Source organism: Sphaerodactylus townsendi, linkage group LG05 (assembly GCF_021028975.2).
Source record: "Sphaerodactylus townsendi isolate TG3544 linkage group LG05, MPM_Stown_v2.3, whole genome shotgun sequence".
Lineage (NCBI taxonomy): Eukaryota > Metazoa > Chordata > Lepidosauria > Squamata > Sphaerodactylidae > Sphaerodactylus > Sphaerodactylus townsendi.
Window position 1 is genome coordinate 111332851 of NC_059429.1, and position 116839 is coordinate 111449689.

A 116839-nucleotide genomic window follows, 5' to 3' on the forward strand; every position below is an offset into this window, starting at 1 on the left:
CACTAACATTTCCTTCTCACTGGACACAGTGTGTAACAGACGTCTCTCAGTGATACACCTCTGAAGATGCCAGCCACAGATGCAGGCGAAACGTTAGGAACAAAATCCACCAGACCACGGCCACACAGCCCGGAAAACCCGCCAGAACCGGTTCTTCGATGGCTTGCTTTCTTGAGAGAAGTATTTCAGATCAGAACAGACTGCCCCTGCTTTCAGAGAATTACAGGTGCTTTCCAAGGGAAGGAAATGCCCCACCTCAGAAAAGCGGCCTTTCAGGACCGATCGACCCCCCCACACCCTTGCACATTATTCTCTCTCTCTCTCTCTCTCTCCCCCCCCCCCCCCCCCTCCGCTTCTGTGGCCGTGAGCACAACTTTTCTCTTTCTTTCCAAACGGCACCAGGCGAAGATCGCGCCGGACGCTTCTGGGCGTGCTATTTTTAAAAGCTGCTCTTGCTTTCTGCGCCTGCCCTCCTCCTTGGTTTCTTGGTCCCAGTCCAAAAGTGTCTGTGTGTGTGCATGGGCCGCGGGGGGGGGGGGGGGGGCGAGCCCCCCATAAAAGGGGCCTGGAAAAGGGGCCGGGCTCTGGGAGTTTATTTTAGGAGCAGCCTTGGGGATCCGATGGCCTTGTTAGGGCAGAGTTGACCTTTCTGCCGGAGGCGGTGGAGGGAAGAGGGCAGGGGGGGCTGCAGGCGAGAGCCGCAGAAGCGTGGAGCTGATGGGACGCTAAAGAAGGGCGGCACAGCCGGGGGGCCTCCGGGAGCAGCCTGGGAGGGCGCGCGGGAGAAGGCAGGAGGGGTGGGGGCTTCAAGACCCACAGCTCTTCCTTGCACCCCCTCCTAGGCTCTGAAAGGGGCCGGCTGCCATCCCGTCCAGTGGGGCCCTGCAAGGAGGCTGCAGGGATGTGCAACCGGGTCCCCAGCAGTTGAGCATCCCCCCCCCCCTTTGCCCGGGGCATGGTTTGGCGGAAGGGATGTGGGCTCGAGTGGCTTGCAGCTGAGAGGGACCTTCTTCGCCCGCGTCTCCAGCCTGCCCCCAAAAGCCAGTTCGGAGTCTTGCCCATGCCTCCTCATCCAACAGGTTAGCCTCACTCTGCAGGTCGCCCTCGCTCTGCATCCCTGCAGGCAGCACCCTTGCCTTTTCTTACCTCCTCTTGTGAGGACGCAGCACTTTGTTCTGGAGCCAGCTTGGAGAGCCCCCTCGACGATGCCAGTAGCCACACATTCTGCTTTTGCCTAATGGCAAGGCCACCTGGCTAGAATAGAAAGGAACGGGCCCCAAAAAGAGAGAAGAGTGGACATTTGTGACTGGCTGGTACCATGAGTGGCGGCAGGTTTGACTTCGATGATGGAGGGGCGTACTGTGGGGGCTGGGAAGGGGGCAAGGCCCACGGGCACGGCATCTGCACCGGTCCCAAGGGTCAGGGCGAATACTCCGGCTCTTGGAACTACGGCTTTGAAGTGGTGGGCGTCTACACGTGGCCCAGTGGCAACACCTACGAAGGATACTGGTCTCAGGGCAAGAGGCACGGCTTGGGGATCGAGACCAAAGGACGCTGGCTTTACAAAGGCGAGTGGACCCACGGCTTTAAGGGAAGGTATGGGATACGGCAGAACGTCAGCAGCGGAGCCAAGTATGAAGGCACCTGGAATAACGGGCTTCAGGATGGTTATGGCACCGAGACCTATGCTGATGGAGGTAAGGAGGCACAGAGTGCCCGGTTCTTTCTGGGTGGGGGACAGGACATCAAGGAATGTGTGATGTGAGCTAGAAGCTGTGGCTCAGCCAATGGAAAAGGATTCAGTTCTGGTCCCTGAACCTGTTGCTGGACAGGTGAAATGAAGATTCTGCAGTAGAAAGTTCTAGTCTTTCCAGAAAAACACACTTTATATAAAGTTGCGGTCCGATGCACACATGGATACACGTTGTCTGTATCCATGCACAAGTCCCTAGGTGATGCTTCAGCTTCATGTGCATATATGGTTGCACTGAGATATCACAGAATTAACCATCTAGGACACAGATGTACATATTTAAGACCATCATGCACTCTAATTCTAGTGCTACTCCTGACATGTAAATGCTGACAGCACCATTGCAGAGATCATACACCCCTGCTATGCAGATTGCAACGGTGCAGTCATGCCATGGTGGGTGTGGAAAGTCCCATCAAGTTGAGTTGACTTATGGCAACCCTGTAGGGTTTTCAAGGAAAGAGACATTCAGAAGTGACTTGGTATTGGCTGCCTCTGCATATCTTCCTTGGTGGTCTCCCATCCAAATGTTAACCTCGGCTGACCTAGCTTCGCTTCTGAGATCTAACAAGATCCATCTAACTCCGGGCAACCTGCCATAATATGCTTCAAATCTGGCTGGTTGAGTGAATATCCAACTCACAATGGGTAATCTAGCCAGAGGTGAGCATACTGTTTCTGCGTAAGGCAGGGCTGATAGATGGTGCTGTTCAGTTGGAACTGATGTACTGCCTTCTGCACATATGCACACAAAACTCAAGTACAAAAAAAAATTGAAACAGAGCTTCTCGGGCTTCTAAGTTGCTTTTTGGGGTTTTGTCTGCAACCGTCTGGATTTTCCACTGGTTTAGATGCATCCCTGCTCAGAAATCACAGCCGTTAGTAACTTGCAGTTTTATTTTTTGAAAGCCCCAAGAAAACTTCTCATGTGCTCAGTTGCCCTTTCTAACCTGGTGCAAGGTTATTGATACAGAATTGGTAATGGTCAGGGTTGGTTAGCAGTGGATGTATTTTTAGTCACTCAAAAGTAGGCCGTGACTTAGGCACACAAGTATTAGCACGTCAGAATGCTTCACGCAATAAATAATCCTCTCTAGAGCTCTGTGGGCTACCATATTCACTCAAGATCTCTGTCCAGCCCATTCTAATTGATAGGGACAGCTTAGCAAAATGTTGAATGAACGTGCTTTAGAAAAGGGTGGTGAAATTAGAGAGCGGGGAAGGAGCCCAGTTGGGACGAATGGTCAACCACCAGTGAAGACTGGGGAAAATGTTCTCCAGCAGGTGACAAGGTGTTCTCATAAATAGTGATTTTTCTTTGCAGTTTCATCTGAGATTGAAGGACCTGTTTGATATCATGTGTGTGAGGCCCCCTGAGTTATCCAGTGCATTGTACTCAATAAACCTTTTGGTACAATAGTCCTGCATAGATCGCCTGTCTCCAACAAGTAGCTCATTCACTGGCTGCAGCATAGTAGCCAGGTAGAGAGTTTGAAAGTGATCCATCCAGATCCAAGACAAACCCTTGGCTGGCTCTGACCAGTGGCTGTGCAGAACCAGCCACTGGTCATACATCACTTGGGGTGACAAAAGTACTCTCAATTAGTCCTGGGCAAATTACATATAGCAGTGGTGGCGAACCTATGGCACAGGTGCCAGAGGTGGCACTCAGAGCCCTCTCTGTGGGCACACGTGCACAGAGTTCGTCATGTGCTAATAGTGTAATTATTTCAGGGAGATTATTAGCATTAAACCTAAGACCTAGTTTTGAGGAAGCAGTGTAGGTAATCCTGTTAAGCGCTGTTAAACCCTACTGATTTTCATGGGAAGAACGAAAGCGTGATCCTTTACCTGGAAGTAAGCTTGGTTGCTGGGGTTTGCTTCTGAGATATATAAACCCTCCTAGGGTCGTGATTCACCTGTTTGAAGCATTGCACAGTTGCTTCAAAGCAAAGCCACCAACTATTACCAAGCTTACTCCCGAGTAATGCGCACCTTGGAGCCAACCGTTTTTTCTATACTAAAACTTCAGTATTCAGGTTAAATTGCCATGTTGGCACTTTGCGATAAATAAGCGGGTTTGCGGTTGCAGTTTGGGCACTCGGTCTCGAAAAGGTTCACCATCACTGACATATAGGGATTTCAGTCACAGAATCGCATAGTTACAGCATCATATCCTATAGATTAAGGAATTCTGTACTGTCATGTACTCCAACTGGCCTGCTAAGAGAACTCTCCTGATCTTTCTCCTATGGAACAGGTTGTGGTCAAGGTTACTTAGAAACCACGCCTAAGCGAAAAGGATCACAACTTTTTCTCCTGTTTCCAGATGTGTGAGGTGGCTCACTTTAAACCATTCAAGGCAGAGATGTATTGTATATACTTATGAATGCATTAATAAACAGCAGACTTGCTCTGCAGCTGGGATGGGGGATGGGGGGACGGGGTTGAGAGAGAAGGCAGTTCCATCCGCAAAAGTGGTTTTGACACATGAAGTACATTAGTTTGTCACTGAAATGGTTTGTGAAGCACCAGCTACTGCACACATCTGATAATACTTCACTGGTTGAATCCAGTTATTAAGATGTTCATAGTTACATGCTACTGCTTTACTTACATCTTGAGGCATAGTGGGAAATAGTAAATAGACTCTGGCCTACAGCTTTTATTACCAATTGTTTGATGAACGTGCCAACAACAAGCGAAGGCCACTTGTCATTCAGGTTGCACAAATGTTCTAGCACAGTGGTTCTCAACCTTCCTAGTGCTGCAACAATTTAATACAGTTCCTCATGTTGTGGTGCCCCCCAACCCTAACATTTATCCTTTTTACAAATGGAGAACACTGATACAGAGAATCTTAGGCGACCCCTGTGAAAGGGTCATTTGACCCCCAAAGGGGTCGTGACCCACAGGTTGAGAACCGCTATTCTAGCAGATGTACTGTTCCCTGTGGCAATATTATATTCTAACTTGGATCTTCCAGTACTGATGGGATTTGAATTTGTTTATTTTTGCAAGCTGTTTTGGCTCTGGTGTGCTGCAATAAAGTAATAGGAACCCTGGCAAATTTGATTCTTAGAGGGTTAGAGTTTTCTTTGTAGTGGCAAATGGCCATTTGGATTGCATTTCATCTTGTCTCATTTTTGCATGGTACATTTATTAAAGTTTTCCAATGTATCAATACAACTGCCTAATTAAATTCTTAATCAAGCAATGGCTGGGTGATTTGTTGAGAAAAATATTGATCAGATGATTGCGCTAAACAGGTCTCCTCTATTATAGAACATAGGAGCAGTTGTGCTGGATCAGGTCAGTTTCTTGTTTCATACAGTGATCACCCAAATATTCCCTGGAACGCCTGCAAATAAGGCACAGAATTAAAAGCCCTCCTTAGATGTTGCCTCCTCCCCCCCCCATCAGTTTACTGCCCCAGATATGGAGGTTCCATCTAGTCATTGTAGTCAATAGCTAGTGATGGATCTGCCCTTTATGAATTTGTCTAAATGCCCCACCGTGCTTTGGTGTGGGTATTATAAAACAAATCTTCATTCCTTGTGGCTTGCAGTAGTTCAGTCTGTTAAATGAAAGCATCCTAACTCTACTCCTGCTTCCCGGTTACATAGCGCCATGGACAAGCTGTTGTGTTGCCCAACAGCCATTTTGAATTTGCTTTTCATGGGCAGAGTAGGTCTTTTTCATCTCCCTTTGTTATCGGAACTGTAAATGTATACACCAGACAATATTGTGTAACACTCAGAATAACATGGTTTGAATAGAGGGAAATCTGGAGCAAACTTGAGTTGTCCTAAGTTGCATTGTCTTTAAAACCAGCATTGAGCTCCATAGTGGGGTTTACTGTCTTTGCTTGTGAAGAGGAACAAGTGAACCAGATTGGCAATTTGGCCTTTTGTTAATCAGTGAAGTGGCACAGAAATCTTTCTGTAATGGCAAACTTCCCTACAACTTTTTCAATTTGCTTAATCTTGTTGATTCAGATGTTTCGTATCATATATCACACTATAGCCAAGCACTCAGTTCCTCTGACTGAACAGCATCTATGTTTTTGGAAGAGGAGGCTATGATTTATGCTAATCCTGCTCCTCCACTGCAGTTCCTCTCTTTGCTCCAATATTGTTCTTATGGGAGGGGGGTCTGGTGACTCTCAGAAAGAAAACTTTGGAGGCTGTATAGGCTGCTGCAAGAGGGCAAAGTTGGAAACTCCTCCTCTGTGAAATCTGTGGTTGGGAGCCACTGAACACTTACAGTACAGTATATTAGGGTTTATTTTATTATATACTGTGTAGGTTATTTTCTTATGAGATGTGTCTGCAAAAAGGGATACCCTTCCCCTTTTTTACATCTGTCTTCCATTTAGAGGATCTTATTTTTCTTTCTCCCCTCCCTCCTTCAAGTGTTGTGTTCTGTATTGGTCTCTGAGAGATTTCTCTAGAATAATTAATACTCTTGGGAATTTCCTAATGATGAAGTGATTCATTAAGTTGACAGTTAAGTGTTTCAGCCTCGGAGATCTCTGTTGATATTTTTGATTTCCTTCTCATGGGAATGTGGTTTTTTCATTTAGAGGAAAGCAATTCTAGTACATAGGAATAATTATCTGCCTGATGATATGCACATTTGAGAAGTACATTTCAGCAATATATATTTTAATGACTAGCAAAAAATAGATACTGCTCAGGGCTGTCCTAACGCATGGGAATATTAGGGAGTTGCCTGGGGGCCCCATGAGCATAGGGGCCCCATGCTAATCTATATATGTGATGACTTGCTGTCAATAAATAAATATGATACTATACTAAAATATAAATATTTGTCATTGGAAGATGCATATTTAGCATGCGTTTTACTAAAGATAATGAACAGTACTAAGGTTAATCTTTAACATAACAAGTGGACATTGGCAGTCACCTCTAATTTAGTATCATGGTCATCTCTGCAACCACGCGTGCATGTACGTGTACGTATCTCATGCACTGCTTTGCCCAGGGGCCTATAATGCTGTTAAGATGGCCCTAATACTGTTACATATTATGGTTGAAATAGCTTTCCCATCTAGTGGGAATTTCACTATATTATATCTCAGACTTGCAGTACAATCACAAACAGAGTTATACCCTTCTAAATCCACTGAGGTCTGTGAGCTTAGAAGAGTGTAACTTTTTAATATTGCACTGACAGTGTATGAATGTATTTTAGTAGATTTGTCAGCTGTGGCTTGGGAATTTCCTGGAGATTTGGTGGCAGCATTTGGGGAGGGTGGAATTTGTGACAATCAGCAGGGCTGGGATGACACAGAATCTACCCTCTGAAGCTATCATTTTGTTCCAGGGGAACTGATGACTGAACACTGGAAACCAGTTGTAATTTCAGTACTCCAGTACTGGAGTCTGGCAACCCTAGTTCAGTGATGGCGAACCTTTTCAAGACCAAGTGCCCAAACTGCAACCCAAAACCCACTTATTTATCGCAAAGTGGTCCACCCACTCTTAAAAAGACCATCGTTAGATCCGGGTGATCTGGCCAATTACCGCCCCGTTTCGAATCTTTCGTTTCTGGGGAAGGTAATTGAGAGAGTGGTGTTGGAGCAGCTTCAAGGTTTTCTGGATGACGCGCTCGGCTTTTCGACCCCTTCCAGTCGATCCGGCTTCCGTGCTGGGCATGGGGCTGAGAACTGTTCTCGTCGCTGTCACAGATACGCTTACGTTAATACAGCATGACCCGAGGTAGTTGGTTACAGCTGCACAAGGTATTGCTTGATCTTACAGCAGCGTTCGATGTGGTGCGATCACGACCTTTTGACCCACCGAACCTGGCTGTCTCTGGAGTCGCGGGGGCACTGTCCTTCAATGATAAGTATGCGATACCGTTTCTCGGGGGGTCCGGACTCAGCCAAAGTGAGATTATTATTAGGGATCAGGCCTCCCGGAAGTGCACCCGCTGTTCATTCTGCGGTGTACCCCAGGGGCATTGCTATCCCAGCTATTATTTAATATCTATATGCCCTTGACCCCTTGCTCCAGCTGCAAATTACGGAGTTTTGGGCTAGCACTTGTCATCGAGTATGAGGATGACGCGCAGCTCATTCTGTTGATGGATGGAGAGGAGCAGTCACACTTCCCTCTTGGCTCTACAGGCATTGTGCTGGAAGGCGGTTGCTGGTTGGTTGCGACAGAGCAAGTTAAAACTGAATCCTATCGAAGGCGGAGATCCTTTGGCTTGGCCAGCGAGTAAAGGATTTTTCCAGCCGCCCGGTGTGGGAGGAGATCACATTAGGCGCCGACCCCCCTCCGTTCGCAACCTGGGGAGTCCACCTGGATTACGTCTCTTTCAGTGGAGAACCCGGTGGCCCATATAACCCGGGTTGCTTTTTTCCACCTTCGTCAGGCCAGGCGGTTGGCTCCCATTCCTCCCAAAGCGGACCCCTAGCCACAGTGGTCCATGCAGCGGTCACCTCCAGAGCTGGACTAGTATTGCTAACTTCACAAGCTCTCGCGAGGCAGCTTCCCTTGCGTCTACAGTTCGGAGAGACTAAGAAACTGAGGGTCCAACATGCGGTACGGCACGGTTTGCTTACAAGGCAGCGCCATTTACAGGGAACACATCCAATACGCTTTGTGCTGCGCCAGCTGCATTGGCTCCCCAGTAGAGTTCGAATCATTTTCAAAGGTGTTGGATGCTTTTGACCTTTAAGGCCTTACGTGAGCTTGGGACCCTCATTACCTGCATGAGGACTGCGCATCACCCCATATGTCCCTACGGCCCTCTCCGGCTCGGCTGAGGCCAATCTTTTGGTGGTCCCTGGCCCCTCAATGATGCGACTGGCATCCACACGGGCCAGGGCGCTTCTGACTCTGGCCCCGGCCTCTGGTGGAACACTCTTCCACCAGCCATCCGAGACCCCTCTTAAGGGACAGCAGGGGAGTTCCGCCCAGGGCCTGTAAAATGGAACTGTTCATGAGGGCCTTTGGAGAGGACCAAAGGCCGCTGAAGGTGCCTTTTAGCTCTTAACACCTGGAGTCCTTCCTGTCTAATGGGACTCCACCATTCCCACTCCCCTCTTAGGGGAGGATTTAAAATTAGGGTATTTGGACGCCTCTTATTTTTCTACTGCTGTTTTTAAAGGTTTTAACCATATTTATTTGTACTGAGATTCATGTTGTACACCGCCCAGAGCCCCTTGGGATGGGGCGGTATAAAAGTTTAATTAATAAATAAATAAATAAATAAATAAATAAATAAATAAATAAATAAATAAAAGTGCCAACATGGCAATTTAACCTGAATACTGAGGTTTTAGTATAGAAAAAACGGTTGGCTCCAAGGCGCGCATTTCTCAAGAGTAAGCTTGGTGGTAGTCAGTGGCTTTGCTTTGAAGCAACTGTGCAACGCTTCGAACGGGTGAATCACGACCCTAGGAGGGTTTACTCAGAAGCAAACCCCATTACCAGTAACCGAGCTTACTCTCAGGTAAAGGATCATGCTTTTGTTCTTCCCATGAAAATCAGTAGGGTTTAACAGCGCTTAACAGGGTTACCTACACTGCTTCCCCAAAACTAGGTCTTAGGTTTAATGCTAATTATCTCCCTGAAATAATTACACTATTATCACATGACAAACTCTGTGCACACGTGCCCACAGAGAGGGCTCTGAGTGCCACCTCTGGCACCCGTGCCATAGGTTCGCCACTGCTGCCCTAGTTTTTAAACATTTTAAAACTGTTTACCTAAACCAGACCAGAATTTGATAGTAACAAAGCTAGCAATTGTGCCGTGTTAATAACAGCCACACAGGCACACTCAGAAGTCCCATAGATTTTATTTGCTTACAGTGTTGGAATTTGCTATACTGCCTTATTTAACTGATACATCAGTATTTTAAATGGAATTATACTTCATATCTAGTCTAAAGAGCTAAATTAAAAATCCCAAAGAACATTCACGTGATTAAAATTCCCCCATTCGTCTATCCAGTTTTTACAATATAACTGGTCACTAAAAGACAGTCCAAATAAGATTCAGATAGAGCAATCCTGACCTGGTCTAATCATAATCCTGCTTTGGAATATTAAGGCTTGCTCCCATGAAAGTGGTTTTAAGATTACACTTGGACTTATTCTTTGGAGGAGAAGAGTTCTGTGTAGTCTGAAAGATTTTATACTTTTCCTATCAATTAAAACTGATTTAATGAAAGCATACCATCTTGTCCTTACTCTCACTTAGAAACTATTCGCTCACTTTTAAATGGTTTCTCAAAGGCCCCTTCCGCACATGCAGAATAATCCGCTTTTAATCCGCTTTCAATGCTCTTTGTAGCTGTGCGGAATAGCAAAATCTCCTTGCAAACCATTGTGAAACTGGATTGAAAACACATTATTCTGTGCGTGCAGAAGGGTATTGGCCTGGATGTAAGTTTCCCCCCCTCTAGTTTTTATAACTCTTTTTCCAAAGGCCATTATTATGTATGTGAAGTGCTTTGAACAATCAAAAGTAATGTTTAAATGCTAAGTTTAAGATGTCGACAACTATTAACAGTTTTGCACAAAGAGACAGTTCAGCGGGAAAGGACATTACATTGCACTCCTGGAGAAAGTTTCAGTTGGAGAATTCCTGCTTCTCTTCTGCTCTTAAAGGTTAGCAATTCTTGCTGGATGTCCTGTAGAAATAATCTCTGCTATGCAGGGCAACATTGTGTGTAATGCTCAGAAGTGAGAAATGCTTTCTTTCATGGGGCTTACTCCCAGGTAAATATGAAAAGGACTGCAGCCATCGTCGAGGTTTATAATGCTCTGCCATGCTGGGGTTAAGGCCGGAGAAGAAATGAGTTGTCTTTTGCTGCTCTTTCATTTTCATTTAGCTTCTTTGAATGTCTGTCCTTCCCTAGCCCTGTGCAATGGTTGAGTCATCAAATGATGGGGGAAGGGGGAGCGCAGAGTGGCTGATTTATTCCTGTGCCTTTAAGCAGAAACCAGCCAGTAAAGTTTTCCACAGAATGGAGATGGAGCATTATTATCACCTCCCAAACTCTGCAGAGAATGACACAAAACTAGAAGCTAAGAAAAAAAATGAATGGCTCGTCTTCTGCCTGCATTGGGTGCTGCTGAATGGGATAACTCTGGGGCAGGTAGGGTTGCCAACTTCCAGGTATAGCCTGGATATCTCCTGGAATTGCAACTGAACATAAGAACATAAGAACTAGCCTGCTGGATCAGACCAGAGTCCATCTAGTCCAGCATTCTGCTACTCGCAGTGGCCCACCAGGTGCCTTTGCAGGATGCAGGATGTGAAAGCAATGGCCTGCTGCTGCTGCTGCTCCTGAGCACCTGGTCTGCTAAGGCATTTGCAATCTGAGATCAAGGAGGATCAAGATTGGTAGCCATAGATTGACTTCTCCATAAATCTGTCCAAGCCCTTTTTAAAGCTATCCAGGTTAGTGGCCATCACCACCTCCTGTGGCAGCATATTCCAAACACCAATCACACGTTGCGTGAAGAAGTGTTTCCTTTTATTAGTCCTAATTCTTCCCCCCAGCATTTTCAATGAATGCCCCCTGGTTCTAGTATTGTGAGAAAGAGAGAAAAAATTCTCTCTGTCAACATTTTCTACCCCATGCATAATTTTATAACTTCAATCATATCCCCCCTCAGACGTCTCCTCTCCAAACTAAAGAGTCCCAAACGCTGCACCTCTCCTCATAAGGAAGGTGCTCCAGTCCTTCAATCATCCTTGTTGCCCTTCTCTGCACTTTTTTTTTACTTCCAGCCTTCAAACAGCCTTCAAACAACTGACTTCCAGCCTTCCAACAGCATTTCCCCTACAACAAAGGTTTTGGTTTGGAGGGTAGACTAGATGGCATTATACTATAGTAAGTTCCTTCTGTTCTTCAAACCTTACCCTAGCTGGGACCTCTCCCCCTCCAATTTTAGGAATTTCCCAACCAGAGGTTGGCTACTCTACATTCAAGGTCCTTTTCAGGCATTCAGTTTTGGTGCACCATATGTAATGAAGGCAACTTCTATTCACAGTTGTCCCGATACGTCTGCGGACACCATTTTGTGTGAGTAGGGCAATGTGTACAGCTTTAGTATGGGCAAAGGTCTACCCTCCAAGACCCAGTGTTCTGTTTTCATGCACCAAAGTTGTATTATGGAAAAATATGCTACTCTATTCACATAAAACATTGCCATATTTGCACAAAAAGGTGACTCTGCAAATTGTAATTCTGAACTAGGCCCTAGAGCGTAGATCAAAATATCCATACAATGGGTCTGGGAACAAATTTGTCTCTGTAAACAATAGGGAAGTCCCAGTCCTGGAGAAGGATGTGTAAACTAAAAGGACACATTTGGGGAGGTATACTGTAATGGTTTAAATGGGCAGTTTGTAGGAACAAGTCACTTTGGCATGACCCAGGACCAAAGGGATGATTTTGATCCTGGACCAAGAAAATTGCCTGTGTGACTCGTGACCCCTTAAGTCTAGGGTTATTAGCTCTGCATTTGGAAATAACTGGAGATTTTGGTGGCAGAACATGGTGAGGGCAGGGTTTGGCGAGGGCAGGGACTTTGGCATGGAGTAACGGCGTAGAGTATACCCTCGACAGTAGCCATTTGCTCCAGGTGAATTGGACTTGGTCTTCCACAGATCAATTGCAATAGCTGGAGATTTCCAAGTGCCACTTGGATGATGGCATCCTTACCCCCTTAACTTACTATTTTATTTAGAAAATGTGTATGCCACCTGTCCAAAAACCTGCTTGGGGCAGCTTGTGAAATCAAAATCATGAAAACATTTTTTTTTTAAAAAACTGTATAAAATTATCAGTGATAAACAAGTCACAAGATTCACTATCTTTGAAGGTATCCTCTGTAGCTGTTAATGAGGAAGGTCTTTTTTCTTCCATGCTTGCTCATTCTAGGCTTGTTTTATAAGTTAAAGCACTATTGAGAGCTAGTGGGAATTAAAATATAAAGAGCTGGTTTATTCCAGTGTTCCATTTAGCTCATCCCAGCCCACCAACTGCTCTCCAGGATCACAGGCAAAGGTCTTTCTCAGAAGGGCAGCCCGGGAGCCTCCATCTGCCTGGGATTAAGCCCAGGGCCTACTATGTACAAAATCTGTCTTCTCCCACAGAGTGGTGGCCTTTCCCAGTACACGCGAACTCCTCCCTGAGCTTATTTCACTCAAAATGATCATTCTCTGGATGGGGTTTGTGTGTCCTCTGGGGAAGCTACTGAGGAAGAAGGCTATAAAAATACCCCATGTGCAACTGGCGGTTTGCCTATGAGAAAGCAAATCCTGAGGGGAGTGAATGCTTTCATGCTGGTAATAAATATTTGTGTTTCTCTAGCATAGTTTATCCCAGGATACCCTTGCTGTGTGGAGATGGGGTGGGGAGAGTGGTGGCTTGCTAATTTGAGGACAGGACTTCATGGTATTGAGTGATGGAGTAGGTTTTGCTGCGTTGGTGGTTTGCCAGTTACTGAGGTAACCGTATCAACAGAAGGAGGACAACGAAACAGGGCAGAAAAACTGGCTTGAGCGAAATTAATGTTCTGAAGTAATTGATGGAAAGGAACCAGGCTCCTTCTGGGGAGGATTGGCCACAACAAGAAGGCTTTTGTTACACTTCACATCTTGCTGCTTTGAGAAAACACAATAGTCTTTCTTTCCAGCCACCCTCCTCATAGAAAACGCATCATTCTTCTTCTTGTGATCCAAGTAGGAATCATCTCAGTGAAGTCCAGTCTCAGCATGTCTGCTGGAAGAGATCCAGGGATATGGTTCCATTTTTACAGGTGTGGAAACAGATGAGAGGGAAGAAATTAAATGATTTGCAGACCCTGCAAATTCTTCCTTAGGCTGTATCCATTCCCAGTAAGAGCTGAAGCATTAAAGTACATGATGGGTGGGAGGACAGAAGGCCAAGTGTGCTGTTTTGCAGAAGGAGCTTATAAGCATTTCAGAGCAGGGAAGAGATAGTTCAGTACCTGCATTATACAGGCTTGGTTCATTTCCCTTCTGCTGTCTCAAATGAAATGAAGTCAAATTACAAGGCTTTTTGTATTTATCTTTACAATGAATTTCTCCATAAACTTGAAGAAGTCTCTGAACTGGGCTGGCTCTTAAGAGGAATTAGGCAAGGAGACTTTCCAGAGTGTGTATAGGAGGACTGTTTTTTAAAAACCCTGTCAAGTTCACTGTTATTGCAGATAATGATCTGTTGAGATGAAAACTAAGAAAACCTCTATGCAAAGTCTAGAGAAGCGCCTTACACTGCACAACTATCAAATAATTTTAATTGCAAGAGAGAAAATAAGAAAAGAGTCACAATATGGCAAACAGAGAAGGGAAAGAGGTACAGGTGCCAATTCTGGGTTGAGAAGATTCCTGGAGATTTTGGCGGGGTGGAGCCTAGGAAAGGTGGTATTTGGAGAGGGAAGGGACCTTAGCTGGGTATAATGCCATCGAGTCCACCCTCCAAAGCAACCATTTTCTCCAGAGGAAGTGATCTCTGTAGCCTGGAGATGTTATAATTCCAGAAGATCTTCAGGCTCCACTTCGAGGTGGCCAATTCTAAAAAGAATGGGCTGCTATCTGTAGTCACCTTATGCAGTATCCATCTAGGAATTATGATACTGCATGGAAGCACATTCCTCTCAACTTGCAAAATATCCAAATCCACTGTCTAGGGTGGGAGGAGAAGTAGATTTTTCCACGTGCAACATTTGAGTGCTAAGAAAATGAGAGATGCTTGTAAAAGAAGCTCAATGAAGATGTATGGCTTGTGGTCTGTGAAACAATTGCATGTTTGTTATTCATTCACACAGAGAAGGTTTATGTAGAAAGTCTCTTCATTTACAAAAAGCTTCTATGTTATTTTAAAAGTTACTATGATATAGTGGTTGAACTAGGGGCTGGGAGACCTAGGTTCAAATCCCCAGTCTGCCAGGGGATCACTATACACTCTTACCCTAACCTACCTCACAGAGTACTTGCAAGGATTAAGTAAAGATGGGGAGAATAATGTCTCTCTGTATGGTGTGTGCTTCACCAAGTTCCTGATTCTACTGCTCACTGATACCTTTGTTCTTTATGCTGTCTCTTTTTGTGGGCACTGAAATAATTGGCTATAAATCTAAAAATAAAGTGAGTTGTATTTTAAACTCCCTCTCCCTCTTTATAGATAACCTGAGAGAGTTTTGTCCTCTGATAATGAAACTAATTTACACAAACAGTGCTTTTATTACAAACCGTGATAAGGCTTGACGAAGGCTTTTTCACAGTTGTAAAGTAACCAACTAACAAGAGCTTTGTAAAACAAATTTTAGGGCTAATATGAAAGTTCACAGCTGAATTTTTCTGTTATGAAATAGGCTGTTTGGAAAGGGGATGGAGAAAGGTTTCATGAAATCCTTCTCCGCATGTTTCATTGCTTGACCTTTTCATCATGCTTTCCAACTGCTGAGCACTATTTGTTTCTGCTTTTTCTTCAACAAAAAAAGATTTCATACAGGAAGTATTCCCCTTGCTCTTAGTTTCAGTCTGATGCCATTCTGAATCTAAAAAAGCTGTATGTAGCATCATGGTGAGGCTAAAATAGAGTGGGACCAGTGCTTTGTCTCCTCCATTTGTCTTTTTTTTTGTTAAAGAAAGCGGGAAGAAAATAGTCCCATTTTCAGTAAGTGGGGTTAATTATCAGTAAGTGAGGTGGTACTTTTTGCAGTTCTTGCCCCCATCAGGAAAAAGGGAAGTCGTAAACAGAAAAATTCTAGTTCAACCCTGATAGGTTCTTCTTTAAACTTAATAGTTCAGGTCCACCATATTTAACATCCAGGGGCTAGAGGAGGGACCCCCAACCTCTTTGACCCCGGGGTACCTTTGGAATTCTGACACAGGGTGGTGGGTGCAATTGCGAATTGGCTGCTAGGAGAGGTGGAGCAAACCACAAAATGGTTGCTGCAGGAGGCGAAGCTAACTACACAATGTCCGGGAATTAGGTTATACATAATTCTAATAGTAAACCTGCAAGATTTCAGGCAAGTGCTGTTTAACATATTGCCTTTTAAAACAAACATAGTTTAGAAATATGTTTTGCATACTCAGCTTTCCTTCATTTACACAGTGAAGATCCTTGTGTTATGGTGGCAGTTGTTGCCAAAGCAGTTTAAAAAATCTACACAGCTAGATGTCCACCGCCTAATCAGAAGTCTTGCTAAGCAAAAGACCCACTATCCCCTCTCACTTTCTAAAAACACTTGGTAGGGACCAGGAAAAGTATCGAAGAATACCACAATGCCCACGGCACCATGTTGGGGACCCGTGGTGGGCCAATGGATCCTTGGAGTCATTTTTCCAAATACCATATTGGTCATAGTCAGCTGAAACTGGAAAGTAGGTGATTATTATTAATGGAAAAATTGTGAATATATTTGCTGCCTGAAAAACTATTCTTTCATATACATTGTCTGATAAATATTATGGATTAACTTAGTCCTCATTTTCGTTTCTAGGCACCTACCAAGGACAGTTCACCAATGGTATGCGCCACGGCTACGGTGTCCGACAGAGTGTGCCTTATGGCATGGCAGCTGTAGTCCGCAACCCTCTAAGGACCTCCCTTACTTCCCTACGTAGTGAGCACAGTAACGGCACCTTGCTGCAACATGATTCCCCCTCAGCTAACCTGGAGAACCTTCCCATGACACCTACGATCACGCGGGGCGGTTTTGCTCTCAGCTTGTATGGAGATGCAGATGCTGGAAAGCTGAAGAAGGGAGGGCTCTTCAGAAGGAGCTCCCTTTTTGGGAAGTTGAAGAAATCAGAGTCAAAGACTTCCTTGTCCAGCCAAAGAAGCCGGCTCAGTTTTCTGAAGAGTGAGAGCGGGGTAAGTTCTGGTAGCGATGTTGCCTCCACAGCTAGCTTGGGAGAAGGTGCAGAGGGAGAGGATTTCCCACCTTTTGATGCCGATATTGATGCCACCACGACGGAGTCCTATATGGGCGAGTGGAAGAATGACAAACGCTCTGGGTTTGGTGTGAGTGAGAGGTCGAGTGGCCTGAAGTATGAGGGAGAATGGCTGGATAATGTACGGCATGGATATGGTTGCACCACGTTGCCTGATGGCAAGAAGGAAGAAGGGAAGTACCGAATGAACGTCCTGATCAAAGGCATGAAGAAGCGGGTGATACCTCTGAAAAGTGCCAAGATAAGACAGAAAGTGGACCGGAGCATAGAAGGAGCTCAGAGGGCCTCAACCATTGCCAGGCAGAAATCTGAGATTGCAGCTTCTAGGTAAGAGCTCAAAGCAGTGGCCTCAACTAAGCCAGTACGGAAAGTATTCAGAGTTTCATTTTAAATTATAAATTGGTATTTGCAACTGATGATCAGATTCTAGAAGTGTATATGCATATATCTGTGTTAGATGGACTGTGTCAGACAAACAAACAAAACTGTGTCATACAAATACATTCCTGTATATTAAATAATGCAGTATTTGGTGCTAAGGATTATTATTCACCCATGTAGGCATATATCCTTGTGTTTGAACATACCTTCAGGACTCAGTGATGGATGGAGAACTTCTGGAAGATAATGAAGAATTCTTATGACCGAGTTCTTATGCTATCCCTCTTTATTAATGTGATGGGGCACAGTTTCAAGAAGTGGTGATTAAGTTGCCGTGGCTTTGGGAAGATTAATATTGGACAATGTATGGCACTGTCTTGTACCAAACCATTCTCCAAGTTTTGTTGCCTGTGACTAGTAAAAGCTTTGTGAGGTCTTGAATTGAAGTATCACCTGAGAACCTGTAAACCTCATGGTTTATAAAGGCAAAGTGTGCTCTCTACCTTTAAAGCATGGCTTCTTCCATTATTTTGTGACAGAGGCATTGTTAAAATCGTACTATCTGTAATGATCTATAAAATTAATGAGTAGATTGGAAAATAAACTGGAATAAACTAGGGCAATGTAAAAGACTTTATTAGGAGTGTTCAGATAGAATGAAATGTGCTTGTGTTAGATTGCCTATTGAAATGTAGCAGATATCCAACCTGAAGGGAAGGTACAGTGAACGCAAAGGACATCACGTGTGTAAATGGCCTCAGTCTTGCTCAGTCCACCTCATTAGCAAATCATGATCCCTCATGGCTTCTGTTCATGCAGACCTCATGATGCCAAGCATTTGCTCAAAAGCAATCCTTCCTATCTTTTTAACCAACGAAAAAGAAGATTGGGTGCAACTCATTATTTTTAAAAATAAAAATTTCCTAATTCTCTTCAGAACAGGTTGACCACAGCCATTTTGTGAATTTAGGGTTACCATGTACTTGCTGGGAAGAGGAGATCTCTCCTCCTCAGTAGACCTTGCATGCCAATACTCCAATACTGCCAATACTCCAGTGTTTGGTAAGAAGTGTGTGTGTGTGTGTGTGTATATATATATATATATATTACCCGAAACTGATGTCACACTGTCATATATATATATAACATCAGTTTCGGGTAATGCAATCAGTGGCGTTGGGGTAAAATGGTGCCTGGGGCAAAATGGAGCCCCCCATGGGCCTCTGCTCCCCACCCCCTGCGGTGTCCCACCCCCCGCGCCCCTTTGCCCACTTACCTTAGTTTAGCGGGCTGCAAAGAACAGCCTGGCTGGGCGAGGCCAGCTGGTTGGCTTCTGCCAGGCTGGGTAGGGCGAGGGGGGAAGGGGAAGGAGTGTGGGGGGTGATTTTCCAACCCCCATGTGACCTCAATGGCGTGCGCCCGGGGCACGGCCCCCCCGACCCATGGTAGGTACGCAACTGCATTCAATCCACTTGTACAATTGTTTGAAAGTGGATTTTGCTGTTCCACACAGTAAAGTCCAGCTTCAAAGTGCATTGAAAGTGGATTGAAAGTGCATTATTCTGCATGAGCAGAAGAGGCCTAAGTGTTGTGTCCGTGAGCTTTGAAAATGCGTTGAAAATGCTGGGGGGAAGAATTAGGACTAATAAAAGGAAACACTTCTTCACACAACGTGTGATTGGTGTTTGGAATATGCTGCCACAGGAGGTGGTGATGGCCACTAACCTGGATAGCTTTAAAAGGGGCTTGGACAGATTTATGGAGAAGTCGATTGATGGCTACCAATCTTGATCCTCTTTGATCTGAGACTGCAAATGCCTTAACAGACCAGGTGATGGGGAGCAGCAGCAGCAGCAGAAGGCCATTGCTTTCACATCCTGCATGTGAGCTCCCAATGGCACCTGGTGGGCCACTGCGAGTAGCAGAGAGCTGGACTAGATGGACTGTGGTCTGATCCAGCTGGCTTGTTCTTATGTTCTTATTTATATTCTTTTGAATTACTGGCTTTTGCATGAACTTACCCTTACCCTTTCAATTGATACTTGCTTGTCTTGAATACTTTACTGCAATAAAATCAGACACATTTTGGCTGAGAGACAGAATTTGGCTGTGCTTTTAGACTGACAGCCTCAATTACATACACAAACTGATTTTCTTCATGAAGACATATTTACAGTGCTTAAGGCTGTCTGGTCCACTCTTCATCTTCACATCATTCCTGAAACTGGCAGTGGCATAGATGTGTCTGGATTAATTTTGTTTGCGTGGAACATTCCAGCTACTTCTATATTCTCCAATTTATTTAAAAATTATTTCATTAAAAACATATTTGAACATATTTATTGGCTTTTTAAAATATAGCTGTTTTAATTATTTCCCCCCAGCTTGGTCACAGTTTCAGGAAATTTTTATTTCCTAATGATAATTAGGAATTCCTGACTTTTACTAGTTTTTAAATACGAGAACCCTGTTTGATGCAAACTTTAAGCAGAGGCGTAGCTGCAAGGGGACAGGGGGCGATGCACCGAGCATGTGCCCCTGTGGGGATGTGGTGAGGGTGTTCTGGGGCGGGACAGGGGTGGAGGATTCACCGGTGCACCGGGTGCTTTCCCCCCTTGCTATGCCTCTGACTTTAAGAGCTAGGAAAAACTTCTGCCTGTGCAAGTGGTATATGTAGGTAGAAACCAAAACATAGGGAGGGAGAGCAAGAGCAGTCATACTGGCCCCATCCCCTCCTACACATATCCAGCCAGGAAACCTATGCCTTATCCCCTGCCTATGCACAGATAGCCAGGTATCCTCTATTTTCTGAACTCTCCCCTTGCCAACAGCCACAGTGCCCCCTTGTTTTGCTGTTACAGTTTTGGTGGTTCCACCTAACATAGTAGGAGAATGCACTATACTTGTATCACATTGCCTTATTCACAAAAAATGGCAATGTTGCTATTGAGAAAGTTGCACACAGTGTGCTGCCCCCACATGTGAGGCAGGAGAACCAAATTAGTAGTGACTGAAAAGGGCTACTACAGAAGCATGGCTGCGCAGGAGTACGCCTGCACCCCTGTGGCCCCGTCTCCTCCCCCCGGTCTCCCCCTTACCTTTTCCACCTTTCTGCCGGCTGAAAACAGGCCAGGCTGGTGGGGTGGGGCCAGGCCTGGAGGGGCGAGGGGGTTGGGGAGTGATTTTTGTTCCCCCAGGTACACATCTGGTGCAATGCGCCCCCGCCCTCTTTTAGCTCTGCCACTGGGCTACTAGGTCCAAATAAAGCTGCTTTATACCAGGTCAGCCTGTTGGTTCATATGATTCAATAATGTCTGTTTTGACAAACAGGGAAAGGCCTTCCCAATACCTGCCTGTCTTCCTGATATTCTTTAAGTGGAAATGCTAAGGATTGAACCAGGGACCTTCTGGGTGCATGGCTTTCCCATAGAGCCGTAGCTCATCTCATGCATCCAACCTAGAGTCCAAAAATCAATAACAAACATTGATATGAATTGGTGCTTTGCAAAACCCCTCCCATGTCTGTGTGCTTCTCCCATTCCTATTGGTAGGGTTTGTTCAGGAAAGTCTAATGTGTTGCAACCTTTGTTAATCTGATTGACTACACAGTCTTCTAGTAGTGATTCATTTGTCTCTGCAAAGATGTTAATTGGAGACTAGCAGATGTTTGAGGTAACAGACCTTGTCATAAAAGACCTGGGGTAATTTTACACTCATGCTTTTGTATCAGCAGAACTAACCAATATTAATGGGGAGGCATAAATAGGGAATTAGTTTGTTGATGGATGGCCTGTTTTTATGGCAGTGTTTGTTCTCAGCCATAGCTTCATGAGTTTCAAATAAAGATGTATTGCGTTGTTGCAAACAACAAACTTGCATTTAAATTGCCGCTTTGTTTGGTTAAGTACACAAAAGAGGGAACCAGAGTTCCATTTTGATGTATATTGTGAGAAGAAAACACTGATTTTTTAAATCTGCATCTGCTATTCGCAACCAGTGTGATGTATATCTACACACACAAACTGTTTTTCTCCATGAAGATGTATTTACAGTGCTTAAGGCTGTCTGGTCCACTTTTCATCTTCACATTTCCTGATACTGCCAGGAATGTGGGAAGCCCAGGTGTGAATCCCCACTCTCCCGTGGAAGTTTGTCGAGTGATCTTGGGCCAGTCGCACACAGTCAGCCCAACCTACCTTACAGTGTTGTGAGGATAAAATGCAGGAAAGGAGAACAATGCAAGGTGTTCTGGTTCCCTGTTGGGGAGAAGGATGGGGTGTAAATAACATAAATAAAAAACTAAACAAACATATTTGGCTTTATACCAATTACCTCTAAAGTGTGTAGCTTTGACCCTATTTTAGAAAGAAAAACTTTTTTACGTGTACAAATAACTGAACTGTCTTTGCTCCCAGTTCAACTAGACAATATATATGACATGTCACATGTGACATCAGAGAATAAAAGTTCCCAAGCACTTTGGGGCCCACTTCGGCTCAAGAATATGGTCCAAAAGGAGAGACTTCTGCTTTCCCTTCTATGCTGTTTCCTGAGCGACAATGGGTGCTGAGAGGGTTTCTTGATTTGCTGTATATCCCAGATGAGCATCTTTCTATCTGTCATGACTGCCTTCTAAAGACCTCCATTGAAATTTGGCCACTGCAGTTCAGGGAGAATGAGAAGCAGTGCTCACTGATTATTCAAGGTAGGGGAATTCTGATACTCCAGTATTTTAAGCCCAGGCATTCTTTCTTTCTTTTTTCCCTACTCATCTAAGGAGCTATGTCCATGGATGTCTCCTTTTCTCCATCCCACAGCAATCCTAGAAGATAGATTCAGCTAAGAGCAAGTGACAGGCCCATTGAGCTTCATGGTGGAGTAAAAATTTGAACCTCAGTCTCCCAGCTGTAGCCAGAGCCCGTCACTGGGATGTACCAAGTCACGTCCAGAATAACAAAGGATGCTGGCTGCCTTTTGCCCTTTCTTCCACACCACGCTCAAAAACCTGCCCGCAAAGCACAGCAAGATTATAAATGAAGGCGCCTGAGCTGTTGAACTGCTCCAAGAATACCGGCCAGTTTACAAAAGGCTCTTTTTATTATACACTAGTCACACCAAACCAAAGGGGGAAATTTTGCGGTCGTTTACTTCAGGGATTGGAATGTCCCCCCACCCCCCTCAGGAACGGCATCCCTTCCCTAGTGCTGCTTGGTGATAATTTCCTATTAAGGAAACTTTGGAGCAAAGGAACTCTTTTCTTCTCCTTGAATATTGCACAGCTGCTCGGAGATACTGGAAGGAGGGTCTTAAAACCTCAGCGTTAGATAAATGGGCCCTTTCTCGTAAGTCTTACGTTGATTTGGTCTGGAATTAGCGAGCATCTAAGGCATCTTGCCCTGTTAACGTACCCAAATACTCAGTTTAGCTTAAGGATTTATCAACTCTCTTTCAAAGACGAATGAAATGAGGGAGCAAACTGCCCAGCGGACTGAATGATAAAATATTTAGTGTTCATGCAATTAAGTGATGTTGTAAAACTTCCTTTCCCCCATCTTCAGTTGAAGGGTTTATGAACAGAAGATGTTGAGCAGCTCCCAGCTCCTGCCCCCCTCGAGTTTCTTAAAATCAGATAAAGACTGACTCAGGCCAGTTTTAATGAAATTCTAGACAGGAGGCTCTACAATGGATAAAGCTCTGGTTAACATCTTCATCAGTGTTAACATCCTGAAAAAATGGGACATCTAACCAAGCCTCCAACTGCTGATATGAGCCCAAGAGAGAAATTAATATTCCTAATCAACCAGTAACAATCCATGAAACAACATTGAATCAGCAAGTGAGAATGTCATTTCACGCTGGTCCTTAATCTTCTCGGGAGATATAACACCGTGGCATTTCAGATAAGAGGCCTGTCCCTTTTTTCTTCCCTTCGACCCCTCAGAGGATAACAATGGTGCTTTTTCTCTTGGTCTCTGGTTCTGTTGCTAAGTGATTTGGGAATCCTTATTTGTTGCTCTTTAACTTGCAACTGGCTTCTGCTGTTAAGTGTTTGTTTTTTGTTTTTGTCAAAGGCTCAAAATAAGTTGTGCACACAAGGAGCTGGATCCAAGAGATCTCCATTCTAGTGGTGAAACTTTAGTTTGCCGCAAGAAGCCGTCCCCTGATGCAAGAGAACCTCTTGCATTAGGGGAAGGCTGCTTTGCCCCAGGGGAAAACACCACCCTTGGCAAGAGATCCTTGAGATCCAGACTAAAGATTCTTCCTTTAAAAACTGGATACCATAAATACTTTGAAAAAATATCCCTTTGAAATCCATTCAGTTAATGAATGTGACTGAAAGCCATGAGCACAGTTGCTCTCTGTTCTTGCTGCTGATGTTTGGATTAGTAAGAAGCGTTAACATGAAATGTCCGAATTTCTGAAGTGCAGTGTTGTTGGTAATTTGTGAATGGGGAGGTAAAAGGGCATGGCAAAGTGCTGATGGGGATTTGCCCAGTGATGACTCTGGGCTAGATCCAGGCTTATTTTTTTTGCTCAATTTCACCCAATTCTCCACCTTTCTACAATCCCTGTCCAATCTGGGTTTTGTCCATGGAGATTCTGACCCCTTCTGCACATGCAGAATAACGCACATTCAATCCACTTTCACAATTGTTTGAAAGTGGATTTTGCTATTCCGCACATTAAAATCCAGCTTCAAAGTGCATTGAAAGTGGATTGAAAGTGCATTATTCTGCAAGTGCGGAAGGAACCTCTGTGATCTCCAGTAAATTTATTTATTTATTTATTTTCTTTGATTTCATAGGCCGCCTCATCCCTGAAGGGCTCTAGGCGGCTCACACAACCCCAACAATCACGTAAGTCCAATTAATCCAATAAATACGTAAACCGTCTAAAAACAATGAATAAATTAAAATCTAAATGCAGCAATAACTCCATCACAGCAATAGAGCTCATGATTGGAGGCACCCAATCTAAAAGGCCGGGAGGGGCTGGCAGTGCCAAAAGATGAAACCAGCTGGCGCTGCTAGAAATGGCTGATATGGCGGGCATTATGAGGGGGCAGCCGGTCCGTGGCCAGACTCATCAAAAGCCCGGTGAAACAGCTCAGTCTTACAGGTCCTGCGGAACTCACCAAGGTCCCGCAGAGCCCAGACTGCTGGAGGAAGAGTGTTCCACCAGGCAGGGGCTAGGGCCTTTACGAGTAGAGGCCAGCCGCATTGTGGAAGGGCCAGGGACCTCCAGCAGCTCTGCCGTCGCAGAATGCAACAGCCTATTCTGGACATATGGGGTGATACCGTCACGCAGGTATGAGGGCCCCAAGCCGCAAAGGGCCTTAAAGCACCTTGAAGACGATCCGGAACTCCACTGGGAGCCAGTGCAGACGGCGAGGCACGGGGGTGATGTGATCTTGGTAAGCACACCCCGTAAGAAGCCGAGCAGCTACATTCTGGACCAGCTTCAACTTTCGGGTCAGTCTCAAGGGAAGGCCCGTGTAGAGCGAGTTACAGTAGTCCAACCTTGAGGTGATAGTCACATGGATCACAGTGGCCAGGTCAGCCTGGGACAGGTAGGGTGCCAGCCGCCGAGCCTGGCGAAAATGAAAGAAAGCTACCCGGGCAACATGGGCCACCTGGCCCTCCATTGATAAGGAGGAATCCAGGAGGACCCCCCAGGCTGCAAGCCAGGGAGGTCGGGGCCAACTTGACCCCTTCCAAAACCGGCGGCTGAAAAACCCTAGGCCTTTCACCACACCCCAGCCAAAGGACCTCCATCTTCGATGGATTGAGTTTTAACCTGCTTTGCCTCAACCAACCAGCAACCGACTCCAAACAGTGTTGGAGAGCCACAGGGGCAGAGCCCCCCCCCCCTCCATCAACAGAATTAGCTGGGTATCATCAGCATATTGGTGACAACTCAGCCTGAAGCTCCGCACCAACTGAGAGAGGGGTTGCATGTAGATATTAAATAAGAGCGGGGATAACAAGGCCCCCTGTGGTCCCCCACAATGAAGCGGGCACCTATGGGAAGCCTGGTCCCTGCACCACACCAGCTGACCCCTCCTGTCCCGAAGGAACAAGGTAATTGTAAAGCTGCTTTTGAGTATTCGGAAGGGAACCCGCCCTCCTTTTTCAACAGCAGAAAAACTGGTTGGATCCAACCATGGCACTGAGTCAATATGATTATCAGTTTGCCTAAAATGGCTCTAGAGGGTAGTTGGGAGTTTGGCAAAAGTGTTCCTTTAATCGCATTGAATGCTTCTTGAGTAGGCAGTCACCTGCTGGAGTGATATTGCCATTGCTTTAAGAGAAATAACAATCACTGCACGGGTGGAGTCTGAGATGATTGCTTGGGAGACCGTGCAGAAGAAATTGCAGCTGGCCCTTTTGAATTAAAAGCTGCCAGAGAGGTAAGCCCCACCTCTGGAAGAACAGGTCCATAGAGTGCAGTCCTGCTGTTGATCTGACCGGGCTCTTATCGAGGATACAAACTTCTAGAGGGCAACAGGAAGATGGAGTCAGTGTGATACTTGCCATAAAAAGCCGTGAAAAACTGCTTTAATAAACTCTTTGTTTGGTACAAGCAGCAAAATCAAAATTATTGTCCCTTCCACTTCCAAAAGCTAATTCTTCTCACACCTGCCTAGGAGACTAATTTGTGGCTTATTCACAGGAAGGTTTACTGAGCATCAGAACGTGCAGAGCCAGGCTTTGGATCTCTCACACTCTGTCGTGGCAAAGCTGTTCTGTGATCGTCTTGGAAAATACCTTTTCAGTTCACCTTTGGAGCCTGGGTTGCTAAGTCTTGGTCTGAAAAGGAGATTTACGCTTCAGCAGTTGAAGGGCACAGAGGTTAAGCTTGGCAAGCACGATTTCTCTCCTCTTTGTACAAAACAGCAGTTTATGGGGAAGGTCAGAGGACTGTTGTTTGACCCAGGTCAGTTGCTCAATGGACTTTCCAGGTCAGACGTGATCGCTGCTGAAAATCATGCAAGGATCAGAATAGAGCTTTTCCATGCAGCACAGTCTGATTGTATACACCTGCCTCTTGTAGCCTATGGAAACATACATAATAATAGTCGCTTCTACACTTGCACAGTCTGTGTCCACGCTTCCTACTTCTTGTCTGCGTAAATCACTGCAAGAGTACAGGTTTTGTACTCGTAACAATTCATATCCCATGAGTTTGTGGAGCACATCTGAGCCCATCCTTAAAATAACAGAGGGCCTCATCTGCTGAGCCGTGAACTGCAGTCCTCGTATCACTTTCCTGGTCTGCTTCTGGCCAATCATGCTCTTGAGCCATGTTAACTTATATCTTCCAGTGTGCTCAGCATTTCAAATCTGCATTGCATAGGCAGGAATGAGCGTCTCCTTGGGAGATGCTGGTGGAGTATGGTGTAAATGACGTACTGAAAGCACTGCAGTCAGCAGAGAAGTCCCTGACTAAATAAGGGAATGTGTAGCAATGGTTTATCTGAGCAACAGGGTGAGCCAAAGCTCTCAGCCTTTCAAACAGGGACCTTTTCAGGTGGATCTTAACACTGCAGTAGTAAAGCGAGGACTCGTTTAGAAGGGGGAGGTCTATGGTAGACTTGCAGAATAATGTGGTGCAATATTTGGCTTCCCTGAGAAACCTGTCTCTTTTTTAAAAAGTAAATTTAATGCCTTCCTAGTGCAGAACAAATGGGCAGTTTGTCAGCACTGCTGCTGCTAAGAATTTCATTATTTATTTAGCATATGTTTATTCTGCCCTGCCTCCAATGAGCTCAGGGTGGCACATACCATTTCCCCTCTTCACTGACAACAGCCTTGTGAAGTAGGTTAGGTTGAGAGAGAGTGACTCACCCAAGGTGACCAGTGAGTTTCCGTGACCAAACAGGTTAGGATCTCCCAGATCCTAATCCAGCATCGTAATTATTATGTGTGTGTAAAGTATGGTCAAGTCACTGCTGACGTACGGCAGTTGCAGGAAGGAGCTTTCAAGGCATGTGAGAAGCAGAGGTGGTTTGCCATTGCCTGCCTCTGCAGTTTTCCTGCTTAGCTTCCACAACCTGATAAGATTGAGCTATGCCGTACCATTCCAGTTCCACTATAGCAGGGGTGTCAAACTCGCAGCCCTCCAGATGTTCATGAACTACAATTCCCACCAGTACCTCCCAACATGAGCATTGGCTTTACTGGCAAGGGCTGATGGGAATTTTAGTTTATGAACATCTGAAGGGCCATGAGTTTGACACCTTTGCACTACAGTCTAGTAGTGGCTGTACCACACTAACAATTAAAGAAGGACTTTTGGCCAAGTCATGAATAGAAACTGGCATGTCCCAACCTTCCCAGCTCCCTACCTTTCTTGTCCATATGGTGTGCATGTGTAAAGTACCATCAGGTTTCAGCCAATGTATGGCAACCCTGTGGGGTTTTCAGGACAAGAGACTAGCAGAGGTGCTTTGCCATTACCTGCCTCTGCATAGTGCCCCTGAACTCCTTTTCCATCTCCCCTCCAAATGCAAACCAAGCCAGCCCTACTTAGCTTCCAAAATCTGATGAGACCATGCTAGCCTTATTTTCCAAAATATTTTGAGTTCTAGCCCCACCCCAAACCATTCCGTTCAGAAGACGTTATGCAAATGTACAGTAGAGTTGAATAAATCTGCACACTGGAGGCAGAATTTGTATTTTGCACGACGGAATTCATTTTATTTTGAGACAGAGTAAGGCTTACTGTGAGGAGCCATCCAGACCCATCATGAAAGATCTGCACACCAAATCTTGCTTCTGTGTACATCAGTTTCTGCATGCCACTTCTCATCAAATCCAACGGAACATATTTTGACTCAGATGAGAGTAACCATCACTTGTCTGGATCCACTTCCTGCTCAAAGCAACTGGAAGTAGGGCCATTTCTTTTTAATCGTTCTGGGCCTTACATACCAGATACACATTCCTGCCCGTCTTTTCATCTCTGACATGTAGCTTTTGATCGGATTATTCTAGCTAAGGAAAGAAATTGGGCAGCAAAAGGAATGCCTTTTATGTTCTTTTCTGTACCGTGTTTTCATTCTGAGCCAGGAGTGGTGTAAGATACATGGAATGTGCATTTGGTTTTTGATGTTGGCTCCTCCTCAGAGCTCCTGGTTCGGGCAGACGTGCAGAATGCTTCAGCCCACATTGGTCCGTGCTGATGGCAGGGACAGGTGCAGGACCAATCTGTGTGGCTCCAAGGGTGGGCAAACCAGTTTGTACAGCCCTGTTCCTCAGTTTCATTGTGGGATTGTTCCAAAAGAAAAGCAACCTGCCTTCCTTCCCTTCATTTGTATGTTACTGTAATGACACACAGGAAGCCACCAACTGAATATGACCACAATCAATGTTTTGGCAATCTGTGCAGGCGAGGATGCTGCTGCAGGCTGGATATGAGGCATCTACAGAGGCATTTAGAATCATAAAATTGGAAAAGACCCCAAGGGCCATCAAATCCAACCCCCTGCAATGCAGGAACACACAATCAAAGCACTGCTGACAGATGGCCATCCAGTCTCTGTTTAAAAACCTCCAAAGAAGGAGACTCCACCACACTCCGAGGTAGTGCATTCCACTGTTGAACAGCCCTTATTGTCAGGAAGTTTTTTCTGAGGTTTAGGTGGAATCTCTTTTCCTTCACCTTGAACCCATTACTCCTGATCCTAGTCTCTGGAGCAGCAGAAAACAAGCTTGCTCCCTCACCAACATGACATCACTTCAAATATCTAGACATGGCTATCATGTCACCTTTTAACCTTCTCTTCATCAGACTAAACATGCCCAGCTCCCTAAGTCTCTCCTTGTAGGGCATGGATTCCAGACCTTGTGCCATTTTGGTTGCCCTCCTCTGGACCCATTCCAGCTTGTCAATATCCTTCTTGAACTTCAGTGCTCAGAACTGTACACAATATTCCAGATGAGGTCTAATCAATTTAAAAAGTCTTGCTGCAGACTGGATATGAATTTGTGGGAGTAAGGCTGGTAACCCTAGTACTTCAGATAAACACACCCAGAGGCCCTAAGCTATGCCACATTTAAGAAGTCCCATAATATTACCCCCCTCCCCAAAAGAGTAAAGCATGAAATATAGACTTAAAACAAATATTTAAAGACCCCTTGTAATCTGTGGCCCTAAAGTAGGGGTCCCGATAGATATGGGTGAAAAGTTAGGAGTGAAAACTACCAAAACACAGCTACACAGCCTGGAAAACCCACAACATCCAAAATAAATACATTTTTCATATTGCAGTAGCCACAATTCTTCTTGTTACACCTTCTGAGGTATATGTGTCCTTTCATGCTCTGGTTGCTTCCTCTCCTTACAGTGAATCACCCCTCTCCTAGCAGCTGACCGCTCCCTGCCTTCCACCCTGTAAGGCCAACATCCCTGCCCTGGACAAATATCCCAGCTGTCTCATAACTGGGCTTGCCCTGTTCCATTCATCCTTTTGTACTTGAAATCCCACCTGGAGGGCTGTCTGCATACTCTGCATATAACCCTCAGTCTCATTCTGATATGTATTGGAGCTTCTCTGGGAATGCCAAGCTGCACTTCAGCGGCTTCCGTTCCGACTAGTCCAAGAAAGAGTAGGGAGGCACACAGGGGTGCAATTTGCCCAGGAATGGGAGGCAATCTCCTTGGGTACCAAGCCACACCAGGGCTCTTTGCACCAGCAGAAGAAATGGTAGGGGGCAAAAAGCAATGCCACTTGCAGTGGTTCTTGGAAGTGACATCACAGTTCTCCAGGGATTCCCCAAATCAGGGGCTACCAGCAAGAGACAGCCTGAGGAAGCAGATGTGCTTGTCTGCATTTGCAGCAGCAATGACAGCAATGTGAAGAACCTTTGCCTGGGGAAAGCAGCAGGTCATTGAGGCCCCTTCCGCACACACAAAATAATGCGTTTTCAAACCACTTTCACAACTGTTTGCAAGTGGATTTTGCTATTCCGCACAGCTTCAAAGAGCACTGAAAGCAGTTTGAAAGTGCATTATTCTGCATGTGCGGAATGAGCCTGAGACGCACAATCTGAAGGTTTTTTTGAGAATTAGTTCTATAGCTCGTTCTGATGGGTTTTCTGGGCTGTGTGGCCATGGTCTGGTGGATCTTATTCCTAACGTTTTGCCTGCATCTGTGGCTGGCATCTTCAGAGGTGTATCACAAAGGGAAGTCTGTTACACACTGGGTCGAGAGAGAAGGAAATGTTTGGGGTATATATTGTCCATGTCCCAGGGTGTGGAACCAATCAGTAAGTGTTTGGGTGGAACTTGTTATGCAAAGATGTGGTTGATAGTATTGTATGTAACAGACTTCCCTCTGTGATACACCTCTGAAGATGCCAGCTGCAGATGCAGGCGAAACGTTAGGAACAAGATCCACCAGACCACAGTCATGACCCACAATTGCTCATTGAGAGGGATGTTGTCAGTGTTAAAATCAGAATATGGGCTTTTAATCAGGCTGCATTGGGCTGCAGGACGAGGGGGTGCAAGCAGTGGTGGGATCCAAAAATTTTAGTAACAGGTTTCCATAGGTGAGGTGGGAGTTTCCAAACAGTGGCAGTATGGCGCCAGTGGGGCTGGAAGCGGAGGGGCAGGCTAGCGGGGGGCATGGCCGGGCATTTCGAGGGGCATTGCTGGAGCAGGACTGTGGCAGGGGCGCAGCCACTGCATTGTGAAGTCCTTGGAGGCTGAGGAAAGCGAATGCCACGCAGGTGCAGGCTGCCACGCACACCAGTGCACCTCCTGCTAGACTGCTTCAAGTTCTGCGCACTACTGCTGAGAGGAGGGGCGTAACTAAGGCAAAAATCACATGGCAAAATCATCAATTAGTAACCCCCTCTCAGCACACACAAATAATTAGTAACCTACTCTCAGGAACCTGTGAGAACCTGCTGGATCCCACCTCTGAGTGCAAGCCACTTTCTGTAATTTGGACACAAGCCTGTGACACATTACTCAGCATTGGGGCAGAGGAAAACTTTGAACCTGGGTCTGCCTGATGACTTATTCCAGCACTCTTTACAATTCTCCACATTAGGACTTGGCTGCAATATCTTGTAGCAGAGAGAGAGAGAGAAAGAGAGAGAGAGAGAGACTTCCTGGTGCAGCAGGAACACTTGGAATTTACCCTTTCTTCCCATGTGACATTTCCTGGCTGGCAGGGCTGTCTTAGGAAGAGGCCGGGGGACAAGTTCCTTCCTCCTCTCCCTAGCTTACAAGATGTTCACCATGGATCCCCTGGGTGGTGGATCTCATGACTTCATCAACATGGCTTGGGGGCTGCAAGCCACCACTGTAATTACATCTCATAGACTCTGCTTCCCAGGGGAGCAGGGAAGCACAGGGAACACCAACGGATGGGTCCCAGAGCAGTTCCCCCAATTTCCCCTAATGTACAAAGGGCTGTGCTGGAAAGAGTTCCTAACCTCTTAATCTGATCTTCCCAGACATTTTTGGATGTGTTTGTCCCATTTTTAGCTCATGCGAGGCTATCTGATAGTAGCTGTGCTTTTGGCCAGTATGAGAAAGTGTGCTGCCTTCCTCTACTGTTCCTCTAAAGGGATGTCATTAAACTATAGTTGAGTCTTTGGTTTTACCTGACCTTTTACCTTCTGTGTCAAGTAAGAACCCATGACAGAATTGCGAACTTTCACTTGCAGAGGTCAAAGGAGTTTTTACATATCACACAACATCCCTGTTAAAACAGGCCAGTATTATTGCACTTGGGAGCTTAAAGATATGGGAGAGAGAGCAAGTTGCCTAGGACTATCTGGTAAGTTGGTGGCAGAGATCAGTAATAAATCTGCCGCTGCATAGATGTGTGTGGGGGTGTCTCAAAGAACTGGAGACCCGTCAGGGAATGGAGATGTGCAATAGTCACATACCTGTATATTTCTTACGGAAGACAAACTCCTCATTGACACAAGATTAACCCCCTGTGGTTCATTTGCACAGCACTGCACTAGCTCTTGATAGTGATAACCAGTTGCGGCAGAACATTTCATTTTGGCTAAATGCCACTAACTGTGGACTTTTGTGAACTTTCTGCTTGGCGCGCAGCTGATAATCAATCAGTTCTCTCACAGTGAAGTCTTTCTGTGTGCGCAGCCTTTCCCCTTCCCCCGGGTTATTCTGACTCCACTGAAGCCCGACCTACCATTTTGCCTGCCAGTGTCATTTTTCCTCCCTGTGCATGGGAGGTTGCCAGCCTTTTAAAAACGTTTTGGGCAGGGAAAGCAGGGATTGTAGATGTCAGCATTGGGCTGGGTTGGGGAAGTTAGTAAGTGTGGGGGTGTCTGGCATGTTTGGGCCTTACTCCAATGTAAAAAGTTTCCTGCTTCCCCCTTCTCTCCCTTCAGTGTGTTTTCCCGTGCTCAGGAGGCTGGGGTACAATTTCAACCCTTGGAGTACAAACTACGCAATCCTTGTCAATTTCATCAGGTTCTCTGCAGCATGAACAGATTGCAGTTTTAATGTTGTTGTTTTTAAAGGAATTCTGCAGAGCAAACCTCTGCAGAATTCTGGGTGGGAGTGTGGTGTGGGTGGCAGAAGGGAATCATTATGCTCAATGATTTCCTTTGCTTTCCCTTTGAAGGGGAAAAAAGTCACATTATATGAGGTTTTGGAAGACATGAGGATTCTCAGATCTGAAGCTTAGTCAGAAAAATGAGTGCGCGAATAAAATTTTCACCCACAGGGAATATACAGTCAATGTGAAATGGGCATAAAAACCATGTCGTTCTGTCCTTGGTCATTCTCACCTTGAGGTTCTTAGGCTGAATTACACAAGACAGTGGGCTCCCAAAACCAGTTTGTTTGTTTGTTTGTTTGTTTGTTTGTTTGTTTGTTTGTTTGTTCGTTCGTTCTTTTGTTCTTTTGTTCGTTCGTTCGTTCGTTCGTTCTTTCTTTCTTTCTTTCTTTCTTTCTTTCTTTCTTTCTTTCTTTCTTTCTTTCTTTCTTTCTTTCTAGCAGCTGTTGGGTGAGCTGGTTCAGGTTGAGAAAGTGGCAGTATGGGAGGAGGTTTTTAAAGCTTTCCCTTTTCCATGCATAAATTTTGCCTTCCTGATTCTATTTTTTGCTACTCCGAGAAAAGCACGTAAGCCGATAGCAGCGTGGAGGGATTTAGATCAAGGAAATAGCCCAAAGGGCGAAGAGTTACCAGATTCTCTAGAGCAGCTTTCCCAATCAAATATTCTGTGGTCCCAACAGTTTCCTTAAACTAAAATTAAATGGCCACAAGAGATCTAATTAATGAATCTAGCAGCCTCTAGTATCTCTACTTTGCAGGCCCACCATCAACCCGAAGATTGGAAAATATAATTTAATCTCTGGATAATTCTGAAGCTACAGTGCCATAGATCAAAAAATTATACCTTCACAACTCATTTAAATAGCATGATGTTTGTCAGCTTTCAATGCAACACTGATACAGTGTGATATGAACTCATTTTAGAATGTGGTTAATAAAATATGGGTGACTCTAAAAGAACCATCCAGCTATTCATTTTAAATCTACCTCATCCAGCAAGGTAGCAGTATCCCAGAACAGGAAGGAGGTGGCCTTTGAGTTGGATGCATACATGTTATTATAGCAATGTTTCTTTAGCTTGCTATACCAGAGAATTTGGCTTTTGGTCATGGAGGGTGAACATGACATGCATGGATTTAGATGAGTAGGATTTTGCTTCCTTACAGCTGCCGACTGGATGATGTTTCACCACCTGTGCAGCTAAAACACTGTCTCTGAGTTGCTTATTCCCCTGACTCCTACAGGCTTCTGCAGCTTAACTTTCAGCAACTTGAGGAAGACACTCCCACTTCACACTGAAACTGATTACCGTAGTTAGATCCTGCAACTTTTCCTACTAAAGTACCCTGGAAGGGGAGGTGATGAGAATTCCTCAAGCCTTTAGCAAAATGATTAGGGTATCTTGGTTTAGTCTTACTGGAATTTTTTTAAAGACTAGAAGATGGTTTAAACTTGCAATATAGCTGTATCATAGGCAAGAACGCATGTTTGGAATATGCTGCCACAGGAGGTGGTGATGACCACTAACCTGGATAGCTTTAAAAGGGGCTCGGACGGATTTATGGAGAAGTTGACCTATGGCTACCAATCTTGATCCTCCTTGATCTGAGAGTGCAAATGCCTTAGCAGACCAGGTGCTGCAGCAGCAGCAGCAGCAGCAGCAGCAGCAGCACCTGGTCTGCTAAGGCATTTGCAGCAGCAGCAGCAGCAGCAGCAGCAGCAGCAGCAGCAGAAGGCCATTGCTTTCACATCCTGCATGTGAGCTCCCAAAGGCATCTGGTGGGCCACTGCAAGTAGCAGAGTGCTGGACTAGATGGACTCTGGTCTGATCCGGCAAGCTCTTTCTTATGTTCTTAAGAACAGAATAGAATTTATGCCACTGATTCTACCTGAAACTAGAAGCTGCTACGTTCATGGTATTTCCAGGGAAAATAGTCTTTGCTTAGTTGCTTTTCATGTTTCCATGCATCAGAGGGAATAGATTGCAGAAGAAGCTTTGTCCCAAAGAAATTACCATCACAGTTTTGACAATGGGTTGCACAGCAGATGGGGAAGAGAGCAGAGGTGTTTATAGAACAAACCTACCATTATATACAAGTCTAACTACATAAGTCTACGAACAGTTCAGTTCTACACAGAGTTACTCCAGTTTAAGCCCACTGAAATGAATTGGCATGCAACTGGAGTAACACTCCTTAGATCTGCACTGTAATTGCTTGATCTTTCTTTTTCGCAATCTGTTGGCAAGCAGTAATGGCTTTTTTTAGGAACTTGATTAAAAACTTGGGAGGAGAAGGGAAGCCCCATATTTCCTTCACAAATGCGACTGAGTAGAAGCGTCATGTAGTTATTCAAAGCAAGATTAGATGGCTGTGTGACATATCAACAAGGCAAATAGATGATTTGAAATAAAAGTGCCCAACTCTGTGAGAGCCATTGAATATCGTAAATGGCTCTCACAGAGTTGGGCACTTTTGGTAAACTTAATACTGCAGTTAAGATTATAACTTTCTTTAGGCCTGAAGATCCCGGCACTGAGATCTGCTCCGCACACATTCCCCATCTTAAATCATGCAAAGGGGTTCAAAATTCTTGGACACTGGACTTTATTTCAAAACATTTGCAACAAGAGCATAACTCCACAAAGCTTGCCTGCAACCATCCGTTTCTTTCAAAGACCTCCCTATTTTCCCCCAACCCGCTTCAATTTCTTTGAAATAGAAGATTCTTTGATGTGGCATCCACATGCCATCAGCGACTGTCATTATGCTACAAGAATTGTTTTCAACTAGATTGGCTTGCCCATGTAAAATAATCTAGTTGCACATGAGTGCTATAGGCCAACAGTAGCACAATGTCCAGCAATGTGTAGATGAAGCTAAGACAGACTTTGTTCCAGATGGATCCTTGTTAAGATGGTTTCTGTCCAAGTATGCTCAAGCACATACCAGTTCAGTTCATGTTCCGTCTCATGCAGTAATCACAGAACTTGGTATTCAGTGAGCAGCTTGGGTTTGCGATAAACATCTTGACCTCTTTTGCGAGGATACTTTCTGTGCATGCAGAAGAAGAAGAAGAGTTGTATTTATATCCCCCTTGCTCTCCTATAGGAGATTCAAAGGGGCTTACAAGCTCCTTTCCCTTCCTCTCCCGACAACACTTTGTGAAGTAGGTGGGGCTGAGAGAGTTCTGAAGAACGGTGACTAGCCCAAGGTCACCCACCAGGAATGTAGGAGTATAGAAACACAACTGGTTCACCAGATAAGCCTCTGCCACTCCGGTGGAAAAGTGGGGAATCAAACCCAGTTCTCCAGATTAGAATCCACCTGCTTTTAACCACTATACCACTCTGGCTCTAGGTGATGTGAAAGAGCTCTCTCTGACATGCTGGAGAGCCACTAACAGTCAGAGTAGACAATACCAAATCGGATGCACAAGCAGTCTGATTCAGTGTAAGGCAGCCTTGTGTGTTCTGGGAAATAAACTCTTACCAGTCAGTATGCATCTGAGTCTGTCTGAAACGGTCATGGGCTGCTGAGTTGTTAACCTGGCCATGTCTGTAGGTCACAAATTAAGGAGTAGATTCCGCTAACTTCATACCAGCAATAAACAGATGATATAAACAATACTTGCAGGTGCGGAAGCAAAGAGGGAGGAAAGTGGAATGATTTGTGTGCTGTAATGACTTGATTCAACAGTGATCCTGGGAGGTGGGATGAGTTTCTCCTCTTGCACAGGTGACAAAGTGACTGCAAGATAAAAATAAATGAAACCTATCAACAACATCTCCTGTGAACCTGCAAAACCGCCCTCCATAATGCTTGAATTGAGCAACGAACAGCGGAGCTAAGATAAAATCATATAGGAGGTAACATATGACCATAGAAGAAGGTATGTTCTCCTAGTGAATATGTTCAAGCAAAGTTTTCACAGATAGGCCTCTCTCAGCCTCCTTCTGCTCATTTCAGAGTTTGGCTGGGAGAAAAAATGAAGTCCTTGCAGGCAGGCCTGTACTATATCCTTCCTCAGCTGCACCAACTGGACATGTGGAGGAAGTGATTGGGTCCAGAACTTAGCATCCAAACAATTTCCTGTCATTGTTTTCAAAAACAGGTTTCTAGTGTTTTAAGGTTTCTGGATTCAAAAGCAGGCTTGAACGTTTGTTGGCCACGTCTAGTATAATCATCAAACCCAGCAGAGTGCAGCAGAATTTCCAGGAGGGGAATCTTCAGTTTCACTCTTTGGTTATCTGACTTGGCTAAGGTTGTCTGTCATGGCAAAAGTAGAGGTCCGCACCATCATTTTATCTCAGATGCAACCTTATTTTCATGGGGTTTATATGTGTGTGACTAGTGAGATACACATCCCTTTCTCTAGCATGCAAAGGAAAGTCCAAAGTCCCAGCATATGGCAAACTGAACTAGATTCTCTTCCATCTCTTAAAAAGTGGGCATTGCTGCTTGCTCTGGACTGCTCAGTTTCTTGATGATTACTCCTGGTTTCTCTGTCCTTCAGCCTGGATACCATTTGGTGTTCCTTGCCAGAGTCTAAGCTTTGGCAAATGACTGCACTCCTTTCCTATGGCAACGCTTTAAGCAGTAGCTGCGTACTCAGCAGTTTGACTTGTGCCAACAGGATTGTTTGCCAGGTCACCAAAGTCCCTTTTTCCATTCCAGCAATGGGCATGGCTGTCTAAGGATGGCAGTAAGAAAGCTGTATGTTAGCAGCACCCACTGGCTCTTGAGTGTAACAAAGGGGAAGAAAGTGAATCCACAAAGCAGCTTGTGGCACCTATGGCTGACCGCAGAATCACTGCACTTAAACAAAGGACGTTTGCACAGTCAGATTAGTAAGTAGTGAGGGTTTAGTTAGTGCTCATTAGCAAATCTGATGTTTCCCTTGAGTTGAATAGAAAATTATTTGTTCATGACCATAATGCCACCCCATCCATGTTAATTATGTCTTTTCAGCTACATAGTTTGTTTATAACTTGGTATGGGGGGGGGGGGGGCGGCGAATCCTGTGGCAATAATAGAGGATTGAGACTATTAATCTGGTAAAATAGGGGCTGCCTGATCATTCTGTTTGTGGAAGATAGAATGAAGCAGCATAAAAGACCTGCCACTTTCTAGTCATCATCATTTACTCAACTTAAAAAGTTAAGCTTTTAAAAAAGAATTCTGCAATAGCTGCAGCTAGTGCAGAGTGTATTGCAGTAGCGCAGTCTAGATTATTGAAGGCTAGAGCTGATTGAGGCCCCTTCCGCACATGCAGAATAATGCACTTTCAATCCACTTGCACAATTGTTTGAAAGTGGATTTTGCTATTCTGCACAGCAAAAATCCAGCTGCAAAGTGGGTTGAAAGCGGATTGAAAGTGCATTATTCTGCATGCGTGGAAGGGGCCTGAGCCAGGAATGGGCACGGCTGGCACACAAGCTGAAGTTGGATGAAATCACTCCAAATCACAGCAGCCAGTGAGACTGAAGGAGCTCTGATCTTGAATTTTATTTTAGCATAATGGTAGAGTTAAGTAGGCAGTACAAAGTGAAATTTTAAAAGAGGTAGGAATAAACATAAGGTAAAGTATTAATTTTATTATTTCTTGTAAATTTATCACCTCTCTGTTTAATGGACATTCAAAATTAGCTTCAAATATAATGATAAAAATACACAGCACTCCCACCCCCTACCACAGCCTATGCAGGCATACACATGCTGGAATACATTTCTAGAATCTCTGCCAAAGGTTAGATAGTTATTTGGTCATCACAAATGGCTTTCTTGCTTGTCTTCACATCATAACCGAACCTTTGAAAGATATCAGTTTATTGGAAACGTTTTGAACATGCATATGTGTAGGAACAATGCCAATAAAGGCTTCTGTCTGTCATATGCGTAGGAGACTGGGCATAAGGCTGGTCACTGCAAACCATGTGCTGCTGCACCTGCTGTGAGACCGGCCCCTACTTATGATTACCTATAAGCAGGTTCAGCAAAGAGCAGGGTTCTGTATTACATGACAAGTTGTTTGCTGCTACATTTCCACCCCTGGTATGTAGAATGTCTGAATCGTTGTGGATCCTCTTTTTAATGAATTCTTTTTAATGAAATCTAGGATACTGCTGATGTGCCCCCCCTCCCCACCCCCAGCGTTGGAACACAGAGCTGAATGCCACACCAGCGCCCAGGGCCCCTGCTGCCGCTGCTGGCGAAACATGGGTGAGCTGAAGGAAGAGCTGAAGCGTGTGGCAGCAGGGAGAGGAGCCCACATTATGAATGAGCTATTCCTCTCTGACCTTTGCCAAAGCTGCTTGTGTGCTGGCGAGGCCAGTGATTTTTGGAACAAGCCTTTGGGCTGGAATAAGTCCATTGCGGGTCATAGAGGCTTCTTGGCAGCAGGGAGGCTTTTGCACTTTTCCAGCCTCTTTGGGAGCAGCAAGGTGGCACCACGTCAGTGCCGTGGCTTACCCTTTCCAGTTTGGACAGGTCTGCCCATCTGTTTGGACAGGTCTGCCTATTTGCCCATGGAAAAGCATTTTTTTAATGTATTATCGAAGGCTTTCACGGCCGGATTCTACTGGTTGTGGTGGGTTTTCCGGGCTGTGTGGCCGTGGTCAGGTGGATCTTGTTCCTAATATTTTGCCTGCATCTGTGGCTGGCATCTTCAGAGGTGTATCACAGAGGGAAGGCTGTTACACACTATGTCCAGTGTGTAACAGTGTGCAACAGACTTCCCTCTGTGATATACCTCTGAAGATGCCAGCCACTTATGCAGGTGAAACGTTAGGAACAAGATCCACCAGACCACGGCCACACAGCCCGGAAAACCCACCACAGCCATTTTTTTTAAATCTCAAAGACCTTTGTTTTGCAATGCTGTAGTCACAGAAGGAGAGCTTTATGTTTGCTTTGTTCTTTCCAATCACAGAAAGTAGAATCAAGTCATGATGAAAAGGAGACTGAGCTTTAGATGACATAACTCTGCCTTGAGGGCAAAGGAATCTAGTTATCCACATTATAGGGTTTTTTTTTCAAAGTTGAACCTGCAATGCCCAGGCCCTGATTCTTAATTGCTCCCTTTTCTCATAGCAGGAGATATAGTACAGAGAAGCAAGAAAGAGAACCATGTGTCCTAAATTCTTTATGATAATATCTCACAGATCTTTGGCTTTTTTATGGACTGCGTGTAACTCAAGGGGATGTATACATCAGTCTTCTTTTATCTTTGATATGCAAGGCACCGGAGATTGCAAAGCTCTGAGCTCAGCTTGAACTTCTAAGAGCAGATCTACATATTGAGAGAAAGCTTGTGATGCTCTCCCCTGGAGAATGTACAGTTTAATACCTAGGTGGAGGGAGTGCATGATAAACCATACAATTCTAAGCAGTGTGATACCCAGAGTTGCCAACTCTGGTTTGGCAAATTCCTGGAGATTTGAGGATGCAGCCTAGGAAGCAGGGTTGCTTTGCCAAATCTCCTGCTACAGTGGGAAATCTCTCAGCAACCTGTTGCTTTGTCCTCTGATGCCCAAAGTGCTAGCTGGATGAGGAAACTGGGATGCATGATGGTGTCATGTCAGTGAGACACCACTTCTATCACAGGTGCTTTAGGATTTAAAATCATAAAACTATAGAGTTTTTGTAAATCCTAGAGCACCTCATGTTGTTGCTTGAGGTTTTTACTGGAAGTGATGTCAGTACTCCACTCTAACCCACCCCACCCCACATAAAACCTACCACTTAAATTGTTCCTAATTCCAGCTCCAGCATCTTCCTCCCATTTGTCAGCTCCTGTGAGAGAGGTCAAAGGAAGAAGCTGCTAGGGTTGACAATCTCCAGATGGGGTTTGGAAACTTTCCAAAATTTCAATCAGTCTCCAGATTACGGAGATCAGTTTCGCTGGAGGGGTGACTGTACCACATTATACCCCACTGAGACTTCTCCCTTCCCAAACCATGTTCCTCCCCAGATTTCCAGGCATTTCCCAACCTAGAGTTGGCAACCCTAGAAGTAGCAGCTGCATAGCATCCTTGCATCGTATCTGGACTTAGACCCTACAGAAAACCTCTTCCCACAGCACCATTTTGTTATTTTTAATCATTGGGTTAAAGCAGAGATGTCCAACTCGGGTGCTTCAAATGTTCATGGACTACAATTCCCGTCAGTCCCTGCTGGCATGGCCAATTGGGGCTGATGGGAAATTGTAGTCCATAAACATCTGAAGCGCCAGAGTTGGACATCCCTGGGTTATAGCCTGCAATGTATTCCCCTCTTTCCCTTCTCCTCTTTCAGACCCCAGGAAAGTTTCTTCTTGGGGCTGTGGGACCATGTGGATTAACTGCAATGGGAGTCATGTGACTGAACTTAGGAGGGAGAAAGGGTGAAATCACTCATTCCTGCCACTTGCACCAATATAGCTTCACTTATGGTAGGAAAGAAATGCAGTAACTTCGCCTTCTTCCTCCTCACCTTCTCAGCTCTTGACTCCCACAGCTGTTATTCTACACCTGTCTTGTAACCCTGGCGATAATTTACCTGGGAAGATGTGCAATCTTTGTGTGGTCCTCTTGCACTGGACCCAGCTGAATGTCTGCATCCACTTTAGGAGCCATTTCTGTTGTTGAATATCAGTGTAAAAGATAAGGTACCTGGTGATTAACAACCATAAAGCCATACTGGTAACTGGCCATCTTTGCCACCATCCCTTACCATGTTTTTAGTTAGCTATCCAGTCCATAGGTGGAAATGCCTTGTGGAAATCAGCTGTGGACAGTCACTGTCCTATGATTGTTCCACTGGGATGTATCCTTCAGGGAAGGATGCAAGTGGCCTTGAGCTATTTAAGGGTGAGGATAACGTTTCAGTATCTTAAAAATTCACCAAGTAATCATGAAGGCAAAGGCCTGCTGACCTCATTAAAGCTCAGCGAGCCTTGACGCCCATCCAGACTCCTTAAGCATTCCCTTGACAAAAGGAAAAGCAAGTTTGCTCCAGGTTAATCGTTTTCAGACCTCTTCCTTTGGAGGATTATTTCTGTATTGATGGTGATGACTGAACTGATGTGAAACCATTAAATGTTTCAAAGGATTTTTCTAAGTTGTACTTTTAGGTCAGCGGTTCTCAACCTGGGGGTCGCAACCCCTTTGGGGGTCGAAAGACCCTTGCACAGGGGTCACCTAAGACTCTCTGCATCAGTGTTCTCCATCTGTAAAATGGATAAATGTTAGGGTTGGGGGTCACCACAACATGAGGAACTGTATTAAAGGGTCGCGGCATTAGGAAGGTTGAGAACCACTGTTTTAGGTGATAGGGAATGCCAGTCAGGCCCTGATGGATCTTGCTATCAAACCCTCACACATGAAGAGAATGTTCTAGAGTGAGCAAAATGTTCTCTTTGAACGGAACACTGCAGGGGAATGTTCACAGAAGTGGGTGTGGTGGTGTTTTGCGGAAGCTTGTCTGATGTTGGTGATTTTCTTACTGAGAAACTGATCAGGTTGCAAGAGCCACTCTGCTGGTCACAATGGTGGTGTATGAGGTACATTTGTGGAAGTGACTGTGGATCAGTGGTGGAGCACCAGTTTTACCATTTTCAGTTCCTGGTTTCTCCTGTTGAAGAAGTGGAAGAGGAGAAGGAGGAGTTTGGAGTTATACTCTGCTTTTCTCAACTGCAAGAAGTCTCAAAGCAGAGAGGAAGGAAATTGTGGGGAGAGGAAGGAAAGATTATCTTTCCTTTCTCTCCTCGCAATTTCCTTCCTCTCCCCACAACAGACACTTTGTGAGGTAGGTGCAGCTGAGAGAGTTCTGAGAAAACTGTAACGAGCCCAAGGTCACCCAGCAGGCTTCAGGTGTAAGACCGGGGAAACAAACTTGGTTCACCAGATTAGAGTCTGCCATTCATGTGGAGGAATGTGGACTCATACCCGGTTCTCCAGACTCGAGTCCACCATTCTTAACCACCACATCATGCTGGCTCTCAAGTAGCTCTAAAAGGTCTTTCTCTGCTCTGGAGCATCACTGCCAATCAAAATAGACCATGTGGAGATGGTTGAATCAACCAACTGACTGACTTTGCATATTTTTACCCTCTCCCTTTCCCAAAATGTTATCTAGTATAACACATGAAGTAGCCTCACATAAGAAGTAGACAGATCTTCCCAAAAATCTAGACTTAACTGTGTAGCTCTCTCCAGTGTCCATTCCCTCCTGGGATATCATTCAGGAATTCATGTGTATGCAGAAACGTCCTTGGACTAAAGCTGTAACCATGTTAGCACCAGGTCAGAAGAATGTTCAAGCAAGTGCCAGAAATAAATGGTTGACATCATGAGGGCATGATGCGCTGCTTTACTGCCAATTTGCTGTGGTGGTAAAAATGTTATCTGAAAATGCCCTGGGCTGTAACATCATCCATCAGGTGTGCGTAGCGCCTTAGAAGAATAAACAGTGGTGATGATGTCAAGAATTTACAACTTAATTGGATAAAGCCCTAACTATCTTAACTAAACAGAGTGATGCATAGTCAGTAGTAGATGGTTTTATATTATGTTAGCCATGTATCTAAGCTGATGAACTCCGTGTACCACAGAAATGAATATAATATTCAGATCCTTCCCCTAGAGCAAATGAAGCTGAAACTAATGTCGGCTTATTAAAGTCTACATATGCAGGGTCAAGTTTCTATGCAACATTTAAATACTAATCATGAAGGATGATTTATTTCATCAGCCAACTCCGCATTGGACTCTAATAGCTGTGTTTTAAGTTCATTGATGTAAATTGTTAGAGATAGTTTACTAAAGACTTGATGTGAGCATGCAGACAATCCCATTCTGTCACTTTCCAGATGCCTGCTCATGATCCCACAGAGGAAAGTAGAGTGGGAAATGGCTGGAAAACTGCTGTTGCCGCCATAGCAATCACACTAAATAGACCATCTTACCAGTGGTGTATCTGCTTGTCCCCGGGTGCCACTTGTCCCCGGGCGCCACTCTTCTGGTCACATAGGGGGCGCAAAATCCCCAACCGAGGAACGCAAAAATGATGAGGCAGCAGGACTTCCTGTTGCCTCCAAGCGCCCTCAACCCCCCTCCCTCCCCCCCTTGCCGACTGGGCTCCCAGCCGGCAGCATGCAGTCTCTTCTAACCTCCCCTCCGGGCAGGCCAGAAGAGACTGAAGTCCCACCCCTTCCTGCTCCCCAAGCCCCATCCCCGGCCTCAGTGCTTATAAAAGAAGGTCTCCGAGGCTGGGACTTCAGTCTCTTCTGGCCTGTCCGGAGGGGAGGTCAGAAGAGACTGCACGCTGCCGGCTGGGAGCCAAGGGGGGGGGAGAGGTGGCATGGGTGGGTCGAGGGCAGTGGGGGGTGGAGCCTGGGGGCAGGCGGCAGAGCCATGGGGGCGTCCTGGAGACAATTTGTCTCCAGGCGCCATTTATTCCTGGTACGCCACTGCATCTTACATATTACATTTTTTTCTCTGAGTACATGTTGCTAAGGGCTATCCTGCTAGTTAAGATCTGCCTCCCAAGACTTATTCTCTGTTCCCCTGCCTACAGAGATCAGGAAGGTGGCAGTGAGGAACAGGGCGTTTTCAGTGGTGGTACCTCACCTTTGGAATAGCCTTTGAGATCTTTGCTGACTTTTAGGTATCTGTAGGAGTGCCCAGCCCTGTGCAGGTGATCCCAGTGCACTTGGAAGAGGTAGAATGTGAGGAAGTAGTAGAATGTGAGGAAGAGGTAGAATGTGAGGAAGAGGGAGCATCACTGAATCAACATTATAACTGAGTGATCACCTAGACCTAGAGCAACCAGAAATGGCATAATCACCCTGCTGTTTTCTCCCACTGCTCATTTGCCCTGCCGTAGCCTACCTCCAGACAAACCATTATTAGGCCAGCCCAGGGAAGGCCAAGGAGGAAGGACCAGGTCTCTCCCACATCAGTCTGAGAAAGATTACTGGCCAAAGGGGGAGGGGGAGGTCTGTGGGTATTGCCAACCCCCTTCCTCTCTGAATTATGAGACTGTTCTTGAGGTATGGCTGACAGAAAGGAGGACCTGGAGGGTGCAGTAGCCCTGGATTCCACCCTGGGTGAAGAACAGCTGAGCAATTATTTAAGGTGCTTAGTAGTTATTTTATTACATTTTCCGCACATGCAGAATAATGCACTTTCAAACTGCTTTCAGTGCTCTTTGAAGCAGTGCGGAATAGCAAAATCCACTTGCAAACAGTTGTGACAGTGGTTTGAAAACGCATTATTTTGCCTACCTGTCTTGGAAAATTATCTACCTGTGCGGAAGGGGCCATACACACACACACGCACACACACACACATACACACATACAGAAACCTTTAATAGGCATCATTAAACACAGTATGGGGTCCAAGAGCAATATAAAACATCTAAAATACAAAAGGATCAGCAATCCAAAACTTTTCCCAGGAATTCAGCAACCAACTCCAAGATCTCAATTGAACTATTATTTAACAAAAAACCAACCCGCATGTTAGGCACAGAATTCCTTAGTAGAGGAGGAATGATACAGTGGAAATCAGGTCTAAAATCGAGATATGTAGGACTGTACAATGGGCAAAGAAGCCGAACTCTCCCTGACAATAAAGGGGGCATATAGCAGCCTGTGTGGGCAGCACATGCAATGGCGGAAGGAAGCTCACGCTTGTGCAATAAGATGGATGGGTGTAGTGGGGTGTGTTGAGTGTATTTCTGTTACAGCAGGTAGCATCACTGAGAGAGACCTCTACTGGGAGAATGACTGCCTCAGTGGGATGGATCCAACCAGGTTTTCAAATGGTATAAAAGGAAACATGGGATCCCATATGTCTGTCCAAAGGCTATGATTGGGGGGGGGGGGGGGGGGGTGTTATAGCACCTGTATGAATTTATGCCATGTGGGGCAGGAGTTGTAATAAGGAGGGGAATTGGACAGGATTGTGTGACAAAGGTGGCTGGATCTAGCTAGAATAGATAGCTCCGAACTAGGAAAATACATGATCATGATAAAGGCACCTTTATCTTCTATCAGAGGTGCAAGGATGTGCTACTGATTTCACAGTTCTCCAGCTAACAAGATCCTGGATAACAGGTGTGCCACATCCTCTGCCCTACTTTTTCCAAACTTTTGAGCAGCCGTGGTATGAAATGCAAAGGAAGGGGACTGCCAGTGGCGTATCAGCTCACAAAGCTACAGCTGCAACTGCATTACAAACCTTGGCTGCATTCCAAAACCAAACCAAGAAGACTCCTGCAACGAATCCAGTGACTTGCACACTGATTGAGAGGCTGAGCTGCAGCAGAAACATCCTACTATGAATTTGAATTTATTTGACCAAATAAACCCCACAATGGCACAAACAGATTGTGATATCATGTTTCAACTGTATAATGCTGGAAATTCACCATATTGCACTGATGGGTGGCATTATGTTTCACCCAGAGAGTGTATTCATGTGGATAGGTGTAGCAACTGGACTTGAGAAGCATGGGTTCAGAGTCCTGTTCAGCTGGTAAGATCAATCCCTGTCTCTAAACTACCATGATGCTACAGAGCCAACAGAAGACCACCAAGGTTGTGTTAGCCTCATAATGTCAATGTAGGGGGCAGGAGAGAATTTGCAGGGGGGAATTGTTGATAGGAGAAGAGTGATCAGCTCCACCTGTCTATCAGTTCCTCCTTTACAAATGCTCTTCCTGTTGCATTGCCTCAGCAAACGTGTTTGCACACTTGCTTTTGCACAGGTATTATTCTTCTGAACCCTCTGTATATCCTATCCACATAAAATTGATGTGAGCATAAAATGGAATAATCCTCATGTCCACTGGCCTGAACTCCTTGAACTAAGAATGGTAAAAATTACATGTGATAAACTGTGATAAAAGTGCAACACTTTTTTAAAAATAACTGAGGAGGAAGAGGATTTTCTGATAGGCTTTGGTGTTTTCTCCAAGGTCCAGCTGAATGCAAATGTGGTTAGGGGCAATTTGCTCTGTGTGTGTGTGTCCCCATTTTGAGGAGAAAGGAGGTTATCTGCATGACTGAGTTACTTTGCATTTCATACACCCAGGTGTTGTGAATCTGTTAGGTGTGGAACCCCAGAATGTAAATCTGCATGGTGTGTTTTAATCAGGCATTCACAAATGGACTTACATCAAAAATCTCTTTTATTCTTGCAAGCTCAGGAGTAAGTCCCTAGAAGAAAAGGGGGGAAATGTAATGATGAGCTAGGTGGGATAAGTTATCTGCTTATCCAATTGCTTGGTCTCCTAACCACTCCTCTATATCGTGATGGGAGAAAAATGGACATCTGTTGATGCCACAACATCATTTTTGGCTGTGTAACTGGGAGTGACATCACCAATTTAGAGGAAACTCTAGGATTCACCCCAAAAACTTTATGATTTTTGTTGAAGGCTTTCATGGCCGGATTCAACTGGTTGTGGTAGGTTTTCTGGGCTGTGTGGCTGTGGTATGGATCTTGTTCCTGACGTTTCGCCCGCATCTGTGGCTGGCGTCTTCAGAGGTGTATCACAGAGGGAAGTCTGGACACAGTGTGTAACAGACTTCCCTCTGTGATACACCTCTGAAGATGCCAGCCACAGATGCAGGCGAAACGTTAGGAGCAAGATCCACCAGACCATGGCCACACAGCCCGGAAAACCCACCACAACCAGTTTATGATTTTTATTTTTCCCCCCGTTCAAACAACATGGCAACCATACATATTGAAAGGACTGCACTATGTCCATTCCTAATGGCTGAAAAAGACTTCTGTGTGACTTCAGTGGAGGGATGAGCCTTTGTTTCCTCCTCTAGAGCTTGTCCCTGTGGTTGTGCTGAGCTAGGGATCACTCCAAAGCTTACTGCTTCCAATGTGCTTCTGAAATTGAGTTAATGATGATATCCTTTCCCCTTTTGCAAATGGCAAGAGGATCACAGTCAGTGGCAATAACAAATTCTGGCTGGCTACCAGTTTGTGACTCCCCCACCCCCATTTTAATGTTGCTTTGGCAGGCACTTCAGTAGTCTGCTGGGTCTGGCTGCAAATTCAGCCTGGCAGCTGTTTGCTGTGCATGGCTATTAGATGGTGTCACAGTAGTATTTGCAGAATTCTCTGCTAATCCAAATCTCATTTACAGTCTAATGAAAGCTGGATACAGAAAAGCTCATAAGCAATCCAAGGGGACAGGTTTGCTGGTTTGCAATCTCCCTGGTCCACAGCTATATCGAACTCCACTCCAGCCCAGGGAGGAGTTCTGAAAATGACTGTGCTCATTAATAATGACCTTCTGCTGCATATACTGTAAGGGCTCATTGCTGTATAAGCAATCTAAGAGTGATTCTGTCTACTGCAAGAGGTATAATCAGCTATTGGAGCCAAAATTTAACATATCATTACAGTTTGTTCCAACCTGAAGAGAGTGCTTGGTCTGTGCTTTAACTGTGAGGAAGGACCACTTTACAATAAACTATAGACCCCATGCCTGACATGACATGCAATATATGCATGTCATCTTCCACCACAGAGCCATGCTTACCACTGTTCCTGCTTCTCCCTGTTTCTGTTCTAGATTCTCATTTTGCTGGCTTGTGAGCATCTTCTGAGTCCTTCTGTGATCCATACATCAAAGCCCAAGATTGGCCCAGCACTTTCCCATCACTCCCTTCCAGAGATGTACCGGGGGGAAATTACACCCGGGGCAACACATGCTCAGGGCACACCTGTGCCTCACTTACCTTAGCCGGCGGAGGAGGGCAGTAGTGGTCCCGGGCTGCCTGGCAGGGCAAGGTCTGGTGGGGCTGGGCTGAGGGGTGCCTGGCGGGCTCACAGCAGGCTTCCGGCCTGGCTGCTTCTTCAGGAGCAGCCGGGCCAGGAGCCTGCCACAGGCCTGCTGTGCGCCCCCATGTGATCTAATGGGTGGTGCCTGGGGTAATTGACCCCCCATGTTCCTCTGGAAGATACGCCACTGCTCTCTTCCCAATGCTGCAACCCTGAGTCTACTAAGAGCCCTATTCACCCTTTCCCAGCGCATAGCTGTTCTCTGGGGTAAAGAATAGATATCAGCCCTCCGTTCCCCTGCAATCCAGCGAGGAAAATCACAACAATCTCCAGTAACTCCAATGCGTGGGAAAGGTCACAATATGCCTGAAAGATGCACAAGTTGTTTTTGAGTTTATTTCAATGCTTCACTTTCCAAAGATTTCACTGAGCTATTTTTATAACTGTGCTGAGGGGAGAGATTCCAGGATGAGGCTAGGAGAACAGCATCTCCTTAGCAGCAATTCGACATGTGTGTTTCCTAATATGCCAGCAGCTTTCTGGATTGCACCCATGCATATTGCCTTACCATTTACAGAATGAGAGACAGCAAATTTGCACGCTTTGCCCTTTTCTTAATTCATGTACCTCTTTCATGTAACCAGTGGCATAGTGGTTAAGAGCAGGTGTACTCTGATCTGGAGGAACCGGGTTTGATTCCCTGTCTGAGCTGTGGAGGCTTATCTGGGGAACCAGATTAGCCTGGGCACTCCAACACACGCCAGCTGGGTGACCTTGGGCTAGTCATAGTTCTTTGGCGCTCTCTCAGCCTCGCCTACCTCACAGGGTGTTTGTTGTGAGGGGGGAAGGGAAAGGAGTTTGTAAGCCCCTTTGAGTCTCCTATAGGAGAGATAGGGGGGATATAAATCCAACACTTCTTCTTCTATATCCCCAAAATCAAGTTTAAGCTAATTGCTTTGAAGAAGGCAACAGAAAGCATGAAGTTATGCTTCGTGATGTATAAAGGAAAAGAAAGACTGAATGTCCTTTGGATTCTGTTCATTCCTCAGATCCATAAATATGTCTTCCTGGATCCTGAGCTACTTTCTCAAATCTCTGCATGGACAAGATCTATATGATGTTGGCAGATTCCTTACACATGTTGTGCCTGATTAGAAGAACATTGCACACAACAACTCTGAGCAGGATTCATAAATATATACATACTAATCATCCAGTCTATTTTGCAATTTATTTTGCAATTAATTAAGTAGTCCTGGGTTTAGAATGCAAGACTTTGGTGTCTTTGTAGAACTGAATTCATGTTTAGGCTAATTATGCTAAAGAGCAGTACCTTAGCTAATTAGCAGTGTGTTGATCTAGTGTTAATTATCTGAGAGCTCTCATGTGCTGAGTGTTGAGACCTTCCTGTACAAATTTCCACACTGATGAGAGTGGCTATTTTTTTGCGGCATAAGAAGAAAAACAGGGACCAAGTTTCGGTGCAGAAATTCAAAAAAATGTTGGTGATCTGACCAAGAGAACTCAGGTAATAGAAGGTCTGATGGACACTGTAGTCGTACCCACGAGGTCCCAGGGAAGAGACGACACGCGGAGATTTCATCTGGTAAAGAGAGCCAGCAAGCAGGAAGCGCGGGATCCCGTGATCCTGGCAACTCTGCCGTGCGCTCGCCCTTCGCACCTTTTATTAGGGTTTCAATGGGGGCGTGTAAAAGGGGTCGGGCAGGCGGGAGAACGGGAGGTCGGGAGAGCGGGAGAGCGGGAGAGCGGGAGATCATCATGTGATGCATGATCTCATCGGGCTGCTACGTGCGGGAGGAAGCATCCATGTCTGGGCCTAATCTTCACCTGAGGGCAGGAGCCTTTGTGTCCCTTTGTGTGGGACACTCCAGTGACCGGGAGAATGCAGTTCGCAACCTGTGACTCACGGGGGAGCGGGCTGGGGCAGCCGTAGGCGCTTCCGAAAGGTCGTGAGTCGGCACCAGCATGCCTAGCGCTCCTTCTACGCCGCAGTTCTGCCGGGTTCAAGGGCTCACCCCTGATCTCCCCAGCCTGCGACCAGGAAGCGCCTCACCAGTTGGGGTACTTGAGGGGGATGCTTGCTCTCCCCAGGGAATTGCTCAAGCTCGCTAAGCTTTTTGTGCAACATTAGGACCTGGTTGCGCCCGTAGGGGAAAGTCAAGGGGTTTCTGCTAAGCGCGCGTGCAAAGGCAGATATACACCGAAGTTCAAGGCAGCATCCGGCAAACGTTATACCAATCAAACCAATGAAGAATTGCGGCCATAGTACCGGTCCATCCCCCCGGCAGCCAGCCCCCAAAGGCCTGACCACCTGTGCGAGGCAACATGACCATATTTCGGATTTGACACAACATTTTGAAACTCACGAACCTTCATATGAATCAAACACTTATCAGAGAGACAAAACAACACATATTGGCAAGATTCTCAATAACTTCGCGGATGCAGTAATAAACGGCAATAATCCATTTACGCACCACGATTCCCAAAAGTCGCCATCGAAGTTCCTGCTGCCCGGAGGCCGGATATCCGGAGATGTGGAGGTGGAATTACCGGACTCCCCATGGCGCACAGGCCAGCCCGCCGCTGGTTCGAAGCGTTATAGGTGGCGAACCGTGGACTCCCAACAGGGAGGTCGCGAGGGAAACGTACTCGGCCTTTGCCGGTATTTCAACCGCGTCGCCCCGGCAGGCAGCGTCGAGTGTTGGTTTTATTGCCGACGGCGCTTTGGCTCCCGGGGTCAAGAGCCCCAGCGACCACGGTAAGACGGCTGAGGCAACAAAGAGTTCCAGCAGAAAGGCAAGCTGGCGAAGTAGTTGTGGTTGTCTTCTCCCCGCGAAGTCCAGCAACCAGCCCAGGGAGGAGCATGTCGGCATATATGGGGGTAACGTCCTCGACATGCGTGCAGTTCCAGTTGGCCGATCAGATGACTGGGCTCGTCAGTCTCCCGTCCCGGCCACGCCAGCAATGCGGGCTAAGCGTTAACTCGTGGCTGGCGCACGCCGGGCATTATATAGTGAGCGCCAGCGGGGAGGTTTTCGGTCAACAATGGGTCCTCAACTGGAGCTCATGGAGAACCGGACACTATAGGCGTTCATGAAGGCGCCCAGCCCTGACTCTTCCAGGAAAAAAAAAAACCCCCATAGGGCTCTGCGGCATAGGGAGTAGGCAGCGTGGTTTTCGCTGAAGCAAGCTTCCTACTCCGAGATATTGGCTGCATCAGGCAGAAGGATGAGATACAGCGGGCAGCTTAAATCCCGCTCCCAGATGTTGACCTGGTTGATCTCCGGGGTAAAGGGGGTGACCGAAAGTGTCACCGGCAAGAGGCGGCAGAGCAGGCAGATAATGGTGGCTACGGAGTTTGGGCGCATGGTCTGCAAAGATGGTACGGTGCAGAGACCCTCGGGCTGCCTCGGGGCAGCCTGTTGCTCTCGTGGCAGCTCTCGTGCCAGTCCGGTCGCTGCTCCTGATGACTCCCCTGCTCAGCCCGGCCCCTTAAGTCGCCTTGGTGCTGGCGGCGGTTTTGTCGGGTCAAGGGCCGGATCTTTCCGCGGGCGATCCGCCCCATCTCCGGGATCGGGTTGTTTTCCTTCTGGCGCCACCCATGGGTTACTGGACATGGCGAGGCTAAATCCACCGGGAGAATCGTAGGGAGAGGGATTTCGCATACCCCTTTCCGCTGCGAGGGACCGGCCCCCAAGCCAAGCCCTTGGCCCCCGTGGGAGTGGCAACGAGAGCAGGCTTGATTTGTTCGATTTCAATTCTGTGAGGGGGGGGGCAGGCTATGGAGGTCACGCTGGAGGCCCCGCCTACCTGCCCCTTTCTTTGGGTCAGTCAGCGGCATGGGACAGGGGGTACGCTTTATGGCAGACAACCCCTATGCAGAGTTGCCTGGCGACACTACCGGACATGCGTCAGAGCGCTAACCTAAGCCCCCAAAGTGAGGTGGGGCGAGTGGAACGCCTATGACCTGTGTGTATGCCATGACCCATCAGAACAAAAGCACTTTGGGGGTGCCGTTCAGAGAAGTGCATGGGTCAGAAGAGCAAGACAATCACACATTTGGGAGCTATCTTAGGTACGCGACCGGGGGAGGTTCCCCCCTGGGGCAGGGCACCCTACTTCGCATCTTGCAGAGGTTGAGGGCAGACATGAAGTTCAGAATTTGGGATCTAATTGGCATATCCGGGGAAATGCCGTCATCACGAAACCACTCCTATATAGCTGCTGTTTCGGCTAAGGTGCCGGATTTGGTCAGAAAGTTTGAAAACAATATGGCGTGGCTAGAAGTGCATGGATGGTACTTAAACCGGTATCACTCGAGGTGCCCAAACCTGCTTATGTGCACTTTGGCGCGGCAGTTCCTTTTTTAACCAAATATCCCGTGAAAAGCTGCGGTACTGCGGGATCGGGCTCCAGATTTTAATCCAGGGAGGGCCAGTCAGCCACTTGGCCCTCCCGCCTTTGGTGGTTGAAAAAATAGAACAAGGGAGAGAAAGAAAGAGGGTGTCCCAGTTTGAGAGCCCTGGGGTGGAGGTAGGTAGCACAATCAAAGTTGAAGGGCGGGGATCTCAACGTGGGCTTGCAGCCACTATTCCTGTTCTTCTTCTGGGTAGCGGCTATGGCGGGAGTGGACATCATCTCATCCTAAACTAGAGTCGCTCTTCACCTGACTCATGATATCCCTTCCTCAGCCAAATTAACACGGAACGAAAACCTGCGGGTGGACCGTGAGCCGCCTGCCAGCCTCTGGATCTGCGGACCGTGAGCTTTCGCGGCGCTTCGCCAAGCGGTCCGCTTCCCCCCCACCCCCCAAATGGGCGAGCCAGCGCTCTGCCGGCCACTGACCAGGCTAATTGCCTGCTCATTGATGACGATTAATCGCCGCCGAAGTCCGCGAAGTCCCTTTGAATGGACACCCCTCTAAAGTGAGCTCCAGGTATCGGGAGCTGCCCATTGGCGCTTCTACCGGGCCGCTACGGTGGTGCCGGCTACGCCCTGATGGCGATCTGCCTGCGTGGTCTTTATTGAATCGGGCGGTGGTGCGGCACGTGGGGCAGGAGGGATCAGCTGTGCGCAGCTGGTTCACCGGGGCAACTCCCGCGGGATGTTTGTCCACACCTGGCAATCGTGAACGGTTCCTTGGTGTGTAGAGTCAATGACTCCCGGAACGACAAACAGTCCCTGCTCAGCGGGCGAGGTTTAAAGCAAGACCTAACCCAACGGCCTCTGGGGGGATGGGACCGCTGTACTGGGTCGGAACAACGAGGATCTCATTGGGAAACTTGGAGGGAGAGAGGTTGCGTGCAGGAGAGAGAGATACCACTGGGAGGAGGTGGTTTGGGTTCGGGTCTCGGCTCTCGGGGCTGATCTAATATTCTCCTCCTTGGTCCTGGGCTGTAGAGTCCCGGCAGAGCTTTCCCGACGGGCACTCGCCTCTCAAACCGGGAAGCCCTCTCGGCATCGGGGGCATTTGGTTCGGGGCTTTTCTTGAGGCCTTCGTCTCCCAGGGGAAAGCCCTCCTCCGCTTCGGGGTTGTAAGCTCCCCCCACCGGGCGACCTACAGTCCCTCCGGAAGTGTCCCCTGCCTGTCGCAGCTGAAGCACTCGTCTCGGGGCTGTCCCTGGGTGGTGGAGAGTGCCGCGGCGAAAGAGACTCACCTGATGGGCGGAAGATCCGGATATCCTGGCAAGCCTTAAGTACGTCAGCCAGTTCGGGATTCTTCCCCTAAGCCCGCGATCGCCTCTGGCGGCACTCAGCGGAGGCGTTCTCATTGGTGCGGTGCATGAGGAGCTCAGGTTGGGCTGGGTCGCTGTCTAATTTAATTTTGCCTCTGCAGGGCCTCCTGGAGTCACCAGAAATTCAGCTGGCGGCTTTCCGAAAGCTTCTGCCGAACGCTAAAAAGTTCTGGGTCGGCTGTCCGGCAGCCGGGCACTCTTACCAGTGCCTTGTAGGCGAAACAGAGGTAAACCCGGCATATTCCTGCAGATCGCATCTGCGCGTTGGGAAGGGCGAAGCCTTCGCAGCCATAGAGCTGCATGGCGGTATAGGCGCTGCCAGAGGCTGCTCCTCTGCTGCGGCCATTGTTGGCTGTATTCACTTTCCCAAACAACAAGCTGCGCAGGGTGCAAGAGCATGTGACAAGTGGTTTTCCAGGCCTCCGGAACCATTACGCATTCCGCATGACGGCTTCCAACATGCCCCGCACATAGGGGCTGGCGATCCCCACGCCCCGTATTGCCTGGCGGAGCTCAGTGAGAACGCCATGTTCTATGGGGCTATAACAACAACCCGCTGGACAGCGCCGCCCTCCCCCACGTGGTCAGTGTAGTGGGCTGGGCAGACGGCAAGGAGGTCGTAATCGCCCTTCCGTCAATAGGGTTTCTCTTCCCCGGCAGATCGTGGGTACACGCCTCTGCTAGAGTTTTGCCCCGCGCAATTACGCGGGCATTGATTTAGGTGCAGTGGTTTTTGAAACGGGAGGTGCCGCGATGCAGCGCTGAGCAAGAGAAGCGAGGTATGCCCGGCCGCGAGAGTAACGAGTGGGAGAGTTTGAATGAGAGGAGGAAGCAAGTGCAAACGGGAGTAGGACAGGCATCCCGCTTTAGTGGATATATGGGGTGTTCCGGTTTGAAACAAAGTGCAGTATTCAAAAGGTGAGGGATCCGCTGGCAAAGAGCACCATGGACCTGCAGGCTGATGGCTACAATACACTGCCCTTAATGGCCAGGTAGCAGCTTAATATCGGCGCGGCTACAGGCTCTCTGTGCAGAGTGCGTTCCAATGTTTTCCCAGTCCTTAAGATTGAATGTCCCCCCTTCTGGGTACCACGGACACGCCTGGGTCAATTTCCTGAACCAATTCGCGCAGCTCCCCTCTCTTTATGGAGACCTCTGCTGCGTTTCGCTTAGCGCTTTCAGTTTGCTAACTTGCCGGTCAAAAGCGTCAGTGCTTTTACAAGCGTCCATGCCACCGGTTAAGCCCGGACCAGATGAGAGAGTGTCCGGTGAACGCTGATCCCTGGATGCTGCCGATCCAGCCGGATGGTCGGTACCGAGGGGGTGGGTCCTCTGGATGCGCTCGCATCCAGTGGACGATCAAACCGAGAAGCCCTTTCCCAGGCTAATGTAAGTCACGGCGGAGTCTTGGTGATTCCCGGGTTGCCGCACCAGCTTGTAGCCGTACCCACGGTGGGGTCCCAGGGAAGGAAGACGACACGCCGAGATTTCATCTGGCATATGTCCAGTAAGCAGGAAGCTGGATCCCGTGGATCCTGGCAACTCTGCCGCGCGCTCGCTCTTCGTGACCTTTTATTAGGGGCCAATGTGGGCGCAAAAGGGGTTGGGCGGTATGGAGAACCGGAGATGTGGAGAGCGGGAGATAAATCATGTGATGCGCGGTCTCATCGGGCTGCTACGTGCGGGAGGAAGCATCCATGTCTGGGCCTAATCTTCACCTGAGGGCAGGAGCCTGTGTGTCCCTTTGTGTGGGACAATACTCCAGCACCGCTGAAGTCATGCAGTTCATGACCCGTGACTCATGGGGGAGCGGGGGTTGGGGGAGCGTGTGCGCCTGGAAGGCCATAGCCGGCACCGGCATGCCTAGCGCTCCTTCTACGGTTCTGCCGGGTTCGCGGGCTCACCCCTACAGGACACAGATTGGCTCCACCAACAGGTGAATATATGCTCATGTCAAGTGTTTTATCTCAAGATTGAAAAACACTGAGAGCACTTCTCAGTAGGTCTGCTCAGAAGTAAGTCCCATTTTATTCAGTAGGCTTAATCCCGGGAAAATTGTGAATCCAAGTGCAGTCCTAAGTATGTACATTCAGAGATCAACCCTACATCATATTGTATCCTTAAGACATTGACCTGGGTGCATATTTTTTCCTAGTGTTAGGATTTTTTTAAAATCAGCAAAAGCCTTGCTCACATAACAGGGAATGCACATATATCCTGCATGTACGTCCATTTGTGAGAAGAGCCAACATGTGTTCACTTTACAAATGAAATGGGGGACCAGTACTTGGATTAATGGGAGGTAAAGCTCTCGCTTTCATTATCTCTAGTGCTCGCTACTTTCTGGAGCTTAAGTCCTCAGTTGTGCATGCCGTTTGCTGAACTTGCCCTGGGACGTTTCCTCTGCGTGCATCATGCCCATGCTTCTTTTTAGGTCCAAATGTACCTGGTTCAACTCAGCTCTTCCTGCTAATTCCGGCAATATATAGTTTTCCCTTTTTAATTTTTTTTCAATGCGCTGTCTTCGAAGACACGAAGTCACAATCACATGATATGGGAATCGGCTGTGATTCCCATATCGTGTGTTTGCGGCTAATTTATCCTTTTCACAAAAACCCGAGTTGGGCAGAAATCAAACGTCCTGAAACATCTTGAGGGAAAAGCTGTGCAGACTTTCTCCCCCAAACTTTTCCCCCCATACTCAGGATGTTTTATTTGTGCTGTGCAGAAAGGGCTCCTGGTTCACAGAATTATGGAGCAGAGGAGAACAATGTAAATTTCATTGGGTCCCATTATGGAGAAACGCATAGCATAACTGAAGTAAACAAATAAAATTGCCTCCTCATTTTCCCCCTTTCTGCTTCTTGAGCAGACCAAGTTTGTTACAAGCTTCAAGGTACAGACTGTTTTTCTGCCATGTGCTGCAAATCCTAAATGCTCTGAATCTCACACACCTCTTCAGACACATGAAGACAATAGTGCGCCATTGGGCCTCCCTCAGATGGCAGCACAATTAATCACACTGATTATATGCTACCAAAAAAGGAGATATCTCTGTTTACATCTTCTTAGGGGCCTTCTGTGAGGTGTCAGAGCTCAGAAGGGGAGATTTCTCCTTCCATAGTTGAGCATCTCCACATGTTTTGGGAATTGAAGTACTGTTTAATGGAACACAATGTTGCAAACATTCCCCTTTCCCCAGGCCTGCCCTCAAAAGGTACCAATAATTCTCTATTACTTTGAAGGATGAAACATGCTCTTCATACTAAGAAAGCTGCTATGTGAGTCAAGAGACGGAATGTTCTCTCCTTTATCTAACAGTATTGCTGGGACCAGAGAGTGCCGCTGGGTATCCACTTCAAGGGGCTAATGTGAGATTCTTAAAATGTTTCACTGGGACATCAAAACTTAACGGCTTGTGAAGGTTGAATTGGAAACAGCACTGTGGATTTTCTTGCAGTTCTTTGCACTAGACTAGAGAGTGGTGGAAGATCCTCTTGCTTTCTGCAAACCTTTTTCAGATTATCAGTTTCTTATGGTAGAAAGTACATCTTTGTTATTTATTTGCTGCATGAAAGTTAGATGTCTTCCCTCAAGTTAATGCTTTTGATGTGGAAGTACGACGTGGTTTGAGTGCTAGATTTTAAACAGGGAGACCCAGGTTTAAATCTTCCTTCTTCCATAAAATCAGTGGGGACTTGTATGGATGCTATTTATATGGATGCTGCTCTGAGTTTCTTGGAGGAAGGGGAGGATACCAAGGGTCATAGGTGGATACTTGGTTTTCTCAGGACTCCAACTGCAATATGTTGTCATTGGGAAAAGGCGATATGTCCTCCAGCAAGCACATTTTGAAGACAAAGAAAACTTAAGATCTGTGTAAAAATATGTGATTGGTAAAAGGGTACATTTATTATGCAATCCCCCTGCCCACCCCTGATTAAGTAAATAGAGCTTACTCCGTGGGTGCCATGGCATTTGCACAACCAATCTCTGTATAATAGTCATACTTACACTGTGTTGTAACAACCATCAGGGAAAAAGACTGAATGTGGCCTATCACCCCGATTTGGTGGTAAAATTGGTGTTCCTTTCGGTCAAGGGCCCCCAACCTGTTTGAGCCTGTAGGTACCTTTGGAATTCTGACATAGCATTGTAAGTGCAGCCACAAATGGCTGCCACAAAATGGCTGCTGCAGGAAGTGGAATCAGCTGCACAATGACTTCCACAGTTTACCTTCAGTCACACACTGAAGTCCTTTGTGCTGTGGTGGCAGCCGGGTCCCAGCCTTTTTGAACCTGCAGGCACCTTTGCCAAAGCAAAGATTCTAAAAACCTGAGCAGCCAATCAGATCTCCAGTGGCCAATCAGAATTCTTTCTGGGCAAAAGCCCCACCTGGCACCACCCACTTTTTAGAACACCCCTTGTATACTGTGGTGCCACTGGCCCCACATAGGAAACCCCTGTTCTGGGTGAATATTCTTCATTTGAATGGAAGAGGTCTGTGTTGGCCCCAACCAAAGGATATGGCAGTTTTTGAAGAAGCCTGGTCTCTGGTCACATTAAGTGACATGTTAATGTAAGCTACTGAATATGCAAATCCATCAGGTGTTTTCAAAACAGGACCAGTAGATATTATAGATATCATTAACCATAATGAAAGAGGCTGACCGCCAAAACAAAAATGGCATGTACACATCTTTATGAGTTTGGGAATAAATTGTTTGGGGGAAGCAGCATAAATGAGTCTTTGTAACATCTGGAAAATACTCAATCCCATGATGGTTTTCTCTCCACAGGACTTCCCATGCCAAAGCGAAATCTGAAGGTGCTGAGCAGGCAGCACTAGCAGCTAACAATGAATCCACATTAGCCAGGTCGATGGCCAGAGAACTCTCTCCAGACTTCTACCAGCCAGGTAAGAAATGATCTCTGTTTCAGCCTGATTCTCAGTTACTGACCTTCATCCATAGTGAAATTGTGTTGGATGTAGCTTTTTCAGTCAATCTCACTCAGTTTTCTTCCTAACTTCAGCCTCCGACCCAATCGTGATATCAATAGCATCTACAGGTTTTACCTGTGGACACAGTGCCATTCCATAGAAGAATTTAGCCATGGTGCAGCAGAACCAGGTGATCCCCCCCCCCCATGTCTTTTCAAGTTATAAAACAGCTGGGGAGGGGGGATATTTTCGGCACTTGAAAAGGTGTGCGGCAGGGGGAACAAGATCCCATGTGACTTTTGTCTATTCATATCCAGTGATCCTCAGTGTAACCTTTTGGTATTAAAGGGGATCTTCTGCCTCATTTTTTCATCAAGGGAAAACCAGGTTGTATCCTACCCAGTAAACACAGTTGTAGAAACTGAGTGAACATGAACTGCCAGTCTAGCTTTTGGGGATGTGTAGAATAATGTTTACAGCAAGTTTCCTGTATCCCAGGTATGTGATCCCTCCTGTGCTAAGCTAATGATCGAAAACCTTAAAAGAAACCATCAGCTCTCTCTATCTCAACTACTAATATCAGGCTCTGTGGCTATCAAAGGCAGCCCAAAAGATCATATTTGTATGAGTATTTTTTTTCAAACAACAACCCAGAATTAGGAGACAGCTAACTTGACAAAACATGTTGCAGGTAGTGAAGGAATAAATATTCAAAATGTAATAGAAAAGGCAAACCAAACATTTACATAGCACTGAAAAGGGTAGAATGGAGAATGCATACAACGGCAAGAGAGAATAAAAATAGGAAAACACATAGCATTTCTGCACTGTCTGGTACCAAGTGTCCAGTGCAAGGTTCAACATTTACAGATAGTTCTCCAATCATGGCCTAAATCATAGGAATGAAACACAAATTCATCCACATGGACTCTCTGCTTAAAGATCTCCCAAAAAAATCCAATCTTTTTTTTTTGCCCAATCTATAGCTTGCCCAGCTTTTTAAAAAATGTAGCATAAATCCCAAGTAACACTTCACAGGCACAATAATTTCTGCCCACAGAGCGTGACTTTCCTGCCTCTGTCTCCCATGATAGCCTGAAATACTTCCCAAATCCTGTTCCTGAGGGGCAGAGGACCCCTCCAGAAACAGGATTTTAGGGGAGTTGGAAGACGAGATAGTGGGAAAGTCACTCCATGTGGGCAGAAATTCTTGTGTCTGTGGAAATGCTAGCCTGGATTAACTCCATATTTTAAAAAAGAAAAGTATATATCTTTCCAATTTTTTAAAATTCACTGTAACAGAGTTTTCATTCTGGCGAGGGGTGGCAAAATTTCCTCCTCTTTCCTCCTCTTTTTCAAGGCCTAAAATTTCCAGCTTTTCTCCTGTCCAGTAAAACCAGCTGAAGTTGTTCTTTTCCTGTTGAAGCAGCTTTCTGTAAACTTTTGAGTGACAAGCTGTCACTCAAGGAACTGAGCTCTGCTAGCTGCTGTAGACAGAGCTACATGGAGGTGCATTTCTATTTAAACTCTAGGAATGATGTATATGTTTGCATTTATTAATGTAAATTAGCAAAGTAAATGTGTAAATTTTCTCCCCTCCCCTTGTTGTCCTCTTTATTTAATTTAAAACATTCCTCTCCTGCCTCATGCCCTTTCAACTCAAGGTGAAGTTTAAAGGCTCTTGTCATCCTCTTCAGTCATTGGACGTGGTCACCGTATTCCCCACTTGGTCTTCGTCTTGCCCTTACTCTAGCTGTCCATGTACAACAATACATAGTGGAAATATGCACTTTCTTCATACAGTGAACAAAAAGGAAGGAAGAAGAGAGGGCAAGAGAAAGGGGTTCATTAGAGTGCAAAGACAGAGAACCAGTCTGCAACTTCTAGAACACCACAAGGGATTAGAATATTTTGCCAAATGCTTTGAAGGTTTTTTGTGTGTGTATCTTGTTTGTTGAATGTGAGACTCTTGAGAAGCTTATCCCAGGAGAGCCTGTAGTTGTAGGAAGTTGAGGCATGACTAATTGCGGGGACCAGCAAAGGCAAATGGTGCAGGAAAACTGAAAACTTTCTAGTCTCCTGAACTACTGCAGGGACCTTGGAATATATTTCCACCATGCAGGGATGAGAGATCCTGAAGATAAAGCATTTGGCTGTCACCTGGAAAGCCTTTTGCATCATAAGGAACTACAAGGGTATGAAGCCCAACCAGTCGGTGTTGAGAGTCAAGGAAGGTCACACAGCTTCAAACATTTACACAGTAATAACAACAATATGACACCTATGCGATGAATCTGGATTACAAAAGTTGATGACAATGCCATAAAGCACTATTATATGTGAAATAAACAATGCAATAAAGTTGGATTGTAACATTACAAAACACTGCAGTAAAACTGTATAATGCATACAATTATACCCTTTCCAACATAAAGAACTAAGTAGAATTGTAACTCCATCCGCCATGTGCTGGACCATTTTTGTTTTGCAATGCTCCCCTTGAATCTCACTTCTGCAACAAACTCACAAGGTAACCTTTGTCAAGATACTCTCTCTCATTTTCCCCCTTCTTTATCTGTGCTTTCTTCCAACTTGGTGGCTGATTATACATGGAATGCTTGCCTCCGAGCTCTTCATTGTGCAGTAGGCTTGTAGTGGAGTCTCCTCATGTTTTTCTGTTTACACATGAGGAAGCAGCCTGCAGCACTGTATGCCCCTGAACTCTGCTGGGCCTCTGCTTCTCCCTGATTTCTTCTCCGCCCATTTGCTTCTCTGCCTGATTGCTTCTCCGCCCATCAACTTAGCCTTAAAGGCACAGATCTCATCATACCCGGTAGTCTCAAAACTAGAGCTGACATTCTCTCTCCCTCTTCCCCTTCTCTCTCTCTCTCTCTCTCTCTCTCTCTCTCTCTCTCTCTCTCTCTCTTTTCCTGCTGCTGCTGCAAGAGAAAAGAAAGGCTTGTTTTAAAAATAGAGTCTTATTTGAAATAAAAGTTCTAAAAAGCCCTCCCAATCATCGTGGAAGACGGAAACAAAGTGAGGGAAGTGGGGCGGAGCCAAAAAGAGACCCTGCTTGTGCTGTTCTTTGCAAAAGTCAACTCTATATTATTATTATATCGATATATTTATATCAATTTGAGCTTATAGGAGGCAGGAAGGAACTGGCAGCATGGAATGGGGGGAGGTGAGGGGGGAGGTGTGGGTGACAGTGGGAGGAAGTGGGAAGGCTGGCTGTGGACAGAAGGAAGATGTCCGGGGCAAAGCTGTACTCGCTGGCAAATTTCCCCACTCTGGTGGCAAAGCAAACTAAAAGTCATACTAGAAGTGGTCTTGCTTGCTGTGGAGAAAATGGAAAGTGAAAATGGAGCTCCAGGAAATTGATCTGTACTGCAACATACATTTGCCCCAACTGCACAGCAGAAACTTTGTGCATAATCAGCCAGTGTAACTCAGATTTTCCAGTTGGTGCACAATGCCATAACTTGGTTATTACCAGGAGCTAGGCAGAGCATGAATATCACTCCCATTTTGCAGTCAGTTCATTGGCTGCCCATCTATTACAGGGTCAATTCAAGGCTTCGGCTGTCAGGGCATTGGTCCTTCTGCAAGATGACCTCTGTCCCTTTGCTTTGCCACAATAGCTTTGTTTATCCGAGCAGGGCCTTCTACAAGTGCCACCCTGAAAATGGGCAAAATCAACAGCTTCTCATACATACAAGTTACCTGTTGTGGTCCCTACCTTATGGAATGGTCTGCCTGATGAGGTCAGGAAGGCTGTCACCTTCCTGGCTTCTCCCAGACTATTCAAAAGTTAATTATTCAGATGGGCCTTTTTTACACAGGTAAGAGGACTTTTTTTACAGTAGTACTGTCAGGAAATGGTTCAGAAAGATGCCTTGGTAAACAGGTAAGGACCTTAGACTATGCTACTGTGTACGGTCTCTTGCTGTAATCATGCTCCTACTAAATGACTTCTGCATGATTTAACATGTTATGTTTAAATACTTATGCTTCTGTATCAAATTTATGTTTGTTTTCAAATTTCTGCAATCCAAGCCCTATTGCATTGTTTGCCAGATGCCCCAACAGTTGATTGTATTGCCTTACATTAAGTAATCTGTCTTGAGTCTCAGTGGGAAAAGTGGGCCATGAATAATGGAAATATATAAATAAATATAGGAGAACCAGTAGTGGCCTGCTTTAGAGAACTGTTGTAAGATAAAACTGAAAGACATATATAAATGTTAAGCATTGTTAATACCCGCTCAGTCACAGTGCTTGATTGCCCTTTAACGGTAGCACTACACTGTTAAATAACCATAGTCTAAAATGAGCTGGGTGCATAGTAGAGAATGAAAAGGTATCAACCAACACATACGCAAGCAGACAGGCACACAGATGTTCTGCAGGATTTGAGGAAATGTCTGCCGTTTTCTTTCATTCAACTCTGTATCCCTCAGGCAGGCATCCTTTTGTAAAGAGCTTCCCGGGTAGTCCAAACGAGTCTGCTTTGTTGTTGTTGCCTTTAAGCTAGAAAGTGTCACAGCATCACTGAGAGGTTGAGCTGCCAGTGTGTGACACTTACGGATAACAATAGCGGGGAGGTCATGTGATCTTTGGCATGAGAGTATCAGCTGCCATTCATGTCTTCACAATTGCCCTGTGCATGCCACACTATGTTTAGCTTACAACAGACAGGAAAATGAAATTCCCAGTGCACCCCCTCAAAACCTCCAGATATTTGAATAATTTCATTTTCATATATTCTGATGTTACAGCATCGTGCAGGATGGCTTTGCTCTTGTGATCCGAGACATTAGGTAGGCATACAGATCACATGGGAAACATCCATGCAATTGGCTCCTCAGCCCATATAACTGTGACAGACACTGACTGTTATACACAGTTGCTCTGGCAACATGAGGCTTAAACCATATGCTGCTCTCTGTGCATGTATGAATAGAACCTTTGATGCTCACAGATAGCCTCTATAAAGTTACTGTATATATGTTTACATACGGTATCAAAATTGAACAATTTTCTAGATGGATGTTAGAGATTTCAGTTTGCATTCAGAAAAGTTCGTAGAAAGTTGAATCTTTGGCCCCTTCCGCACATGCAGAATAATACACTTTCAATCTACTTTCAATGCATTTTGCAGCTTGCGGAATAGCCAAATCCACTTGCAAACAGTTGTGAAAGTGGATTGAAAGTGCATTATTCTGCATGTGTGGAAGGGGCCTTTGTGTACTTTCTTCACATGTAGGCATTTGCATGAACCTTTATAAAAGAGAATTGGCAAGTGCAAAACGTTGTATCAAAAGCAGCCTTTGCAGTGATGATGATAATAGAATTCATTTTGCTGAATGTGCAGGAATGTGATATATATCAATTCACCTTTTCTCTCCACCCCCCAAATGATATCCACTCCTTGGAAGCCTTTTCGACTACTTAAAATAACTTAGAGCTTTTTTTCTACAGAAAGTTTTGTAAAAAAAAATTAAGATCCCTCTGCCAATGTCTAGGAGTTTCGAGGAGCTTTTTTTTTGTTTTAGCTATTAGGGTTTTTAAGCACTATCTGGATGTGAATAATTGCAGACTGCTAGGTGTATTGTTCTGAATTTTGTTGTATTTATTATATGTTGGAAGCCGCCCTGAGCCTTCAAGGGGAAGGGTGGCACACAAATAGAATGAAACAAAACAAATAAATAATCTATGCTGAGACTCTGGTTTAGTGCCTTCTTATGCCCCTGAGAAACTAGCCTGTGTAAGCTGCCAAAGCCTTTACTTCATCGAGCTCTTGCTCAGAAATATCTTTTTACTGGAGGGACATGGCTCATGAGAACAGCTAATTTTCTGGGGTAGTGAGAGAATCTCATAAAAGTCAGGGGAGTCTATTGAAAAAACGGAATGGTAGCCTTAGTAGCACCATATCCTGATTTATGTGTGGGGGTGAACATTTGTGCAAGGAAGACGTTGTTAGAGCTGAGTGGTCAGTCTGTTCAGTGCTATTTTGAGGAGTCTGAACAACTGGCAAAATAGCTTCCAAATAGTCTACTTGCAGCCAGAAATAAATGGCCCTGAATGGGTCTTTTTATGATTGACAGGAGCCTACAGGCGAGGCAGGCTGGCTACAACAAATTCCATGGCTATCCTCTTCCTTGGCGCCTTTGGTATAAAATGGTATAGAACCGATAGCAGCATCTAAACCGTAGCCTTCATTTATCAGAGTGAGCAAGTGGGCTTGCCTCTATATATGCAAGTGTTAAGTTTCCACTGAGTTCAGCATAATGCACTTCCAATTAACAAGCATAGTATCCCAAACTTACGATCATTTTACACCTTGCAGTACGTGTGCATTTGCACATTGCCTGCACAGGTTGTGTTCTCTGTAACTGGTCAGATCCATCTTTTTTGTGGTGTATACTGCCGGGAACTTCTGCCAGGAGTCATGATTGGCCTGGATTCGCTGTGGTTTATATATGTGAGGCTTCTAACAGGCTGAATAAAAATAGGCTAGCCTTCTCCTGTCCCTTTAAACAGAAGTTTGACATGAAACAGGATGATGCTTCTTATGGCATGGAATTAAATACCATCACCTTTTAATTACTGCAGGGCAAACTACTGATAAAGGGATCGCCGGAGAACTTGGTTAAGTACGCAGCTGGGCATCCATCATAATTTGCAATGTTCACATTGTCCAAAAAAGAGGGGGGAAAGTAACTCTCTTGCAAGGATTGTTGCAAGAATTTCCATTATTTCAGTAGACAGTTAAATCGGTCACAAATCACGAGTAAATGGGGTGTTTCAAAAGAAACATTATTGTCTGCAATAGCCTGAACACGTCATTGGAAAATCTAGGTTGAGCCCTGAGAGGATAGTTTTTCTTATGCAGGACAGTTTATTTTCATGGGTGAGCTTTGAAACAGACGAAAAATGTATCTGTAGCCCAAAATGTTACAGTCTGGTAGAAAAAAACATTACCATTTGGTTTTGCTGACAGCCAGTGTAATGGTCAAGAGTGATAGATTCTAACCTGGAGAACATGGTTTGATTCCCCACTCCTACACATGAAGCCTGCTTGGTGACCTTGGGCTAGTCACAGTTCTCTCAGAACTCTCCCAACCCCACCTACCTCACAAGGTGTCTATTGTGGTGGGGGTGGGGTGGGGTGGAGGCACATGTAAGCTTCTTTGGGACTCTTTCTGGTAGACAAAAGTGAAGTATTAAAACTGACTCTTTTTCTTGTTCTGATTACGTTCAGTGGCCTCTCCTCACAGTGCCATCCATGCCAGATATATCTGTCCACTAGAAAATATTCTCCTCAGATCCAGAAAAATCTTTCAGGATTACAGGCTTCGATAAGTGTCACATGGACCAAATTCACAGGCACTAATATACTTGATGAATGCTGCCCTTTCTCATTCCTAGAATGTCTCGACGGGGATGGGGGGAAGCAGCTTATTGGTTTTCTTGAATTCATTCACTAGTTAAAATTATCCTTCGCTGATTAATCAGTAGAAGCAGCTTGCCAAAGTCAGAATAGGAAACCCAAGCCAGTCCCATGGGCAAAAAAGCAATGTGACATTATCTATTCCCTGATTAAATATGTCAGACTGGATCTGCTGCTTTGAATTCGAGATGTTTAGAACTGATTGTTACCAGAATGAGATTTTTTCTAAAATATCCTGTCAAACTTGACCTTTCTGTAGCTCTCACCAAAAAAAGCAACTCAAATTCATGGCTAGATTGGTCAGAGTGCATACAATGTTCTGGTAGGGATAACTACAAGCTTTTAAAAGTATCTATTCAATTTTTCGACAAAACAGCAATTTGTTCAGTTGAGTAACTCAGGGATCTGTGTACCAGTTCTAATATGTGTAATTTCCATTTTTTTAACGTTGAATTATAAATCTGTCTTACATTTGATTGTTAATTAAGGTCTAGCTGGGTTTCTTCGCAGCATTTTTAAAGGCAAAAAGCAGTGTCAGGAGTCAGGGCCAATTCATCACCTAAACGGGAGAAAAGTTTGAATATGACTATTTCGTTTGGGCAGCAGGAGAAAAAAAGTGCCGGTCACATCTAACATGATGTTACTTTTGAGGAGAAAATGGAAGTCACGTCACATCAGCAACTCTGTGGTAAAGCTATAGACATTTCGGCAATTCCAGGAGTGATGCCAGCACCTCTCCATGGCCCTGCGCCCCTTCCCCCCTCTCCCACCAGGTGCCAGCCATCAGCTGGGAACTCTAGTGAGACGACTGGAACATTCCCATTTCTCAGATTTCCTTCGTGCTGTGCAAGTACACTTGACCTTCTAGCTGAAGTCAAGGTGTTGTGCTCATTGTAGCAACTGCAGTATCTTGGCTGGCTCCAGTGGAGGTGGGGGGGAATGTCTAACGGGAGCTGTCTTTCTCCCAGGAGATATCCAAGCCTCCCATTGCAGTTGGCTGAGACTCTGCAGATGCAAGGTAATCAGACAGCCTTGGACTCAGCAGAGAAACATGGATTTCTTTCAGGCCAAAGCATCCTCTACTTTTTCAGTCTCAAAAGTATAAGAAGAATTTGCACCCAGGATGTACCTACCCAGTAGGGCAAAAACTGTATGATTCTATTACGAGAATCAACTTTTAAGTAATTTTTTGCTAATGATAATGTAACAACTATTTTTCTAAACATCAGAAGCCATCTTTTTAAAGCATATAAACTTTACGCAAAAGTAGACAGAAGTAAACAGAAGGCAGTGTTCTCAATGAAACGTGCATAAAGTGTAATCAAATCTTTTAAAAACATATAAGCTTTGCACAAAAGTAAACAAAAGGCAGTGTTCTCAATGAAGCATACATAAAGTGTAGTCAGAGATGGCACCTCTAAGATCTACCACCAAGCAACAGCTCCAGCCCAGGAATGTACTAACTGTTTAGTTACCTGAAGAACAGGTCTAAGTTTTATTGTAAATCAGGTTGTGTATTGTTCAGTGGACTCAGAGGTTGAATTGTAACATGTTAAACCAATAAATACCAACTCTGAATTTTGTTAGGAAGAGGAAAGGGAGGAAATTATTCAGCATAATACTGTCAGAAGAAGATGCATTGCAGAGGGTCAGGGTCAGTAACTCCATGTTATGGAATCCCTGGAGTTTTGAGGTGGATCCTTGGAGGGGGCAGGGTTTAGGGCAGTGGTGGTGAACCTTTGGCACTCCAGATGTTATGGACTACAATTCCCATCAGCCCCTGCCAGCATGGCCAATTGGCCATGCTGGCAGGGGCTGATGGGAATTGTAGTCCATAACATCTGGAGTGCCAAAGGTTCGCCACCACGGGTTTAGGGAAGGGAAGGATCAACAGGGTATCATGCAACAGAATCCACCCCCCAAAGGAGCCATTTGCTCCAGCAGAACTCATCTCTGGAGATCTCTAGGGATCTCTAGGGCCCATGTACAGGTTGGCTACCCATAGCCCAGGGCCGATCTGCAGGTTGGCCAGAGAGGTAGTCATATTAATATGTTGTACCAAGATAAAACAAGTCCAGTGGCACCATAAAGACTAACAACATTTATTCCATCATGCGCTCCTTCAGACGTGCAATGGGGAAATAAAAGTGTTGGACTAGAATCTGAAAGATTCGTGTTCGAATTCCCATTTGTGCCATGGAAGCTCGCTGGGTGACTTCGGGCCAATCCTAGTTTGATCTACCTCACAGGGCTGTTGTGAGGATAAAGGCAATGATGTGAGCCACTTTGTGTCCCCATTAGGAAGATGGGCAAGGCATACAAGAATTAAGTAAGTAAGTAAATAAATAAATAAATAATATGGAAAATTATAGAAGGAGGAGGTGTTGCTTCTAATAGAGAAGGGCTTCTAACAAATCTTTCAAATTTAATTCTCAGTGCAGGGATTCTTCATGTGCATTTCAACATGTGACAGCTGAAAATAGACAAGCCTCCGTGCAGCCTGTTTCCTACCTGATAGCTAAATAAGGTGAATTATTGTGTTTCCAGTTCGTATGCAGCATTTTGGGGGGAGAGGCAGGACAGATGTGACATGACTGTGTAGCTTTTGCACTGGGCTAAGATTTATTACTATGTAAACAATGGCTATGCTGCCAGGAGACGATGACACAACCCAGTTAGATGAAGACAGAATGAAACCTGAATCCAGAAGTCACCTTGTTTAATGGAGACAGGTCAGCGTTTCCAGTGATTTCAACGGGATCTGGCTGCCCCAGGTGACCTTACTACTGGGCGATGCAGAAAACCTGACAGCTCTCCTTTCACCAAGGCCGAACTTCTGCACTGTTTTTCTCAATGACTCTTTTTCTACTGCCCTCACTTTCTTATACAGGGATGCAGTCAAACACTTGTAGCTATTATTATTATTACCTGAACACTGCTGGGAGTCTGATAGATTCTAATAGAGGGAATTCCTTTGACTGAGCAGCCTTATTGTGATACCAATATTTCCAATTCTCAACATGGCTCTATATGTGGATATGTGCAGTGGTGGGATTCAAATAATTTAACAACCGGTTCCAGTGGTGGGATTTAAATAATTTAACAACTGTTTGTTTACAAGCACCATTTTAACAACTGGTTCTGCCGAAGTGGTGCGAACCTGCTGAACCCCACCACTGGATATGTGTATGTGGAGAGTGGGGCTATGGACAGACAAAACAGATCTATCTATAAACCTGAGAAACATCCCAGATGTGTAGAAAAGTCTGATATCTAGAAGAAAATACATTGGGGGTGGTAAAAACCTAAGTGGCACCTGTGGTTTTTAGAAATGAATCACCTTGGTGCTCTTTGCTAGACAACCAGGCCCAAAAGACATTGGCTGGCCTGTACGAGGGCCAGGGCTTTTATGGTCCTGGCCCCAACCTGGTGGAACAAGCTCCCTAAGGAGTTCAGGGCCCTGCGAGATCTACAAGGTTTCCACAGGTCCTGCAAGATGGAGCTGTTCTGCCAGGCATTTCCATCTGGCCAGCCGGGTTGATTGCTGTATCTGATTCCCATATCACCATCTGGGCCTTCTGTGGGTACAGAAGCGGGTGGATTTGTGCCATCTTGCTGTTTTTGTTGGCTGATTTTATTGTTTTGTTGTTCACTGCCCTGAGCCCTACGGGGAGGGCGGGATATAAATTGAAATATAAATAAATAAAATAGTATTACCATCCTTCATTTCTATCAGTAAAAAGCAGAGGGAGCAGGGGCTTTTCCAGAGTTCTGGGTTTTTGAGGGAGGACTCATAAGGGTCAGATGTAGCAGCAACTCCTGGCAACTTGCACGATTCACCCAGGTCAGGCTACTTGCTATTGTTCACCATCAGCCAGCCCACAAAAGCCAGCATCACATAGTGAACAGAGTGTCAGACTAGGATCTGGGAGACCCAGGTTAGAATCCCAACTCTGCTGTAACAGCTCACTGGGTGCATTTAGGGCAGGACTACACTCTAAGCCTAATCTACCTGACAGGGTTGTTGTGAGGATAAAATAGAAGAAAGTAAATGATGTACCGTAAGCTGTTTTGGGTCCCCGTTGGAGAGAAAAGTGGGTATTAATGAAGTAAATAATAAATATAGATGAAGATGGAGGGCAGATAATTATGGGAGCAGCCAGAAGCAAAAAATATTGGGGAGGGGGAATACAGGGGAAAGTAAGGTGTCCTTTGCAAATTCTCACAGATTCTCCACTGCACAACTAGGCCCAATCTGGCAAGCACCACACAATGTGGCTGAGCTCAGTGGCCAAGATCCCACCACATGACTGGGCCAGATTTTTGCTAGGGAGAGGCTGCCATGGAGAAGGGAAGGCGAGAAAGTGCTAATAAAGGTAACTTGGAGGGTGGGTGGTAAGGACAGAAGGAAGCCAGAAAAGGGGAGAGGTTATGGTGACTTTCAGGAAAGAGAAAGGAAAAAATATTGGGTGGAAAGGAAAATGAGATGTCTCTCACAAATCCACGAGGGTCCCCAGTTGTACACATCTAATCACCAGTTCCCAGGATTCCATCATGCTGTAGCATTACCTAGGGTTCCCAACATGTTCTCAGCAAATGTCAGGAGTCTGGGAGAAGTGGTGCCTGCCTGGCTAGGGTAAGAAGAATATGCTGTAACTTCTGATACTCTAGAGCAGGGGTAGGGAACCTGCGGCTCTCCAGATGTTCAGGAACTACAATTCCCATCAGCCCCTACCAGCATGGCCAATTGGCCATGCTGACAGAGGCTGATGGGAATTGTAGTTCCTGAACATCTGGAGAGCCGCAGGTTCCCTACCCCTGCTCTAGACAGTTTACTCTCACCTCTATAGTTTTTACCACAGAGTCTGAAGAAATTTCTAGAGAGTAATTGTGAGAAGGTTACTTTTTCTCCCCCTTCCTCAGTTCCTCTGGGGTGGCAAATTGGAGTCAGGAAATTTTCTGCCCTGGACAGGTAAATGAGAAGCCTAGCATCATACCACGAAATTGTATGTTTTGCTATGCAGATAGGGACTTTTTTTACTTATTAGTGAAGCTTACTGAGTTTTAAGGAGCTAGAATTTAGGACACAGCTGAGCAAGTGAAACCTTCCCTTAATACAGACACCAGGGCCAAGGGGAAGGCCTTTTACTTAGTTTATTTGTTTAGTTATTGACTTCATTTGTCATCTGCTTCTCTTCTGGGGCTCAAAGCCAAGTTACAATAAAGTCAACACATACTATAAACAAAGTAATGAAACTGGATTTCCACCATTAGAGAAGAATGAAGCAAAAACAGTATAACAGTATATTGTAAACATTACAGAAGCAGGAAGGAAGAAAAAAAAGAAAAGATGTTTTATTTTGTTCTGTTCTATTGGTTTTATGCTCAAGAATCTTTGGTCAAAGAAGCTTATTAATAAAAGGAAAGGAAAAGAAAACTATTTTCATATTTCCACAAACAGTTGCAACTACAAGTGTATACCCAGTACTCTTCCTCTTCACCCCATTCCTGTTCAATTTATAAAAATACCCTCCTGAACAATTATTTTTCTTCTACATAAGTGAATGGCTGTTGTGATGGATTACAGGACTCTAAGGTCAAGATGTAACCAACAAGATCCAACATGACTGGAAAGAGTTAAATAGACAAGTGAACAAGAGCCAACTTCTGATTGACTGGAAGAGAGGGTGCCAATTAATCAGTTGTTGGTGTTGGAAAAAATGGTTAGAAAGATCAGCTTTGGAAGCAGAAATTGAGAGAGCCTCTCTGTACTCTGAGGGGAGTGCTAATCTTACGGAGGAAAAGTGTCAGACAGACAAGTGGTTGGTCTGGTCTAGACTACTGTCCTCTAGTCAAAACACAGTCACGCATGGGAATTGTGGTTTTCTTTCGGGGGGGGGGGGATTCTAAAGTGGAAAGGCAGTGAGGCTTCTCATTCAGAGCCCAAAGAAGGAAGGATTATTCTTATGAGAGTCAAAAGTAGGAATCCTAAAAGGATTTTAAAAAATATTCCATGTGAATAGGGATTAATCTGTGGGGAGAATTCCTTTAGTCTGGTGAAAGAGTGAACTGCTGTGATTTTTACCTCAGGGTAAGCATCCTATCTCAGGCCCCTTCCGCACATGCAGAATAACGTGTTTTCAAACCACTTTCACAACTGTTTGCAAGTGGATTTTGTTATTCCGCACAGCTTCAAAGAGCATTGAAAGCAGTTTGAAAGTGCATTATTCTGCATGTGCGGAAAGAGCATCAGATTATCCAGTGAAAAAGGAGGTCTGAGAACTCTAACGTCAGGATGTACACAGATCCAACTAGATTTGTGACTTTCTAGGGAGAAAGTGACAGCTTTTGAAAGCTTTTATTTTAAGTTACTTGTAACCTCTGTTCAGGGACTGAGAAATGTATCAAACTCCTGTAACAGTTTCTAAACTTAAGTAGGAATCTGATGCTGTAAACAACTGCCTGATTTTGAAACTTCCTTGATTTCTTTGGTAGCAACTCCTTAAAACTTTTCTCATTGTTGTTCTTGTCTTTATTCTTGCTATTCTTCTGCCTTAGACTGAATAGCCTTGTATTGTATTTTTTTTTTTAATGGAACTGTCTAGAGCTGAGAGAGAACTGATTTTATCATTTCTTTCCCTTTCCTTTTAATAACATTTTAAAATCTCAGCTGTTTGAGAGTATCTGAATCCTGGTTTCGGTACGTTACTGGTAAGGTACCTAGCTTTAGGCAACCTTTTTTTATTATTATAATTATTATTTATTCGATTTATTAGACCGCCCTACCCCCGAAGGGCTCAGGGCAGTTTACAGGCAACCAGACACAATACATTGCAACTAAAACAATCGAATAATCCCAGTTAAAACAATAAATACAATAAAAACAGTAGCAGCAATTACCTTCCATAATTAATAAATTAGGTGGATGACGTCCGGTAAAACCCCAGGAGGGGACTGGCAGATTTTCAGATAAGCCAATGACACATAGGGCAACAGAGAGGGGCGGACTTGGCGGCCAGCCTCCCCAAAAGCCCGGTGGAACAACTCCGTCTTACAGGCCCTGCGGAACTCCCCGAGGTCCCGCAGGGCCCTAACAGCTGGAGGAAGAGCGTTCCACCAGGCGGGGCCAGGGCTGTAAAAGCCCTGGCCCGGGTGGAGGCTAGCCGCATCATGGAGGGACACGGGACCACCAGTAAATTCACCTCTGCCGAATAGAGAGAGTGACTTGGGACATATGGGGTAAGGTGTGAGGTGTGAGATTTGAATATCCCTTATTTTCTTCCTTAGGCCCTGAATACTTGAAAAGAAGGATGCTCCAAGAACTAATGGAGAATGAAGAGAACATAGAGAATGCTGAGGAAGAGGCGCCACCCATCAAAGAGCCACCGCCATCTGATCCAGAAAGTCCTCAGGTTGATGAGCAAGAGTCCACCAAACCCAAGGACAGCCCTGCTCATACCCCATCTCCTCCTGGAACACCGCCTGAGGCAAAGCGTGCCAGGCAGAATTCCCAGAAAGAGGGGTTTGTTGGCCCTGGGAGCTGGAATGGAGATCACAGCAAAGATGGAGGACATTCAGGAAATAGGCCCAACACACCTTCAAAAGCCCTTTCGGCACAAGGGGAGAAGACATCCGGTAACACCAGACCTACATCCCGGATCCCTAGCCAGCATAGCCATGTGAGGACATCAGCTGACCAGATGGAGATCAAACCCCTTCAGAGGCTACAGCATGGAGGTGATGTTGCATTATTTCAAGGGTATCACAGTTACGCTGTTGTGACCTCTCCAGTGACACCCCCATTGGACAAGGAGGAAGAACCACCCTCTGACTCCATCTCACGTGCCCAGCCAAGTTCCTCAGAGCCCAAAGCAGATGTGAAGGAAGCGGAACATAAATTGGAGCCCCAAAAGAAAGCAGGTACACCTGTCATGCAGCAAGACCCAACTCACGAAGAGAAAAAGACACTGAAAGCCGAACCTAAGCTGGAGCCCAAGCAACATCCTCCATCGGAATCCAAAGCAGAATTGAAAACACCAGCTGCAACTGAAGGCAAGCCTGAACGGAAAGCAGAGCCCAAGACCGTGGCCAAAATTGAGCCCAAGGCCATGGTGAAGAAAGGTCCTCCAACTGAGGCGGCAGCACCAGTGGAGGAAGAACATGAAGAGGTGAGTTGCGTGGTTGCAGAGTGGGACTTGTTTGGGGACTGAAGAAGGGGGAGAAACTGATAATTTAACAATGATCTTCTGAATGTTCCATTTACCTACTAGTGCAATCCTAAAAGGGGGGGGGGGTTGCACTGCGGGGACATCGGCCATGCCATCTCTTAAGAGTCTTGCACTGTGGCCAGGAAGCCTGCAGTGAGACTGCCCTCATGAAAGTTGCACCACAGCCGGGGACCACTCAGTCACAGGACAGCTGCACTGCCTCCTACGGGACTTGCTGCCCTGCAGCCAGTAAGTCAACAATGGGCCTTTCCGCAAATGCAGAATAATGCACTTTCAATCCTCTTTCACAACTGTTTGCTGGTAGATTTTGCTATTCCGCACAGCTGCGAAGTGCATTGAAAGTGGATTGAAAGTGTATTATTCTACATGTGCGGAAGGGGCCAATGATTCTGCCCTTGCCCCTGTGAAAGTGGCATATGAAGTTCAGAGAGTTTCTCTACCAGTTTTGCTCTCCGAAGCCTGTGCCAGCAAGTGGGGGCATTCTCAGGTTGAAAGGGCTCAGGAAGCCGACTAAAGCCCGCCCCACCTGCAGAAAGACCCTTTGGCACCAGTACAGGCTCTTGTGCGGAAGGAGTGACGCCACCATGGCTGTAGTGATACCCAGGCTCCCTCCCCAGCGCTGACGTAAGTGCCACTGTGCAGGCATAAATACCCCTTACACTGATGCAAGTGGTATTTATGCCAGCGCCGGGGTCGCACCACCTCCTTAGGATTGCTCTGGAAATATATCCCATTTGTCACATTTTCATGTCCAAATGCTAAAATGTGTGCATTAATATGCAGCATTTGATCTGGGTTGATGATTTTGTCTTGATGTGAAACATCTTTTCATTATTGCGGTATTTCAGGGTTGAATGGGTTTTATGTTTTGTTTCATCAGATTAAACTGTAATGCACTGAATACAGATAATTGGCTTTCATCTTAGGCCGGTGAATCCCATCAGATATAGCTTGGCAACTACTATAGCTTAGTATCTTAAAGAGAGTGAAAAGATTAATATAATTTTATCTCCCTCTGATTCCCCTTCCTATATAGGCTGCACGCTCCATCAGAACTTTATTCTGATTCTAAAATCTGATGTATTCATGCTCCTTTGTGTGAGTGACTCATATTTGTATTTCTAGTTCCAAACAGTTAAAATGAAAACAGTCTTCTGTTTTCAGAGAATTCATTGATTATAGTATAAGTTTGGTGTATTTTGTGGATTCTGCAGTGCACCCGTTGGCCATTGTGTCTTAATGGATTTTCTGAGTTGACTGTGAGTAAAGAGTTTTGTCGTTGTTTAAATATCACAATCTGAATACATTGTTTATTTTTCCTGGAACAATAGTGCTGAGGGCCAGTTCACACATCGTTCTGTGTCATGGGGCAGCAATTCTATTTCTGCCTTTATCTGTGGTGGCTCATTGATACATGCTTGAATTATTAAATGAGAACCCCATGTCTGTGAATCATCTGTCCATCCTGCCCCTCTTCAAATTTCTATTTGATCAAAGCTTCTGAGACCTGATGAGATCCAGTTAGCCTGGGGCTCTCCAGGTCAGGTTACCAAGCATAGGGACCTAGTTTCATCTTCTTACCTTACCCAGGGCTTTCTGTGGAGAGAGAGGAAGGCACTGGCAGAGACACTCTTGGGGCTTCACTTGTTGTAGGAAGAGGAACCTGTCTGTCCACATCGCCTACCTCTGCACCGCCTATCTCTCTGAGGTTCAGCTCTCTGGTTAGACCTGGTCTTGCCTACCAAAGGAACTTCTAAGTGTGTGAAATGGAACTCTTGTCAATGGCAAGAGCTTCAGAAGTTTGTTCTTAGGTGCACACACAGTCAACTTCAGCCTTTTGTTGCCACTCCTGTCAGGTCATCCCCTTCAGCCTTTTGTTGCTGCTCCTGTCAGGTCATCCCCTGTGGGGGCTGTTGGGCACTTCTTTTGGCCTCAGATGTGGGATTCTCTCTTCCAGCAGAGCTTTAGCCCTGGTCTAGTGCCTCCAGTCTCCTGCAGTCAGCAAGCCTCTCTCCTCCCCAGCCTTCCAGGCCCAATGGCCTTTTATTCAGTCCCATTACCAGCACCACCTCCCTGCCAGTTCCCCATAAATCACACTCTAGCTCCTGGAGAAAACTCCATGGGAGCTTAAGCACCCAGCTTCTGCTAACTAGGTCGACCCTTCTGACCCTCCCTGGTTGGCAGAGGGGGCCTCCTGATCCCCCTAGTCCCTGGGCCTCCTACCTCAGCTGTCCCCCATCCCTGACATGCTTCTGGAGTTGGCGATGGCATGCTAGCTTCCTCCCAGCCCCAGCAGGCTCCAGCTGTCTGTATTATCTTTGGCACATTCTCTTGGGTCTCCCATGACCCTGCCCAGCCTCTTCCACGCTTCCCTGATCTCCAGGGAGCCCAAACCTCTTGCGGTGTCTCACCCCACAGCAGTGCCACCCATGCCACCACCATCCCAGCCGCCACAGCTGCACTCTGGACCTCAGAGGTGAGTATTCCTCATAGTTGGGGGGAGGAGCGGGGGTGGTGTCCGGCGCAGTGTCCCTGGACACCATTGGCTGGGCTCTTGTCACATGCCCTTATGTACTGGCAAGGGAAAGCTTGTAATGGTGAACAAGCTACCTTTTTATTGGCCTTAATGGAGGACGAAAGGTTTAACTAAGATATCCTAATGGAATTTCCAAGTTTAGGACAAAGTACCTTCAAATACTAGTTTTGGGGAGAGGGCTGTAAACTGTCCTTCTCTGTGGGCTTCCTACCAGCATCAAGATGGACATTGTTGGAAATAGAATGATGGACTTTAATCTCATCTAGCAGAACTTGTGTGTTGTCTTTGTGGAGTCCCTGATAAGCTTCCAAGTGACCTCAGAGTTCCTTAGAACAGCTTGAGAATCACAGCTCTTTAGGATATGCATCCTAATTTGCTGAAACAAAATTACTTTTAGAACCTGTTAGCTAGGATATTTTAAAGCACCGTCCTTGTCTCACGAACATTTTGAAGGATTAACATAGCCCATTCATTGCTTTCTTCAACCAATAAGTTGATGACATTTTGAAGATGTGTCTTTGTTTTCAGTCATGGTGGATAATTATACCCTTGGTGTTTTTTCCCTCCTAGGGACCTAACACGATCATCATCTGCATGGTCATCTTATTGAATGTTGGCCTGTCCATCTTATTTGTGCATTTTCTGACATGATGGGACGCTAAGATAAGGTAAGGGCAACAAATCTGATGACTTCAGGGTTGCTATTTTGTAGGGTTGCCAACAAAACAGGCGAAAAAATGTCCTTTTTTAAAACAGAGGTTTAATTTGTGAAAATGTGGACAGTTTAAGATTGTCATGATAGGGCAATAGCATCACTTGATAAGTAACATTCCATTAAGCCTCTATTAAAGGGACAGACCTTTTTTTTCCCTCCAGGATGTTGACAACTCTACTGTCATGCTGACATTTCCAAAAATTAAGATTTCATTTCCAAAAATTGAGACTTATACCCATTTCCAAAAATTAAGACTTATAAAGACTATAAGCAGAAAGCAGTGTTCTCTGATCTAGGGCTCAAACTGTTGCGTCCCATGTTGAATGTTAAAGGACTTTGCAACCTTCTCTTATGCAAATGTCCTCCCCCCCTTGAGTGTTCCTTTCAGATCTTGGAAGTACAACATGATATTTCAAAAAGAGTAATGGGGAGAAAAGAAAAAGAGTTTGGATTTATACTCTGCTTTTCTATACCTTTAAGGAGTCTCGAAGTGGCTTACAATCACCTTCCCCTCCCCTCCCCTCCCCCCCTCCCCGCAACAGGTATCTTGTGAGATAGGTGGGGCTGAAAGAGTTCAGAGAGAACTGTGACTAACTCAAGGTCACCTAGCAGGCTTCGTGTGGAGGAATGGAGAAACAAACCAGTCCACCAGAATCTGCTGCTCATGTGGAGGGGTGGAGAATAACCCGATTTTCTAGTTAGGAATCAGCTGGTCTTAACCACTGCACCACATTGGCCTGGAACCTCCAAATTTGCATATCCCTACTTACAGCCTGAATAGTAACCCACCCTCCACCCCCCACTGCTGTCTTCCCACACACTTTAAAAACAAGCATAGATACAGAAGCATAGATACAATATTGCCTGGGCCCGCTTGCTGTGAGCTGCAGTCTCTCTTCTAATTCCCCTCATACCCTTCCTGCCCTCCTTTGCAGATCTGTCTTTATAGGATTGCAAACTAAAGGTAGCACTAAACCTTATAGTCAGATGTATATAGCAATGGCCTCAGGTGGGGTGTCATGGAATGGAGTGGAAGGTAAAGGGTAACTACCTGTCCAGGCCAACCACTTTTTTGCTTCAGCCCTCCTGTATGCATAAGAGCCCTACAGAAAAATGAACCAGTGTGGGAAGAGGGAGTTAAAGGGGAAGGGGGAAAATGGCAAAAGAAAGGAGGTTATTTAGCCTTCCCTAGCATAGCTTTTCCATCCAAATTACTTCTCCCATATTAACTTTTGTTTAATAAATCTGTTAGGATTTTCTTGCATGCACTATTGTTTAGCATTTAGTCTGCTTTAACCACATTATCTGAGTGATTCCCAGTCTTTCAGTAGCTTTTCTGTGAAACTTTGGGTTACAGCTGAGCACTAGACACATGGGAGCAACAGAGAATCTCATTTAGGTCCCATTACAATCACTGGCACTTTAGTTTTAGTGTTGTTGCTTAATTTTCTCTAGGTATTCTACGGTCTGCTAACCGGATGGGACAGTTTTCTAAGATTAAACTTCTGCATCAACATTTGCTGTTTCTGTATTTTAAGTATTAGGCAGAACAGGCAATAGAATATGTACAGATTTCTCATGAAATTCTGCCATCTGTCTTGTCAAAAGCTATGCACATAACACACCATTTCTAGGGAATTCTTCCTCACCTCAACACCGTCTGCTGCTTTTCTTTGCAGGACTGATGTTTAGATCTGCAAAGAGCAGAAGTAGAATATTCATGAGTAAGTACCCAGTCTGTCTATTCATGAGACGATTTGCTGACTGGCACCTCCATCCAACCAACTAAAACAGAGCATCTCCTAGCCAGCAGATCTGCAAGGACTGCAATATATTTGCCAACTGGGAAAGGCTCAGTTTCATGCAAAAGGCTGGAACATTCTCAAGCTAGGAGATCTGATATTCCGCATGATGACAGCACTACAGAGCATCCCAGAATGTCACAGAGGAAGTCTGTTCCACTTAGAAATCATAACCAATTTGTAAATGGAGCACAGATTAATAATTCCACCTGATATAGTACAAATAGCATCAGGGGGCGATTTCCCACTGGCGATTAATCCTGGGATAGTCACCCGAAATATCCAGGTTTCCTCACGATCTCCCCACTGCCGAACCACGGAACACAGATCAGTCCCATTTCTGGTGCTCCTCCCCACCCACCCCCGATCACGGGATTTTCCTGGACCTGCTTATATATGCACCTTTTGGGGGGGGGGGACACTCCAATGGGAGCTAATAGGAGATGGGGGCTACACATTTGAGGGTCCATAACTTTGGCCCCCATGAACCAAACATCACCAAACCTGGGTGGTATCATCAGGAGAGTCTCCTACTGATACCACCCCCAGGTTCTGTGAAGTTTGGTCCAGGGGGTCCAAAGCTATGGACTCCCAAAGGGGGTGCCCCCATTGTTTCCAATGGGCTACACATTTGAGGGTCCATAACTTTGGCCCCCATGAACCAAACTTCACCAAACCTGGGTGGTATCATCCGGAGGGTCTCCTAAAGATACTCTTAAAGTTTTGGTGCTACTAGCTTAACAATTGCACCCCTGACAGCAGGCACCCTGAGGTCTAGATGTCTTCACTAGAAACATGCTGCAGTTAGGATGTTGGCACCTGGATGATAAGGTGCCGATTCTTTTGAAACTTGGTTGTATCTAGATTAAATTTTCAGTGGGAATTCGGCCAGGTTTTACTGGGCTGTGTCCTCAGGAACTAGCTAGGATGAACAAACCCATTAGATTGCTGGCTGGTTTTACTGGAGCTGGTTTGGACTTCATGGAAGGGTGTATTTTTATTAGTTCAGGTTGTACCATATGTGTGGCCAGCAAGTCATTTAAATATAGGGTGGAGCCATGCCTCAGTGACAGATTAAATTCCTGGCATTCAGACGGTCTTGGGTTTAGTCTCTGGCATCTCCAACTAAACGGTCTCAGGTAGCAATGATTCAGAGGACCTTTCATTGCCTGCTGCCCTAGAGAGCCACTGCCAGCCAGAGCGTACAAGCTTTCATGCAAAGGCTATGATAGCTTTCTACATATGTCACTTTCTAAAGTACTTTTAAAGAACCTTTTCACGTTGTTGAGATTCTGTGAAAATCAGATTTCCAGTTTTAAAGGTGCTCATGCCAGGCTTTTAAATTAAGTGATACCTCTGTAGGCAACTGGACTTAAAATTACATGACAATCTTCCTAAATATTTTGTGCCTCCTATGAAATATGTTTTCTTAGTCCTTTGCTTATATTCTTTTCATAGAGCTGTGCACACTACAGAATATCTTTTTCGCCTTTTCACCTTGTTCACCTTATATGGAAGCAGGGAAGCCCTGTCAGTTTCACTGATCCCAGGCAAATTGAACCCATCTGCTCCTTTTACTCCTGTCCCACCATGCGTGGCCCTCCCCTCTCTAGCTCTGTCGGCTGGCCCTCAGCTATCCTGCTGGGTCCATTTGGCAGATGTCCCAAGACCTTGGAGTGTGAACAGAAGGGGTTGCTTCACATTATTCCTTCTCTATCTCATGACAGCAGCTGAGAGCCAGAGTGGTGTAGTGGTTAAGAGCAGGTGGATTCTAATCTGCAGAACTGGGGTTGATTCTCCACTCCTCCACCTGATTGGCAGAGGATTATCTGGTGAACCAGATGTTTTTCTGCACTCCTACATTCCTGCTGGGTGACCTTGGGTTGGTCACAGTTCTTCCGAGCTCTCTGAGCCCCACTTACCTCACAAAGTATCTGTTGTGGGGAGAGGAAGGGAAAGGAACTTGTAGGCCACCTTGAGTCTCCTTACAGGTGGGAAAGGTGTGGTATAAATATAAAATCATCATCATCTTCTTCCTCCTCCCACAGCCGTGCCCTTCCTTGTTCTTGGCCTCTTATTGAGGTCCTTCTCAGAGGCTCTCTACCCCACCCTTCTAGCACCACCCACTCCCCCAGCCACTTCAGACACATTACTGAGGAGTGGGGGTTCTCCCTGTAAGACTATCAGCTTTTTCTCCTCCTCCAGTCATCTCTGCACTGGCTGTGCCCTGGGGCTGACTGGGATGGATTGTCGACCCTCTGGGCTTGCCCCTCCTTTCCCTGGGCCTACCCTTCCCAGGCCTCAGTTCCTGGGCTGATGCTGGAAGACTCTTCCTGGCCCCACCCTGGCCTCCTTTGTGAGTGCTGGTGCTGATGCCTCACCGCGACTTCCCTTAAGCTGGGCCCCAATGGGCATCGGCTACAGAGGCAGCTTCGCTGATGGGGTTGACTTGGAGTCTGGTGCCATGTATGGACATACCAATACCTTGAAGAGGAGAGAAGAATCTTTGTTTTCCTTCAGAAAGTGTATCCTGTGCAAAGGGAAGGAGAGGTTGGTAGCCAGTGATAGGGTGTTTTTTTTTAATTACCAAGGCATCGGTGAAACTGACAAGGTTATTGTTTACCCTTGTCATCTATTCTAGAAAGCAGGTTGGGGGTGGGGGGGTGGAGGGGATGGTGAAAAAAATAGCACTGGGTCTGGCTACATGAATATTTATGAGATTGCTTCCAGGTCTGGGTAGAGGACAGTATGTGCTATCATTTGGAACACACAGATTGGTGTTTCTCTGTACTAACTGGTGGGGGTTTCCAAAGCAGTAGCAACATACCTTTTAAATGGTGGGGAAAATTCCCTTAGTGATGACTAAAGTGATTTAAAAGGTACGTGTGGTTTCGTCCTTAATCATTTTTATGCCCCTGGTGGCTCCCGTTCCATTATTCCCATTATTATGTCTTCCAATTCAAAAACTTAATACTATCTGTAATCTTTAATTTTTTTTATTGACTCTTCGGATCATTCATCTTTGTGGCTTCAGGAAAGTTTGTTTCCCAAAGCTAAATTCAGCTTCGTTTCATTTAACTAATGAATGAATGGTGATAGAACCAGGGGGCATACATTGAAAATGCTGGGAGGAAGAATAGGGACTAATAAAAGGAAACACTTCTTTACGCAACGTGTGATTGGTGTTTGGAATATGCTGCCACAGGAGGTGGTGATGGCAACTAACCTGGATAGCTTTAAAAAGGGCTTGGACAGATTTATGGAGGAAAAGTCAATCTGTGACTACCAATCTTGATCCTCCTTGATCTGAGATTGCAAATGCCTTAGCAGACCAGGTGCTCAGGAGCAGCAGCAGCAGCAGAAGGCCATTGCTTTCACCTCCTGCATGTGAGCTCCCAAAGGCACCTGGTGGGCCACTGCGAGTAGCAGAGTGCTGGACTAGATGGACTCTGGTCTGATCCAGCAGGCTTTTTCTTATGTTCTTATTTAAACGCTATGAGCCAAATTATCTCAGTCCTGACCATGCCTAATATTTGGATGGGCAACCTCCAAGGAATACCAGGAAGATTACATGGAGGCAAAACCCTATGAAAACCCTTGTAAAAAACCTATGGGGTCACCATAAGTCAGCTGTGACTTGATGCCAAAAATAATTGCACAGAATACTCCTCATGGAGCAGCAAAAATATGGAAACAACTTTCCTCCAGCATTGTTTCCTCAGGGAAAATGGCCTGGGGGTAGTGTCAGGAGTTCTTTCTTCCCCTGTAGTGGCGTTCCTACCCCAAAGATCCAGCTATTTTCTGCAGCCACTGGGTGGCTGCAGGGAACCGAATGCTTTAAAATAGCAAAACTCTACATTGGCCCTGGGCGGTGCTTGTGGTACATGCAGCAGGGCAAATGTCTGGGTTTGCTTGGGTCAGCCACTCATGTGGCAACAAGGTCAGAGGGGAGCAATACAGTGTTCAATAGAGTCCAACAGCCAGTGGCATAATCTAAGACAGACCAAAAGGTCAAGTTCTGAAGGCAGCAGCTAAGGAGCAGATGAGTCTGAAGAAAGCATGCCGGTCAAACACAGGCCAGATGAGTCAGGGGCCGAAGTGAGAGGAAAGCGTGGCAACCCAGATGGCAGGATCTCCTCATTAGGAGATGAGCAGCTATGGAGTAGTAGTCCTTAGGCCTGAGGCTTTAAAGAATTATCCAGGCTAGGGAATCAATCAGTGGGGCTTGTTGTGCTGTTTATGTGGTAAGTCCCCTACATTGCAGAGAGAGAAGGGGGGCCCTTCTGCACATGCAGAATAATGCACTTTCAATCCACTTTCACAATCGTTTGCAAGTGGATTTTGCTATTTTGCACAGTAAAATCCAGCTGCTAAGTTCATTGACAGTGCTTTATTCTGCATGTGCAGAAGGGGCCAGGGAGAGCACATGCACACAGGCACCTGGGTGGACAGAGAAAGAGATGGAGAAAAACAACAGAAGAGAAGGGGTGGCAGGTGAGAGTAAGCCAAGTTCCTGCAGGTGGGAGAGGTATTTGCTCACTATCCTTTGCCTTCCCTGAACTGGAGTTTCCTCCACACTCACTGCCACTCTTTGAGAGATGCGGTGAAACTGAACAAGCAAAATCTCTGCAAAATCAAGCACTGTTATGGGCTACTCCTGTGTTCTTTGTCTATTCCTCTGCTTTGCAAGAACTGATACTACTACCAGAATATGGACCAGGGCAGAGATGGACAAAGAGATTGGAATGAGAGAGAGAGAGAGAGAGAGAGAGAGAGAGAGAGAGAGAGAGAGATTTTCTCTAATGGTGCATGGAGTAATGCGTATGTCAACATGTCTTTAGCAGCCCAGATGTTGGCTGCAGGCATTTAGTCCCTTACAAAAGAATGAAGAATCCTCCTATCCAATCATGCCTTCTCCAGGCGAAAAGTTTCTGAAGCCTACCACATTTAACATTAATGTAAATATTAGGACTCTATTTAGAGTGTCTACTTGGGGGTTATCCTAAAAATAATAATGTTGTCCTTTATGGGGTCTATTAACATTATTCCTCTTTGATTTTTATCCACCACAGAAGCTTCTGCTGATGTAAACAACAGGGATATAACCTCATCTTTTCAGAAACATCTAAAGAGGGAGGGGCTTAGCACCCTGTGGTTTCTCCAAGGCCGTGAACGGTCCCAAATGAACAGAATGGTCCCAGATGAACCGTTTAGCCTCCAGCATGGGCAACATCTTCTGTTCAGCAAGAAGTATGGAATGCTGAAGCCCCTCTGTGCTCTTTGTTTTGTTGTGGACTAGAATTGCCTTAAAGGTTCCTAACTTCGATGGATGACTGTGCTGCTGCTTGAAGAAACACGTGTTCACTTGTGGAAACGCAAATAGTCTCTTCCTTGAGCTCCACCATGAAAATCCCACCTTCTACTGGAAGACTCATTGTAACAGAACTCCCAAAGAGAAATATGCGTAAGACATGCAACAGCCAGGAATGAGGGCAACTGCTGTGGATTTAATTTCCCCATTAAAATCAGTATTGCGTCAAGTCCAACGTTAGGAAAAGTCAGGCTGTTTTCCCTGCTGCTACGTAATTCTAAGTCATTCTGTTTAGAAGTCCAGACTCTAAAATGGGCAAAACCAAAACACACGACTGATTTCTATGGATAACAGAGCCTATTCTAGGGTGTGTGTGAATTCACAATGAAGAAACGAAAACATGTATTCTCCTTTCACAGATATCAGCATATGGGTGCTTAAAAATGTTCTGAATTTCAGCCGCCTCCCTTGTTCCATCGCTAAGTACCAGTTACAGTCAATAGTCTTTCTTAAAAAGCTTGGAACAGGCTTGCTCGCTAGAGGCTGTGTTCTCGAATGTGGCATGCTGCAAGCACTAGCGCATGAAAACCATGTCCATTTACAAACTAAGCAGAGCTCTGACAGGCGTGACCTGTTCCCAGAAGTTAGACCAGCATTGTGAGCCATATGCTGCAGCTTCATACATTATGCTTTCTTTTGTGCTTCTGGCAGTCCAAAAGCCCAAAAGATATGTAGTGTGTCAGGTAGTCCTAAGTGTGCTTGGAGTTTTTTCCCTTTTCGAATCAAAAGCGTGGACTTAGGAGTTCACAAGCTTTTAAAAAGTGCCTCATTTAAAATGGACTGTGAATTTTTATGCACACTGACCCTCCTTCATGCAACAGCAACCGGTTACAGATGAGAAAGAGAGACTGAAAAATGATTGAAAACAAAGGATGCCAGTTGATGATGCCAAATGGCCCTGCAGGTTTCAGTAGGTAGACACGAAGGATCATGCTTCTGGATGAGATTATTTCAGTTCATGAACTGATGAATATGAAATTTGAAAGCTGGAGTGATGGGGCTTTTTGCCTTTTTCTTTTTTATATATATTTTAATACAATCATATTATAAATTGGAAGAGGAAGTGGAAGGACACGTTAATTTTGCCCAGAAGCCACATGTTCTAACTGTCCTCAGAAAAAATATGCAAGCATGTCTTAGGAATATCCATAAAAATGAGAGGATACCGATCAGAATTCAGTCACTCTTGGATTTTATTAATATTATTGCTTCTCCTAAAATATATGTGTAATAACTCGGCTCCATTGTTTTGGAAAGCTGACAGCCTGTTTCCTGGCTCTCCACCCACTAGGTGTGCAGTTTTAGAAAGTCAGTACATGGCCTCTTTTTACAATTCCCAGTCCTTGAGCCCTTCAGACATGAGCTTGCCAATTCACCATTAGGAACTTGATTCCCCGGCATGCAGAACTGGATTCAGACCAAAACCAGAGTGCAAGAGGAGAAGGGGCTCATGTTTCCCCACCCCATATCTTTTGCCTGAGCTCAAGCAGCCTCAGAGTAGCACTGTTTGCTCTACTGGGGACATTACCTCTTACCCCAATGCAGCACCTGGGGTTACCCCAATAACCCTGGGTTTATTTCACTTTAGAAAAACAGTTCAACTCCCTTCTCGCCACACACTGCAGTCCTGATCTAATTTGGACCTTACATGCCTGAGGAATTGAGTTCCCAGCATGGAACTTGCAAGCTCATATCTAATCTCAAGGACTTGGGTAGGGTGGGGTTAGGGAATGTGACATGTAGTTAGTCCCTATCTTTGAGAGACTTTTGTGGCATTTATTTATCATGAAGCATCTGATAGTTTTCAAAAAACGCCAAGACTGTTCACATACACACACCCCTCCCATCCTGTTTCTCATAAATATAATGTGCTTGAATTATTATGTTTTACTCCTTGCAATGTGATGACAGAAGTAGGTAGATTTTTTTAAAAAATGTAGACTTTATTACTATATCAACCAGGATACAGAGGGCTCGTCCAAATAATTGTGGAATTTTTGACTTTTGTTTTCTTTGAATATTTGATCCTGTGCTAAATTTGATCCTATGCCTCATAAACTGTGTTTGATGCTCTTGACTCTCAGACTCAGTTTGTGGGACCTGCTGTTCATGACAGGCAAGTTCAAAATCCCCTATTCAGTATGCAGAACAGGTCAGATGGTCCTTAGGATCCTGGACGTATATGTTCTGTGTGTGTTTATATAGATATATGTGTATGTAGCTCTTTCTTACAAGACAAAGAGAGAGAGATCTTTATGGCTTGTGCACACAATATTATCCCTTGGTCACTACAGCAAGTGGTACCCGCTGTGTTTACATGTAGGTGGCTGCAAGTTCGCCATCAAGAAATGACACTAAGTTATTCAGCAGAGCAGGAGTGAATCTAAAAGGACCTGTGGCTCCAAAGCATTCTGTGTACCCTGCCATTTTCTTTCCACAACCTCAAAGACCTCTGCTTTCAGTGTGTGTTTGTTTTTAAGGAAGTTTATGGCCCCGATGGGTTGGATCCAGACTAATGTTTCCACGGGGGCAAGAATTTCCACTCAGGGAGCCTGCTTTTCCTGCCTTCCCCTTCTATGGTAACCTGAAATGTCCCCTAAATTTTGTTTATGGAGTGTACCTTGTGTTCCAAAAACAGGATTGGCAGGAGGGCGTTTTGGGCCACCTTGGGGGGGAGAGGTAGGAAAATTGTGCTCCCTCAGTGGAAATCGTTGCGCTCTCCATGAAGTCTAGTCTGAATCCAAGCCCATAATTCCAAACATAAATTTAGCACACTAACAAAAATAGTGTGCAACCAAACTGCAAATTCAGAGCCATGTGTGTACACTGTTGCATGCAGGGATTTTCTGAACGTAAGAACTTTTCCATTCATTTCCACGACGGAGGTGCCTTCATACGTGTAAAGGGGTGCGTGCATGAGCTGCCATCTCTTTTAAAGTGAACTGGAAAGTTCTTGCAGCAGATGGGAGGAGGAGAGCTGGGTGCACCTAATAGGGCTTATGTCTACAAGGAGATGCTGGATCAATGCAAATGTGTGTACTAGTTCGGGAGGTTTTTTTAAAAAAAAATCCCAGGGTGAGCAGAAACAGGTTTACCTCAAGTTTGCATGCCTTCCAAAATAGCATTTTGTTGTTAATTTTTTCCAGGTCTTACAGAAATACGAGCGCATTTATCTCCACTACCAACATACCTGAATCACAAGTGTTCAAAACAAAGGGGGGAGGGGGGGGGAAGCGTACGACAATTTGTGTAATATTGTCCAGGAGCTTCCATCAGTTGTTCTGCTGGATTATGTGCAATAATAAAATGTTATTTTGCTCACATGATCGGTTGTGAATTTTTAGACGTCTTTCTACATTTTTAAGCTGTACTGAACTATCAGCACTCTGTTGAAACTTACAAAACAAAGGTCGCAAGCCATGGAGCACAATCTGCCCAGAGTTAAGCACAGTTAAGACCCATAGATTTCAATGGGACTGTTAAGACATACTTGAAATCACTTCCACTGAAACCTATGGAACTTAATAGTGCTTAGCTGTGTTGTGATCACACTTCAGAAGACTTGGATGTTTGTAGGTCACGCTACTGCACACTGCTAATTATGGAAAAGTGGAGAGATGGTAGACATGTTTGCCATCTACAGAATGGTCCAGTTCTCAGGATTTTCAAACAAATAAGAAAGGAGGAGAGGATTGGTCTATTGACAGTTGCCCCCAGAGACTTTCAATCTGGATTAAGAAAGCCTATTCCTTACTACTGTTCCTAAGGAAATGGACTGAGTCTAGACGAAAAGTCCCTCAAACCTAGTTTTTACATTTCCTCTCTCTTAGATTTTGAACGATTCCTCTGCTAGCAAAAAAGTGCAGGGAGAGGGCATGTTCAGACACACACTGCAGATATTTGAAACCCTATTATAAACATGTTCATGGTTTTTTTTTAAACAGCTGTGAAGTGTCCAGTTATAGCGGAAGAGGTGCAGTTCTTTTTTTAAACATTCTTTTCCTCCAAAATGGTTTATTTCTTTTTTTTAATGGTGTCAGCAACAGATAAACGTACCAGGCAACCCCTAAGATTAATCTTTAGTTGTCTAATGTTACCAACCATGGGTGCTAAAGTAAGACCACAGTGGAGAAGAAGCGCTTCTGTCAGGCCATCTGTTATATTTCAGATGGCCAGGAGTCTCAAGGGGTCCCCATGTGGAAGTTACTCTGGCTTCAGGGGCCTCTAAAGAGAGAGAACTGATGCTCTCTAGTTCAGTGTATTCAACTCTGTCTCTTATGCAGAGTCCAGTTCCCAAGTTATATCAATAGGACCCAGCCTGTTCCACCACAACTCTATATCAGGGTTTCCAATCTGTGCTTTGAGGGATCCTGGCTTGCTACTTTTTCCCAGTCCCAGAGCCTTCGTTTACTTATGTCTTCCATTCCTGTAATGGGGGAAAATAGACTTTTATCTTCTTTGGCTTCAACCCCCTTTGCCTTCCTGCTTCCTTCCTATGGTCTTACTGCAGCCCACTGCAAACATAGTATTGGGGGCCTTTTCCTGGGCCCACCTTCAATGCTGTCATAAAGTATTTTAAGTATATGAAATATTGATATAATAAATGTGCCATACAGCTGACTTCATTAATAAATATTCTACAGATAGACAATTATCTTTGACTCTGTAAGTCACTGCCAGGAGAGACTTGGGGAGCTGGGTATGTTTAGCTTGGTGAAGAGAAGGCTAAGAGGTGACATGATAACCATGTTTAGATATTTGAAGCGATGTCATGTTGGTGAGGGAGCAAGCTTGTTTTCTGCTGCTCCAAAGACTAGGGCCAGGAGTAATGGGTTCAAGGTGAAGGAAAAGAGATTCCACCTAACATCAGGAAAAACTTTCTGAGGTCGATTCCGCACTTGCGTTATCGACCTAAGTTTGAGCTGCGTTCGACCTAAGTGCTCTGCACAACCACTGGGATCGACGTGGTTTTGTACCAGCTTTACCCCGTGTAATGGTCAAATTTCCGACTCCAGTTGGGAACTACTACTTTTTCAGGGAACCACGCTCGAACTCAGCTTGATTCCAGTAAAGTGCGTAATCTCTGGTGCCAGGAGTCCCCCATTCAGCCAATCACAGCTGAGTGTTGCGGGCATGCGTTCAGCTGGCCAATCAAAAAACGCCACCTTCGTCCCTCCATTCCTGTGGCAGTTTTTTTTAATAACGTGTGGGGATAGACAGAACATGGCCATAGAACAGTAGCCAATCGGAACAGAGCGGCGAAGAGGCACAGGATGATTCCGCCCTCGGAGCTGGGATCAAGCTGGTTGCGGTGGGGAACAACAATGGCTTCGACCTAGGTTAGTACCCTTCTCAGGGAACTGGGTCGAACCTATTTTATTCGTGTGCGGAATCGCCCTGACAGTAAGGGCTGTTGGACAGTGGAATTCACTGCCTCAGAGTATGGTGGAGTCTCCTTCTTTGGAGGTTTTTAAGGAGAGGCTGGACAACCACCTGTCAGAAGAGGTTTGATTGTGTATTCCTGCATTGCAGGGGGCTGAACTTGATGGCCCTTGGGGTCTCTTCCAACTCTGTGATTCTATGATTCTATAAGGCCAAAAATGAAACATGAGTTGGGCTTAGCTTAAGACAACAGGAGCCAATAGATGCCGGGCGGGGGGGGGGGGGCTCTAACTTAGCGGAGTTTGCCTCCTATATCCTGGAGCTCCCTCCTGGCTTGCTCCTTCTTCTTGCCTGTCTGTCCCATTCATCCTTCTTTCCTCAGTCTCTCTATGGCAGATTCCACATGGGCCAAAAACAGTGGTGTGAAAACAATGTAAACCCTTTCACACCATTTTAAACCATTTTATACCAGTTTCACACAGTTTTCACACTGCTGTTTTTGGCCTGTGCGGAATCTGCCAAAGGCTCCTTCCGCACATGCAGAATAATGCACTTCCAAACTGCTTTCAGTGCTCTTTGAAGCTGTGTGGAATAGCAAAATCCACTTGCAAACAGTTCTGAAAGTGGTTTGCAAACGCATTATTCTGCGTGTGCGGAAGGGGCCCTATAGGTGACCCCTCATGAAAGGAGCATCCTACAAGCAGCTTCCAATATTTCTCTCCAAGATAGCTATGAGGATTAGTTCGAAGCACTCTCTATTGCTGGCCAGAGCCACAACTGGCTATTTCAGCCTCCTGGTAGCTACTTCCCACTTTCTTCCCACTTGACAAGAACTGACAGGCTCTAAGAGTTGAACAGACACACACACACACGGGCAATCAACACTGCCTCATACTGAGCCACGCCATTGATCTGTCAAGGTCATTATTGTCTGTTCCGACTGGCAGTGTCTCTTGGGGTCTCAGTTCTTTTGGCATCACCCACTACTTGATCTTTTTAATTGGAGATTCTTGGGATTGAACCTGGGACATATGATCTTCCCCTGTGCCACAGTCCTTCCTTTATACTATCAACTGTCCAGTCCACAGCTCTAGCTGATACAGGGACAGGTGACCTAACTGTCACTTAGGGAAATTTCGATGAGAGTGGGAGGTTTTTACTTGGCTATCCATAACATTACAAGCTCTATGGCACTCATAGACTATGGAAGAAAAAGTCGGTTCCTATACAGTGTCCAATGTTCAAGTCACCTTAGTATTGGTTCTCTGAATTCCCTTTGTCTATAGACATAAAATCTTCCTGAAGTCACTTCATGCAGTTCTGCATCTCAGACTAAGTAGATCTGATCCTCAAAGTTGCCTGCATGGGGTAGGCTAGAGGAAGAAGAGTTTGTATTTATATCTCACCTTTCTCTCCTGTAAGGAGACTCAAGGTGACTTACAAACTCTTTTCCCTTCCTCTCTCCACAACAGACACCTTGTGAGGTAAGTGGGGCTGAGAGAGTTCCAAAGAACTTTGACTAGCCCAAGGTCACCCAGCAGGAATGTAGAAGTGAGGAACCAAATCTGGTTCACCAGATAAGAGTTTGCTGCTCATGTGGAGGTGTGGGGAATCAAACCCCGTTCTCCAAGGATTAGAGTCCACCTGCTCTTAACCACTACACCATGCTGGCTAGCAGAATGGAGCTTATTACATATTGCATTCCGAAAGTCTCATGTTTCACCCTGACTTCTCCAATTAAATAATTTCAGGTAACAAATATTGGGAAGATTTTTCTGTGCCCAACACCCTGGAGAATGGCTGCTAGTCAGAGGAGACTCCGTATATGGCAGCTTTGTACAAGTCCATTTAACTATAGCCAACAGTATTTAAATTGCTCATGGATTTCTAATTAAATAGAATCAGCCATAAATTCAGTCCAGCAGGAAGTTAATGATCTGTGGCTTCTTGAAGCAAGCTTTTCTGCCAAGACAGGGCACTTGAATAGAATTCAAAGTGGCGATTTCAGTCAAGGGCTTTGAGTAAGTGGTATACAGAAGATGAAGCAGAGGGTGTGCAGCTGCCCCTGTCCAGATCACAAATAGCAGGCTCACATAACTTGCAACGTTCCTTGGCTGGAAAGGCAACTTCATCCTAAAACAAGTTAGGGGATTTGACATGGCCAATGAAGGAAAATGGAAGAGTCCCCCGTCCCCCCCTCCGATCACTGTGAGATGATACTGCAAGGATAAGATTCCACGGTTAATACTCTAGAGAGATTCCAGTCCAGAAATACCAGGTGCAATGGAGGAGAGAGAGACTGTAAAATAGCTCAAGGATAGAAAGTCAGCTCTGCCGGAGGCAGCGATCGCCAGTTACCTTCCTCAGTAGCCCGATAACGACTTTGTGTTCTGGCCCCCTCTGCTGGAAATGAGATGCCACTGCAGAATGCAAAGATCCAGCTTGAAGGCACCATGTGGGTGGGTGTGAAAAGCACCAACTAATCGCAGATGACTTTTGGCAACCCCAGCAAGGGGATTTCGAGCCAAGTGATTAAGCAGGTGGGCCATTGCCTTAAGAACATAAGAAAGAGCCTGCTGGATCAAACCAGAGTCCATCTAGTCCAGCACTCTGCTACTCGCAGTGGCCCACCAGGTGCCTTTGGGAGCTCACATGCAGGAGGTGAAAGCAATGGCCTGCTGCTGCTGCTGCTCCCGAGCACCTGGTCTGCTAAGGCATTTGCAATCTCAGATCAAGGAGGATCAGGATTGGTAGCCAGAGATCGACTTCTCCTCCATAAATCTGTCCAAGCCCCTTTTAAAGCTATCCAGGTTAGTGGCCATCACCACCTCCTGTGGCAGCATATTCCAAACACCAATCACACGTTGCGTGAAGAAGTGTTTCCTTTTATTAGTCCTAATTCTTCCCCCCAGCATTTTCAATGGATGCCCCCTGGTTTTAGTATTGTGAGAAAGAGAGAATTTTTTTCTCTGTCAACATTTTCTACCCCATGCATAATTTTATAACTTCAATCATATCCCCCCTCAGCCGCCTTCCTCTGCAAAGTCTTCCTTGGATGTCTCCCTTCCAAGTACTGACCCTGCTTAGCTCCCAAGATCAGATTATACCCTTCCCTTGAAGGCTCTAACTCTTATCTTTCCTGTACTATAGTAGCAAAACACAGATGGTTGCTGTTCAGCTGTGTTTGCATACATCTTGCACCACCAAATCTGGCTTCAGACACCAATGCCATTTCAGGTGCAAGGAACAGTACTACTCTAAGGCAAGGATATATAGACCTTCCTCCAATAACTAGACTTCTGGATTCAGAATTCAGTTCAGACTTCTGGATGCAGAAGTCATTTTCCTAACAGCAAACTCATATTTGAACAGAAACTGTTGTGTCACACATTTAAAGCAAGGGTCTTAAAGAAAATATCAGTCGGGGTAAAGTAGTGCTGTAATGTCTGCATCCTGGCCACAGGCCCATAGTCTTTGTGCCACTGTGGTAGAATGCAGAACCAAAAACCTGCTGGGATTTCAGAATCGCTACTTTCCAACACAGAGCACTGAGTCCAAGTTCCATGCCATTCCCTTCCCACAACAACCAGTTTGCTTTCTCCTTCGTTTTCATTCAAGGTTGTTCTTGTGGATTTGCATGGCTCACCTCATACTGAAGGCTTCCCCCATACTCTTCCCCATGGGGCAAAAGCCTTTGCTGTAGGAAAGCCAGTTAAATCTGAAACTATTATATATTCAATGGAATGAATCTAGGAATGAAGGGTTGCCGCTCTGATACAGACCAATTAGACTTCTCTGCACCAGAAATCAAGTATTGGGAGAGTAATCCAAGCTCTGTCTGAACATTTGAGTACCTTGCCTTCTCCATTTCATGCATTTCATTTATTTTTATGGGGTTTGTTTTGTTTTATTGCTTCTATCTTTGCTGCTCAGTTTTTCTGATCTTGCTGAGCTAAGTGAGTTGACAAAGCATCTCAGACATAATATTTTTGATGGTCTCGAAGCACTCTGTGGACTTATCTGAGCCTCTGATTTGCCAGAGAAATGGCTCCCTTCTGCACTGGCAATGCATGAATTTCAGTGAGTGTGGGCATAAAACACTGCTCCTGTATTCATTCCTTTACTTCCATCTCAAAGTATCTTGGGGGCTTATTAGCAAATCAGATGCTCTGGCTGCTGGAAACAACATCTGAGATCATAAATGGGTTCTTACACAGTCACAACCCTTTTCTCTCTGAGCATCTGAAAGCACTTCTCTTTCAGACACACTTCATTCACACACATGGATCATTGCCCATCTCTGACAATCTGCTCCCCATCTTCAAAGTGGGTTACAGCAATCGATCAATGGGGCTATACTGCAGCACAGCTGCCGCTAGAAATGAGAGCAGAAAATAGTTTCCTTGGCTGAAACTGTAAACAAGGGTTATGGCATGCAAAATGCAATTATCCTCCTAGATTTTAGGGTGTTTTTTACATATTAATATACTGTCAAGATTTTCTTCAGCAACCTCAAGTGTATACCTCTCCATCAAGTCTGTTGTGGCTCTTTGTGGATTTGTGTGTTTTTAAACACTCAGAAGAGAAAGGAACATTTTCAGGGACTCAAACCTTCCCCTTTGGTTTCATCTTTCAATTGCCAGAGATGAATCAATATGCAGAGTGTATTAAGAGACCTGCATCTTCCATAGACAACAGACCTGCTTTACATATGACTTCGTTCTATTGCTGAAGAGCAGACCTTGAAAGTTTGCTTGGATTTAAAAACACACACACTAGGGAACCATTTGTAAGCTCTGAGACACAGCAGGGCAAAGCAGTAAGGAAGATTTCCAAGGTATACTTTTCTCAACAACCAAGATCATGGAATCAGCTCTTGGTAGTTGCATTCCAGGTGTCGGTATTCTGGGTTATTTTTTTACATTTGCATAGTTAATAGGGGTGAACTGGCCATTTTATTCAGCAGGAAAGTTCCTGGTGGGTTACTACCCTGGAGGGCTCCTGACAGCTGGGAGCAAACAGTACCTGGACCAGCACTTGGCTTGGACCCTTCTGGGAGCATGATGATTTGCAGGTAAATTACCTGGCAGCAGTGTAGGAGGAGGCAACCAAGAACCATGCCTGCCACTGCCATCACACACCTGACCTGAGCTACAGAGGCCCTCAAGGACTAGCTCACAGCACCACAAGAACTCCTCAGCAAGGCTTGATTCTTACACCATTTTAGTCCTCTCTCTCTCCCTGACTATTGGCACCATTAATGCATTTATTCATTCATTCATTCATTCATTCATTCATTCATTCATTCATTCATTCATTCATTCATTCATTCATTCATTCATTCCCTACTTTTCTCCCCAGTTAGGGCTCAGAGTGGCTCAGAACATTGTTATCCCCTTCTCTGTTCTCTTACAACAACCCTGTGAGGTAAACCAGGCTGAGATTTTGTGATGGGCCCTAGATCACCTAGCAAGCTTCCATGGTAGAAGTAGGGATTCGAACACAGGTCTATCATCTGCACCACACCAGCATAGTGTTGCATTGAAGTGTGTTGTGCAAAGAAGATGTTGAATGTCTGAATGGTCCCAAAGGAATAGATGCTTCATTTGAGCTCTGCTACAACGTACAACAGCACATCCAACTTAGGCTGAGACTAGAAAGTCCATTTTTGTGAATCCTAGACTTTTTGTGCCACATGTAAATGCGGCTACTGCTGGATAGAAGGGGGATAAAAAAAAAGTCAAAGATGCATTCTAAGCAAAGTATTCCCTCCTTTCCATTACAAGCAAAGTTTGGCCCAAACAGATGTAAGCCTCGTGTGTTTATACAGCTGAATCAAGACAGCAGCCTTCTTGCTCCTGGTGGCCACCCACCATTTGTGTTTGCCCCCAGTCCCACACCCAACATTTGGGGACTTATCTCTGATGTTATACTGAGGAAATTTGTGTACTGCCTCATTGGATGGCTCACATCTAAAACAACAATAAAAGAAAAATGGCTGTTGTGGTTTTTCCAGGCTACATGGTCATGGTCTGGTAGTTTTGGCTCACTATGCCATGGAGAGCAACACTCTCGCCGTGATATACCCCTAAAAATGCCAGCCATAGATGCAGGCAAAACGTTAGGAGCAAAAACTACCAGACCACAGCCATGCAGTCTGGAAAACCCACAACAGCCAGGTGGTTCCAGCCATGAAAGCCTTTGACAATACAATAAAAGAAAAGCTTCATAAACCTCCAAAGTCCAGCATGACTGCAACTGCAAGACCCTACCCAGCTCTGAGCTGTCTCTGGCTGATTACGGCGTGCCAGCAACTGAGCCCTGGTGCAGCCAATAATGATATACAAGGAAGTTGCTGCATATGGGGAACAGAAGCGGCATGTGGCAAACTTCCTTATACCGATGTACAAGGAAGTTGCCGTGTGCCTTGCTCTTAGTTTTCCCCTCAGAAAGCAAGAGCACTTCAGGGGCACACCTGATGCCACAGAGGGCCAGAGAGGAGATAAGCTCCCCCATCTGTAATCGGGTACTGTGAACCTTGGAGATGCTTCAGAAATGGCAAGTTGTCCTGCTGACTTTCCAAGCCACTTTTGAGGAAAACCTCTGTCCAAAGAAAACACTAGAGATGGCTCCTGATAAGGTCACAAGTTGCATGAAGTTGAGAACCTAAAAACCTAAGAAGAACTCTGGTGGAAGAGACTAGTGGTTCATCTAGTCCAGAATCCTCTTTCATGCAGTGGCAGAGCTGCTGCCTCTACTGCTAGGTCAGAAAAGCTCCCACTGGTAACCCACACTGTCTGCCACCGTTCCTTCAGGTGCTGGGAGAAAAATTAATTTTGAAATTGTCAATAGGGGAAACCTGGACATGATGTCACCCCTCTCTAGGAATCACCAGTCACCACCACATCACCACTACCACCTGGACTTCAACCAGTGGCAACACAGTGGCCAACCAGTTTCCATGGCTAGTAGCCATTGATTGACCTATCCTCAATGAATATGTCCAGCCCCCTTTTAAAGAAATTCATCTGACTAGCATTACATACACTGGCTTTGAATACTGTAATCTAACTACTGAATGACGTAATTTCTCCTGTTTGTCCTGGTTCTGTTGCCCATCAGTTTCATTGGATATCCTCAATGCTATGGCAGAGGAAGAACATTTTATTTCCACTTTCTTCAAACCATGCATCCTTTTATAAACCTCTGTCCTATCTCCACTTAGTCACTTTTTCTAAACTGAAAAGTCATTTCCTCATAGGAGCTCATTTATTATTCCTGACAATAAAAATTTCCTCCTTCTGGGAACATTTCACAAATACCTGTACATTTGGACCCCAAGGCAGATATAGTGGCATTATAGAAAATGTTGCATGGTCTGAAGTAGCATTGGGGGCAATTATATCCCCATCAACATTTTATGATAGATTTGATGCACAAAACATAGTGTTGCAATGGGGAATGTGTCCCATCTGTGTACATGTTTTCCAGATTGCCCATGGATCTCCATGGAGGGTGGTGGTGATGCTTTATCTTTAGATTTTCAAGAGTTTGTAGCAACAACATCCACATAAGTAAAACATTTTTAGAACTTTTCCAGGCATGAATACACCCACAAGATCCAGGGCACCAGTATGGTCTCAAATTCAATTATATGAGAATGTTAAACAGATTGCATAAGAATCCATTGGGAATTGTATGTGGCATTCTGCTTCAATTAAGGAATGAGTTATGAATCTGGGTATTGAATCAATGGATCTTTTGCTAGTTCATGTCACAGGGCAGAGTTAAGGTTACAGCGCTAGCCAAACAGGAGTCGCCAATGGGATTTGCAGGGGGTCTGTCACCTTGGTATCTAGCTTGCATGAAGGGATATTGTCTTAGGGTTGCAAAGAAGAAGAGTTGGATTCATATCCCCCCCCCCTTCTCTCCTGTAAGGAGACTCAAAGGGGCTTACAAACTTCTTTCCCTTCCCCCTCACAACAAACACCCTGTGAGGTAGGTGGTGCTGACCCATCTATTTATTATTCCTTGTGTTAATCACTGGTTCCCAGAAAAGCAGCATTACAACAAGAGATGGGAGGAAAGAAAAGAAAAATAATACCAACTGAATGTGTTGTATTATAAAAGGGGTATACAGGAAGAAACGGGTAGGAACAATGCAGCTTGTATGGAAATGTTTTGGGATTAATCTTAATAACTGATTGGATTTTTTTTCACCTACATTTATTTCCTTTGTGGGGATAACTTCAGAAAATGGAATGTAGCTTACATTAGGGGGAATAAACCCAGTAGTTAGATAATTTAGTCCAGCATCCTGTTTCTCTCAGTGAGAATCCCACAAGCAGGGAAAAGAGGCAAATAAATGCTCCTGCTAGTGATCCTCCCAATCTGATATTCAGAGCTACACTATCTAGGAACATGGATGCTTCATCTAGCTATCATAACAAACAGGCATTGACAGATCTATGAATTGGCATGATCCTCCAACAAGGCTTTGAGATCATTCATCCCCAAGTACACTTTTTTTGGCCAACTGAACAGAAAAACGTGACCCACAACACTATCCTTTTAGGACATCCTTGCTTGCATATTAGTGAACAACGTCATTAAATTATAAACACTTACCATTTACTGCAGGAGTGTCCAACATGTGGTCCATGAGCTAAACGTTTCCCCCATAGTGTCGTTCACCTCACAAGTGCACCTGCTCTTAACCACTATGCCACTGCTGCTCCTAGAACTAGAACCATCCACAGTGTTTCAAATGCGTCAGGACTACAGGGTTTGTATTAAGAAATTCTGATTCTGGTCTCAATATTTCTAGGTTTGCCAACAGCCAGGAGAAAAAGCATCCTCATGACCCTCATGTATCAGATGAATGGTAACCCAAGAGAGGGCCTTTTTTGTCATGGCTCCAAAATTACAGAGCTCTCTCCCCAGAAATATTTTGTCCTGTTCTTCCACTATCTTCTGCCATCAAATGAAGACTTATATTCTTTCCTTCTGGCATTTGCTCAGTGATCCCTCCCCTTCCTGCTTTGTGTTTTTATTTGCTCTCTTCTGTTTTATATATTTACTTTAGCCCTGCTTTTTAATTGATATTATGATGTATTTTATTATGCTGTTTTAATGTAATTGATGGTCCTGATTGGGCAGAAAGGCAGGATATAAATTTAAATACATATATACAAATGCAAATACATTCCCATCTCTGTCAAAGGGACCAGTCCTTTGCACAGTGGCTCCTTGAATAAGAGTTGCCTCTTTTTTCAAACCACTGGCAAATACCCACTAGAGTACATTTTCTGATGGTATACAATGGTCTGGATGCTATCAGGCTACCTCAGACAGTTACCTCAAAACTAATTTTCATTTTAAAAGGTACCTAGTATCTCAACCTTTTATTTTCTTTGTAATTTAAAGGACTAAGGTATTATGTTCTCTGATTTTTCAAAAATATTCAGTCTTTTCATTATCATTGTTACATGGCAGCAATCCAAATTCAGCCAACATGAAATGATTCCCTCCCCACGCCATTCATCTATTCATTGTATTTTTATGTTCTTTAAAAAGAAAAAGCCCTTCAACTCCTGCCCTTGCAAGTAAGAAATCAGAATTTTTCAAATGAACTTATCTCTTTCTGACATAAAAGAGCTATTATTCCCTTTTCCAATTGACAATTACTCTCATTCGGCATTTTCCAAAAAGTCATGTTCCAGTGAAGTGCTTTTAAATATTTAAGCAATTGACAAATGATTGTGATTGGTTAATCATTTGCGCATTCACTGGCAGGTTGTAACTAGGGTTGCCAACAGACCTGGAGAAAAATCTGCTATCCTTTTAATAGAAGCTTAATGTCTGGAAATGGGAAACTGAAACGTAGGTTATTTTTAAATTCATTTAAATTCATTTCTCCCCAAAGGGTGCCCAAAGTGGCTTGCCTCATTGTCCTCTTTTTCATTTTACCTCACAACAAGTCTGTGAAGTAGGTTAGGCTGAGAAATTGTGACTAGTGCAAAGTCACCCAACAAGTGGGGATTTCAACCGGCATCTCCTAGATACTAGTCCAATACTCTTAATAAAGCCCTAATCTAAAACCTGGTCCACACATACCTCAGAAAGATGTGGTAGAACAGCCTGTTTCACTTCAGACTGTGGTGGGGGCAGGGGAGGAGATGTCACAATTTTAATATTCTGTCATGTAAAAACTCCTAAGATAAAAATCTAGCATATCAAGCCATGCTTTCATTCTGGCATGCTTGCCACAGAGATAGAAACTATGGCAGGGGCAGAAAATGTGAAACAATTCCTTTACAAAGTAGGTTTAAGCAGCTTTTGAAAATGGATATTCATGAAGATATTTCCAAACTTATTTTGCCAACCATAAACCGGCTATTTAACTGTGGTTAATGGATGGTCAGTTTCTGGGGATTCTTACAGCATCCTTCAGGCACACACTGAGATGTGCAAAGCAGACAAAAGTAGTTTCCAGTAAAGACCATTTTTCCCATTAGAGAGCAAGCTCACATTTCCTCTCTTATGATGAAAATGGCCTTCTTAAACTTTTCCTTCCCGAAGCAGCAGAGCACAAAGACACAGATTTACTTGTATTGTCGAAGGCTTTCACGGCCGGAATCACTTGGGTGCTGTGTGGTTTCCGGGCTGTATGGCCGTGTTCTAGCAGCATTCTCTCCTGACGTTTCACCTGCGTCTGTGGCTGCCCGGAAACCACACAGCACCCAACAGATTTACTTCTTAATCAATCTGGCTCTTTTAACAGCTTGAACTTTCCTTTGAGGAAGAGTAAGGGTCACAGGCAAGGTCTTCCTTTCAAGCCAAACCTGTCCTGACAAAAGGCAGGCAAAGAATCTGCGCCCCCCCCTAGATCTTGAAGGCATCTGCCAGCCACGTAACTGCAATTTTGCAGTAAGGCTGGATAATAGCCTTAATAGGTACCAAAAAGAGACGGGTAATAGGTACAAAAGGATGAGAGCAAACTTTTATTTTTCTCAAACTGCCCCCCCCCCCGCAAAAAAATTATTGTGCAGATCTCCAGAGGGTCAGAGGTTGAATCACTGTACCACAGAAATTCAAATCTCTTCACTTTTTTGACACCAGCAGACTCTGAACAGCCTGTCTTTGAAAGTCTATCCAAGTGAATATAACAGTATCACTGTCACAGTCATCTTCGCTCACTGGCTGGAAGGCACTTTTTATATTGTGAATAGTGTTGTCTGTGAAAAACGTAGGCTCTTTTCTTTTCTCTCAATCCATGTGACATTTTGGGTGTGTGTGTGTATTATTACTTTATTGGATGAGTAATATTTTTTTGTTCTCTAGTGATGTGATGCGGTTTTATTGCATTGTTTATTGTCTGTGTTATCCTGGACTTTATTTACGTTGTTTATATAATTCGATAGTCTTCCTTGAGTTGCGTCAAGAGAGGCAGATGTTAGAGGAAGTAAACAAATAAATAAAAGAAATAAACATCTCCCAAAGTCTCAAGGACAGAGCCCCATGGCACAGCGTGGTAAGCTTCAGTGCTGCAGTTGAAGCTTTGCTTACAACCTGAGTTTGAACCCAACAGAAATCAGGTTCAGGTAGCCAGCTCTAGGCTGACTCAGACTTCCATCCTTCCAAGGTCAGTAAAATGAGTACCCAGATTGTTGGGGATCAAGTATAGACGACTGGGGAAGGCAGGGGCAAACCACCTCATAAACATAGTCTGCCTAGTAAACGTCATGATGTGATGTCACCCAGTGGGTCAGTACTGACCTGGTGCATGACCTGGTGCCTTTATCTTTAAGTCTCCAGAAACTGTATTCTCGCAGTACAAAAAGGTTGCACAGGTGGCCACAAAAGCAAAACACAGTCCATGTAACACCTGTCATTAGGACCAGTCCCAATAACACAAAATAATGTGTAAATTTTGTGAGGCCTTAAGATCACAGTCTGTGACAGCTTTCATTTTTCTCCATCCTCTATTGGATTTTAGTACAAACATCATGGAGAACCTGAAAGGTTGCATATTGTTTTGTATTATTTTGGCTTGTCCTAACGAAAGGTATTACATGACTTTTGGTTCTGGATTAAGGAATTGCACTGGCTCCCAATTTGCTCCTGGGCCCAGTTCAATTTTGTTGCCCACCACAAGGTGGCGCCCTGGGCAGCTGCCCACTTTCCCCAATGGGAGAAACGCCTCTGGAAGGAGGCTTTTGGAAAGAGAGTGCAGGGCTGGGAGCAGCTGCTCTAATGATCTGATCTATTTCTGAGTGAGTCTGAGAAGTGTAGCAAATCCCCAGCTCTGTCGACTTGAGATAAACATTTTTTAAAGACCCGATGGGGGCAGTTTCCTTCCACATCCTCTGCCCCACTGAACTAGTAGCATGCTCCAACTTGGACCCCAGTTAGTCCCTCCCTCTCCCCTCCATTTCTTCCATGCTCCACTGACTTTTATAGGCAGACCTGCATGTGTTTGACTTTATGGGTGGCTTCCTATAAGATGCATCATTTACTGAATCGCTGAGCGCCTGCCCTAGGCACTCTAATTTTGTGTTTGCTTCAGAATCCAACCTTTGTGGTTTTGAAATGTGAAATTCTTGTTGTTGTTTTGCAGGAGCAATATGGATCCAACTAAAGGTCCAATCAGTGCACAGTAGCAACATTCCAATGATCCACAAACTGGGCAGGTGTGGTGCTGGCATACTAATGTTGCCTATGTAGCATGAGTTCAAGTTTAAACAAGACACTGGGTACATGCAAAGTCATGGGTTAAATTCTTCTGTTCTTCCAGCATCATATTTAAATCAGGTCTAAGAATTGTGGTCAGAGCAGGCATCACAAAACATAAAACAAACCTTGGTAATGAGAACCTCGTTTCCCCACAGAGGCAAAAAAAAAACCCCATTAAAACAAAATCAAGCCAGCACCTATATCTTTACCATTTACATTGTTCTCTCCAAATGCAGCAAACTATTTGGAATAGAGCCATCCCACATCCCCCACTTAAATTTGCAGTAGAGGATTTAATTATTTGAACTGACTTTCTTTGGCTGGATCCCTTCTTTTTTAGGGCATTCCACCCTTGGTTAGATGTTGCCTGTATCTTCACTCTTTCTGGTACTCCACAGAGCTGGAAAGTCACATCTGGGTTGAAGTCTGCTCCGGGAAACAAATTCTCTTGCAACACATAAGCCTGCAGTGTCGCAAATAATTCCAGTCAGGGTTACTTTCCTCAAAATGGCAGATATTGCTGAGTTTCTTCACTTCCGTGACATCCCGCAGGATAGTTTTGTCAACTTTAGCATGCATGCCACAAAAATAAATAAATCTATGCCTTACAGAGAGCTTCTTGGTTTGGGGGCATGCAGAACTCCTCCTATGTGGTTGGTGTTGCTCAAAGATTTGTATTTTGACCTTGAGCAATGGAACACGAAGGAGTGCAAAGGAGCCCCATTCTGGTCTTTCCTCCAGGAGAAAAGGAGAGACTCTGTATGTATGCACACACCCATACCTAAGTGGGTGACAATATTTACCAGGTTCCCCCCACACCAGAATCCAGTATTACAGTAGCTTCATCTCCAAATGTGGATTTCAAATTCAGCTCATTCTTCCTTGTTGTATAAGTCTGACACCATGTCACAATGGTGAATGAGGAAAAGAGCATAAGACCAGCTATGCATCCTGTTTCAAGTGGCTGATCAGAGTCCACCCCATGGAAGACAACAAGCCTACACCCTGTTGTTGCTTCCTAATACTAGTATTCAATATTACTGCTTCTGAACATGGAGGTGCCATTTAATGACTGAGGCTCATAGTCCTCCTTCATGAATAAATCTGCTCCCTTTTTAAGACCTACTAAACTACTGGTCATCACCATTTTGTGTGGAAGTAGATTCTGGAAGCTAGTGACTCTTGGAGTGAAGACACTGGCCATTTATGCACTTGCGGTCTGCCCTGTAGTGAGCCTACATTTCCTGCGGGTCATAGTTTCAGCAGCACACACATTTTCCCCTCTCTTGCACTTACTGTGCCACAGATCAAATAATCCCAGCTGTTTCCAAAAGCGGACAAAATGCAACTTTTCCTAAGAAGCAGACGGGTGTGCTTTTGTCTTCCTTCAGGTTTTCTGCCTCTCTGCACTTTCCCCCATGCAACAGCAGCACTGCCCACTCCTCAGCCAGTATTTCTGGAGGATCGATAAGCCTTCTTCTTTTTAAAAATTTGACACTTTTGGTCTATTGCAGGTGACAATAGACACAAAAAAGTGGCAAACAACCTCCTAACCCAGAAGCAGGGGGCAGGCAAAATGGCGGATGAATCCAACGAGGCACTTCCTTGCCTGTAAATGCAGAGAGACTCCAATGCAGAGCAAACAGCCTCGAGAAAGTCCTGCATGTTCATTCTTTCTTTCGCCTATCCTCAGCATGCCACACATCAACTGCACTGGGCACCCTCAAGTTCTAATATTATGGGAGAGGGAGAACAAAACTTTTTCAGGTGACTTGGCTATTTTAAGACGGAAAGCATCCAGGCTGTCTAAGCTGGGCAGAAATTATTGTGATGCACATCAATTCCAACCTCTGTCCTGCACCCAATGCTCTGGAAGAAACCCAGCTGAGATTGTTGCAAATGCCACTAGCAGCACAAATCTTCATTTAAAAATCCACTCTGGAAGTGACACGAAGTCACTCCTGTCTGCTGTTGAAAGGAAGCCTTTTATGCTCTCACATTTTTCTGATTGCCATTTTGTAATTGTACTGTAATAAAGTATTTTGAAAAGAGCTTGGCTTTCTCGGCAAAAGTAAAAACGGTATTTAAGTTCCTACTCTTCCTTCCTTTCCCCGCTCAAGAACTGAACATTGATTCAGGAACATCATGGCCAGCTGGCCAGTGACAAGGAGAAGCAGAAGTAATAAATTCGGCTACAGGGAAAAATCAAGAAACAAAAGGAGAATTGCAGGGAAAAGCGAAACCTTTCCCGCTAAATAGAAATTACTTCTGAATGTGAATAATACTAGGACTTTGAAGAAGAGTTTGGATTTATATCCCCCCTTTCTCTCCTGCAGGAGACTCAAAGGGGCTTACAATCTCCTTGCCCTTCCCCCCTCACAACAAACACCCTGTGAGGTAGGTGGGGCTGAGAGAGCTCCGAGAAGCTGTGACTAGCCCAAGGTCACCCAGTTGGCGTGTGTGGGAGTGCACAGGCTAATCTGAATTCCCCAGATAAACCTCCACAGCTCAGGTGGCAGAGCGGAGAATCAAGCCCGGTTCCTCCAGATTAGATACATGAGCTCTTAACCTCCTACGCCACTGCTGCTTATGGGGATGGGCACTGCTTTTAAAAAGAACAGACCATACACTAGATTTAAGTGCAACATAGACCCCAGAACCATCACTTCCATTCTGCCGGCAAGGAGCAGTGAAAAAGAGCAGCTGAACAGCACAGAAATGGGCTTCGGTCCTTCGGTTGGCATTGCTAGCATTCAAGCATCCTAGGACAGATGCCGTTGACCAATTTGCTGATCATCTGCATGCCTGTAGGTAAATACATATTGCACAACCACCAAGTATCTCCCTCACTCTTCCTGCTTGAAAGGAAGTGTGCCTCAGAAAAGTTCTCCCTTAACTTCTCACCACTCGGGGAAAGTGGACGCAGGAAGAGACATTTTTTTCTTAGATGTAAGCAGGTTTGCCACAAAGCCCTGGTTTTAAATGCAGTTTATCATGCCCATAGGAAAGACCTTTCACATGGTGTGATGGGGCTGGGTGTGTGTGTGTGGATGTGCTGAAGAGCTATTTCTGAGCTTGTTGAACTTCAGGCTGAAGTAGCTGCTGATTAAGGACCTCTCCGAGAGTTCTTTCCACAGAGGAACTGCAACATAAACAAATAACCTTTGACTAATTACATTAATATGAAATGGGCTTGGGTCTGCACTGCAGGACTTCCCCTCCTCTGATTAGGTGCACAGCCGTTCATCTCCCACCCACCCCCCATATTGCTGCTCTGAATTAATCAGTTGAGAGGGGCAGTGGGGGAGCAGAGAGAAATTGGGGGTGGGGGGTGGGGAAGGAGCTCTCTTGTATGTTACTTCCTTTCTTAGCAACTCTCAGCAAGTGCAGACCTTCAATATAAATGCAGATGGCCCAGCTGTTAAAATTGCCCACATTTTTTTGCAGATGCCTTCCATTCTCTTTATGAAGAAGGAAAGCCTTTGTCTCTCAAAGTGACGCATGTTTGATTTATTGCTCACGCTTAATGATAATAAGCATTAGCATGGCATTTCTGAGTGCACAGTTATTAAGTCTGTTCCAGTTGCTCAGGGATAGAATTGGAAAAGAATATCACCAGGGGACTGAAGTAGAAGGGAAGGGAAACTTATTGCTCTCCTATAAATTCAATTGACTCCCCTGTCATTACATTGAAACAGGGATTTGGACAGCCCAGGGCTTTTTAAAATTTATGTTAGTTAACATTTAATATTTGCCTTATCCATTTGTTGATTTAAGAAGTGTCCTGAAAGAGTTTTTGGTGAGTAATTTTTTTTCAAATGTCATATTTGATATTGAAAATTTGGCCAAATTTCTGAAAGATATGGGTTCGTATCTAACATACATGGTTGTGGGACCACACTGCACAGGAAAAAAGCCTGCCTTGCTGATAATGGCAGCTTTGGCAGGTGGACTTTATGGGTTTGTACCCTGCTGAAACCCCTCCCCTTTTCAAATTCTGCCCTTCCCAGATTCCACTTTCAAATCTCCAGGAATTTCCCAAACCGGAGTTGGAAACCCTAATCTGAGTGTTGCTTTGGCTCCTTCAGATAGTGAATAATTCCTTGTTAGACAGAGGTGCCTCAGATTTTGTCAACTCTCCCCACAGCAAAATTTCCAAATTGCAACTGAAACCTTCTTCCAAATTGCAACGGAAACCTTCTGGCAGCAGTGGTGTAGTGGTTAAGAGCAGGTGTACTCTAATCTGGAGGACTCGGGTTTGATTCCACACTCTGCCGCTTGAGCTGTGGAGGCTTATCTGGGGAATTCAGATTAGCCTGTGCACTCCCACACATGCCAGCTGGGTGACCTTGGGCTAGTCACAGCTTTTTGGAGCTCTCTCAGCCCCACCCACCTCACAGGGTGTTTGTTGTGACGCAGGAAGAAGAGCGGGGGGATATAAATCCAAACTCCTCCTCCTCCTCCTCCTCCTCCTCCTCCTCCTCTTCTTCTTCTTCTTCTTCAAAAAACAAAAAAATAAACGCCTGCCTTTTTGAGATGTACACATTATGCTTATTGCCAGTTTTGGACCTGTTGGTTGCTAAAGTTATGGGTACTTATTATTTAAATCCAGAAATCACATTCCAGCCTGATAAGCTAAATTGGTCAATTCAGCTTTCTAAAAAAAAAATCTGGGAATAAATAATCTAGCACCTGCTCCGCTAATCTAGACTCTTTCCATCAAGGATGCTATATTAGGTCCTCAGATCAGCTAAAGCAGAAACCCAGCAGATTTGCATGGCAGCTTGATTGGTGGAAAGCCAGGTACAATTCTTGCATGAATAAAACATAAGAATCAAATTATAACTATACGCACGCACACACACGCACACACACAAACCCCTGTTTGCCAGATCTGAAGAGGCAGAAATACTATCAGTTGACATACAGAGAAGAAAGTCAATGCACAATGAAAAGTGAGAGGAAGAAAAACTGTGAAGATCCTCTGAAGATGCCAGCCACAGATGCAGGCGAAACGTCAGGAGAGAATGCAGCTAGAACACGGCCATACAGCCCGGAAACCACACAGCCCCCCAGTGATTCCGGCCGTGAAAGCCTTCAACAATACATGTGAAGAAACAGCTTGATGTATGAAAAGGAGGAAAGGAACTGGATGTTTTATGGTTTTATAAAATGAGGGAAGGAATCGGATCTTTTGTGTTTTCATTTTAAATCTCTATTAATAATGGAATTTAAAATTCCCCCTTCTCATCACCATCCGCCCTGACTCACTGCAGCAGCAACAATGTCTGAGAACTACTCTGAGCTTGGAAGTCTCCTGGGCTCCGCTACTAATGAAGCTGTCTGCCTCCTGATCCAGCTCCCAGACCCTGTTGCTGCCACATCTGGGCCCAGTCTGGCCTCCACCATTGGGCCCAGAGCGCCGTTGCCACACATGAGCCCAGAACGACTCCTGGGCTCTGCCTCTACCACAGATGGGCCCACCAGTAGTTCCTGGACTCCAATGCTTCCAGAGCCAGGCTACTCTCCACCTGAATTTTTTTTAATTCATATTTTTAATTCATATTTTTCTTTTTTTAATTCATATTTTTTTTCATTCATATTTTTCTGCAGACCAAAATGGCCCTCCAAGTTGATTGAGAATCTACATGGGGTAAGTGTGGCCCTGATCTGTGGATTTAAGTATCTGCAGATGAGGGCCACACTTGGAAAGATTGGACACAAAGGAACTCTGATCCCCCCCTCCCCCATGAAGCTTATACAGCAAAATGTGTACGGGCTTTACATAACAATACAGCTGTCATCCGCCACCTTTTTTCAATGGGATGGGGTTTAGTTGACCTGTTGCTCCTAGTTAGGTAAGCACCAGGACCCAAATGGAACATTCCAAAACACAGATGGCCCAGCACATGGTAGATGAACTTGCCATTCTACTTAGTTCTTTTTGTTGAAAAGGGTGGTGGGGGGGTGTCTGTCTCCAAGATGACTCATAGGTTTGCAAGCTCCTGAATGGGAAATATCTGGATGTTTGGGGGATGGAACCTGGGGAGAGTGGGTTTGGGGAGGGAAAGGTCTTCAATGGGATGTAATACCATTAAGTTCCCTTTCCAAAGTGGCCATTTTCTCCAGGTGAACTGATCTCTGCTGTCTGAAGATCAGATCTAAGAGCAGGAGATCCTTACCCCAGTCCCTACCCTTCAACTCCCTTCACTGTTCACTTACCTGACTGCACCAACTTGGAATGGCCTGATGGTAGGCAGCAATACAGAGGGACATCTGGAGGTTTGAAACATCTCTCTTTCCTCCTGGTAGCCAGGAAATCCAAAAGACACTGTATTCCCAGATGCCTGCATCAGTAGGAAAAAGGCTGTCGGCTCCATATCCCTGAGAAAACAGTGTCCCTTGCATCTGGGATACTAACCTTTGTGGCATTTGGTAGGAAGCATCTGGAGCCTGTCTTCATTGCTAAAGCCTCATCCAATACGTGATGGATTAAGAAGGCAACAGAAGCAGTTTGGACTGTGGTATTGGGATCTCATGGGGTTTTTTTTTGGTAACCTCATAGTTTTCCTACCTAAGGCAGGTTCAGAACTGGTTTTGAGGGTGAAGATAGGTTTGGGGTTGGACCAAGCCAGCTTTTCTGCTCCATCTCATTCAATCCCCCTCCTTACTATAGCTCCTATCCTATATATGGCTTCTGTCCAGAGTGCCCTTTTCCTTTTTTCCCACCAAGGCAAAAAGTGGTTGGCTCTTTGTCCAATGCTTTGGGAACATACCTATGCATTCTGAAACCAAACCCAAATGCAGCCCAGGTATGTGTGCCCAAATCTAGTAAACAGCGAAAAGGCCTGTACCACATAATGCAATTTCTCATTTGTCCTGAGAACATGCCCAAAAAATATCAGCCCTTTTTAATATGTGTGGACTGGGATAATGTATGAGTTTATGGTGTGCATTAAACCAGCAATTCAGAATGTCCCTTATATGGAAAACAGTTTCCACTGAAATCAAAGGCGTTGCTTTCAAAGCACTGGAATTTGGCTCATTTCCCATGCGTTGGTTTCAACAGCTCCACCTCAGATCAGAAGGTGTTTAAATAAAGCCTTGACAGTAAGAACCAGGAGCGATATTTTAGCACTCTGCGACTCTTCCTTTCGAAAGCTCATCTGATTCTGTGCTCCAGCCATGATGAATGTGCCTTCCCTGCTTTATCAGAGGTTTCCAGGCATTTTGAATTGTGTTAGGTTTCATTCTTTCCTCCAAGAGCAGCATGCTGTGTAGGGGAACTTTGTTTCAGTATTTTCTATTAACATCAGCCAAGCCACTCTGCTGTGGGCACACGAGGCTATGTTTGAAGCCTTTGTCCTTGGATCTTCCTAATTGATTCCATTCAGCCACTCCTGGGCCCAGATTCTGTTTAGCATCCCAAATACATCACCTGCCAGCAGCAAAAAAGGCCCAGCATAGTTCATCATGATGCTTTCCCTGTCGTTGCCGCTGCAGTGGCAGCAGCAGACGCAGCAGACGCAGGGCTTCCTAGATTTTCAACCTTGCTAGATTGCTTTGAAAGTAAATGAGTAAACAGCAGCCAGAGGGCCAGTGCTGTCTGCATCTTGGGTTTGTGGTGGTGGAAAGTATAACTTTACAGCCCTACCTAGCTGACCATTTGCCCACCCCCTGCTGGGTCTTCTTCTCAGTTCCTTTGCACATTAGACATTGCTATATCCAACAGAAGGTTCCCAGTCAGAGGTTCAGATAGGGGATGTTGTAAAAGCCTGAGACCCTGGAAAGCGGCTTCCAGTCTCAGTTGACAATACTGTCCTTGGAGAGCCAGTGTGGTGTAGTGGTTAAGAGCAGGTGGATTCTAATCTGGGTTTGATTCCCCGCTCTTCCACCTGAGTAGCAGAGGCTTATCTGGTGAACCAGATGTGTTTCGGCACTCCTACATTCCTGCTGGGTGACCTTGGGCTAGTCCAGGGGTAGGGAACCTGCGGCTCTCCAGATGTTCAGGAACTACAATTCCCATCAGCCAATTGGCCATGCTGACAGAGGCTGATGGGAATTGTAGTTCCTGAACATCTGGAGAGCCGCAGGTTCCCTACCCCTGGGCTAGTCACAGTTCTTTGGAATTCTCTCAGCCCCATCTACCTCACAAGGTGTCTGTTGTGGGGAGAGGAAGGGAAAGGAGCTTGTAAGCTACCTTGAGTCTCCTTCAGGAGAGAAAGGTGGGCTATAAATCCAAACTCCTCCTCCTCTTCTTCTTCTTCTTGATGGATGTGCATGTGTGTTATCAACCTCCAGGTGGGGGAATTCTCCTGGAATTACAACTGATCTTCAGACTTACAGGGACTAGTTCCCCAGGAGGCAATGAGAGCTTCAGAGGGTAGATTGTATGGCATCACAGCTTTGTTGAGCTTCCTCTCCAAACTCTGCACTTCCCAGGAATTTCTGAGTTCCAAGCTGGTAACTCTGCCAGGAGGAGGCTTCTATTCAGCATTCATGGACAAAACCTCCAGGCTAGACTTTATTCCCCTGTGATCCATCAGTGCCATGCTGCTGGAGGGATTTAATATTTTGTATGATGTCAGTGGGGGTGACATTGGAAGGTGGATGCAGTGCTACTTTTCTGTTGTTAGAGGGCAGAGTTTTTCATGGAAGTAACATCACACCATTGCAAATGGTGATTTAATTTTTTTTCTCCCACTGGCCACTAGAGTTCCAGCAGCCATGTGGCAACCCTACTCCCTAATGATCATGATGCCACTGGGCACAAATGAAGCCTGTTTCTTGAATAAGCCCATACTTCAGTGTTCCTTTGTAGCAATCCTCCAGAATCACCCAATTTGGGGTGGGGGTGGGGGATGCTTTTCAAAGCAGATAATACCTATTAAAATTAAGCCACCTTGAGTCATCTTTGGGGATAAAATTGGTGTATCAATACATTAAATAAATGCACAAAGAAAATGATGCCACTTTTCTGGCTGTGCTTAATGATATACACTTATCCCTCCACACTGCAATCTGAAAGTCTGCCTAAAAAATTTTGGCACTTCATACCAGAGAATAAGTTTGATTTTTTTCTTTTTCTTTTTTTCTATTCTATTTTTTAAAAAAGAAATTGTGTATATTTATGGTATTAAAAGATAAGATATGTTGATATTATGCTATACAATACATATATTTTATGCATTTCTGAATTTCTAAACTTTTTCTGTGTTGTCTGCTGGCCATTGTGTGTTGTCTGTGGCTTCCGCAAAACTCCCCATCTAATTTCCCACGATATATCAAAATTACGCTGGGGAAAGTTGCGATTGGGAGGGATAACTGTAAACTCTTGCTGGATGATACCACTTTGGATGACTGCTGGGGGAGGGTTGGAATGAATGAACCCCCCGCCCCCCAATACAGAACTCTGTGTAAATACAAATTTGGCATTTCAGGCAATGCTGAATGCTATAAGTGATATAGTCCCATCTACAGTGACACCATTGCTGATTGTGGGGGTTTAGCTCTGAGAAAAACTCCTGGGATTGTAGAAGCAAGATTCAAAATGTGTCAACAGTAAGGTAATCAACCACCCATTTTTGCTGTGGGCCATTATTCTCTGAGGTTCTTTATCCTTCCCGTGCTTTGTACTGAATTCAAAGCCCTTCCACCTGAAGAAATTGACATCTGTTTTGCTGATCAGTATGCACATTCTTTGAAAATCAGCAAATGTGCAGTGTCAAATAAAGAAGGGCACTTCTTGCAAGCTGCTTCCTCAGCCCCCTTTCCTTTGCCGGCTGCTCCAGCATATATTCAAACAGCACAGCCAATTAAAATGTGCTTTTAAATCAGCGAGCAGAACATCCAGCATGAGGAAACCGCACGCCTAAGACACTGGAGCACGGATTTCAAGTTGCGTCCCCCTTTGCGGGTCCTCCAAAGCCAGCAAGGAAAAATGGCCTTGGGGGTGGGAGGACCAGGGATTTTAGCTACAGCCTGTCTCCCCTTTTCTTGGATCTCTATTTGCTTCCCAGCTGAAGCAAGGTTACAAATAATGACCCAGAGCAGAATAATGAACTTTCGATCCACTTTGCAGTGCACTTTGCAGCTGGATCAAGGGATCAATTCAGAGTCCCCGAAGTCCCATTTTCCCCTTCTATGGCCATTTATGCACTTGTGGTTTCCTTTGAATTGAGCACACATTCCCTTTGGATTGAACTGTCAGTTACGCACTTTTCTCTCTCTTCAAAAGTCACTCTGCTCTCAGATTAGAGAATCTCTGAAACCTACTAAAGTGCAACTCTCCCCCTCCTTTGCTGGGAAAGTGAAGTGAATTAGCTTGTGTTTTGCTTTCTTTGGGGTTTTTCCCCCTCCTTCCCTCCTCCCCCATCCCTCAGCAGCAGTTCTGCCCCCTTTGGCATTTCAGAGTCATCCCAAAGGCTTTCTTTTTTTATTTATTTAAACCCTTTGGGTCTATCACTTGAGTAACAGACTCTTGAAATTGACACCAGATTTAGTCTAGCAAAGTAATGCTAGACAACAGACAGACCCCACCCCCCACCCCAAAAAAGGTGGCATAAAAAGACCAAGGGAGCAGCAGGCAGGCAAATGGCGGTTTGGCTGGGGACACTTCACAGCAGGAGGATCCCTGTTTTGAGCAAAAACAAAAAACAAAACTGCAGGAAAACCTACTGCGAAGCAAACAGCCGTGCAGGAAGCAGCAAATGCACAAAAGTCCCATGATCACCATTGAAGAATAAGAACATAAGAACATAAGAATTAGCCTGCTGGATCAGACCAGAGTCCCTCTAGTCCAGCACTCTGCTACTCGCAGTGGCCCACCAGGTGCCTTTGGGAGCTCACATGCAGGAGGTGAAAGCAATGGCCTTCTGCTGCTGCTGCTCCTGAGCACCTGGTCTGCTAAGGCATTTGCACCAGCCTCCCAACCAAAACATTACAGCCACCCAACCAAAACATAATGCCACCAGCCTCCCAACCAAAACATTACAGTGATGGACAAAATCTTTGGTCAGTTGATTCCAGAACAATTTTATCTTTTTTGTAACAGAAAAAAATGTATCTGCCAGAGCAAGGAGCATAAACTTTACTTTTTGTTCAGCTTAATGAAATTAATTATCCAAGGCAATGACAAAAAAAGAATACAGCCATAAAGCAGAACAGCACAGATATTCACAAATATTAGATTGCAGGGCACATCTGAGCTTGCTGTAGGTTATCAATGTAACACAAAAAGCAACTGTATTCTTCTAGGGCTTCTGTTGAGTTTTCCTTCAGGACTGGCAAAATGATGTGTTTGAGGGTACAAAATTCCAGGGCCCAGTGTCAGCCATGTTGCATGCCACTGGAATCAGGGCTGCTGGAATCAAACATCTTGTGTGCATTCTGCTAAATGTAAGGCAAGTCGAGATGTGGTGGTCTGATGGGGGGCAGTGGAAATATTAGTATGGGTGGGACATAGCAAGTTTTGCTTCTACTGATTGTTCACTAATTATCTCCTGCTGTTTTTTTTTTAAATCCTGCCTTTCTGTAGTTTTGATACTTGGGCCATTTTTGCACGGCGAAATTGCACCACTGAAACCATGGGAAAATATATCTATGCAGTCGAAAATTCTGCATGACTCCCGGAGCTGAAGCATGTCTGCCCAGGTGTTGCTCTGGCGCCGCCCTGCGGTATTGCCTTTGCTACGTGAATTAAAACAATCACTAGCAAGGTGGTACTTTTTAAATACCCCTGCGTGATACCTCTGCCGTGCAAAAACCACAGGAGCAGATCCAGGGCAGAGCTATTGCAGTTTCCCCACCTCCCGGTTCTGGCCCACTCGACGCTTTCCACGGCAATAGTGTGAGCTGGGAATGCAAATGACAAATGTGGGGGAGGGGTGCTTTGATCACGTTAAGTAGAGGCTGGTGTCCAGCCCAAAGAGGAAAGGGGGGGCGAGGAGCAGTAGTGGCTACTATAGCCACGGGGTGCAAGAAAAGTCTGATATTTGAGAAGCAAACGACAATATCATGCCTCTCTGTTGGAATTGCAGGAATGTGGTGAGGGGGAGTCTCCCCCCTTCCCTCCCACCTTCCTCACTCACTCATCCCCAAGGCAGCAGTTGCTAAGAGGTCCCTGCTCTCTCCAGCCCTGCACGCTCTGAAGGGTCTGACACCTTCTTCTGAGCTGAAGTTGCAAAAATCCACCTGCTGGAGGAAAGGGGAGGGGAGCTTTACGGGGGGTGGGAAAAGAGGAGAAGAGGCAGCCAGAGTGAAAAGAATCAATCTCTGTCCTAGGTGAGCATGGAAGGGATCGTGGCTTCCCAGCTGCATAAAAAGGCTCCCTCCTCCTCTCCTAAATGGAGACTTCCATTGCAGCCATTGCAGAAGGGCTGCCGCCCCCTGCTCACACGCTTTCCTCTCATCCTGCCTTGGAAAGGCAAACTTCGTTGCTCTTCCTTCCCCCCTTTTTTTGCCCTCCCCTTTTTCTTTCTAAATCCACGGTCTCTCCCTCCATGAAAGTGAGGGGGGGAATGGGGGAGAATGATGCCATTTGTGTGACACAACAAGCAGCCAATCAGAATGCGTGAAACAGAGGTTGTCCACGCGTGCGCAAAATAGATAATGGGGCAAATGGAAAAAGCCCTGTGCCCATGCAGAAACAGCTGGAGCGGTGCAGGGGCAGAAGCGGAGATCCATGCAGAAGCACAGACCGGGGCAAAATTGACCCTCTATGCGAGATCCCGGGTCCACCCAGATGCAATTCTGCCATGAAAAACGGCCTTGGTCACTCAGTACTGCTACTACTGTTGGGCTTATGACTTTTATGATGTTTAGAATGGGATTTGTAGTCTACCGTCTTGACCAGTGGATGGTGGGCTGGGTTGGAATCTGGGAGAGCCAGATTTGAATCTCCACTCTGCTGTGGAAACTGGAGGAGGGACAATGGATCAGTCACTGTCCCTCAGCCTAACCTGCTTCACAGGGTTGTTATTGTGGGGGTAAAATGGAAAGGGAATCTACTTTGGGCCCCTGTTGAGGAGGGAAAAAAGGATATAAAAGCTGAATAAACAAACTTACATTGGGTTATTGGTGATCAATTCAAGAGTGACTCTGGGGTGTGAGGTAATATACACAGGTGAAGCACCCTGGAAAGGTGAGGTTTAAATGTTTCAAAAAATGCAATAAATAAATAAACAAACGAATAAATAAATAGACAGATAAATAATAAATAATAAATAATAAATAATAATAAATAAATAAATAAATAAATAAATAAATAAATAAATAAATAAATAAATAATAAAGCCTAGTGCTGTTTGGCATATGGATGGTCTTTCCTCAAGAGAACTGTGTCTTTTAAGAAGAAAGAAGTTTTGGGGCTGTTCTGAACTGGGGAGGGTGCAAAATGTATATATTGTATGTTGTTACTTGAAGTGCGTCTCAATATGGACAAGCATATCTCAA

The 116839-nt window shown here is 45.2% G+C and overlaps 1 protein-coding gene across 2 annotated transcripts; it reads left to right on the plus strand.

The window, feature by feature from the left end:
- Window positions 1-703: 703 nt before the first annotated feature.
- Window positions 704-88593, plus strand: JPH2 (junctophilin 2). Of its 2 annotated transcripts, XR_007244639.1 has the most exons (7): window positions 704-1697; window positions 16284-17064; window positions 59023-59141; window positions 73906-74786; window positions 77953-78050; window positions 79777-79821; window positions 84972-88593. XR_007244639.1 is itself a non-coding variant. In XM_048498282.1 (6 exons), the coding sequence occupies exons 1-5, from the start codon at window positions 1319-1321 to the stop codon at window positions 78031-78033; spliced, it is 2241 nt and encodes a 746-aa protein (XP_048354239.1). In that variant the 5' UTR covers window positions 704-1318; the 3' UTR covers window positions 78034-78050; window positions 84972-88593. The 2 variants fall into 2 exon arrangements, 1 of the variants encoding a protein (XP_048354239.1); XM_048498282.1 differs by lacking the exon at window positions 79777-79821.
- The last annotated feature ends 28246 nt before the right edge of the window (window positions 88594-116839 follow it).

What these genes read in the sequence shown, in the direction of transcription:
- JPH2 (XM_048498282.1), top strand. Translation starts at nt 1,319, where the DNA reads ATGAGTGGCGGCAGGTTTGACTTCGATGATGGAGGGGCGTACTGTGGG. An exon ending in TCTGAGATTGCAGCTTCTAG is followed by an intron (nt 17,065 to 59,022) that starts GTAAGAGCTCAA and finishes TTCTCTCCACAG; the next exon opens with GACTTCCCATGCCAAAGCGA. An exon ending in TCCAGACTTCTACCAGCCAG is followed by an intron (nt 59,142 to 73,905) that starts GTAAGAAATGAT and finishes TTTCTTCCTTAG; the next exon opens with GCCCTGAATACTTGAAAAGA.